Raw genomic sequence first — 144,179 nt, forward strand, 5'->3', positions numbered from 1 at the left:
TGAGAGACTCCTCTGACCAAATCAATACCAATGCTACAACAGTTTCCGGTGGGAATTCACCCTTACATTGTTGATATTGTTGATGTTAAGGCTGACGATCATTGTGGCTATCGTGCGGTTGGTGCATTATTGGGTATGGAAGAGGAGTCCTGGGCTATTGTACGCATGAACTTGCATAAAGAACTTTGTCAATGGCGTCAAGAATATATTGATTTGTTTGGTGGGGATGAACGATATGAATTTTTGAAAAATTCACTTTTAGTTGACCACATGGTAATTGTATTCATTATGAATAATGATATTAATTGTAAAATGGTCTATGAGTGGATTAACTTGTTACATTTTCTTCTGTTTGCAGATAAGTACAGATAAGTGGATGACAATACCAGATATGGGATACGTTATTGCGAATCGATATAATGTGATTGTTGTGTGTTTATCTCTTAAACAATCATTGACTATTTTTCCATTAAGATCCCAACCTGCAACAAATTTTAATCATCACCGCATCATCTGTATTGGACATGTTCATGGAAATCATTTTGTTCAGGTTGACAATGAATTTTAGTTATCATAGAAAAACATAATTAATGACATTGCTTACAATTTTTAACAGGTTCAGTTGCAAGAAGGTTTCCCGATTCCACCAACAAATATTTTATGGTCTACTCATTGTTATCCAATTGTCAAAACATGGTGTTCATATTATACTAGTCGGATGCAAATGTTTACACAAATTATGTCCATTAGACGACATTTATAGTTGTAATTGCATTGATAAATGAATATGTTAACATTCTGACTATTATAAATGCGAAAGAAAAATTGTCTAATTTCATAACCAAAGTGTTCATTCATCAAATTCAGAAATAATTGTAAATTAAGTCTTTCTTCACGAAATTACAAAACATAACAACAACTAAAATGATGATCATCATCATCGTCCGTGTCATCGTCTGCGGACATACACAAACATGTCCTCAGTGGCTGATCAGGCTAGCATCAAGGTTGTTTGTGTCCCTTCCCATGCAGGTGAATCCTTGGTTAGATTACCATTCTTCTATAATCAACTGCAAGGTGGATGCTATTCTTCTACAAAGACCCTACAATTATAAAAAAATTAGACTGATTGCAATTGAGCATGTATTATTTAAATAAGCAAGTAATAAGTTCTTATCACAGCGGGATGCTCAGAGATAGTATCATTCCCGCCCTGACGTCGTCCATAATGGGTAATCACTAGAGGTTGATCATCCTCAGCCATCTGGATGATATATAGGTGTGATATAGACTGAAACCACTCCAAATATGCAGGAACACAGGTTCCAACATCAGCTGCTAATACTGCACCCTGTACGAGGTTAGCATTATAATCTAACCATCGATGGTCGATATCAGATGTGGATGGATCACCATGATGAACGATGGTTGGGTGACTAGGGATACATTGTATATATCCAAACTGTTTGAGTACACGTTCAGGCAAATGCATCTGCCTACAACCCCTCAACCGAATGTACCCTGAAAATAATGAAATTTACTCAAAAGGACGCACCGCTCTATGCTCTTCATAGGGCATCCATTGATCAACACCTACACAAAGGCTATCTAATTGCATCCGAACTGAGGCAAGTGTGGACAACCTACTCCCGACCACATATTTCATACACCGCGGCTGATCCTCAACATAGTCATTCTGAAGCTGTCGGTGCCCAATACTCGGAAAGTGCTCATATATCCACGATGAAAATAACGTGACATACCCAGCTAACTGTCTAGTATTTGCATAGGAACCATTTCCCAACTGCTCATACATGTGGGTCAAAGCAACTGTTGCCCACGAGTATCCTCCGGTGTGCCTTAAATCTACAAATAATCCCAAGTAGGATACACTAACCGACGTAGCACTCTTATGTGCAAAGATGGTGCAACCTACTAGGTGTAGCAAATATGCCCGTGCAACCATAGTCCATTGTCTCCTGGTACATCCGTCCTCATACATCTCCCTCAACTAGCTTAGACGCACATGTCCACCCCGACAATGACGAGTCCCAGCAGCTGCTACTCCCCGATCTACACGAAGTGAATCAACAAGCAAATCGGTCGCCGCAGCTGCATCCAAGCTCGGATACGTATAGAATTGTCCCATAAGTGGGAGGTGCAATAAATTCGACACATCATCCAATGTGATGGTCAACTCACCTACAAGCAGATGAAATGAATTTGTCTCTGGGTGCCACCTTTCTACAAAGGCACACAAAAGTCCTTTGTCTATCGTGTCATAGCTTGCCCCAACAAGTGCAGCTAAACTTGACAACTCCACTGCAGGTAGTATCCGAGGATGAGGAGCACCCATCTTATTCATTTTTCGGCCATGAGACACCAATTTTAACTCTCCTCGATCCTAATTTAACCAACCAAAATCATATAAAATATACAATTTAATCAACACAAATCATATCAAATTAATAGGGAACAAGTATCATATTACAACATATTTACTTACCACACCATTCCATAATTGCATGGCCACATGGGCTTCATAACCTGTCAACAATGTCCCATCCCGTGGACCTCCGGGATAACCTTCACCTTCTACTTCAGGTGTGTCTTCATCCTGCACCTCCATTTGGGGTTCAACTTCTTCAGGTTCAACATGTTTTGCATTTTCATGTTCAACACGTTCTTCATCTTCATTCACATGTCTTCTTCTTCTAACAGAAGTTGTGGGACATAGACGATCACATTGTGAACCTCCACCCCTAGTCTTCACTATTTCTGTTCAAATTACAATTTAAATAAAGTTCTTAGATGATGAATAAATTCTTAAGAAATTTTAATCAACTAGAAGAATGCACCCTTGGGTCTAAATTGTATTCTTCATTGCAAATGTAATGCTGACCAGCTATGATATTCAAAGTCACCAATATTCATTTAGTTTCATACAGGGTAGAGTTCCATATAGATTTTTTTTTTTTAATTGCATGATGCTGACTTTCAAAAGTATGTTTGCACACATTATCCAAAGATTCACTAAGACTTAGTTTGGAGAAAACTATGATATTCAGTCATATTCTTTAATTTAAACAAGGTTAGGTTTCATGAAGATATTGCATAAATATTTGGACTAAAATTCGAGACATGCTTACTAGTTGTTTTAGTTTAGTAATTTTAAACCATAAACAAAATTCATTACACTGTACAATATGATACAAAATCTGATTTAAAAAATGTCAAATGATTGATGATTATTTAACATGACAAAATTGATAACGGAAATAAAACTGATATCAAATGCTTTATTTCAACATGAAACCAATAATAAAATTAACTAGCAAACAAAATTAATCATAAATGTAGCCAAGCCCACTCAAGTGAGAGAAGAATACTATATAATACCAAGCAAAACACTACAAAACCTTGACCCAATACAATTGTTGTTTACTAATTTGAGTAACACAAACAGAAACAACAACTCATTATTCTGGACACATCAATCTGGTACAATACTGGATCCATAAATTCGGAAGCTTACTGGATCCATAAATTCGGAAGCTTACCAAATCCCAAAATTTGGAACATTCCCGGAATCAGAAATTCAGGATTTTACCAGATCCATAAGTTCAGAATGTAAAAAAATGTTTACGGAAACATAAATCCATGGAAAAAACGGATGTGTAAATCCGAAAACAAAGAAATTTACTTACCTTTGCTAAGAGCACTCTAAATCACCAAAAAGGAATGTGTGAGATTGAAAGGAGAATGTTGTGGAGGTGTTGCTATGTTGTTGTGGAAGAGGAAGAAAAATGGCTGTGCAAATGAGAAGATCAACCGTTGCCTTCATTCTAGGGTTTTTCTAGATTAGGGATATGTTTGGAATTTTAAAAACTAATAAGGGTGATTTTGTCTTTGTAGTGTGGGGGTGTAGGAAGAAAAAAGTGGGAGTGCAGGAAGAAACTGCCAAGATATTGTTTGATATATTATTAAATACATTTTTTTTTTTTGGGTGGATTAGAACTAGAATTGTGTAATTGATCAATTCCTTAGAGTAAGTAAATATTTATTTCATTAAAAATGTGTAATTCAATATTTGCATTGAACATGCTCCTAGAAAAAGCAGGAGCCAAATGCAGTGTTGTATTGTATATATTTTAAAATAATTGTATCAGTTATTGAATATGCATGAGATATAGATATTGCATTTGTGCATCCACTTGTAAAATAAGTGGACCTAGGCTTGGCCATTAGTAGTTGGGCTTGTAGTAAAACTACCAATGCTTGGGCTTCTCATGGTATGAATAAATGCATTTAGTTGTTTGTATGTAATATCTTATTATCAATCTCGATACATTGATTATGGTCCATTGTGCTTTGGATATATAAATATAAATAAATAAAAGTGAGCATGTGAATTGAGTAAGGACTCCCTATAGAATTGATATGTATTTATAAGTTTTTTTAAGTCTGGATTGAGGTATTCAAAAGATATTTAAAATAAATAAGAAATATGATTTATTATTAAATATTTATAATTTAATCAATTATTAATATACAAATATTTAAGTTATATAATTGCATTTGATTTGATTGAATTGCACCAAATTTGATTGAATTTTATATTATTATGTATATTTCCATATATCTTGCAATTAAGTACATAAGTCCTCCAAGCTTGGAATCCATAAATGATATGTAGGTAGACCGATTTGATGGATGAACGAGTTTTAGTGTTCTGCAAGTGTAACCGAACTATTTTGATCCAATGATATTTTATTTGTTGTGAATTAGATTACTTTGAGATGGTCATTTATTTTCAAACGACTTGTTGAATTATGATGGTAGCTTATTTTCGAGCGATTTTGATAGTTTTGTTCCAATGATCAGATGATCGTTTGATCATGTGTAGTGATTATGTATGGCTTTAATTCGATGGTCGTCGATCTCGGATAATGATTTCATATAACTTTAGTTTGATGATCGTTTGATCTCAAATAACAACTTTGTATAACTTTGATCTGATGATCATTTGAATCTCGGATAGTGATTATGTATAGCTTTTTTCTAATGAATGTTTGGTCTTAACTAGCAATTATTTCAATGACCATTTGATATTGGTTAGTGATTTTGTTCCATTTATCATTTGATATTGGATAAACATTGTTGTTCCGATGATTATTAGATCACGAACAATGATAACTTTTTTCCAAAGATCGTTTGGTCTTTGACAACAATTGCTCCTATGGTTGTTTAATCTTGGTTAGTGATTTTGTTCCAATGATCATTTGATCTTGGAAAAATATTATTATTCCAATGATTGTTTGGTTTCGGTTAGTGATTTTGTTCTAATGATCGTTTGATCTTGGATAGACATTGTTATTTTGATGATCTTTTGATCTCAGTCAATGATAACTTTTGTCCAATGACCGTTTAGTTTTGGATAACAATTATTTGGATGATCATTTGATCTCAATTAGCGATTTTCTTCCAATGATCAATTAATCTTGGATAGACATTGTTATTTTGATGATTGTTTGATCTCGATCATTGATAACTTTTTTCCAATGACTGTTTGGTCTTGGATAACAATTGTTTCGATGATCGTTTGATTTCAATTAATGATTTTGTTCCAATGACCATTTAATCTTTGATAGACATTGTTATCCAATGATTGTTTGATCTTAGACATTAATTATGTATAACATTTTTCCATTGGCCTTTTGGTCTTGGATAGCAATTGTTCTTATAATCATTTGATATCGGATAAACACTATTATTTTATATTTGTTTGATTTCGGACAATGATTATGTATAACTTTATTCCAATGACCATTTGGTCTTGTATAACAATTGTTTCAATGATCGTTTGATCTTGGGTATCAATATACTCTTTGAAATATATACCAAAAGAAATTTCATTTCAAGAATGTGTCCCATTAAAATCTTATTTAGAAAAGCCCTCCTTATGGATAAAAATTAGTTAAAGAAAAGGTGTACATCATCCTTATCAATAATCCAGTTGTAATACTTTTTCAAATGGGTCGTGTTTCAAGTTCTTGGCAAGAGTTTTTCATTTGATTCTTCAAGCTTGTAAGCCCCATTTTGTAATGATTTTACAACTTGTTATGGGTCTTTCCAGTTGGGTGCTAGCTTTCCTTCATGTCTGTCTTTTCGGGCTTCTCTGATCTTTAATCACACCAAATCACCTTTATGAAAGAGTCGTTCTAACATTGATGAGAATCAAAAAGATGTCTTCAATAGAAGAAACGGACAAGGGCCAAAGCATTTAAAGTTCTTCTTATTAGTCTTTGCAAAAGATGAGGCCCAAGCCCAAAGCCCAAGCCCAAGAAGACCCAAGCCCAAGAAGCCCAAGTCCAAACCATGAGGGGCAAGGCCTAACATTAAATAAAAGAGCATCATTTGAATGACTCTTGTAGGAGGTGTGGATATTAAATAAATAGGTGTGAATGTATTAGAGAGAGTCACATTGTCCATGTGACTTAGTAGGGGGTGGTAGGTGTAGTTTTAGGAGGTGTCATAGTAGAAAAAGGTCACACCTCCCATGTGACTTGTTTTTTGTGGGAATTTCAAATGAGTTTCATTTGAATTTTCCCACCTATTTTGCAGCACCTCTTAGGCTATAAATAAAGTGCTTGCCTTTGTAAAATTATTGGAATTTTATAGTAGAGAGACTATACTCAAATTTAGAGAGAAATTGTGAGTCTTGAGTCTTCTTCTTCCTTTGCCTTATCTTGTGAGCAATGGTGAGCTTCAAGTGGCGGCACTCCATCACTTATCTTGGAACAAGGCTCCAAGTGGCGTGAATGGCTTCTCCAAGTCTCAAAATCCAGCAAGCTCCTTTCTATAAGTGTTCTTCTTTCATTCCTTCAATTTCCATTCGATAGTTTAGCTTTGCTTAGTGTTTCCTTTCATTTGCACCGATTAAAATTGTGTTTCCAGCTTTGTTTCCTTTGATTCTGTTCGGTACAGCAGCTGTATATTTCAATTCTGTTCTCAATCTTGGTTGTTTGATTCCATTTGACAATATATGGACTTCCATATGAGTTTTGGTTGGTGCTAAGTCTTGGTGAGTTCTTGAGTTAGAACATTGATCCAATTCTAAGTAAGGTGTCATTTATGACCAACTCAAGTTGCTTCTAAGAATGTCAAAGAATCATGTATTCTTGTTGTTGCATTCACATCAAACATGTATGCCCTACTTTTTACAACTTTTTCTCTTATTCGTTCTTTTTCTCATACTTCTTGCACGAGGTCTAGATCAACTCTGAGGTTGTTATCATTATTGTTCTCATCAAAATTCTTCCTCTGCCACAACGCTTCTCTGAGCTCAATAGTGTTAGAATGTATGGCTTTAAACTAGAGGGGGGTTGAATGGTTTAAAGAGGTTTTTCACAAACTTTTTAGTTTAGCATGAAATTCCTTTGAGAAAACCTGATTCAGAACTCAGTTTGCCAAAAACACAAAGCAATTTAGCACAACACCAGAAAAACAATCGGTTGTTTCGCAGAAACAATCGGTTGTTTATACCTGTTAAAATATACAAACTGAAATTAAAGAGTTTAAGGGATAAAGAGATTGCACACACAGTTTATACTGGTTCACTCTTAAACCAAGAGCTACATCCATTCTTCCCAGAAACCACTGGGGGAATCCACTAAGCAATCAAACCTAGATTACTTACAAACACCACCAAAGAAGTGACCTTGATCCCCTCAAGACACACACTTCCTTTGGCTCAGCACATACACCACCAAGAATGTTGATCTTGACAACCTCAAAAGCACACAACACTTCTTGGCCTATCACACCAGAGTTTACACAAAGTACAGAAGGATTACACTTGTTACAGAATGATCTGAATGAAAATCCTATTCCACTCTCTCTTTATCAAAGCAATCTCAAAGCAATCTTTCAACTCTTGAAAAACAAAATCAGTGAAAAACTCAAATCTGTTTTTCTATGATTAAATCTCAGTTGTTGTTTGTTACAAAAGCTTAGCAAACTATTTATTGCTTTCAAAGACTGGTCAAAGCATTTAAAATAGGAGTGCATTCAGTTATAAAATCATTTAAAGCTTAGTCAAAGCACAAAACAGTTTTTTGTTATGGTTTGAAAACAAACAATCGGTTGAATGTGCGAATCAATCGGTTGTTTGGGTTTGACTACAAGTCAACCATCAAAAACAATTTTCAACCTTTCTCAAAACACCTAAGTATAAAACAATCGGCTGTTTCGAGAAAACAAGAGGTTGTTTTTCACTTAGTTTGAAAAACACTTTCAATTCAAAAGATTTAAGAATACTTAAGCTTTGGATTCAATCAAGAGTGGATTTAAACAGACAATCTACCCCATATCCTATTCTAAAACACCTCAGCAACAGCATGCACATCCAGCCTTCCATCAACCTCAAAGGATTTGGATTCTTTAAAGCTTGAACACACTTGATTCAACAAATAGGGATTATGGCATATGCCTTATATGTTAGTCAAAAATGTGTTTCCCCTGTAGATAATGATAACCCCACAATATATTGGGTATCTCTCTAGCTCAAAGATCTTTAACTTCCCAAAGTTTCTTCTTGACTTCTTTCAAGATGAACTTATTGGTCGTGTTAGCCTATTCATTAGTTTAAGGGTGTTCCACAAATGAAACTAAGTATTTTATGTCGAGTTGTTGAAAGAACTAGTCAAACCCCTTGTTTATAAATTTTCAATCGTTATCGGTGATGACGAAATACGGCAGACCATGTCTACACATCACACTTTTCCAAAATAATTTTTGTACTTATTGAGTTGTGATAGTTTCTAATGGGTTGCCTTATATCCACTTCATGAAGTAATCAATGGTTGTTATTAAGAATTTTACCTACCCTTTCGCAAGGGGGAATGGACCGAGCATGTCAATTCCCTATGTTGGAAATGGCCACGGGGAGGTTATCGTGTACAACTCTTCAAGAGGTAATGTTTTTTGGTATTCTTGGCATTTTCAATAAAGGTGTAGGCATCCTTCAGAAATGTTAACCAATAACACCCTATCCTTAAAATACGTGAGACAATACATCAGACTCCCCAATGTATCCCTATATGCCCTGTGGAATTCAACGAGCCCGTATTTGGCTTAGTCGTCATTTAAGAATTTCAACAGTGGAGAAGAAAAACCTCTTTGAAAGAGTTTGTTGTTATACATAGTGTAAAAGGATGTTTGTTTACACACCCTTTTAGCTTATGCTATGTTGTCAGGTAAAGAATCTTTGGTCAAAAAATTAATGATAGGTGTCATCCAACTCGAGCTACCCATATTTACTTACATCATCGTGGTCCCAGCTTGGAGTGCTTAGGGTTTCTTGAATGAAGGTTTGGTTTTGTCTAACTTTCCTTGATAACATCCTCTTCATCCAGTTGGAGTTTTCTTGAACATAGGTTGGAGTTGGCATAAGCAAATGGAAGTGATGTGTCAAAGAGAGCTCCATCGGAGCCTTGGATTCCTTGGAGTTGTCGTGAGGTGTGGGGAGAGGGATTAGTTCAGCCAAATCACTCTGAGAATGAGAGAAGAGACCAAAAGGTGTCTATCCTAGATAGGCTAGACATGAAAGTGCTTAGGCTTGCAATTTGGCAGCATAACACTCATGTATTTGATCTACTAAAATATGAGCCAAACATCTTTTTTATAGGTGAAGGAGGTCGGCCAAGGATTACAAAAAGTGGTGGGAAAATTTAAATACAAAATGTTTGAATTCGGCACCTAAAACAAGTCACAAGACAAGCATGAGTGAGGTGTGCACCATGTGACCTAATTAGGTCTAATGATCGATCTAGGGTTTAATGTGGGCTATAATTACGTCAAATTGTACTTTAAGTAGGTTTTAGAAACCTAACCCTAACCATAATCTACTCAAGATAAAAATACAAGCCAAAATCCTACTATACATTTAAGCAAGAAAATTAAATTCTACTCTAGAAATTCCAAGGAGGAAAATATCCATCTGCGCCACAAATTCATTCTTATCATTTATTAAATTAGTTTTCAAAATTTTGCACTGTTTTTTACCAGCTATTTTGGCTATTTAACCATTTCTAGACACTATTCATAAAAAATTGAAAATAATGCTTACTAAGTGATCCATGAAATGTTTCAATCAATTAGACAGAGCTTGAACAATTCTTATTGATATCCGCCAACGAATCAACTTGTATTCCAATTCAAATCATTGAATTTTTATCACCTTCTCTAATGTTTGTTGTAATTTGTGCAGCGATTTGCTTCCTGTTAAAAATCCATTGCAGAATTTTAACGAATCAGCTCAGTTGATGAATTCCAAATCAAAGAGAAAAAACAAATCAAGTAACGAATTAGGAAATAGAAAAAAAAAATCAAGCCAAAACAAACCAAAAAACCTACCTGACAGATAAGAACAAACGAGAGTAGGTTTGGCCTCCTCGCTGATAGAAGAAAAACGGGGTCTAGAGTTCCTTTTCCAAGGGCACCGAAGATAAAGGCTGAAGGAAGGAAACCCAATTGGGATTTTCGAACAGAGAAGAAAAAACAAAATATAGAACAAGGAAGAAAATAGAGGTAAGGGAATGTGTGTATTATTGCTTGTTAAAATTCTTCGATTACAATAGGCATTAAAGTGGTGGAAGCTATGGGTCACCGCACCGCTCACCTAACTCTAAAACTCACTTTAAATGTAACAATACCCCTCCCATGAATACATTATTGTCCTCAATAATGAAATGAAGGGTATTTTCTTTTGAAGTCATAGTAAAACTACCATGTAGCATCTTCTGGAAGGTCATGTTTCCATTTCACAAGCACTTTGGCTTCGGGCTCTTTCTCCTATAGCACACATACACCTCAAGTAAGTCCTAAGACAAAGATTCACTTACTTCCGTTTGTCCATCAGTTTGTGGATGGTAACTTGTAGACAGCAGGATCTTAACCCCTTGCACAACCATTAGTTCTTGCCAAAATTGGCTCACAAATATGGAATCCTTGTCACTAGTTATAGTATCTGGGAACCCAGGGAATTTAAACACATTGTCTAAAAAAGATTGAGCTACTTCCTTTGCTGAGTAAGGTGAGATAAAGCCATGAAGTGAGAAGCCTTGCTCAGACTGTCCACAACCACAAAAATCACCTATTTGCCATAGGAACTAGGCAATCCTTCAATGAAATCCATAGTAATATGTTGCCAAATATTTTCAGGAATGGGCAAGGGCTATAATAAGCCTAGACTCGCAGCTGTATCACTTTTATTTTGTTGGCATATTATGCAGCGCTGTATAAAATGTTTTATATCTCCATTCAACCCTTTCCAGTAAACCACTTCTTTAACTCTCTTTATAGTTGCATTCACTCATGAATGTCCCCCACTAACTGAAGCATGCAACCACTGCAGAATTTCTTTCCTCAATAGGGAGTTTTTTCCTACCACTAATCCCCCCTTTCTCTTCAATTCATCATGTTGCCATGATAATGTTTGTGCGCAATTACATTTTTCTGCACTTCTGTAATCAATTTCTATAAATTTGAATCAACAGTCCAAGATTATTTTATTCTAGTTAGCATATGTGACTCTAAATGAAGAGTAATAAGGCTTTTGCATTCCACATTATCTAGTCTAGAAAGGGCATCGACTACCACATTGTCTTGGCCTTTTTTTGTACTCTATTGAGAAGTCAAATTCCATCAATTTCACTAACCACTTTTGCTGAAAATCAGTTGTCCACCTCTGGTCCAAGATGTATTTTAGGCTGTAATGATTTGTTTTATACTAAAATGCTTATTTAATAGGTAATGCCTCCATCTCTGTACAGCAAAGACTATTCCCAACAATTCCTTTTCATAAGTTGAATAAGACTGTTGTTGCTTATTAAAAGCTTTGCTAATATAAGCATTGGGATGATTTTCCTGCATTAAAACTGCCCCAATTCCGTAACCAGGAGCATCCACCTCAATAACAAAATTTTGTGAGAAGTTTGGGAGTGCCAAAACTGTGTGCTACTCATTAATGTTTTCAGCTTGTCAAAAGATTGTGCAACTGTATCAGTCCATGTAAAATGATCTCTCCTTGACATATCAGTTAACGGTTTAATTATCACTCCATAGCCTTTAACAAATTTCTTATAATAACTGGCTAGCCCCAAAAAACCCCTCAACCGCTTTAGGGTCTGAGGTAAAGGTCAGTTGACAATGGCTACAATTTTATTAGGATCAGTAGAAACACCTTTCCCATATATGATATGTCCTAAGTATTCCACGTTAACCACTGTAAAATAACACTTAGATCTTTTAGCAAATAAATAATTGAGTCAAAGGTTTCTAGGACTTGTCGCAGTTGTTGTAGATGTTCCGTCAAATTCCTACTGTAAATGAGGATGTCATCGAAGAAAACCAATAAAAATTTCCACAAAAACTGTTGAAATATTGTGTTCATGAGGCCTTGAAAAGTAGCAGGTGCATTAGTGAGGCCGAAGAGCATCACCAAGTATTCATAATGCCCTAAATGTATTCTGAATGTTGTTTTCCATATATCTACAGTGTCCATTCTGACTTGATTGTACCCTGCACTCAAGTCAATTTTTGAAAAGATTGTGGAGCCTTTAAGTTCATCTAACAAGTCACCAACTAAGGGAATAGGAAACTTGTTTTTCACTGTACCCTTATTTAACTTCCTATAATGCATGCATAACCGCCAAGATCCATCTTTCTTTCCCACCAGAACTATTGGACTTGCATAGGGGCTACTGCTGTTCTGAATGATTCCAGACTTCAAATATTTTTGTATAAGTTTGTCAATAATGTCTTTTTGGTTTTTAGCATACCTATATGGTCTTCTATTTACCGATTTTATGCCTTGACTAAAGGTTATTTGGTGATATGTCCTGTCTTGAATGGAGGTAATTAAGTGGGTTCTCGAAACACATCATGAAACTCTTCCTGTAACTCTTCTACTTCAAGTGGTAATCTTGATTGGTCCACAAGGGTGTGGGCATGGGTTGTTAAAGACTGTAATAAAGTTCTTGTTTCATCCGCTACTTGCATCAACGAGAGGTGCACTCCATCAATTAATGTTTTACCAAATTGTTGTTTCTTAACCATTTTTTACCTTATTTGTTGTCGCTCCTCTTAACACATGTCTCCCATGTTAGAATGTATGGCCTTAAACGAGAGGGGAGGTGAATTGTTTAAAGGGGTTTTCGCAAACTTTTTAAGCTACAATGAAATTTTTTGCAAGAAACCAAATTAGGAATTCAGTTAGCCAAGAAACAAAGCTTAAAACAACAAAGCACCAAAAAAACAATCGGTTGTTTATACCAGTAAAACAATAACAACTAAATTTAAAGAGTTTAAGGAAGAGAAAGATGCACAAACAATTTATACTGGTTCACTCTTAAACCAAGAGCTACATCCAGTTTCCCAAAAACCACTGGGGAATCCACTAAGTAATCAGAACCAGATTACATACACACACCACCAAAGAAGTGACATTGATCCCCTCAAGAAACACACTTCCTTTGGCTCAGCACACCCACCAAGAATGTTGATCTTGACAACCTCAAGAGCACACAACCCTTCTTGGCTTTACAACACCAGAATGTACAAAGTATTCAGAACGAATTACACTTGTTACAGAATGAACTGAAATCAATACCGATGTAATCCTATTCCACTCTCTCTTGAGAAAACCAAAGCTCAAAGGTAAAAACTCAAATCTTGAAAGCAATCTCTGGAAAACTCAAATCTGTTTTTCTCTTTTCTTGTTTGTTATAAAGCATTAACAAACTATTTAAAATTTTCAAATATTGGTCAAAGCATTTAAAACAGAAGCGCATTCGGTTATAAAATCATTTAAAGCACACTTAACTAACAAAACAGATTCTGTTAAGATTTTCAAACAAACAATCGATTGATTTCACGAAACAATCGATTGTTTTGGTTTGACAGCAAGTCAACCAACCAAAACAGTTTTCAACCTTTTCAAAAACACCTAAGTGTAAAACAATCGGTTGTTTCGACAAAACAACAGGTTGTTTTTCACTTAGTTTGAAAAACACTTTGAACTTAAAATATTTGAAAACACTTAAGCTTTATATTCAAAAAAGAGTGGATTACAAAGATAACCACCCAGATCCTACTCTAAAAACACAGCAGCAACTCCAAGCAACTTCAGCCTTCCATCAAATGCTAGGATTTGGATTCTTCAAAGCTTTTGATCACACTTGATTCAACAATCTCCCCCTATTTGATGAAGACAAATCCCTGGTTGCTTGTGTTGGACTTGTTTGAATCTGAAGCAGTTCCTGCAAAACAATTTTTAAGCCATATACAACATCTATGGCAGCAGGTTAGAACAACATAAAAATCTTGTGAAAACCAGCAGCCAAAAAGTCAGCACACCATAAGACATCAGATGCAGCAAGCAACAAAAACATTAATCTCTTAAACAGATAGAGTTTGCAGATTTAAAGACAATAAATTTTGCATATTTAAAAACAACACGGCATAAAATCTCCCCCTATTTGTCTTCACAAAAAGACTATAAGAAGAGATAAAAAGCAATTGTTCCAGATAATACAGAATTTTAAAAAAAAAATAGCACTTAAACTGTTTCAGAGCAGAAACAATCGGTTGTTTCGAGCATTCAACCAGTTGTTTTTCTTCAGTCATCCTTGCCATACTGCAGCTCAAAGATCTAGTTCTGAACAACTTCAATTTTTTCATCTAGGGTCATAAAACTTGTGTCCATGCTCTGGAATCTGTTGTCAATGCTCTGGAAATTGGTCACACAAAGATCATGGAGATTTCTTTGATTCTCAGCAAATCCATCAGGTCTATCCACCATGTATCTTTCAAAAGAAGACATAGAAGGAATTTCCTCCCCTTGATGTTCTGCACTTGTTCCAGCATCAAAGTTAGTTGCAGGTTGTTCTTCATTGTGGATATCCATATCAGCAGCTTGATTTTCTTCATCAAAATCAACAGCTGCAGCACTTGATGAACCACCATGATCACCATCTTTGCTAACCCATCTTCCATTTATCTTGGTGAATCCCATCTTGCTTAGTGAACCATTGTTCACTTCTTGTGTTGATTTGACCAACTCAGAGGTCTCATCTTCAAGATTCACTTCAAAATAGAGCAAGAATTTAGAGATTAAAACAGCATAGGGATAGTAGTAGTCACTTAACCTCATGGATTTTTGCATATGTTCTTTGATGATATGAATCCAGTTGATCTTGATCTTCTTCATGATGCAGTAGATATAAAGAAGATCTTCTTCTGTTAAAACAGAATGGTTGCTCCCCCTTGGATTTAAGATCCAAGTGACAATGAGAGCTAACACTCTTTCATCTAACTTTAACCCTCCAATAGAACAAGTTCTCACTTGTGCTTGTTGATTCTTCAAGCAGCTTTTGTAGTATTAGACCTTGTTGAAATCTTCCACAACTCCAAGATTGCCTTTATTGATCCTAAGACCAGCATATTTCAATCCAGTTACAGCAACCCATGTCTACACCTTTAACATGTGAAACAAGATTGTTTCTTTCAAACTTTAGGTTTGTGTAGAATACCCGAATCATATCTGGATAAATGTTTCCCTTCATCTCCAAGAATCTTCTTAGCAACTGATCCTTGAGAAGCTTTCTAACATTGTCCAGCTTTTGACTTTTCAACCAGTCAAAGGAGACAACCTTTGGATTGTTGATCACTTGTGTGCTTGTCTCAAAGCGATATCTCTCAATGAGCTCATTATCCCCTGAAAACCAGCCCTCAAGCCTCCCTCCTGACCTTACAGCCCTTGTTTTGATCCTCTTTGATGTAGGTGGAGTGGACTCCATGATAGCAGAAAAAAAAGAGGCAAAGGCTCACACACAAAGAGAGAAAGAGATGTTGCAAGAGATAGCTCAATTGGTTGTTTTTGTGAAAAGAAAACAACTGCAACTGTTTTTATAGCAACTCAGATATCTTCTTTGATCCTTTGGTGATTGTGGGTTTCGGTCTACCAGATAAGAGACTGGTCCAAGAACTGCACAGAAAACGTCAGAAAAGAGCAGAAAAAACACATGGTCAGCACATGTGATCTTTGACTAGACATAAAGGCTCTTGAATTCCCAAGATATGGAATATATTCCTTTATGACATCTTGTAACTTCCTCCATAACACAATCAGGCTTTCAAGACTGCTTTATTGACTCAAGATCCTTTCATTATTGAGATCTGCAATGGACAGAATAAAGAAATTAATTCAATTCTTTCATAGTGTTGTCAGAGAAGAAACAATCGGTTGTTTTTCTGCAACATGTTGGCAGATTGTGAATTTCAAGTATAGACTGAGAAAGGTTCAAGACTGATGTTAATGCTCATTTGAAAAAGAAAAAATTAAACATGAGTTAGTAATTAAAAACAAAGGCAAAGATAAGGAAGGTTTTGTCCTTTTATGAAGTCCCTTCAATGAGTCATTGTTTGTGATCAAGAAACTTCTTTTGACTTTTGAAAACGCTTGGACTGGTATAGACCCTCAATTCAGTTCTAGTCTTAATCCTTTCCTTCCAAGAGCCTGATCAGATGACTCAGAGCCTCATGTTCTTCTAGTTTCCTTGCATAAACATGAATTCAAGCAACAAGGTTTGGTCCCCTTACAAATGTGGGTCCATTTGATTTATCATTATCATTTGAAACCTCACAACCTTTGGGAATCCATTTCATAAAACCTCTGGGAACATAATATTTCCTTATTTTGCAGAATCTAACAGAATGACCTCTTTTCATGCAATAAAAGCATGTAAGAACCGGTTGTTTCGACTTAACAGTCGGTTGTTTTACTGACAGTTTTGAAAATTTCTTTGAAAAATTATCTTGCTTGTTCTGTGGATTAAAACCTAATCCAGCTCTTCCAAAAACACAATTTTGAGATGCCAAGACATTCTCAAAGTTGGATTTTCCCTTTGAAAGCTTATTCATAGTTCTAACAAGATAATGAACTTTCTTTTCAAGATTTTCACAATTTTCACAAACAAGAGAGTCACACATCAAAAAAGTTTTTGCAATGTTTTTCAAGCTTTTCAAAATCAATTTTTGATTTTTCTAGCTCTTCTTCAAGTGTCTTAACCCTCTTTTCAAGCCAGTTGTTAAGCCCTTTCAATCGGTTGTTTAAGAGAACCAATCGGTTAGCTTCTTCATGAGTTTCTTAAAAATCTTGAAGCAATTTACTATAATTTTCAGCACTTAGGGAAGCACATGAACTTACATTGCTTGAGCTACATGACTCATCATCTCCTTCTGCAATCAAGCATATGTTTGCTTTTTCATCTTCACTTGATGAGGAGCTTGATGAGGAGACTTCATTTTCATCCCAAGCAATATATGCTCTTCTTGATTTTCCCTTTTTCTCCTTGTAGCTTGATTTCTTTTCATTGCTTTCTTTGTTTGGACAATCAGCTTTTATGTGCCCTTGTTCACCACAACCAAAGCAAGTATAATTGTTAGAATTGAAATCACTAGTTTTCTTGTTGCCATACCTTTCTTTGTTGGATACTTTGTTGTGATTTCTCTTCAAGAATCTAATAAACTTCTTGGACAGCAAACTAAGGTTTTCTTCTTCACTTTCATCACTTGACTCTTGCTTGCTTTTGTGCTTGGCAGCGTTCAAGGCAATGCTTCTCACATGCTTGTCTTCACTTTCTTGAACATTGAGTCTATTCATTTCTAACTCATGTTCTCTAAGCTTACCAAATAATGAAGTCGTTGTCAAGGATGTCAAATCTTTTGATTCAAAAATTGTTGTCACCTTAGGTTGCCATGATCTATCAAGACACTTGAGGATCTTGAGGTTTAGTTCTTCTTTATCAAAGGTTTTCCCAAGGCTCATAAGGTGATTGATGATGTGGGTGAACCTCTTTTGTACTTCAGCAATTGACTCACCCTTAAGCATTCTAAACATTTCATATTCCTGAATTAGAGTATGCTTTCTAGCTCTTTTCACATCATTGGTTCCTTCATGAGTCACCTCCAAAGTGTCCCACATCTCCTTGGCCAATGAGCACTGAGAAATCCTGAAAAATTCATCTGAATTCAAGGCAGATGTTATGATATTCTTAGCAATACAATCAAATTTGGCCTTCTTGTTTTTAGAATCAGTCCATTGAGACCAAGGTTTTTCAATGGAAGATCCATCTTTTCAAATTTTGGAATAAAATGGGTCAATTTCAATTGCATCCCAAATTCCCTTGTCAAGAGATTCAACAAAGATTTTCATTCTAACTTTCCATAATTGATAATTCAAACCACAGAATAGAGGTGGTCTGTTGATTGAAGCACCCTCTCCAAAAGGTAGTTTTTCAGCCATTGAAAAAAGATTTTAGGATCAAACTTGAGTATTTTTCAAATACCAAGCTCTTGATGCCAATTGTTAGAATGTATGGCCTTAAATGAGAGGAGGGTGAATTGTTTAAAGGGGGTTTTCGCAAACTTTTTAAGCTAGAATGAAATTCTTTGCAAGAAACCAGATTAGGAATTTAGTTAGCCAAGAAACAAAGCTTAAAACAGCAAAGCACCAGAAAAATAATTGGTTGTTTCTACGAAACAATCGGTTGTTTATATTAGTAAAACAATAACAACTGAATTTAAAGAGTTTAAGGAAGAGAAAGATGCACAAACAGTTTATACTGGTTCACTCTTAAACCAAGAGCTACATCCAGTTTCCCAGAAACCACTGGGGAATCCACTAAGTAATCAGAATCAGATTACATACACACACCATCAAAGAAGTGACCTTGATCCCCTCAAGAAACACACTTCCTTTGGCTCAGCACGCCCACCAAGAATGTTGATCTTGAAAACCTCAAGAGCACACAACCCTTCTTGGCTTTACAACACCAGAATGTACAAAGTATTCAGAACGAATTACACTTGTTACAGAATGAACTGAAATCAATACCGATGTAATCCTATTCCACTCTCTCTTGAGAAAACCAAAGCTCAAAGGTGAAAACTCAAATCTTGAAAGCAATCTCTGGAAAACTCAAATCTGTTTTTCTCTTTTCTTGTTTGTTATAAAACATTAACAAACTATTTAAAGTTTTCAAATATTGGTCAAAGCATTTAAAACAGAAGCGCATTCAGTTATAAAATCATTTAAAGCACACTTAACTAACAAAACAGATTCTGTTAAGATTTTCAAACAAACAATCGATTGATTTCATGAAACAATCGATTGTTTTGGTTTGGCAGCAAGTCAACCAACCAAAACAGTTTTCAACCTTTTCAAAAACACCTAAGTGTAAAACAATCGGTTGTTTTGACAAAACAACAGGTTGTTTTTCACTTAGTTTGAAAAACACTTTAAACCTAAAAGATTTGAAAACACTTAAGCTTTAGATTCAACAAAGAGTGGATTACAAAGATAACTACCCAGATCCTACTCTAAAAACACAGCAGCAACTCCAAGGAACTTCAGCCTTCCATCAAATGCTAGGATTTGGATTCTTCAAAGCTTTTGATCACACTTGATTCAACATCCTTCCTTGGACTTTAAACTCCATAGTAAGTTTATCAAAGTTCCAGATGATATATCCTAGTTGTATCAGCCATTTTATGCCCAAGACCAAATTGCAACACCCCAAGAGAAGTAACAACATATTTGCTGTAAAAGTTGTATGTTGAATAGTCCACTTGAAATTCTTGACCATAGAAGAAATTGATATTTTAGATCCCTCCGCCACAACAACATTTAAAGGTTGCATTTGTTCAAGAAATTGTGGGTACTACCATTGTCAATCAAAATGTGCATTGGTTTTTTCTAATAATATCTTGTAGTCTGCATGATTCGAAATCCTGCTACCCTTGTTAATGCATTAACAAAGATTTGTGGTTCAGTCGACTGTGTCGGCTCCCTCTCCTCATCGATAGTGTCCTCAACGGTAATGTCGTCGTCGTCCATCTCCATCACATAAATCTGCAATTTCTTATGAACCAGACTATGCTCCATGGAATAAGGTTCCTCTCAAAAATAGGATAGTCCTTTCGCTCTCCTCTTTGACACGTACGCCGGTGTAAGTTTTCTCTGAAATTTAGGCTTGGTATGTGAATTTGGTTGAGACCCCATTGGAAATGTTGGTGCAGGACCCAAGACTCCTCTTTGATTCTTGATCAAATTAAAGACAGGATTAGCAGCCTCATACATCCTTGCAAGGGCAAAAGCCCGACTTACAGTTGGAGGCTGAAACATTCTGACAATCATTTGTACATTTTTCTTGAGGCCACCAAGAAAACAGCTTAAAACATAAGCATCTAAAAGATTTAATCTTGTAATAATTGAATCAAATTCATCATGATACTTAGTCACATATATTTCCAAATCGCTCGATCAATCGTTTAGTAAAATCAGACCATGACAAGAAAGAGGAATGGGGAGAAGTTTTGGTTAAAGTCGTGTGCCACTGCAAAGCTTTACCTTCCAAATGAACAATAGTCAGTTTCACTTTAATTTCATCCGGGTTATTATTGATCAAGAAATAATTATCGCATTGACAGATCCAAAGACTGACATTGTCTCCATTAAATCTAGGAAAGTCAATTCTGGCCAAGCGAGTACCGCAGACGTATGAAGAAGAAGAATGATGTCTTGTGTGTGCAGCTAACTTTGGTGCTAGATTGAGGCTTTTGGCATCAGTATTTTGTTTCACCAAATCTTGGATGGTGTCTTTCAAAGATGTAGCTAATTCGATAAACCGAGAATCCATGTGTGTGGACAAACGTTCTTCCTTGTTACACAACCGAAGATAAAGGCTGAAGGAAGGAAACCCAATCGCGATTTTCGAACCGAGAAAAAAAAACAAAATATAGAACAGAAGAAAAAATAGAAGCAAGGGAATGTGTGTATTATTACTTGTTAAAATTTCGTTTACAATAAGTTTATTTATAGACACTAAAGCGGTAGAAGCGATGAGTCACTACATCGCTCACCTAACTCTAAGACTCACTTTAAATGTAACAGTCGCACGCTATTGTTCCCAACTATATTGGGAAGACATGTACCGTCCGTGAGCACTGGGTTGGACGCCAACACTAACAACTGACTAACACTGTTGAACCCATACAACACCGAGAAGGGCAATGATATATGGACAACCACAATTTTTTATATAACCACATTACAACTCCCAATACTATTATTTTAATACTTTTTTATATCACTTAATTACAAATTTACCCTTTACTATATATATTTATTTCTAAACATATCACATCAAGGGTTGTATACAACTCCAAGAGTTGTCAAACTATCATTTTTCCACCGAGAAATAGTTGTTCTACTACTAGTTTTAACGTTTTGTATATTATATTTATTTTAATATGATATAATGTTATCTAATAAAAAATATAATATAATATTTTTATAAACATAGTAATAATATGATTAATAGTATTTATAGTTTATGATAATTTCTTATAGAAATATTTATATAAAATAAATGAAAAAATTATTAATTATGATTAAATAAATATTTGAGATTAAGAATATTTTTAAAAAGTTTTACATTTCTAAATACATAAAGAAAAAATATAATTAAATTCTTATAATTAATTTAACAAAATAATCTATATTTTATTTTTCTGCAATGTAAAAAAATTCACAGATAAATAGATTGCAGATTTCTTGTCAATTTTATTAAAATACAATTTCTTGCAAATTGTTATGCATAGCAAAATTTATAAGTATTTTTTAAAGAAAAATTTGTCTTAAAAAAATTAGTAGAAATATGTATTTTTCTAGAGTTAATTTAGTGAATACAAAAAAATTAATTAATATTTTTTTATTTCTAAACCAATCTATATTTAATAAAAATTTTAAGTGGAATAATAATTTTGATAAATACACACAAAGCGTATTATTTATTTATTTAATTAAAATAAAAAATGTCTCTTAATAACATTTAAAAAAACTGTTACTATATATTATGTTAGTGTTATTTATAATAACATTTATCAAAATGTTAACATGTTTACATTATCTATAGTTACATTTATATGAAAAAATGATAAAAATTATATATTGTAATATTTTTAATAAGGTTGTAAATGGTGTAGTGGAAATAGATAAATGAAAAAAAAGGATAATTTATATTTGATAAGTGATACAAAAACTAAAAGAGATAATAATAGAAAGAAAAATGAAATTAATAAAATTTATAATTTTTGAACAGTATATGTATGGCGTTGGGGGTAGAGATGTATATCTTTTTCTTTGATCTCATGTGTAAATTAATTAGCAAGGAAGACCGACTCTGCAACTAAGGCTGCCAGCATAGCGTGTGAGCCTTCCCACGTAACTTCCTGGCTTGGCTTTGATCATGTCTTGCCTTGAGAAGGGTCTATCAACAAGCTCAGGCCCAGATTGCACAAAAAATGCTCCGTTCATGTACTCATCGTTGATTGATCTCCACTGCCATGATGACCACTCGCTCTCAGGACTGTATTCTCTCTTTGTGATCTTCATCAAACCAAAATGTAACAAATTATATCTCAATATATCATATCAGATCAATAACTACATACAATAATTCCTTTTCAAGTCTCTAATACCATACCTCTTTCGCATGTACGTTGTCAGGGCCAATGAATCTGTTACCCTCGCTGATGATTGTGGGGTGCTTGCTGCCACCAATGGCATACATTTCCCAGTGAGTGTAATCGTTGTTAACCACATGGACGAAACCATATCTGCATCTGGGCATCCTTTGAACTAATCTCTTCCCGAAGTGGTTGAATGCAAGAGTGATTTGCATGATCTTATCCTTATCATAGCTGTCACTGGCACCGAAGAGCATCGCCTGCACCATGCACACACACAAACTACTCAAACCCAATACCAAAACCAGATAATAAAGAAAATTCCAATGGGATAAAAAAAAAATACCTCGTTGTGGTCTGTGAAATGGCTGTTGGAGATGGTAATGGCAGTGGATCCCATGATGGCATCAATAAGTCCATCATAGCAATTTCTCATGGAAACATGATCGATCCAGATATTGCTAGAACCAAAGATGGAAATGCCATCTCCATCACTCTGAGTCCTCAGCCCATAATGTGTCTCGGAATCTCTGATCATTCCACCCCCATGAACCTGAATGTCGTAGACCTTAATTCCATGGATGATGACGTTGCGGATAAACTGGACGGTGATGCCAGCACCACTGGCAATGTAGACCTCAACGCCTCTTCCATCAATGGTCTTATCGCTGGTCATGATGAGCTCCTGCTTGAGTTTGATCATCATGCTGCGTTCAAAGATAATCCACAATGGGCCAGTACGTGTAACTGCATGGCGAAGAGTTCCTGGCTTTAGGTCCACCATGTTGTCATCTGAAGGGTCAGTGACCACGTAGAATGGACCACCCTTTCCTCCAACAGTGTTTCTTCCAAAGCCCTGAACGCAATCTGCAAGCTTCTGCCTGTTGTTGGCCCAGTTGGGGTCACACCTCCAGCATCTGTCAATGGGGTTGGTGGCCATGCATGGACCAGTATAACGTTGTCCCTTCAAGTTCCTTCTCTTATCCTTCCCAACTATAAGTCTGTTTTGTCAAAAAAAATCAACAATTATCCCCTCACAAATAATGTAATCATGAAAATGAATTATTATGCCAAGATCATTTGATATAGCTTATACATAAACATGCATTGTTATAAGAAAGGAAATGGAAGGTGTTAAGGTATGAGAAGGCTCACTCGCTAACACTGGAAGAGAGGTTTCCGGAGACTGAATATGGATCAGGAAAATATGCTGCATTATTGTCCACTGCAGCCGTTTCTGCCCTTCCCTTCCAGTATGGATCAAACTCGTTCTCATGCTTCTGCCAATACTCTTCACTCTCCAAGGTATTGGCATTCAAGGTAGGGATTAAGACTGCCAAAGAAAGCAGAACCAAAAGATTCTGCCTTATCGCCATATTTATATGTTTATTTTATTTTTCACTGATGGTTGCCAAGGTTTTCTCTTAACCTCGGCCACCACCAATAGAATAAAAGCAAAGAAACCTTCTTAAGAGTGTATGAAGACGAGCTTCTCTGTCTGATTATGAATGGAATGTAGAGGAGGTATTTATATGGACATGATAGAGAGATAGCAACATTCAAAAATGCGATTCAAAAGCCAAATTTGGATCTTGTTGGAGATATAAAAGGCTAAAACAACGGGTAACCAATTACTGAACAATTTTTTTAGGGCATGCATATAATTAGCACTGCAATTGCAATGTCTTATCTGCATAAAAACAATGAGTGATCCATCTCATTTATTTTTTAATATAAAATTATAATATATATTATTATATTATTAAACTTGGTTGTTATGTGTGTCAAAAGTAATCTTTATATAACAGTAAATTGTAATTATTTGAAATTATAAAAAAAAAAATTGGAAATGCATTAACAAGTGACTCTCGCATTATCCCAGTTCATTTCTGGATTTTTTTGTCAGCAGTATATAAGCATTAAAATGAGTTTGTTTGTTTTATAAAGAACTGATAAATTGTAGATTATAGTTAGATTTTTTTTAAGAATTATAGTTAAGATTTAAGTAGACAATTTTGAGCCTATGTTTACTGAAAAGTGATGGAAACATCACCATAAAAATTTCTCTACACTACTTTTTTTCCTTGGGTGCTTTTATAAAATTTTCATTAACTATCAGGTCTATATGCACATTTTATCATTCAATATTTTATGAATTTTATTATAAGTTTGTTTTCCAAATATTTTACTAGTAAAAAAATTCATTATTTTTTAAATTTTAATATAAAAAGATAACATGTTATGAAAGAAACAAAATCAAAATAACTTCATTTTGTAAAAAAAAAAAAAAAAAAAAAAAAAAAAAAAAAAAAACCAACTTTTTCATCTATTTACTTACTTATTTTGTTCAACGTTAATAAAAAAAATTTAATCAAACTTCTCAGTTTTAAAAATTCAACAATATAATCATTTTAAGGTTCACTCAAATCCTTTACAAATACAACAGTGTGACTTTTTCTACGTTAAAATATTGTCATTTTTAGTACTATGCAATGATTATAAACTCTATTATCTGTAAATTAAAATAGTCAATATTTGTTTATCAACGATTTTATTATTAATTGAATGGAAAGTGATCATATTATCGTGTTTTAAAAAATTAAGGAATTTGAATGAATCTCTTCATTAATTGGGGGATTAAATTGAATAAAATAAATAAATAATAAAAATAAAAATAAAATAATGAAATCAAAATAATACTAGCAAAACGACATGTCGCTTTCTTTTGCAAATCATCATTTGGTTAATTGTACATTTTTTTCAAAGTATTTATTCTCTAAAAAATAAATTACTATACTATTTTATTTAACTATTCTAACTTCAATACAGTTTTTAATACCAATAACATTCCAACTTAATTAAATAACATTTTTTAAAAACAAATCACATACTCCACTACTAACCTCCAACTTTTAAGTAGACACGAAATTTCAACTTTGCACTAGTGTATATAATAACATTTGTAATTAGTAGTCCTTGGAAGATTTATTCTATTACTTGATTTATTTTTGTGTTTTAAGTAAAATGCTGACAAGTTATGGAATTGTCTGTCATGCTTTGAATCCAACATTCAATTCATTACCATTGTAAATATATTTTCATCAAGTTTGCATTAATTGAAAAATTATAATTTAAAACAACTAAAAATGATTTTATTGTTTTCAATATAAACACAAATAAACAAGAACGTTGTTAATAGAAGATCATTTAGTTTGATGAGAATACGTTCATATAACTTTCCAAATAGTATCTAACTTAAATTATTAAGTTTATTCATCATACTCTTGTTAATATTTTGTTAAAAGATCTTGTCATTTGGGCTTAAAAACACAGGTGTTCCTTATCAGTGTTTGATGGATAAGGTCTTCGCCAACCTAATCGGATCTATCATGAAGATTTATGTTCATGACATGATGATCAAGATTTTCGGCAAAAAATCACCATGCCGATTTGGAGAAAGTGTTTTGTCAAACTTAAACACATAACATGCACCTTAATTCGGAAAAATATTTTTTTGATGTACAAGGTGAAAAATTTATGGATTTCATGATTATCAAAGAGGAATTGAAGCCAACCAGACAAGTGTTAGGTCATCACAAGCACTAGAAGTTCGAGTAATCAATCACAAAGAACTGCAATGATTGAATGAAAAGCTCATTGCACTATCTCGGTTTGTTCCTAAGTTTGTTGAGAAGTTTAAGTTGTTCTTCCAATTGTTGAAAGGGGCTACAAAGTTTGAGTGCTCTAAACTTAGAGAGGCATTGCTTCCTTACCAAATTTAGCAAGTCCTCCTCCACACTCCACTCTCATTTTCTATTTGGCAACCTCGTACTAATGAATATTTTACTATTTTACTGTAAGTGTACCGAGTCAAAAGTAAAAATTTGTCTTTAAAGACGGATATCAAACCCATAAGGAACAGTTATTTAAAATTCTAATAGTAATGTTCACTAAGTATAAGAATATTTACAATAATTAGATTTGAAAGGTTGAATTGTTTTTCGATGACTCATGCAGCTTTTTCTAGTATCTTATGAATGAAATCCAAGGTATAGTGTTCTGGTTTATGCTATCCAAGGCAAGCTATCCAACTATGTTGTTTTTTGGAAAAATTTTGTATCCTTTGGATCTGTATAGGGAGTGGGGGGGTCTATAATAGTTTAAGGTTATTGTGAAGTGGTGGTATTACGAAGTGAACTTTAAGCCTAACTCAACCCCATAAAACCGGCTCATAGGGTTGAGGTTTGCACCCACTTATATACAATGAAAGGCTCTAATCTCTAGTCGATGTGGGATCTCCAACACACCCCCCTCACGCCGAGACTACCAACTCGTGCGTGGGACTATATATTATGGGTGGTCCGATAGCGGCCCGATAGCGGGTGGCACGATAGGCCCAACAAACACTCGCTAGGATAGACTCGAAATGGCTCTGATACCATATTACGAAGTGGACTTTAAGCCTAACTCAACCGCATAAAATCGGCTCATAGGGTTGAGGTTTGCACCCACTTATATACAATGAAAGGCTCTAATCTCTAGTCGATGTGGGATCTCCAACAGGTGGTTCTTGTTATTGGTGTAAAAGGGTTGGGACACCCTTAAGTGTTCCGTTTTATATTATTTTTTCATTGCTGATAAAAAAAATATTTGAAAGATATTGACATAAGTTTGCATAAAAATTAAATGAAAACAAAATAAATGAGTAAAATAATTCAATTAAAAAAATTGGGAATGAGGTTAATCCTTCTTACTCGTCTGTAGTTTTAATGAATAAAAACATATAACATTACATCTTGATTTACATTGGTGCACATATAAAAACCACTCATATTGATTCCTGACATATAAAATTATTAAGATTGTGTCCTAAATATCGATTTCTCATATATTTATAAAAAAATTCTTATCATTATAACAGATGTTATAAAACAATTAACATTTCAAATCTATTCCTAGCATTCAAATATGTATTACCGGATAGCCGAGAACGCCGACATGGTCGAATGATCGAGAAGGCCAAATAATTCTCCTAATCCAAACATAGCCCATAAACCTACAATTAACCGTAATTAAGCCAGATTAGTTGTAAATTGTGATTAAGGCACGATTAGGCCCTCTTTTGGACCAACGAGCAAGCGCATGATAGTTGAGGTTCATCCAAAAGGAATAAATACCACAGGAAACTCAGTGCCAAAGGTAATTTTTCTCTCTCGACTCACCTGCACATTGTACTCGAACTAACTTGATAGAGTGCCTTTGTTGGTTCCCTTTACTCATCTCGGTGAAAGGAAGAACCAATCGGAGACCACCGTGCCTGGAGGCCGTGAAGACCGGAAGAAGACAAAAGGAGTCACTCTAGGAGGAACTCAACCTTGTAAGAACATTTTTGGTGTCCACCGTGGGACCAAGAAGAAACCTTTCAAAGTGTCCACATGGTAACAAAGAGGAACATGACAGGCAACGACAGGAATATGCAAGGAGAGGCAGAGACAATCCAACTTAACCCAATGGTTTTGATAATGCAAATGAGGAGGGAGATGGAGATGCTTAAGAAGAAAAATAAGGAGGAGATCCAAGGAATGAAGAGAAAGAATGTGAAAGAGATAGCGACCTTGAAGAAGGAGAATACTTAGACGAAGCAAAAACTTAATGGAGATCCAACAGTCCAGGAGACTATAGAAGGGGAAGAAGAAGTATATTTCCTATTACCTTCATCGATGTCGACTTTAGAACTATCGATCCAAAGCATGATGATCCGATGGTGGTAACCATCGAAGTGGCCAATTTTGTGGTCATGAAAATGCTGATAAATCAAGGAAGCTCAGTCAACATCCTTTACTAGAAAACATTCAGGAAAATTGGTTTATCTCAAGATGTCGTGGTGTCGTTTAATGAACAAATAGTCGGATTCTCGGGAGAAAGAATAGACACTCGAGGATACATTGACCTCGACACTAAGTTTAGCGAGGGAAATGAATGTTGTAAAACAATCAGGATCAGATACCTACTGGTGGATGTGGAGACATTGTACAACATCTTTCTAGGGAGGCCATCCCTAAACAAGTTGGGAGCCATAGTCTCGACTACTCATCTTGCCATGAAATTCCCCTTCAATACCAGGAGTCGAGGCAGGGATGTCGTGACCCTTCATCTAGATTGAAGACTACGAGGGAATGTTATGTCACAAATCTAAGAATTCCCCTTCCGACACCAAGTCAAAGGCTTGAAGCTCATCAGGTTACAATTATGAATGATCTGGACCCGAGGCCGAATGATGAGCCTCGCTAAAACCGAAGGAAGAGACTGTCTCATGGCAGATGGGCCAACCAAGATAAAATACTCGTCTGGGTTCGACCTTGAACGAAGAGGATACGGATGTAATCACCATGTTGGCTAAAAACTTTGATGTGTTTGCTTGGACGACAGCCGACATGTCGGACATAGATCCTAGAATTATTTTCCACAAGCTCTCAGTTTGCAAGGAGGCAAAGTCGGTAGCCCAAAAGAAGAGAAGAATGGGAGAAGAGAAGACATTGATCGCGGAGCAAGAAGTGCGCAAGCTCCTGGATGTCAAGTTTATTGGGAGGTACATTACACTACCTGATTAGCGAATATAGTGTTGGTTCATAAGAACAATGGGAACTGGCGGATGTATACCAACTACACTATTCTTAATAAGGCCTGCTCTAAAGATGCGTATTCGCTGCCTAGTATCGACCGACAGATAGATGGAGTTGCCGATCACAAAGTCTTAAACTTTCTCAACGCATATTTTGGGTACAATCAAATACCTATGAATCTGGCAAACCGAGAGAAGACAACTTTCTTGATCGAAAGGGCTAACTTTTGCTATGAAGTTATGCCTTTCGGATTGAAGAATGCAGGGGCGACCTACCAAAGGTTGATGGATCGGATTTTTCGAAAGCAAATTGGGAAGACAATGGAAGTGTATGTCGATGACATGATTGTGAAATTTGATAGTGTCGAACAACACGCAACTGAACAATGGGAACAACATCGAAGAGCAGCCAAAAGGCTCTAAGTGCAACCCAGCTATTCAGATGTAACTGAGTGGGAGCCACGTTTAAGACGCGCAAAACCTCCATAGTAAAGTCATCGAAAGGAAAACGGACATGAATATCCGAGATTAAGCAAGAATAGAAATAGAAAAAATCTTTGGGTTCTCTCCCCCTACCCAGACAAATGGTTTCATACTCCCTACACCTACGTAAGGATAGTAGACCATCCAAAACACCCTCTAAAAGAATATCTACACTCTCGGCAAAAGTCTAGAGCATGGATGGTTGTCGAAATTTGGAGAAAACCTCTTGAACCCAATTATCCACCCATGCGTAGTCGGCTTCTCGAACCTCTTCCTCTTCGTATGCACTTAGAGAAGAAGAAGACGACGCTACAGGCTCTACATTATTCCTACTTACAGAATCAACAGCCCAAGAGGACTTCTCAGTGCTCTCGGTATTAATATAACTAATATCTACAGTCATCGGCCCTCCCCTACTCGGACCCCCTGACACATGTGAAAATAAAATGGTAACAGAAAGGGAAGACATGGTTACCTCCAAAGACTCTTCAACCGGTACACACAGATTCTAAGGCAAACACTCTCAACTCTCAGATTCTCACAACAAATTCACGGTTAACGCGTGAAAGATGGAACCCACCACCACTCCTATTTATAGGTGGAGCAATAGGTGAATACGAACTGTCACTCTTAATTTGTATCGTTGGATCAACTCAGTATCAACGGTCCAGATCATGCGACTCTGCACCTCCTGACAGCACGTCACATCCACGCGCCTCGAACGCTCCAGCGAACTTCCCTACTCGACTTCAAGGGCCCCTGAGCAATCACGCGACATAACACTCATGCGGAAGTGCCAGTCACACGAAGTAGCGACTACCCGATTTATCGGCCATATAAGACCCTTTATAGAGTTCCTCTACTAGTGCATGGGGGGCTTATGGCTCGGGATGAGTATCTAGCTAAAGATAAAGCAATTTTTCTTTTACACAAACTCTACGTGACACTCAAATCGCTCCACTCGAGCCTGGGGGGCAAATATATTACCGATTAGCCGAGAAGGCCGACATGGCCGAATGGCCGAGAAGGCCGAATGACTCTCTTAATCCAAACATAACCCGTAAACCCACAATTAATCGTAATTAAGTCAGTTTAGTTATAAATAGTGATTAAGGCACGATTGGGCCCTCTTTTGGATCCACGAGCAAGCCCATGACAGCTGAGGTCCATCCAAAAGGTATAAATACTAGAGGAGACCCAGCGCCAAAGGTAAGTTTTCTCTCTCGACTCACCTGCACATTGTACTCTAACTAACTTAATCGTCAGCGTGCCTTTGCATGTTCCCTGCTACTCATCTCGGTGAAAGGAATAACCAATCGGAGACCACCGCGCTTGGAGGTCGTGAAGACCGAAAGAAAAAGACAAAAGGAGCCACTATAGGAGGAACCCGACCTTGTAAGAACAAAATATGTTAAGCATTATCATATAGGACAAATATTTAAAAGTACTTTTTCAGTCAAATTTAAGGATAAAAGAAAAATAAGAACAAAGGACATGAAAGGAAGAGCAACTCTACAAGCATCAAATATCTCATAGAAGCAAACGAAAGTGAAAGGTCAGAGTGAAAGAGGAAGTCTCTTTATATAAGTAGGATAAATCGTTTCATGGAACCTTTTGAACGCGAAGAAAAATGAAAAGTCATTTCAATTTCCACAAACCCGTTTGTTTCAACTTTAAGACAAACGTCAAAGCTCCTCGAAAAGGCACACAATCATTAGTCGAAAAATCCCTCGTTAATGCGTATAGGATTTCGTTATTTTATTACATATTTATGATATTTATTAATTATCAGTTAATGACAATGATCGTAATATTTATTATAACTTAATTATATTAAGTTCAAACCATGACTTTAGACAAGCTCAGACCATCGAGTTATGTATGGTTGCAAAGGTTGGCTATGTTCAAGTCCGATCTCTTCAAAGTCTATTTGTCGAGCTTAGGAGACTTATGTATTGTGCATCCTTAAATAGACAGAACAATTAATATCCATGGATATTAACCACCTATAGTTAATCATATTTCTCATTGGTAACCACTCTAATTATGTTATAACGTGATCACAAAGCTCGAAACAACTCTTTGTAACTGAAACAAATCTATAAATACAACCACAGTTAGTATTTCTCACCCTCATTTTGATATTCAATTACTACTCATATATCATTATACTCTTCCTGACTTAAGCATTAAAAAATATTTTGCTTACTCAGATTGATTTGTAAAGCTTGACAATCCTTCGGAGATCGGTCATCATTAGTAAGAACAATGATCAACTTATGTATTTATATAAACACTCCCTTTCCTTTTTTCCAAAATCCCCCATTCAAAATTTCCCTTGATATATTGCCATCTTGATTCAGAACCAATTCAAAGAATTATGTACCATATATGGCAGTTGTATACATTATTGTCAATACTATATGGCAGCTGTATACATTATTGTCAATACTAAATATCTAAATATTGTACAGTATATAAACATAGTAATGTATAACATGAAGGCTTTCTGATATCAGAAGAGTCAGCATTGGGCTGAAATGAACCCTCTGCAACCTTTTCTATAATATTGCTTCTATGCAGCATATATATACACTCAGTAATAGTGGCACATTTAAACTAACTTCAATTCTGGCTTGTCATACCATCATCTATTCTTCTGTCTTTATACTTGCCTCCTAAGAAACATCGTGATGATGATTTTCCAAAGGAACATGTACTTAAGAGATTAAAACAGTTATATTACGATGCCTCCCAAATCTTATAGTCTCTTCCCTCCAAAACTGAGGACCATTTTTGGGATCCACTGGGTGGTTCAAATTGACCAGGTCCAATCTTCATAGCAACTTTTTCATCTATCACAGCTGCATAAACATCCCTTTCTGCCTTGCAAATTTTAACCTTAAACAAAACAATTATCAAAGCTGCAAAGGTTAGTGTCCTAATAATGTCAATGTTTCTACGTTATCTAAATAACATCTTCAGACTTTTTATTAAGATATTAATAATAATATGTAAGGATGTATGTGATGCTTTTCAAGTTTTAACTCTCAGTAGTAAAGACATTGTCACGAAGAAAGCTCAGATGCATTGCAAGCAGAGATCTTCATTTACTTGTCCAACATTATTGCAATTGTCATCCATATTACTATGAGTAATTAGTTAACTCTGTTAGCATAAGTTCATAACCAAAACATGTTTTCTGATAGAACTCCATCATTGTAGTGTAAATTCGGAAGTGATGTAGTAGAAGCACGCTTAACAGGGAATAGAAACTTCAGATAGTGAGGATACTGTGAGAAAGAGGTGTGCAATGAGGATTTGGGCTGCAATAAACCAGCTAAAGTGGCAACCACGAGGGAAAAGTTAGGAGCAAAGCAAGGAATTAAAGAAGGTAAAGAGAGGAAAGTGCTGGAGAGTTATTTGGAAATTAAGGTTTTGAAACAGCTAACACCATAGCTATTATTGTCATTCTATATTTTCCTTTTCCGGTTGAAAGAATTAAGCATTACTTTGCCTCAGTTTCTGGTATCTGTTAATTTCAGTGCAGTGGCTGTCAGTACATAATGCAATGATAGATTTTCAGTTTCTATGACTTAGTTATTTCAAGGAAAAAGCTCCTCGTCATTCACCCCAGAAAATATCCACTTAAACAATTGTATGCAGTCTATAAGAGAATGTTCTGATACTCACTGTACTCCTGCATTGGATCTTGTTCCGCTTCCTGATAGAGAGAAGTGTCGATATTTCAGTTTTATAGTGAGAAAAAAGATGGTCAAAGAACACTGATGGAGTTCCTGGGTGAGTAAGAGTGTAAGCATATCCTTGCATTTCTTTTCCACTGGGAAATCTCCAATGACCCTTCACAAAAGAAAATATGAAAGAAAATTTAAGATAGTTTATATTTTTAGTATAACAAATAAGTACAACCAAAATATGAAAGAAACTTTATGATAGTGTGTAGTGTGTCTTTGAGGAGATTCAGAGGGAAATGCCTTAATTTGAAAACGTCCAATCTTACTAGTGGAGTAATTCATAATAATAGGTGCAGTCAATGATAATGAATTATTTCTATCAAAAATTAACCTTGAAAAAATCTTTAACAATACCAGAATACTTTTGAAAGGGGAAGTTCGAACCTGGGTAGAACCAGTATCATGATTTTCTATAAAAGTAACAGCACGAGATGGCCACCACCCAAGAACACCAGGGGGCTTTCCTTTCTGATCTGACAGGCGCCAGTATTCACATCTTTCCAAAGCCTATATGGAGAAGAATTTAAACAAAATATCACCAAAATTAAATAATATACATAGGCCCTGCTGAGATGGTAAAGAAGTTGACAGCATGCACTTTTCTGATCATCTTTTGAAGCATCCTTACAAGAGATGAGTCTCGGTTCAAACTTCAAAAACAAATTAAGAGCCCAAAGCAAAGTTGTTGGCATCAGAAGAACAGTCACATATATTTCCAAAATGAAGATATCTTATGTTGTGCTTAGTTATTAGCAAGAGAGCCTTATGAAAAGTTTAATTATTCATATTTATAATACAATACATATAGTCAAGTCACAATATAATTATCTCCCATATGAACATCTATTAAATCTCACCTATGGCAGCAAGCAGCTTTTTTACAATGAGATTCGTTCACTAGAAGCATTATCACTGTTACAGTACAATAATTTAAAACAAAAAAGAAGCTAAAGAAACATAATAGTTTACTGCCTTCAGACACAAAAATTGCAAAACAAATTTCAACAAGAGAATGAAATTCGTAATATTTCAAAACAGATAAATGACTTAGTAAAATTTTCAACTCCTCCAAGAGCTGTGTCCGGTAGATCCAGAAAATCTTATGCATGAAATAATTAAAATTATTGTAGCTGAAAGTTGGAACAATCAACTTGAGTGCTTACGGAGTGAAGAATCCCTTTGGTTGTAACATCAAATGCACCAGCAGTACCACCAGTAGCATTGATCCAGTCCACGATCCTCTGCCTATGGGCATCTTGATTATGATCCATTTCACCATATGTATAACTAAGAGAATCCCAATACTCTCCAACAGCAAAGTATGGTTCAGTTGCTTCCAGGTAGTCCTTTACATAACCACCCCAAAATCCTCTGACAAAGTCGAGGCGCCACCCATCATACCCAATTTCTTCCCTGAAAAGTAAACAGTATTAGAAAAAAAAACTACAATTCTTGTAATACTTCAAAGCAAAGAAAGAAAGGGGAGGGGGGAGGAAAACAAGTTATTAACAAAGCATTGCCGAAACACAGTATTTGTTGAAATTATAGAGAATAGGAATTAAGGTAGAGAGTGAAGAAATAAAAGGTACAATGAATCATATTCTCTAACATTTTCTATACGGATAAAAAACACAAATTACTTACCCTTATTTATATTCATATACTAGACTCCTATGTCCACTTAAAATAGATATCAAATCATGAAATACTCAAATCACGGGATTTTGACAAAAGTGGGGCAAATTTTGCCCTTTATTACCAAAATGGGATCGCTTTTTAAAATTGGGAAAGTAGTGTCAACGTGGCACGATTTCGTTGTCAATGTGACACAACTTTAGTTCAAAGTGATTAGACAGAAGTCGTGCCACGTTGGCACAACTTTCCCAACTTTAAAAAGCAACCCAATTTTGGTAATAAGGGGCAACAATTACCCCAGTTTCGTCAAAAACCCTCAAATCACTCTAAGAGATCATCTATTATACTTTAAATGCTCTTTAAATAGAACAATATTATGAGATAATTTCTAGATGTTCTAATAGTTTACAAGAAGAAGAAAAAAGTAAATAATTATGAATGTAGGAAGAAAGGAAAGAATCAACTGAGTTTCGCGGACCGCAAGATAAAAGGCTGGTTATCAATCCCAACCTAAGTTGTGGTACATAGAGACCTACCTGAAAACTGCTTTCATGGTTGGCAAGATGGCCATTACATTGAAGATTATAGATACTAGATAAATAATCCATAATCTATGGTATACACATATAAATGGTGTGAAAAATATCCAAAATTAAAAATCTTTTCATAATATTCATTATTAATAATCAAAAAGGCGTAACATACTTCCATGATAACTTGAGCTGTATTGTAAGATCCAAGTTTTCTTTAGAGATAAATTTTAAAATAGATACAGAATAAAAGTCTATAAATAAGTTAAAAATATCCATCCTTTATTTCATTAGAAATTCTACCTCTCTAATACTCCATTCTCTCTAAAGTCTATAGAATTTTGAAATTTGAAATGATCTGTTTTATAAACAAATTATATCACTGAGGAGGTGGCAGCTGGTGGATAAAGATAGACCAATCATAATATTGATCCTCATAAGTTATTATTTTCCATAATTGGTTCAACCCATTCTCTTCTTTTCTTGGGGTTTGGAAAGGAAAGCTTATAGTGGTGGTCTGATTAAGGGAATATTGTCAATGTAGGATTTAAGTTTATGGAAGTACAATCGGGTTTCAGCAGTCATAAGAGGAGGTTTTGCTAGTAAGCATGTTCCCTCCAGGTAAAGGGAGTTAATTATGGCATCTATGCAATATGATATAGATATGTGGATTTTATAGTGATTAAAATGGGATGTAAGTTAAAATGTGATATTATAAGCATGCGTATAATTTTAAGAATTTCAAACTATGAGTATAAAAAAAGCAGATAATATAAACCTTAATTGAAACTTAGTTGGTATAAATGTTGTAATAGAAATTTTGAATACAGTGTTGGTGATATTTATATTTCTAGGTTGATATCGCTCAAGCAATGCCTAAGCGATAAGTCATCATTGTATGCACTACTCAATGTCTCCCAAGAACCAACATGTATGCTCAACCGGCAGAGCATATTGCTCAAGTTATGGCTTGAGGCTTGAGCGAAGGAGACGTTGAAGCAATTCTCTCTTTTGGAACAAGTGACTCTCTAGCAATGAGAGGTTGCTCAATCGGTGTATGGGGTTCTGGAATATGTGAGATCACGCAACTACATAATATTGATCAAGCATTGAGAAGGTGGTGTGCTTGATGTTTCTAAAACTAATTGGATTTTACAACTCTCTTATGGAGACGACCGCTAAGGTGAAGGGAGACGGCTCAAGCAAGAGAGATTGTTTTAGTTCTCTCTCCTCTAGAGCTGGTATCACTCAAGAGAAGTCTTCCTTTGTATAAGGAAGCAAGGTCGCACAAATGAGATGAGCTCACTCAAGCAATGTGCCTCTAGTGATGAAATATTGTCATGTTGATCTATACAAGTGTGTTTTGCGTATATATATGAGGTGCGTATATATATATGAGGTTGATGGTGACAAGATGCATGCACATACATACATACATATATATATATATATGCAAGTGTATGATATACTTGGTATTGTATATTGTAATGTGTTCATATGAAGGCCCTTTATGATTGTGTTAGGACCCTTTATGGGTGTGTTGTGGCCATTTTATGGGTGTGTGATGAGAGTACCTAAGATGGTATCGTGGTGAGAATTAAAGGAAGTTTGTGCATCAGGATATTACGAAGTATATTCAACAAACCACCTTGACATAGGAAGTTGAGGATGGATTTCCAAGATGCTTCTGATGGAATAGATGTTAGTCTATGGTGGAATATGCATAATACTAGTCTTCTGAAAGGAATCGAGTGTGACAAATTACTCTAATCATTGAGATATAATTGAGGATTCTTGTATTATTGGCCTTATTATGGGGTTCTCTAGTATGATTGATGTGACTAATATATGTATGTGTTGTGTAACATATATCATGTTGTATGGTTGTGTGTGTCTGTAGTTTTGGGAACCGAGTTTCAATGGTTTGTATATTATATATAGATATATTATTGGATAGATATCTTAACTACATACGTACATTCATTAAGATATACATACATACATATATATATATATACATACATATATATATATACATACATATATATATACATACATATATATACACATACATATATATACACATACATATATATACACATACATATATATACACATACATATATATACACATACATATATATACACATACATATATATACATACATATATATATATATAGTATAGCTATATTAAATGGGGCGTTTTATAAGCTATAATTAACAATCAGATAAATGAGAGCATTGGAAAGTTAAAAGAAAAATAGGATATGATAGGGGAAAACCAATAGGGGTTTGACAAAAATAGAGTGGAATGTCAAGAACTATGAATTATGGAAAATCACTCCACAAAAACAAAAATGTCTTGAATGGTACATGTTATAGTTAGGTAGCAGCAGCTAATGAAGGCCCTGCTACTTTAATTTTTGAAGTTCAGCTTAGCCAGAAAATGAATGGGCATGGCGGGAAATGGTGTTAGAGGAGTAAAATTGGGGGTTTGACCAGTAAGGAATAGCAGGATATCCTCAGATATGGCTGCTATTTCATCACAATTGTGTCTGACATTCACAGAATGCAAAAATAGTGCACTACTGGGACACACATCGACATAACTAATAATGTCCAACATATAAGATTCATACACATGCATACATAATAGATAGCAAGTTGTTTTGAAAAGGCGAATATATCTTTCGTTGAAAGAAATAATTCATCTTTTGGGAATTTTTTGTAAATAGACTTTGCTAACTTTAGAAAATGATAACTCTTAATACTTTTCTGTGAGGTTCTTTAGGAAGAAGGAGAAATGTATTTAGTCCATGAAATTATTGAGTCTGTGAGGAAATGTCAAAGGGTAAAGTCAAGAAATTAAGATACAAAAAAAAAACTTGACGCTACAGCTTGAATACAAAATAAGGACGGGAGTCATTCATTGTTGAATGTCTGAGATAAACTAATACACCATAAAAGTGTGTTGGTGATAAGACAACTTAAGTCAAGCACACATGAATTCATAAATGAAACTAGATCATTGTGTAATTGGTTAAGACACATTCTGGAGTCTAAAAACAGCTTCCAAGAGGAAAGATTATAACCATTCTAGAAGACAGTTAGATCTCAAGCATAACTATTTCAGAAATTTAACTAATAATGCATTAAGAAACAAAACTGGCTGGCTATATTCTCACCTGATTAAACATTCTGTGGACACTACATGCAAAAGGAATTGAAAATTAGGATCTAGAATGCAAACCTCAACCACAATAACCATTCTTTGAGATCCTTTCTCACAAATTCCTGCGAGTGATCAATGTTTGGAGCAGCATGAAAATTGTCTCCGCTACTCTTATTGCCCCTCCCCTGCATGGCAAAAAGATTATATATTATGCATATCAGATTCGCCCAGAAAGATAACTGCATCATTGTCCTACATACTGACAACAAAAGGAACTTCCAAATACTTCATTGTTGTCCAATCTTGTTTATCATGAAATACTTGGCATATTCGGCGGGTTTCCAACTAAAAAATGTGGCATGCATGAAGATTAGCTTCACATGATGTACATGAACCTTTGATTCATATAATTTAGTCATTAAACTTATCTATTAATTCTTAAAAAACAACCAATTCTCAAGGTACAAAAAAATCCTGAATGCTCCTGTTCAAAAGATGGGGTAGAGAAAAAGAAAGTAATACCATCACACCAGAAAACAATTCTCCAAAATCAAGGTTGCTAAATTATGATAATCCATTTCATGATTTCTTGCAAAGTGAGAACTTTCAATACACCAGAAGTACCAACTTTATGACTTTACATAAAAAACAATTCTAGGGGCTGCAGATAGAAACATCAAAACTAATAACAATCTAGAATTACTGGAGTTTCATATTTGTAAGAACACAAATATGATATAAACTATTAACAAAGTGTCTCCTCCCACAAAATCAATCGATGTTAATGTTGAAGCAATTTCATCAATGTAAATAATATAAACCATTCATTTTTGCAAGATTATCCACTCTACAAATGATTGATAATTATTCTAGCGTAGTCTTGTGAACATAAAGTTATTTTGTTATCAATTAATGAAATATGCAAACAACCACAAATCAATATAAGATAATCACAGTAATTTGGAATGAACCATACAATGATATGCTTATATAATTAGAAAAAGAAAAATAAAAAACTATTACACTTCAATCAATAAGTTTCAAATGTACAGCACTTCCTGAGAAATGGTAAATAAAGCACGCAATACATCTTTCCTGAAAGAACGTTACGAGTTTTGATATCAATTATTAATTTTTCTCAATCCTAGGATAGAACTTTGACTAATGGAAAAAAGTATGACTGAAAGACATTTTTCTGCGACCCACAAAAGAAACTAGCTATGTTGCTGAGAATATAGAAAAATGTCGAAAATAGATAAGATCTATCCAGTTCCTATAGGATGATTACCAATACTGAGTAAAGAGTAAAGAAAAGAAAGTAAACATCCAAAACCCTCATAAACCTGAAAATGTGGATCATCTGCTACAATTGCACGATCATCCCAGTCGAGACGACCTCCAAATAAGTTCCAAATACCATTCTGATTCTTATAGTGAGCACAGCGGTGATTTAAAACAACATCTCCAAGCACTTTGATTCCAACTTCATGAAAACTTTTCACCACATCCTTCAGTTGATCAACAGTTCCATATCTGAAATATTAAATAAAAACATAACAGTTCATGTCAAAGTTCCTTTTCACGGATATCACAATTATTTTACATTCTTTTTTCTTGTCATGCAATGCATAAATCAGAACATAGAATGTTGCCTTCTGCTTGAGTCAATCAGTAAGTATAATATTCGAAGGTACAGCATATTGCATATCCTTTTGAGGGTAAACAACACGCATAAGAGCGGGCTCTCAGCATAAATATTTAAAGGTAACAGGCGTCTAAAACTATGAAACGATTAGCCCTTTAAAAGAATTTTAATCAAGTACCTCGAATTTAAATTATATAAATCCTTTGGCATATATCCTTCAGGAGAAACAGACTCTGTCGGTGGTGGTAACCATATCACAGTAACGCCAAATGATGCCAGTTCTGCAGCTTTCTCTTTAAGCTCCATGTACCATCTTCCAGATTTATGAGATTCCCAATTAAACCCTTGGCATAGTATTTCATACCCAGTGCCTGTTCCGGAGGATACTTGTGGTGGCAATTCAGGAAATATTACTGTCTTGGATTCAACAGCAGTCTCAGATTCCGTAATAGTTTCCTCTGAGAAAGTTGGAACTGAATTTCTAAAGATACTGTAGGCCTCAGCAGCTAGCTTTTCAATTTCTTGAAGAATGGTTTCTTGTGCTTCTTTGGATTTTGTCTTTCGATTCTTCTCAGAGGAAATATCTGTCACCAAATGCCTTATTTCACTGATTATTTCATCGGTAAATGCAGATATCGATTCCTCTTCACCTGCCTCTTCAGTGACTTCAGTTACTTCCCTCTGTACACCTTCAAATTGGTTCTCCCTGTTGTCAATAATTAAGCTACTAGATCTTGGGAGAGGGATATAAAAGTCATCTCCCATATCATTTATCCAAGCACCATCATTTAGCTTCAAAACAAAAAGAAATCCAGAAAGTTCTTCTCCCAAAGAGAGTTGTACTGAACTTCCCACTCCATTGTCTCTTGACTGCAGAAGAAGATGGACAAGTAAATACATCATAAAACACAATGGCATGGAGCTACAGTACCACGTTCTGACTGACAAACCAAATTTCTAAGTTTTCCAAGAGAAAGAAGAAAACATTGGGGAAAGGGAATAACTAAAATAAAACTTTAGAATAGAAGGATTATCACATAAACTTGCATCGGTATTTAGAAGAACTTCAGTAAAATACAAGAATGGGGTAGAGGATAAAATGCACTGGGTTGCATAAATTATTTAGACATAAAACTTTAAAGATTAAGTGGATTAAATAGTTAAAACAGTTACTTATAAGTTAAGACAACTTAAAAAAATAGAACATGGTTTTGACTTATGAAAACATCCAACATAACTAGGACAATAACACAAGATTAATCCTTGTGACACGGCATACGGTCTTAATTTTGTTGATCTAATAAGAACGGTTAGAAATCCAAATGTGAGTTTGAATCTCACGTTGAGTAGAAATGAGAGAGTTGAATAACATATAATGAAAAAAATTCATAAATCCATTGTCTTAAGGTTTTGGGTAGGAGGTGATATTAGGTCTCTTATATGGGTTGCCTTACAGCTCACTAATGTTGGATCTCCTCGGTGTTTCCCTTCGAAAGACCCAACAATTACATTATGAGATTTATTTACTAATTTTTTTTAAAATGATGGGAAAATCAGGTTTAAAATCCTATCAAATTATTTACATACAGAAACATCTTCCTTGAATATGCCAAAAAATACAATAGCATTACCATTGGAGCAATAGTATTCAAAAATATATTTCATAAACCAAAAAAGTACTAAAACATTAAAAAAATAAAAGACAAATAGTCAGAAGAACTCTACCTGTAATTTAGTTCTCAAAGCTCTGTCCTTAAATGCTATTGTTTCTGGTGGATGAGGAGTAGGTGGAATTTCCCACCACCTCAAATCATCCCTACAAACCCCCCAATGAAGGAGAATATCTCCAGGTATATCTGTTTCTAAATATAAATTATTCTTAGCTGTTTCAGAACACTTCCTAATGGAGACACTGATAGAGTTATTGACACTAATTTCCTTGGTAATAGGCAGCTCTACATAGAAACCTTCTAGTTGACTATTTTCCACTTTTGTATTTCTGGATCCAGTGTTGCCATCTTGAACTTTGTCATGTGTTGCATCTGACTTGAGCAGAATGTTAGATATCTGCCCCAAGGCCCCTAGGAAAGTAAAAATCATGAAATGTGTCTCAGTTTAAGCTACCCAAAATAATTGTGTGAAGACACAACTAAAAGGATTAAAAAATAAAAACTGAAAAAAGAAAGGGGATCCCCATCACATTATAAGATCAAATTATGATCATTTCAACATTAAGTAGATAACTGCCTCATTAATGCCAATTTTGTCAGCACAAATATTAAATACAAGATGACATTAGAATATATCCAAGTTTCACTCTTCAGACAATAAAATATTCTTATTTTCCACTACATTATTGTGGAATACAAAATTGAAAAACATACCAAATGGCAAACATTTTCTATTTTCTTTGTTGCAATATTGTTAATGGTTTTTCTCTCTATTGTTCATCATATATATATAATCACCTTCAGAAAAATTTCCTCATTTCTAGAAGTTCAAGGTATCATAGAATTATGATTATTTGACACATCACACAAACAGGAACCAGTTGGAACTACTGGCAATAATGTATCATAGAATTATGATTATTTGACACTTCAAAAGCCATGAACTAGTACCAATTTCAGATGAGACAAAATAGAATAAACTTAAGCATAAAATATCACAATATATATTATTTCAAAATACCTGGCCACAAACTAAAACCCTTTTTAGGTCCAATTATATTAGCATCCTCCTTAAGGTAATTAACCAGAGGAACCTTGAAATCTCTTCCTTTGTATTGATACCATGCACCAGTTTCCTCATCCTGCAATGCATCAACAAGAGCACCAAAATAGTAAAGAGAGAATAAGTACTGAAAGAGAGTAGGGTAGTTTTATAAAAAGGTTCTTTATGTCAACCACGTATTCAACATTATGATCTAACATCTCCAACTGTTAGCTGTAAAAAATACAAACCTTGAGAACAAAATTAATTGCTGAAATATCATTGTTGGGTTTAAGATCGATCTTGACTTCATGTAAAGCATCTCCTTCAGCAGACGACAATGATTTCTGCATAGGTGTTTCTATTGCATAGTCCTGAAATTTTCACTATACACTCAAACTTCTGCATGGCAATAATAAACAAGGACCATATGAGAGGACATGAAGCCATGGTCTACCTTAATAGGAATAGATCCAGGTGGTATCATATCCCGAGGAGGTTGATCCCATTCACTGCAGAATTAAGCTTAAACCATAATCATATATCTTCATCGAATCATTAGCATTAAGATTTAGCTCTTACCATGATGCAAAATACAAAGCACAATCACCCCATATCTCAAAATAAAAATGAAAGCTAATTCAAACACCTTATTTGGCATGCCGTACCTTCCAACATCATCCACACGGGAAACTCCCCAATGAAGAATCCATTTCCCTGTTAGATTGCAAGCCACTGTAAGCTCCCAATTTCCCAAATCTTTGCCATGATCCAATCTTACAAAGATCTTTCCCTCCACCTGCAGATTCCGTTACAATCAACCAACATAAAAATCCCATCAATGCCAAACACCACACTACGTCTATTAAATGACAAATGAAAAAGGAAAAGGCCTTTTATGTTTTAAGTACTGGTGATTCTCTTTTCTTCCTTGCATAGACAAGTATGAAACTATTTGATACTTTAACAGTATTACCATTCTGTTTGATTGCTCAGAAAACAAGGGAAAACAAAAGAATTCGTGACGATCACAAAAAAATTAACATATCAACAAGCTGATCCAAACTTTTCCACTTGGAACAAAAATGGTACCAAACAAAACTCTAACACCCTTCAACTACTCCACTATTTCCTCAGAAAAAATTCACAATTTCTCTTCTGGGTATTCCACAAACTCTCTCTACAAACCAAACACCACTCTAAAAAAAAGTGAGAAGACAAAAGAGAGACCAGTTCAGTTCGGTTGATGGGGAAACTCCGGTCGAACAAGACATCAGAAGACTGAAGAGACTCAAGGGTATCAGTGTTTGTGGCAAAAGACTCAAACTTTGGAGTGTGGAACCTGTGGGGTTTGCAAGAGGCATAGTTATAGGTACAGTTGTTGTTGGAGTTGAAGAGGGTGAGGGTGGAGGAAGAAGTGAGAGAGAACAGCTTTGGCCTGGAACTGTGAATGGAGGGTTCTCTTTCTCTGTTGACGCAGTGATTGAAGCTAAAGAGAGGGTCGAAGGAAAGGGTGGTGTAGATGCTCATGGTAGGGTGGTTCCTTTTGCAAGGAAATGGTAATGAAGAAGAAGAGGTTGCAGACAAGTGATGAATGAATTAAGCAAGTTTGTCTGTGTTTGTTGGATTGCACCAACTAGGAGGTGTGGACAGAAATGTTTTTTAGAATTTAAGAATTATTATTACAAACTATCTCACGTGTTCTTTCAATAATTTTCCCTCTTGGGATGGATGAGATCGATTTCTTTTCTTCTTTTCTCAGCAAAGGAAACAACTACATAACCAAACACCTCACTTATTATTTTAATTCGTTAGAATTACTTTTAATGCTTTTTCTTATTTACAGTGTTTTCTTTCTAATTCAAAGAAGAATTGTTACATACATAGTTAATCATATTTAAATAATTATTGTAAAAAATCATAAACTTATTGTAAATAATAATTCGTGATTAGAAAAAATATAAGTTTATTTTATCGTTTTAGTTCATGAATTATTTTCTCAACAAACAATATTAATTTTCGAAAAAATATCTGAAAAAAGTTATGCATTAAATATAAACTAGTTTTCCGCTTTCACATAAATGTTATGTATGATAAGTTTATTTTTTTCTTAATTTTTAAAAACAAATATCTTAAAAGTTATATTAGCAATTATTTGTGATTAAGTGACACTATTTTATATATTAAGAGACATAATTATCAAAGTGAATATATATTATATAAAAGAAACTAAATTGTATGTTTAGTTTTACTTTTCTTAGTTTTTTTATAAAATTGACCAGCTTAAGAATAATGTTTATTTTTCTTAATTGAATACTTTATCTTTTAAAAAATCAACATAATTCTTTGTATTCTTTATATAGTCAGAGCGAGTCAAAATTATTTTATCTTGTTAAAATTAAGAATGTTAGAGTATCCATTTTCTAAATGTACCTTTTTGATTGCTAGTATTATTTTTTCTCAAATTAAAAACTCAGGTTTTTTAAGAAAGTGTGATAATTTTAAAGACTAATTATTAAAATGGATAAAATTTAAAAAATTAATAAAATAAATAAATTATATATCAAATCTTAATTAATATAAAAATCATGTCAAAATAATATAGAATCTAATAATTATATTAAAGTCAGTTCAAATATACTAAAATCATATTAAATTAGAATAACTTACTCATTTCAATAATTCTTTTAAATTTTATTTATTTTAATAATTAATCTATAAAATTACTTGATTTAAAAACCTAAAAACTCAATTAGGTTCCTATGGATCAATTTTTCTCAACAATTTGTCATTTCTCTACTATCATTTAAGAGCACTACACATGGAAGTTGTTTGCTTTATAATTGAAACACTTTTTGTCTTTAGTTTTCAATTTTTCCATCATCACCTTTCACTCTCTATCTAAACAAGGTTTTGGTTTTTACTTTACCTTTTAAACTTACACTTTTTAACACCAATTCAAGTTTTCATATTCAAGTACTAGCATCAAACTTTCATGTAATTTTTTATTTGTTGAAGATTCTCCCTTTAATAAGCACCGCATTTTATCCTTCACCTTTAAGCTTAGCTTCATTGCCACATGCCTCACCACTTGACACGTATATATGGTTTAAACAGTGTATATTGAAATTTCAGAAACCTATTTTAAAAAAATTAATAATATGTAATCAAATTGAAAAGTTGTAATAAATATATGAATCAACTAATTTTTAAGTTTTAAAAAAATAATTGTAAATAAAAATTATAAAAGGGTTTGTTTTTAAGCATCATTACCATATACACTTGCTCTGCTTCTATTCGTGTAGAAACATACTCCTGTTGACTTCGTTGCTTTGGGCAAAATTAAGAAACCTTTTTCGTGTATGGAAATGAACAAAACAAGAGTGAGAACTGTTATTTGTCACGATCTCTATATGGATATATTATTGAAGATCCAAAATCAAGATGATAAAGTGTTTAGAATGGAATGGAATGAAATAGAAAGTTCAAATGCTCCTTTCTAAGCATCTTGTTTGCAAAGTAAATGCCCTTTTTTCAGAAGGGGCACAAAGTGACGACCCAATTTTAAGCTTAGGGTAAAGATACTAGTGAGACAAATGAAGACATTAGTGATTGTTTGCTTATAGGTGTTTATTTTTCAGTGTAAAAAGTGGGACAAAATCTATGTAGCACAGACACTGATACGGACACTGATACGACACAGACACGGAATTACGTAAAATTTATAAAATATAAGACAGGGGACACAAATCTATATATTATATAATTATGAATTATATAAATTGACAATAAAGATTTATGTGCACAAGTATGTTCTAGACTATTTTTTGGAAGAGCAAGATGTTTTTCATGATTGGTTCACAAGGATTTGTTTCTTATTTTTATAATTATAATAACAATTTATACAATAAAGTTTGAATTTTTAGAAAATTAATGTATTTTTTTTAAAAAAAATTGTGTTAGAATTGTCAGAAATCTAACAAATACTTTTTGAATTGAACACTTTATAAATATCATACGAGTGTCGTATCAAACACTGAGACGCCATTTAAGAGGAGTGTCCGAGGAGATTATAGTACTCTTTGGATCAACTTATTTGCAAGGAATGGGAGTTGCGGATTTGTCCGATAGCACTTCCAAGACTTTCTTATAGAGTTGTGATTTGTCCGAAGCACTTCCAAGACTTTCTTATAGAGTTGTGAAAAAAAGAATGTTCTGCATACCCGAAAATATTACAATGTATCTGTTTTTTTTTTTTATATAGATGAACGAAAAATATATTTATTAAGAAAAAGTTAAACCGTCGTGAGCATTTGTGCTAGTAATCTAGTGTTATTTGCGTTTAAATAATCTTAAAAATAAGATACCACAATTATTGTTTCAATGCATGTACGTAAAGTAACCATTTATTAGATCAATTGTTTCAAGTAAAGCTGATAATAATTGCTTGTTTGACTAAAAACATTATCCCTTTTGATGCTGGTGTTTATCATCTGACACAAAAACAAATTTATGAGATAACTATAACAAAATAGCCTTTCCTTTCAATGGTGTATTGTTGAAAGTTTTGAGGAAAGAGAGAACAAATGAAACAAAAATATATTAGTTTTGTCCACCAGAAATGACTTTATGTGAGGCCAACGTCTAGAAATTACATGGCTAACGAAATCATTTTAATTACCAAAATTTTTATTTAAGTTTTATAATTAAAAATTTATAATATTTTATTTTTAGTATGTAGAATTATAAGTCCATTCGATTTATTCTTTAGCAAAGGTTGATTTTAGATTAAATATGAACAACTTTAACTTAATTTTTTTTAAATGTTGAATACAATAATTACATGTATTGTTAATAATGATTTAGAATTATATTAAGTCATACTTTTAGTAGAGGATGATCTTTTATATACTTTTTAAAGAAAATATAGACTAATATTTTTTTTTAATTTATCATGATATAAATAGAATTCAAATAAAAAATTAGATGTGATTTCCTATTTTAGAAATAATCCAAATTGAATTTTGATTAAAGATATAAAAGGGCCTAGTATATAAAAAATTATTCATACATAAATGTTTGTTCTTACTATCAACATTTTATACCAAAATATTTTTTTAAATATATTCATTCATCAAATTTTATATTCAGTTTGTAATTTTAGCAATATATATATATATATATATATATATATATATATATAAAGAAAAGAGATTCATTCCCTTAAAGTATAAAGAATTAATCTTAATCTAGTTTTTTTTTAATTTTAATTTAGCAGCTCAGATTAATAACAATAGTTCACTACGAAGAATAACAACTTTTTAGAATATGTGCCCCATAAAAAATCTCTTTATTTTCTTATTAATGAAGGTTATAAATAAATAAATAAAAGACACTAAACCATAAAAAAAAGTTCAAAGTGTACAATTATCACTCCTTATAATTAACACATATAATAGCTATAAAAAAAATAAACGCAAATAGAAAAAATGGAAGGTTAAATAATGAATAAGCATATAAAACAATTTCCCCTCCTCTTTCTCTATAGTTTTTTCTTTCTGTCTTTCTTTATTATCTTAACAAATAATTAAATTCATTTTAGTATTGAGTTACAGTTTTATAATTAACCATTCAAATCAAACTACATATATAAATCACATATTTTATGAATTAAGAAAACTAATTTTACGTAGACAACAAGGGCAATAATAAAACCTAAAAACATAAAAAATATTTTTTTTCTCCTAAAAATCCTAAAGTGACCATGCTGTCTACATTCATCACATTTGTTTTTTCTTTCCATTGATGACTTGTGAAGTTATATAATATTTGAAACTCAATCTTATATCTACCATTTTTATATATGTGGATTTCAAAAATGGGATGTGACTCTTCACTTAGTTGTTCCAATATGAAATGTTGATATTTTTTTTATATTTGACTCTAAAAGAGACAACAAGTTGTCAACAACATTAAAATTGGGTTGTATATCAATTCCTGACTTATAAACTTGGATAAATTAAAATAATAAACTTATGTTGTATCCCATTTCAATTCCAAACATTCAACATGCAATTATATATATATATATATATAATAATATATATATAATATATATAGTATAATATAAGAAGAAAATAAATAATTAAATTGTCACACATTCCTACAAAATACAACTTAATTAATGTTACACTCACTATCCAGTTATAATTATAAATTAATAAAAACTTATAACACGTTATCAAAATTTGTCATTTTTTAAAAAAATTGTTGAGTAACTGAAAATTTGTTATTTTTGTAAAAGAATTGTTGAATAACTAATGATAATGATGTGGTACCAGGGTTATGTCGGTCTTCCTCAACCATATGAAGTATGTATGTGTATGATACAAATCAATACCACCCGATGCATTCCTCCACACAAGCAAATGCATAATCAGCCTCTATTAGACTCATACATGGGTGGTTTGTAAAGTACAAGCATATGTCATCTATACTGTCATGCATCCACCTTCCAACACAGTCAAAGGTCGATGAATGGTTTGTTCGTACCCATATTGCTACAAGATATGCTTTAACAAATGCAAATGTCTACAAGTACCCAGTCAAGTGTACTTAGAGAACATTGATATCCATTCAAACGATTTAGTGCGATAGTGTTCTTCATAAAGGTGTCCAATTGACCCTAGTATAGGTCAAGCCATCAAGTTGCATCACATAATGCCAAACAATGCAAACATGGCATCAATTAGACATCGTTTGGCCTGAGAATGGTCCTTTTATGATTGGGATTCAAATCCCTATGACCAATGTTTGGGAGATGCTTATATATCCAAGTCTTTTACAATTTAAAAATAATATAAAAAATGTAACTTTCACAAACCATTAATTTATTTATTTGTAAAAAATGACATAACCAACCAACTACTTAGTTTAAAAAAAGTTGTCGCGTACAAGCTACACATAATTAGTGCAATAACTCCTTAGTAATATTTTTCACACATTAACAAATCACTAGAAAGGTCCAAGTATGACATACTAACTAATGTCACACTTTTCATAAAAAAATATTGTACATCCTACAAAATACAACATATATGCCCTTACATGAGAATCTCATCCACAGTGTCACAAGATTCCTAAGAAAACCTCATGGAGTCAACTTAGTTTGACATGTGCACCATGACATAAACTCGTTTTTGTTGAGGCATCACTTACTTTTGCACTTAGCAACTCAACCAACACTATTGTAGTTTTTGTAATGTCCAACTTGATTTGCGTATAGAAGTTTCCCAAAATTAACAAAATGAGCACATCATCAAGGATGGGCAGAAAATCTAATTGTGCCAAATTGTGTACATTTTTACACTGCTTTGGTACGTTAAAAACCCATCTATTTAAATCTAGTTTTTAGTTTGATACATATATTTTATAACTTTTCCATATCAGACTTCCATTTTGTTTATACATATTTTAAAAATTAAAAAATCCAAATTTCCAATCTAAATTCCATTTAGTTTTTAATCACAATGGATAATATTAGTACACTAAGAAAAGTGAAGAAAAACTCATTGAAAGCGTGTTTTCGATTGGGACCATGATCTATGGCTATGATTATGTCCCTTCTTCTTCTCATTCCCCCGTTTTCCTCTACAACTCCAGTTTCGTGGCCATTAGAATTAAAGACAAAAGTTTTACTTATCTGTAGTTGAATTCTTCATCTTCCATTATTGTCTCCATTCTCAACTACTTACCCTAATTTTTTTGGCTATACCTTTCTTAAAAAAAAATAATAAATCATTACCTTTGTTCATCACTTTTTATAAAAAAATAATACTTATATAAATTATTATCTTATATTTGTGTTTAGAATGTGTTCTACTTTTGAAACCATGCGTTTTACTTTTACTGTAATTCTGTCTTAGTTTTATTAAATTATAAATTTTTTAATACTTATATAATATTATTTTTTTAGATATTATTATATTAATAGTATGTTAATTTTTTTTATAAAATATATATTTGGATTTTTTTTTAAATATGATTTTAAATTTATTAAAATTTAAATTACTTATATAAAAAATATGGATTTTAATTTAAAATTTGATGCAAATATTTGGATTTGGATTGAATTTTTCAAAATCCAATCCATGACCATCCTTGATCAAGGATGATGGGGTAATCTCACAAATAAAAAGGTAAAATTGGTTGTCTAATCTGTGCCACCTCTTGATGAAGACAAAGAATAACTCTTTGTCAATCGTCACATAATTGATGTTGTCGACCTACAATAACCCATAATTAAACACCAAAGACTACAATCCAAAATTTGTTTAACTTATGACCATGTGAGATCAACTTTAATTTTCCACAAATGTACAAAAAATTGCAGACATTAATTAATACAAAGAAAATATTTTCTTACCACATAATCAACATGACAATTAACTAACTTTTTGTTTTTTAGCTCACCGTCCCATATTCCTCTCGGTAATATGATTAATGTAGCTCACTAGGAGGGATTTATCCACTCCACCAAGAATTCATTCTTAATGATCAAGTCATTCTTCATGTACATCCATTACATCAACACCACCAATATCAACGACACAATCTCTCCTACAAATTTATGTTATAGGTCTTTATTTACCATCGACTTGAGAGACCACCTTTTGTCCAAACTATATATGTCTAAATTAAAATAAATATTGTTTCAAACAAATTATAAAAAAAATCAGACAAGTTACTTTTCAAAGTTGACATACATTTGGATTGTGTAATTTGAAATGTATTTAATTGATGCAACGAGGGTTTATAAAACACGTGGAAGTAACATAGGTATAAAGAACCCTTTGAAGTAACAAGAGTTTACAAAACCCTCCAAGTAAGAGGGTTTTACAAAACCCCTAGAGGTAATGAGTGTTTACAAAATCGTCGAAAAATAATTCATCTTCTAGGAGTTACTCAAAATTGTCGAAAATCCGTCAATGACACTAGATCTTTTAAGAAAAAACAAACTGTGAGTAACGCACTTAACATGAGTTAAAACCGCCAAAACCGCTAAATATAACTCCTGTTATAAATATTTTTTCTTGTAGTGATGTATACATATTTAAAATTTCATAAAAAAATATACATTTTCAACATATATATTCAAATAAATAAATAAATAAATAATCTAGAATGATATTAATTGAAATCAAAGATTTTTTATAAAATATTTGTTCTAAAAATAGATTAAGCATGGTGAAAATTAGTTATCTTAAAATTAAATCCTACTATAATTATGAATATTAATAATTATTAAATTTGTAGATTTATGTTTTTTTACTATTTATGTAAGTTATATTTATAATTAAAAAACAAATATTACGCAAATATTGTACGTTTATAGCAAAATGTATATACCATTCAACATCTAAACTTATAGACATGATACAATAATTTGTAATTTGGCTCCAGAAAAAAAATAGTTTTTACATTTTAGAACTAATTTTTTTAATGTAGTCACAAAATTAGTAAATTTGAATAAAAGAAATATTTACAAATGAATAAATTGTATTTTGAAAATGAAATTTAAAAACTGTATTCATATTTTATTTTTCTATTTCTTAATTTGTTTTTATTGAAATATTATTTTAATTTAAAAATGAGTTGAATCCACTTACCCTAATATGCTCTATGCTTTTTTAGAGATTACATTTATTTCAATTCATTCATTAGGTGGTAAATAAAAGAAAATCATTTTAAAAGTGAATTAGAGATGATGAGTGGGTCATAAATAATATATAGAATTATTTATAATAGGAAGGTGTAGGAGTTCATTATCAAGTTTTAATCACGAGCCAACTAATTTAATTTTGAGCTTAAGTTATCTAAAGAGATTTTGGGACACTTTTATTTATATTCAAGAGGAAATTACTAAATAATTTGAAATTGAATCTTAAATTGTCAACTAGAGAATAATAATTAAACCAAAATAGATTTTATTTAATCTGATAAAAGCATGTTCTGATAATCCTAATCATTAATAAAATTGATAAATAATCAAATATTTATGTAATAAAATTGGTAAATAATCAAATATTTATGTAATAAAATTTTGTATTTTATTTTTAAAAAGAAATTGGTAGAAAGAAAAATGCATGATTGTGTATGCAGTTTACACGTAGTACAAGCTGAACAACTCGCGAAATGACAACCAGAAAAAAAAGAAAGAAAAAGAATCACGAATATGCTCCCAGCTAGCTCAAATTTTGTCCCGATTCTCGAGGCAACTCTTCCTCTTCTTCTAAATTAACGCTCACCGTTCCATCTTCCCATCCAACGGCTCCCCTTCATTCTCTCCCTCCCCAATATTAGGGTTTCCTTTTCTTCATCTTCCAACACTTCCCACATTTTTCCCTCTTCTTCTCTCTTTCAGTTTTCTCACAAGAATCATGGTGAAAGGTCCAGGTCTCTACACTGACATCGGCAAGAGAACTCGAGGTAACCGTTTTTTTCCCTTTCGCATCATTCATTGAATTCGGTTTTCATTTCTCTCACTTTTTTCCAATCTTTATGCACTAATCTGCGTGAATATCTCACTTGTGCCGATGATTGCTACTCAGATCTTCTGTTCAAGGATTATCAGAATGACCACAAGTTCACCATCACCACTCAGACTTCTACTGGAGTGGTAATTTTGTTTATTTGTCTTTGTAGTAATTTTATTGTTTAAACTTGATGGAAAATGTACTGGTTTTGTTTTCATAAATTGGTTACACTTTTTAAGTTTCATTGCTTTTCGTACATTTCATTGGAACCGTGTCTGCCGTCGCACTTACAATGTTAGTTCGAAGTTTTGCTGATTGTTCTGTTTGATTATTTTGCAACAACAGACAATAATTTGAAAATGATTCCAGAAACTAGTGGAAGCGGTTTTGTTTGAGATTATTTTTTGAGCTTGAATTCTGGATTTAATAGTTTGTTGTAATAGCTTAGGTCTCGTTGCACTGATGATTTCGCTGGCTTTATATATTCAGGAAATTACTTCAACTGGAGTCAGGAAGGGTGAGTTATATTTGGCCGATATCAGCACTAAGCTGAAGAACAAGAACATCACATCTGATATCAAAGTGGACACTAACTCAAGTGTAAGTTGAAATTTATTGGTGAGATAGATTTAAATGACATTCCTAGCCATTTCTCTTAGACCTGTCGGATGTAATAAAAGGGTTCTTTAATTGTAGATGGACAATATTTTAGACCTTTTGATTTATAACTGGTTAATCACTTTACTTATTATATTACTGATTTGCAGATTTGTTGGTTGAGTAATTTGTGTTGATGACTTTATAATTGAATTGACTATTGTACACTCAGAGTCTCGTGCAACAAAATCTGATGAGTAGATAGTTAAAGACACATGATACATTTCTCATCTGACTGAATACTTTTCAGCTACGTACAACCATTACGGTGGACGAACCCGCACCTGGACTCAAGGCAATTTTTAGCTTTATTTTTCCTGATCAGAAATCTGGCAAGGTAAAATATTTTCCTATGCCCTATCTTGTAAATTATTACTGCATTATAGGTTTTATGTTTTCTTATATTCACTTAATCTATGTAATAGAAATATTTCCTGTTTTCCTGAATAAGCCATTTGCTGAATTATCCATGGTTTAATAGGTGGAACTCCAGTACCTGCACGAGTATGCTGGAATCAGCACCAGCATTGGATTGACAGCAAATCCTATTGTTAACTTCTCTGGTGTGGTTGGAAATAATTTGGTAGCTGTGGGGACAGATCTTTCATTTGATACTGCCTCCGGCAACTTTACCAAATACAATGCTGGGCTGAATATTACTCATGCTGACCTCATTGCATCTCTAACTCTGTAAGTAGTTATCCCAAGGCCACCAATTTTAAAGAGGGTTATCTATATATTGTTATTCATTCTTGAATTGATCTCATGATTTTTCTATTCCTTTTTCTTAATGTAGAAATGATAAAGGTGATACCCTTAATGCCTCATATTATCACATTGTAAGCCCGTTGACTAACACTGCCGTTGGCGCGGAGCTTTCACATAACTTTTCTAGCAATGAGAATTCACTCACCATTGGTACACAGCATGCTCTGGACCCTTTAACGCACTTGAAAGCTCGGGTGAACAATTATGGTTTGGCTAGTGCTCTGATTCAGCATGACTGGAATCCAAGAACTCGTTTCTCTCTTGTGGGGGAGGTGGATACTGGGGCCATCGGAAAGAGTGCAAAGGTTGGTCTCGCTGTCGCCTTGAAACCTTAGGTATAGGCTTCGCTTCTTGTTGTGGAGATAATAAGTTATTGTAGGGTTTCGCTTTCCCAATGAACCTTTGGTCCTTCATTTTGGAGCTATATCAATCTCTTGATATATTGGTGGGTGTACAATCAATAAGCACAAACAAAACTTCAAGTTGTACTTAATAGATCCACCCAAATTTTATTGATTTAGGGACACCTTTGCGTAATTTTTTTGAGCATGGAAGGTGATTAATTTCAAAAAGATTTGGGGTGTGTACATCAAAGGTCTGATTTTTTGGCTGGTACGTGTTTGGTAATATTGAGTTTTCAGTTTTAATCTTGTTATAAGTTTGATTTTCTCCAACCTTTTAAGGGGTGTGAAAGCGCACAAGGAAATGGTTACTAAAAACTGGCAAAGTAGTGCCGTTCATCTGGTGGAGTGGAGTGATGGCTTCGCATTTTTATAGCTTTTAATATTTTTAAGTTATTATAATATAATTTCCATTTATATATTATTAATATTGTTTAATTACTGTTTTGATTATGAAGTAGTTGAACCTGATACATGGTGTGTATACAATTTTAATATTGAAGTACTACCTGAGAATGCTAAAGTGAAATAACCTTAACGTAAGAGAGTTCAAGTTGTAAAAATATTAAGTTTTTTATTTTTATAAGAGATAATAAATATTTGAAACTTTTTGTTCTTTTAAGATTTTTTAAGATCACTGTTACGAAATATTTTAAAAGTGAAAAAGGCATATTACAAAAGTTTACGAATTTTTTCCTGCAGTAGTACAGATCCGCGTTCCCCCCACCCCCACCCAAAGGACTCATGTGCCTTTTATTTTAGTTCCCCCTTGTATACCACTCTTTCCTATATCAGGTGGGAATTCATTCGGTCACTGAAATTCGATTTTCGTTGCTAAATTCTGAGAGATTTTTCAGTTTTATAGGTGGTAATTTATCCCTGCACCATATCAATTACAACATACATGCATTCAATCAGGTGTAAATAAAAATCACTCATGTGCCTTTTATTTAGAAATATATTGGATTTTGATATCTGGAACACATTTTTGAATTCCGGAAATTTTTATCCAAAATACATTTTTAATTTTGTGTTCCAGATTTTTTTTGTCCAGAATATATATTTTTATTTTTTAATATTTATTATTTTGGATTTTCAAATCTTGAATAGGATAGTTTTGGAATTTTGTAAAACCGATAGGGTGCATTTTGACATGGTGCACGAAGAAATTGCCTTTATAGGTAGAGGGGATAGAAGCTGCAGTTTTCTATGTGGCCTGATTCAAATTAGAAGCTCTGCAGTTTTTTCTTTACTGTAGTCATCAAAAGCATAATGACAGAATTCATTTGTGCAGCCAACAATTTCAAAACTTGATTGACACGGTCATGCTCATGGAAAACTTTTTGAGTGCAAAAGAGTATTGGGACTTGTGGAGAATGGGATTCTTGCAGCGCTTTACCCGATTGCACCTTGATATTTCTGCTTTAAAGAATTCCATATGCTCTTCGATGTATCCTTTGTTAATGGTAGTCTTCAAGATCGAATAATATAATACTTTAAATAGATAATTCTTTACTCTTAGGCTTTCTTTGGATTATGGAGTGTAAATGAGAGAGTGAATTTGAGATGATTTGAAGAGAAAGTGTAAAGAAAGTTCAAGTATTTGGATTAAGGTAAAGAGAGGGGAAAGTGCAGGGAAAGTTTATAAAAGTTTGTGAGTGATATGATAGATGTGATTGAAATTATATTTTTTTTATTTGATAAAAATGTAACTTTACACATTTGCCCTTATATTTAAAAATTGATAAAAAAAATTATTTTGATTGATTATTTGTGAATTATATTTTTTTTAAATTAAAATTATTTTTTGGCAATTGAAACATTATTTTCGATATCGTGTTCGAGCTAACTTCGAAAAATTATAAATTATATACATTTTTTGGATCATATTTATGATTGATAAACATTATTGAGAACAAAGTTGTAATTGTGAATTATTTATTTTTCAATTATAGTTGTATGTAATTAAAAGATTATTTTTAATATGGAACAAATTATTTATGATAATGTATTGGATGTATAATTCGATAAAGGACTTTTTTTAAGAAATAAATATTAATGTGTATTAATGCAGCATTTTAGTTTATTAAAGCAAAATTCATTGATAAATTTTGTGCATAATAATAATGATTCAAAAAATCATATGAATGATACAATGAAATATGTTTCATTCAAAATAGTCATGGAAGTTCTTAATTTGTTTAGGAATTCGTGTCATAAATAAGATTACAAATTCGAAAAGAAAAACACATATGCATAATAAAATACAACCAAATTTTTACGTAGTTTAGGGATTTGTAGTCATTATCTTGACCAGCTTTCTCATTCTTCGCTCAAGAGGCAGGCTAAAGAGTTGTTTTACCGCATTAGGATGACCACACAAGAAGTCGTAACATTTATCCAACAAATCTTCATTCTGTATGTTCATCTCCACTAACATTTCCTAGATATCAGATTCAGAGTACTGGAAAGTCGATGTACGACGAAGTGTGCGCGTGTGTTCACGAAATATGGAGTTTCGTTCTTCTTCTGCAACAACATGGCGTCTGTTATATAGAAGATTTTCTTCCGTAGCATTAGCCACTCGCTGTGATGACAAAGCGACAACCTCAGATGAAATGGCTTGTCGCTCAGCAATATGACATAACCTATCTGACTGATCACTACCCCTGCCAAGGATATCAGTTAATCCTTCAAACCTTGTGTTAAGCCTTTCCAGTTGCAGATCAATGGCGTCCACCATAGGGGCTTTTCTTTTTGAGCCTCTAGAAGAAGAAGTACCACCGGATGGCTGGGATGACTGAGGTGGCACCAATGGGGGTGTCAAATTAGGGTCAGGGCTGTATGAATCAACATTAGGATTAACTGAGCAAGGAGTTTCACATTGAGTAGCATCTAATCCTGGCTCCTCTGGGATATCCTCCATATTATGATCATTAAGATCTACATTAAAATGATGAGACTGAGTTCGACTTGAGGACTGCAATGTTGTTCTTCCACCGTGGCCGGTAGCATGATCAAGCCCCAATAAGTCTTCCATCAACTTGTAGTGCCTGATGGGATTAACACGCCATTTTGCGGCTGAGGGCTTTGCCTGTTCATTAATGAAAAGAAATACACTTATAATCATAATTACTGGTTAATGTATGCGATAAGTGAACATCAAGTTGAATACGTTACCTTTATCAACGAATCCCACACTTCATCCTCGGCCTCGAAAATTTTCGTGCTTGGATTCCAAGCAAAACCACTCAGTCCACTAAATAGATCATGGATCTTACACCATTTGTCCTTAAGGCTTTTCTGCCTGTTCTTCACATTATTTTTTGTAATCCCTACCAATCCACTCTGATGTAAGGATTTAACAATGTTTGTGTAACCCTGCGTCGTCCAACTACCATCAATGCGGTTACCCATAGATGCCTCATCGATCATGGCATTCAACAGTCGAAAATCCATGTTGGTAGTCCATTTTTTGTGTTCACAGACAACTGCAGATGACTCTGAAGCAATACCCTTCCCGTAATCCATGATAAAACCTAATAAAAAAGGTTAAACTTTTGCAATAACATAAATAGTTTCATACGTAAATATTAATAAAGGTGGAATGTCAACATTAAACCATGAAATTGTTCTTACAACAATATAAATATAAGTTCACGGATGTTACATAAAATTAATTATTACAATAACCTGTCCACATTTCATTCACTATAGTATCCCTAATTTGTGACCCGAGCCTGTAGTCATCCTCACAAGTTTGCGAGTGTGACACATCTATATCTCCTTGCATCAACTCACGGTCAACTTCTTCCAACAAAGAGTCATCATTATCCACCCCGCGAAGAAAGTTATGAAGAATACAACATGCTAAAACAATATCGGTCATAGTGTCCACAGAGTAATGAGGCTTTGTTCCGCTAGCGATAATTGGAAATCGCTTTTTGAGGACACCAAATGTTCTTTCGATAACATTTCTTAGTGAGGAATGACGATGATTAAACAACTCACGGGCATTTTGTGGACCTCTTCGGGAATACTCTTTTAGATGGTATCGAACTCCGCAATATGGAGTTATAACTTGGGCTTTGAGCATAAAACCCGCATCTCCAAGGTAGTATTTGCCTACAACCATCCATTAATAATTGTTACTTATAAGTGATGTGACCAAATGAATATTTATTGCACTTGAAAACACACTTAACTAACCTTCCGAAATGACCAATGGATCCTCTCGTACAAATGCATCCTTCAATATCCTGGAATCAGAGGCTGTTCTTTCCCACCCGGCAAGAACATATGTGAATTTCATGTCAAAATCACAAGCAGCAAATACGTTTTGCGTTGGCCAGTCTTTTCTTCCACGAAAACGAGGAGCATCAACTCGAGGGACTTTAACACGGACGTGAGTGCTGTCTATGGCACCCAAACAATCCTAATACACAACAACTTCACATTTATAAATAACTTGCATTGCATACAACATGAGTTAAATATTTAACTATTGTTTCTCAAATTCATACCTTAAAGTATGAGACAAATCGATTGTTGTTTAAGATATGAGGTTCAACCTCAGTCCCAACTGGTTGAATTAAGAACTCTCTATGCAACATCAATATTGCCTTCAAAACATTATGAAAGTGACGAGACACTGTTTCCCCGGACCGATGAAAGAAGAACGAAACACTTCGATTCTTGACGTTATGACCAATGATGTGTAAAAATTTAGCCACTTGTTCTTCAACTGTAAATCAGAATGCATCTTTAACCATATCCGTTCCTCTTATTCGTTGACATAAATTAATAAATGCTTCCGGACTCATGCGAATAATGTCACGACATCTTTCGGTATGGACCAAGTACGACATCAATTCTTGTCGACGACACTCTTTTTGTGGAATAAACTCCGGTATAGGATTATTTGTCTCGGTTAACACACGCAATATGTTCAATCCATATCCAATCATGCAAAGAATTATCATTGCTGCTACTTGTGTCCGCAAATTGATTTGCTCTTGTATTTGTGAAACTAGTGTGAAATCAACACCAACTACATCGGGATTCATGTCATTCGTGCTAGACATCTCGACATTTTCGAAATACATAGACCAATGATTATCGTTATCCATGGTCACAAATCCTTGACAATCATATAAGTTCAACTATTAGATCTAAAGAACCACATTTTAGAGAAATAATAATACTCAATTTTTTTACTTTTAAAAAAAATTAAAATATTATATATAAACTATGTAAAGTGTTATAGTTATAGTTGTATTACAAATTCAAAATAATATTTATAAAGTTTTTTTTTACTTGATTTTAGAAAAAAATAAATATTATATATAAACACTGTAAAGTGGTATAGTTATAGTTGTATTACAAATTCAAAATAATATTTATAAAGTTTTTTTTACTTGATTTTAGAAAAAATAAATATTAAAAAATAAATATTATATGTAGACTATAGTAGTATTTTAAAATATTTAAATATTTTGTGTAGTTATAATTATTTTATAAATTCAAATAATGTTTATAAAATTCTTTTACTTGATTTTAGAAAAAATAAAATATTATATGTAGACTACGTATTTTAAAATATTTAAATATTTTGTATACTTATAATTATTTTATAAATTCAGAATAATATTTATAAAATTCTTTTACTTGATTTTAGAAAAAAAAAATCTTATATGTAGACTATCTATAAAGTAATATTTTAAAATATTTAAATACTTTGTATACTTATAATTATTTTATAAATTCAGAATAATATTTATAAAATTCTTTTACTTTATGTTAGAAAAAATAAAATCTTATATGTAGACTATCTATAAAGTAATATTTTAAAATATTTAAATACTTTGTATACTTATAATTATTTTATAAATTCAGAATAATATTTATAAAATTCTTTTACTTTATTTTAGAAAAAATAAAATCTTATATGTAGACTATCTATAAAGTAATATTTTAAAATATTTAAATACTTTGTATACTTATAATTATTTTATAAATTCAGAATAATATTTATAAAATTCTTTTACTTTATTTTAGAAAAAATAAAATCTTATATGTAGACTATCTATAAAGTAATATTTTAAAATATTTAAATACTTTATATACTTATAATTATTTTATAAATTTAAAATAAAATTTATAAAGTCTTTTACTTGATTATGGAAAAAAATAAATATTATATGTAAACTATTTATAAAGTAGTATTTTAAAATATTTTGTATAATTATAATTATTTTAAAGCCTGTTCAAAATAATATTTATAAAGTTTTTTACTTGATTTTAGAAAAATTTAAATATTTAAATATTTTGTATACTTATAATTATTTTATAAATTTAAACTGATATTTATAAAGTTTTTTACTTTATTTTTTTAAAAAAAATATCAGAAAAAATTTAAATATTAATAAGTTTGTTTTAACTACGAGAAAACTCATTCAAACTTTCATTATTGAAATTTCATTAATGCTCATTAATTCTCATCAATATACTCATCAATGTGATTAAGAAAAAACTTTGAAAGGCATCAACATTCTATTAACATAAATAAAATAAATAAATTACAAATTCCCCCCCAATATTTATAAAATTCTTTTACTTTATTTTTAGAAAAAATAAAATCTTATATGTAGAATATCTATAAGAATGTCAATGACCTTGATGACGTTGAATGTCATTCAGAGTATTCTCAATTCGCTCCATCCTTTAATCAACTTTGTCAACACGGGTATTCAGATTCCTCATACTTTCTTGGATGTTTTGCATCCCGCCCCAAATTTGGGTTAACATTTCAGTTTGATTGGGGATTGCGGATTGAGGTTGACTGCCTTGAACATCTTCTTCTGCCAATTCAAGGTCTTCATAATCTTCTTCATCTGTCTGGTCAGGTATACCAAGTTGCCATACACCATTGACCTAGAATATATTTAATTTTCTCATACTCATTTTCCCAAAGTAATGATTCCATCCTAACATTATTGGTACATCATTTGACAAGTCTAAGCCATACACCTGCATGATTCGTGTTATCAAAATGACGTACAGTAGAGGCATGTTGTTATCCCAAAATTTCATCATGTGTTGCATGATGTAATGAAGTCAATTAATCAATATATTATTTTTGATGCACCACAACATGAAAATGTCTTCATTCAATAGTTGTGAGAAGTTGCTGCCACGAAGGCACAACATGTGCACCCATGTGTAATGTAATAGTGTGTCATTCATATTAAGACTGCCTACATTTATGACAGACTACCTACATTTATGACATTTTGACCTTATACCTCTTCACGAATCATGGTTGATAACACCAGTGCTCAATGAAAATTTACTCCCTCAAGGATCATTGCAGGGATTAACTTAACGCCATCATACTTAAGATTTGCAATGTTCATCCAATTCATTTGTCTTATGTGTATTCGATTTGAGCAAATCTCAATAGAAAAGTCACCAATAAGTGTGAACTTTAGATTTGTATAAAATACTCTTACTAAGTTCTCATAATACGGAAGTTTCACTTCAAGGAAATGTTGTAATCCTTGAAAATTTAGATGGTTTTGGAATTGAAACCTTGGTGCGACAAAAAATGGAAAATGCATAGCTTTGGGTGATAACACTGGTCTGTTGTGAAACATTTTTTTATATACCATCATTTAATGTTTTGTACTAAAGTATCTTGAATAATCAAGAAGAACTTCTTCAATCCCTATTCCTTCACTAGGAGGAACGACATGATGTTCTGTTGGAGCTTTACCCTTACGGGTTCTCTAGCGTTTTTGGGATGATGATGCCATGGATAATGCAATTATGATCTTGTATAAAAAAAAATTGTTCACAACTTAATTTATATAAGACAAAAATTAATTTATATTATTAATAATAATAATCTAAACGCTAGAATTTAATTTTAACTTAATTAGTATATGAAATTTTATAATATCTAAATAAATATGCAATTTATATTTCCATTCTTTCAAAATATTAATTTTAAATAAAATAAATCTTTTTTTGATAAAAGATTAAATATGCAATTATTCCTCAACATGAATATTTGCAAATTTAAGATTTATAAGTGAGGAATTATGCTAGATTTCAGAATAAGATTGAGGTTTCTAAGGCTATTTCGATAATTAAAGATTTAACTTGTCTAGTGGAAAATTCGTCTAAAACTTCAATGAAGAATGATATGTTGGATTTCAACGTGATTAAGTTTTTTGGTATTAAGACTCGTAGTGGTAAAGTTCCTGTTAGATGAGAATTTTCTTCACCAGGCTGGGTTAAAATTAATATTGATGGGGCTGCTAGGGGTATCCTGGTCTTGCTACTTGTGGAGGTATTTTTCGTGGGAGCATGAAATAATTTATTGGTGTTTTTTCAGCATTTCTTGAAGTTCAAACTGCTTTGGTTGCTATGTTTTAAAGAGTTATACATGCTATGGAGGAAACTAAAAAATGGGACTTACTAATGTGTGGCTTGAATGTGATTCTGCCTTGGTTTGTGTTGCGTTTACTGCTAAGACTAATGTTCCGTGGATGCTTCGTAATCGATGAAATACTTGTCTTAATTTCTATGGGACAATCAGGTTTAGGGTTACTCTTATTTTTCGTGAAGGGGATGCGTGTGCAGATAAGTTGGCTAATTTAGAATTTATTCATAGAGAATCATTTCATTGGTATAATAGACTTCCAGATAGTCTGTTCTTAGAATTATTTATGAATATGTATAGTCTACCTATGTATCGTTTTTATTAACATATGAGTTTTGGTCTAGTCCCCCACAAATGATTGTTGTTACTTGAGGTGTCAGCCTAGCTAAGTTGCATAGTGATGCCTAACATAAAAACTTTTTATAAAAAAAAATTTAAGATTTATAAGAAAAAAAGAATAACAATAATAAAAAAACGTGATAGCAATAAAAGTAATAATATTGATAATTATTATAAATTTGATTGTAACATATGTTTGAGCTAATAAAATAGGAAAACTAATTAAGCACTGCGTTATATTTAAACTGAATTTTATATGATACTCTTAAAAATCATTTAAATAGATTCTCAATATTAAATATATTTAATTTATGAATTCAATTAAAATAATCTAAATAATCATATAAATTCCATTACTATCTTAATATTTATATTTTAAAATAATCTATATAATTAGTTTTCATAAAAAGACAAAAATCATTTTTATTAATAATAATATTTAAAAAAACATATTCACATTTGTAATTTAAATTAATGTCAAATAAAATAAAAACTTATATTTCATTAATTTTTTTTCTTAAAAAATAAAATAATAAATTAGATAAACAAGAGATAATTAATTTAATAATATTAAATTTCAAATAAAAATTCACATATAAAATTACAAACTTATTAACATAAATAATTACTTTAAAATAATTTAAACAAATTAAATTCCAAAACCCTAAACATCCAAACAAAATATAATTTTAAACCACAAATTTAAAACAAACAAAAGATACATTTTAAAAAAAAACCCTAAACCTGAAGAAGAACAAAACAAGATCACAATTCAACGGGGAGGAAGAAGACAAAACAAGAACACAATACAACTGGGAGGAAAAAAAAGTTGTACCTAAAAACAATACACATTTGATTAAAAAAAACAAAAATCAGGCAACACAGAAACTCATAAATATGGACAAAGTATGAACATAACCGATTATCCTCTGTATTACGAAGTGGAGTTTAAGCCTAACTCAACCCCATAAAACCGGCTCATGAGGTTGAAGTTTGCACCCACTTATATACAATACAATGAAAGACTCTAATCTCTAGTCGATGTGGGATCTCCAACACACCCCTAACGCCGACACTGCTCGTGCGTGGGACTATATATTATGGGTGGTCCGATAGTGGCCCGATAGCGGGTGGCCTGATAAACCCAACAAATACTCGTTAGGATAGGCTCGAAATGGCTCTGATACCAAGTGGAAAGAAATAGATGAAATATATTTCTGAGATATCTTATAGACTTTTTTACAACCTAATTAAGGAAAGAAATAATAGGTAATGAAAGCAAGAAATAATGGGTGTTTAAAGCTGTACAAATCAAATCACTAACAAATGTGTCCTAATAAATATAAAATGAAATATGCACTTAATTATAACATAATTCTCCTGATTATGCAAGAGTTAATTTACACCACTTCCATTCACTTCATATCTAAAAGAATTATTGTTTTATTAAAATATAATATTTTATAAAATAGTTGTTTTTTTAATGTTTAAGTGTCAAAGAAACTTTACTCTTGTTTTTCTAAGCTATTCGAAGAAACACAAGCCAATAAGCTAAGCAAATCTATTTTTATTTCAAAGGGAAAAAGAACAGAACAATGTTTGACTTTTCACAAATAAAAAGAAATCATGGATAGAAAGACAGTGGATGTGGGAAGGCTTATTATCGTACAAAAGTAGTTCAAACTTAACAGTGATAGACAAAATTAAAAGGTATATATGGATGGAGTTTGGAAGATAGAAGGTTGCTATAGTTCTAGTAATGTGATATTTGTGGCTTCAAGATCGAGCCATACTTCCTTGTAGAAGACCATCTCTACACTGTGAAGCAATATCTCTTACAGCACCTGGTCCATGTGGAACAAAAACAGAATTGGATTTTGAGGACGCACCAATCTCCTTCAAAGTGTCAAAGTATTGGGTCACCAAAACCATGTCCATTACATCCTTAGATGATGTCCCAGGGACATTCTCTGAGAAGGCTAGCACACTGTCCCTCAGACCATCTACTATGGCTTGACGCTGCCGAGCTATTCCAAGCCCTGCTAAATACTTTGATTCTGCATCTCCTTCAGCCTTTTTAATCTGCAGAATCTTCTCTGCTTCAGCTTTCTCATTTGCAGCCACCCTCAATCTTGCAGCTATTATGGCATAGGGTAAAGATCACACAAAAGAAAATGTCAAGCTTCAAACAATTTATTTAGAACAAGACATAAGCTAATAATGATGTCTGTCAAATGCAATACAGTTGGTGATGGTGAATTTGAGAGGACATTGATCACTACAAGAAAAGTTGTAATTAGCTGTCAAAAAAAGTGAGGGCTAAGTAAGAGACATTATTAGTATCCCCAAATTTTACATAATTGAGACACAAAATTAAATATTAATTAGTGTGAACAAAGAGGTTTTAAACAGACACTAAAATCATAAAAAAAAAAAGTTGTGTCCCCCATAGTCCTCACTAATTCATTAGTAATCTTTGGATTAGTGTGAACTTAATGGGACATTTAGTGTCTCCCTTTTACTTTTTGTGTAGGTTTTTTGGGGAGGCTAATATTATTAATTTTTGTAGTGGATTCTTATACATTTTTATTCCAAAACTATAAATTTGGTTTTACCTAATCAGGTTAATGACACTGATTTCCTGCCAATGAATGTTCCTTTTGATTACATGTATAAAAAAAGAGTAATATGAGTTTGCCCAAAAATACACTAAACAAACACGTATTCATACCAGTATTTATCTCGTTCATGGCTCTCTTCACACGCTCGTTCGGTTCAATATCCACAATAAGAGTTTGGATCAAGGTTGTCAAATTCGAGAATCTACATAAAAGAATTTTGTAGGCTCGACTTGTAGACTTGTAAAAGTTTACTTCACATGATTCTTTTAATAATAAATAACTACATTTAGTTATGAATGAGAATTATATAATTGCAAAGCACCTCAAATAAAGAAGTTCATACAAATACTACAAAAGTGTGTATTGGTCGAACTTGCTCAGGGTCAAATAAAGAAGTTCATACAAATACTACAAAAGTGTGTACTAGTCGGACGTGCTCGAGGCTCCGACCCGAACACTTAAAAGTGTTAGCTCGGTTGGATAGGTCAATTTGGGAGACACCTAACTCGACCCAAGATAAATGATAAGCCCAATGATGCGTTATGAGGTCGGCCTAGACAACTAAGAGTTCGTATTGAAAAGATAATTAAAAATAACAGAAGAAATAATTGAATTGATTGAGATATATTATTAAATACAAGAATAACTGAATTGATTGAAGTATATTATTAAATGCAACTAAAAGTGGTTAAAAATATTTGTACCGAAAGTAACAGATACACATTAAACAAATTATTGTTACTGTTGAATGATATTATTGTTGTTGAGATTAAATTCTCATTGATGAAAATTGTTGAAGAAATGTCTATAAAAGGGGTTTGAGACCCCGAGTAAATGTACACTTTTCTGAATACTTTAGACTGGAATTTTTAGTTTGAATGTTCTCATTAACTTGATTGTTAGAGTGTTCTCAACAGGTAGAGTTTCCCGAGTCTCAATGGAACAGTGTTTCGAAACACTAAGCCCTTGTTTGGATTGGGGGGTGACACTGTAGCTGCAGACGGATATGGGGTGCCACCCCCGTTTGGATCCAGTCATTGTGGAGGGTGTGGGTGAGGGTGAGTTGAAAGTTGGGCCAAATGAGAGAGCTTTCAGAAGTGAAGAGAAAGGAGAGGGTGAGAGGGTGAGTGCCACGTAGGATAAGAGAAAAGTCATGTGTGCCCTTCACTTGGACGTATCTGGCCATGCATGAGGAAGTATTTTGTTTGAAGCTTTTTAGCAAAAACATGCATGCACATCAGCAACAAGCACATGAGATTCCTCACCATTGTTCAGGAATCTCTTTGACCAAGTTCAAAGCTCAATGAATGCATGGTAAGTTGGTGAGAGAGTGGATGAGCATAATAAAAGCTCCAGCAGCAATCTATATGTCCTAACTAACCTCACAAAGCAGAGACAATTCACTTGTTCACAAAGCACAAACCTAGAGAGCTTGGAGGGTCGTGAGTAAGGATAGTGGTAGGAGAGTGCGGTTGGTTCTCGGTTTGTGACCTGAGGTAAGTTTCTGTGAATTTAGTTTCGTTCTTAACCGATTATGAGTGAAAATGAATGTCTGCCATAATCGATTATGTGGGAAAAAATAGTTGATAATCGATTATGCTCACGACATAATCGATTATCTGTAAAAAAATTTGGTTGGATAATCAGTTATGGTGTTTTTTGAACTTAAAGCATAATCGATTATGTGGTATAAACCTGTGGTAATTTAACTGAGGTTATAATCGATTATGTTTCTTAATTTTCCAGATTTTTGGATTTCTATTTTTTGAACTAATTTTTGAATGATTTTTTTTTTCAGGCACACTTTGATAAATTTTAGTTGCATTGTGTTGTGGTTTTGTTTTGCTTTCTTGAGGTATGTGTGTTTTTTTTTTAAATTGTGTTTGGATGTTTAGTTTTATTTTGAATTTAATTTGTTTTAATTATTTTAAAGTACTTGTTAATTAGTTTATAATTTTAGATGTGAATGTTTAGGAAAATTCATTATCTAAAATTGTATATTTTGAATGTAAAAATTTCATGAAATTTGAATATGTTATTTTTTGATATGAATTGAATTTATTATAGATTGAAATTAGAGATCTATTATTTTAAAATGTCTTTATTAAAAAATTATAAAAATTGTTGCAGTAATTTAAAAACGGAAAAACTAAATATACAGAAGATTTTTTTAATATTTAACAATGTTAATAAATAAATTTATGAATGTATACATAGTAATTTTATTTTTTAACTTTGAAGCTGTTAATAAATAAATTTTTTGATTTAAATTTACATAATAGATTATTGTTTATAAATTATTATTTTTACAGAATGTAAATATAATCTTTTAATGTTATTTTTTAAAACAAATATTGTATTAATAAAAAACAGAAAAAATTACATAATAAATTAGAATTTGTAATAATATGTGTACATAGTTACTATTTTTTTTGAACATTTAATTCTTTATAAAAAATATATTTATTTATTTGAAATGATTATTTTTACTTAATGGAAATAGAAATTTTGAATGTTATATTTTATAATTTTGGACATTTTACATACACATACCATAAAATACATATAATTTATTTGTCATAGTTTATATAAATCGTTAATGTTATTATGAAAAAGTTAAAACAAATATTGTAGTAATTAAAAAGAACAGAAAGATTACATAACAAATTCGATTTTTTAATAATATATGTAGATATTTAATATTTTTTTAACATTTAATGCTTTATAAAAAATATTTATTTATTTGAAATTATTATTTTTACAGAATGTAAATATAATTTTTTTAAAAAAATATTGTATTAATTAAAAAAACAGAAAAAGATTACATAATAAATTAGAATTTGTAATAATATGTACATAGTTACTATTTTTTTAACATTTAATTCTTTATAAAGAAATATATTTATTTATTTGAAATGATTATTTTTACTTAATGAAAATAGAAATTTTGAATGCTATATTTTATATTTTTGGATAATATTAAAATTATCAACAAACAAAAATTTAACTAATACAATTTTTTTTCAATTAAAAAAATAAAAAATAAAAAAATTATATTTCATTTCTATATTCTATTTTTTAATTAATTTCAATTTTATATTATTTTTTAAGTTATAATTGAAACTTATAATTATTTTAATTATCAAAATTATATATAAAATTAATAATTATTTTATTTTTATTTTTTACACATGAATAAAAGTGTACTTTATTATTGTATATAATATAATATAATAAAATTAAATAATATAGTACTAATTATTTTAATTAATTTAAATTTTCTTTAAACTAATTAATATTTCATTTTCTTATATATTTATATAAGAATAATTTTGTAACCTTACCATTTATACTATTCAAAATATATTAAAATACTTCCACTAATAGAAATTAAATAATTAAAAATAGACAAATATTAAATTTCTATAACCAATCCTCTAATAATATCCACTTTTTTATGTTCTTTAGAAAATACACCACTCTAAATTCAATTTCTACCAAAATAAAATAAAATGATTTAATTTCTACCAAAATAAAATAAAATTTGCAACAAGTTTTTTCAATTAAAAAAAGAAGAAGCATTCCAAACAAAAAAGAAGAAGATCTGCACCTTAATTAAATAAATAAAAATTCAATTTGGAGCCATCTTGTATTTTGCAGCCCAATAAAAAATCAGATACTAACTCCCTAAATCGCACCACGAACCCTAATTCCACACCACCGATCTCAAGCCTTATATGATAAACTGCACCTCCGACACCACCGTCGACCTGCAACCCGCGACCACCGCAATCGCCGCAGGAACGTACGAACGTACAAACCGCCGTCACCCTGCGACCTAACCGCCACCACCGCGCGATCGCTCCGCTCGATCGCCACCACCGCCGCACTCGTTCAGAGAAGACGCACCACCTCCGCGCATTCCACAGAAGACGCAAAGTGAAACCAAAACGAAAACGAACCGCGAAAATCTAAAGGTCAGTTTATTTCATTTAATTTTCCCCATTCAGAAGGATACTGTGTTGGGTTAAAACGAAAACCCAGTTGAACTCGCGCAGACTCGGGAGTTTGAGCGAGTTCATCGAGTTCAATCCGATTCTGCCGAATTTACTAAAAAATCGAGTTTACTACCGAGTGGGGGTAAGTTTATGTGGAAACGTAAACTCGGACGACGACGAGTTAACGAGTTGACTAGCTAGCGAGTTTGAAACATTAACACACAAAAAATTAATCACCCTTTCAAGTTCTTCCTCAACAGCTCTTGCTATTTCTTTCTTCTGCTCAAATGAAGAATCTAGATCCATCTTAGGAACACATGCCCGAATAACTGAAATAGCAAAATGGATCTATCAGTTTTGTCCTCAATAAGCATCCAATAAACCCAACTTTTATAAAGAAGTTTGTTAAGATAAAAAATGGGTACCATCAAAGACATAGGCCTGAATCTGTTCCCTGGTATTGCTAAGCTTGTAAAAGGCATCAACTGCCTTTTCTGCCAGCGCTCCATATTGAATAGATGCAACAACAGTGACAAAAACATTGTCCTGGTAAGTCATGAGTTCAGATAGGCAGAGAGAAAAGGATGAAAAATAAAGTACTTTGTTAAGAAACTCAATTGAGCAAGTATTATACAAAGGTAACCAGCTATTTGAGTGCCAAAGAACCAGGGCACACAGTGGAAACCGGGTTCATGCACATCATCATATTTTCCAAAAACCTCTTTGATGGCTACAGCAGATTGTTCCACCTGAAGATAACCCAGAGCCAGACCCATCTATATTCTTTTGGAACCCTGACCAAAAGAATTGTAAAATAAATAAATTAACAGAATATGATTGTTATATTATCAACAGTTTTCACTATAAGCTATAATGGTTTTTCAACAAAATTGTTTGTTTGTGTTGTGATTTCCACTCTAACTGAAAGAAATGCAAACTTCAATGGGATGCAAGTGCAACTCTATGCTATCTATGAATTGATTATAACATGTTTTGCCTGATCACGACGAAGGTTTTGATATTTTGGAAAGTTTGTGCCTGTTGATGGTAGATTATATCCAAGATTAATGCATGATGTCCAACTTTTTTAGAACATTTTCCTTCAGTTCATGTTGTTGATGACACCATGATTTGCGAATGGTCTTGTACTTATATTAGAAAAACCTCATTCATGGTTTTGTTTTTTTAAACCTGTGCAGTAACACCATATGATTTACTTTTAAGAAAAAATGCTATATTATTTATTTTGGATTGAAGTTTTTTTATAAATTTTTTGTTTATAGGAAAATACAAATGGATTCATCACAAAGCACAGTTCTGGGAGGAAATGGTGGGAGTGGGGGAAATGGGACATTGATTTCTCAAACTAATGACATAACAGCTTCTACAGCAGGAGCTGATGATTCTATGCAGAAGCTGAACCAGGTCAGCAACTCAATTCAGAAAACATTGGGCCTTATTCATCAGCTTTACCTCACAGTTTCTACCTTCAATGCTGCCTTTCAAATGCCTCTACTCCAGCGCATGTATTCTTCTTTGATCCTTTTACTGTAATGCATTTTTTCTTTGTTTTACTTTTGCTTCATGTTCAAAATTGATCATATTTTACTTTAAACATCCCAGTAATGGCCTTGTTGTAGAGCTTGACAACATGGTTAAATTGGCAGAGAAATCCAACATTCAGGTTCCTATGGAGGTTGTTAAGTGAGTGATTTACCTTTGTATGTGCTCATGTAGTTTTCTTTTGACCTAATGTAAGTTATCTTTTCTATTTTTTCTCATTTGAGTTGAATTGTTGGCTTTAGTTTAATCGATGATGGGAAGAATCCAGATGAATTTACCAAAGATGTTATAAACAGCTGTATTGCAAAGAATCAGATCACTAAAGGAAAAACTGACGCCTTAAAGGTGGTCTATTCTTATTCTTTATTTTCATTACATATGAATTTCTTTCTGTTTGGAGCTTTATCTCCCTATATATTCAATAAGCAACTTTAGTCTAATCTAGCATTTCTGTTTGGGCAGAATTTGCGCAAACATCTTTTAGAGGAATTGGAGCAGAACTTCCCTGATGAGGTTGAAACTTTTAGAGAGAGTCGTGCTGCCGCAGCTGCTGTAAGTATTCCTTATTTGGTCTTTTATTTCATTTAGGAACAGAGATTTAAATAACCTTGCTATGTCATTGGTGAGCTCTAAGTTCATTGTGGGATCTTTCTCTGTAACTGATACTGGAAATAAACTAGGTTATGTATTTTTATCTTTTTTTAGCTTTACTACTCTTTTCTTGAATTGTTTTCTGTATTTTAACTCTACTACTCTTCTTTTCTTTGGTTGTTGTTCTATATGCTGGACAAGTTTACTTTTGATGCTTACCTTTAAGTCAGTGTTTCCAAAAATAACAAATAATACAGCTGAGAGAGATTTATCTAGTTTAGGAAGAGCTTTCTAACAAATAATACACATTTTTTCTGAATGCTTTCTACTCCAAGAAACCAACTATTAGGTTCTTTGACACTCCTCATCTAATCTTGGCCTTATTACATCATGCAGGAGTTGAAACGTCAGGCACAAGCACAGAGTGCACTGCCAAATGGAGATGTGAGGGTTAAATCAGAGCATTGATTGTTTCTTGTGCCTTTGCTTGTCTATAAATGGAACTCAATATTTCTGGTTTTTTTTTATGATGTTATATGTATACATTGTATAGTGAAGTTAAGCTCTGCGTCCTTTTTTTTTTCTGCGTCTTTGGTTAAATGTTGTAAATTTGACGACTATTTTTGTTTACTTCTAGTTAATTGAATATTATTGCTATCTTTCAATTTTGTGTACTAGTGCTTAAGGTCTATTTTCCATCAAGAAATTAATTAAACTTGTTTAAGTCTTACAAATATATTGAAATATAACGTACCAGTTAGATCGTCTCATCTTTGGGATGACTTGTACAAGGCCACAACCTTTCGAGTAGGAAGCCTATTCGGAAGTTGATCAATTATTCATGAATTTTCTTTGGTCTGGGGAGTCATGGAAGACCTTGGCCAGGAGAGGTAGTGCATTGGAGACTGGGTCGAGTGGAAGTGAAATTTGGGTTTTCCTTTCCAAGTCATAAAAAAATGGCTTGCCGTCTAGTTCCACAAAAGTCTTGAAATACCTCTCCTTGAAATGTTTGTAGGACGAGGTAAAGGGCATGAATTTAGCTTGGATAGTTGGTCAGTGGTAACCTACGAACAAGGGTAGTTGGTCGAGAATTATAATAAAAAAGAAGAGACGGAGGGGTCGACTTCAATCTTTTCAATCTGAAGCATCACAAACAACCCGAGAATTATAATAAAAAAGAAGAGACGGAGGGGTCGACTTCAATCTTTTCAATCTGAAGCATCACAAACAACCCTAAACACTTGAAGAGTTGCCTAAGAATTTAGGTTCAACTGGATAGGAGCCACATTATCCTAAACGCTTGAAGAGCTGTCCAAGAATTTGGGTGCAAGGATCCGAAGGACCCTATGGTAAACTCATCAAATGACAGAGTAACATGGAAATCATTGAAAAAGCAAACATATATACAAAAAATAATAAATCTTGCGTAGCATTTTCTCGACCATGGTAGACTCGGTTAGTGTGATTGCACCTATCGGCTGCTGCAACTACGTCCAAGGGGGAGTTAGGCTTCAAAATGGAGACCTTACACAAAAAATCATTTAAGGCAGATGGACCCCTAAAGCAAGTAGGATATCTAGGATGGGTGGATCAACCCACTCATACATAGGACAACCAGATGGTCGGCTAGAAAGGTTGTTCGCCTGATCTGAAACATCTCTCACCCCATTAGATTTGGGGTGAGTATGGTTAGATGACGAAGAAGAACTTAAAAGAATTCTAGAAGAACCAGCGGAAGAAGCCATTACTAACGTTTTAAAATGTGGAAAGAGGAAAGGTGAATAAAACTCAACACTCAAACAACCCTTGGGAAACTTGAAAGCAGAAAAAAGTGACAGTAAACGTTGTAAGTTCACCCAATGCTTCTATTTATAGGAAGGCAAGGAAGAGAGAGTGAGAGTTAAATGTTTGCCTCTCGACACCGTTAGATCACTTTTCATCCAAGGACACACAATACTCAACATACGAAGTGACACAATTTCACCACTGTTAGATCTCCTTGATCATACAGTGCACGCTTGAACAACTTGTTGAAAAGACTTACGTCACATCTCTGATAGCGCATTAAATGTCCAAGTCACGTCTCACCTCGGGATGCCCAAAAGTCACACCTCTACTCTTTAAAAACAAATGTTCCTTGAGCCTAGTGGGCAAGTGTACCGGTCGGTATCGGACAAGTCAGTCACTCAATCTCGGTGACCAGTTGACCGCTTTAAAATACATTTAAGATGCTCAATAAATGAGAACAATGACAGTTATGAAAACTCCCTACAAATCAAGTTTATATCCCATCAAATCTGGGTGGCACTCCGAGAAACCAGCTAACACTGATTTGTTGAAGATATCCTTCCAATATACCTCTCTATAAATCAGGGAATCATGCTAAGAATCAGTTAACTCTGATATTTGGTAGATTCGGAACATCACAACGAAGGCCTATGATTAAACATTATAAATTAACCCTCTACATAGGTGTAAGGTACATAAGTTTTCACTATACACTCTTAACAAAGAGTACTTACTTGATCGTCAGAGTACCTTTTTCAGGTCAACTCTGACCAAACACCAACGATTAAAGGAGGAGACTTAGGCTCTGTTTGAATTAGGGAGGGGATGTGTGAGAATTTGAGGGAGTGGATGTGTGAGGATGTGAGGAAAGTGTGAAGAAAGTGAGAGTGTTTGGATTGGGGTATGTTAGGGTGGATGTGTGAGGAAAGTTTATGGGAGTTTGTGAGTTATGTGATGGTTATGAGGGAATTTTAATTTTTTTAAAGGTGTGAAATGTTACTTTACAGATACCCTTGTCTATTAAAAAAATTAATAATAAAATGAGTTGTTTTTGTTTAAAAATAAAAAACTTTCACACATTTCGTAGATTTAAAAATTATAATTAAAAAAATATATGTTAAATGTAAATATGTATAATATAAAAACTATAATTAGAAGAAAAATATGTATTCAACAAATTAAATAAAAACAGAACTTCAAGTAATAAAATTGAAAAATAAATCAAATCTTATATAAATAAAAAGATATTATTTTTTAATATTAAAAATCCTCTAGAAATGAAAAATAAAAAATACTACAACAACAAAAATATAACGTAATTAACAATAGAAAAAAATTTCATAAAAAATTATAATAAAATAAATTATAACTCATAAACATAATAACTATATATAGAAATATATTAATATAAACATAACAAAAAATAATAAAAACAGAATTTCAAATAATTTCTTTAAATATTAAACATATACTATAAAATTAAAAAATAAATCACATCTTATATAAATAAAAAATTAATATTTTTTAATATTAAAAAATCTCACAATAAAGCAATCTAAAAAATATATCAGGAACAAAAATATAACTTAATTAACCATAGAAAAGGATTCCATAAAAAATTATAATAAAAAATAAGGATAAAAACGTATTAGTAGTATAATCTGATATAGTTCAATAATTAATTATTATTATTTTATTTTATTAAATATTTGTATTAGTTAAATTTATTTAATAACTAATATTTATAATAAAGTGTAGTTTTTATTAATAAATCATGTAAAAATACGTGAAAATATATTAATTATATTTTCAGTTTCTAATGAATAATTTAAGTTAGAATAAAATTATTTTAAGTCAGAGATTGTTTTTAGGGATTTTTTTGTATTAAATAAATTAAATATTTAGTAAAAAATAAAATAAAAAATGTTTAGCATAACCTTTTGGTGATGACCATGATTCAACCCAGGTAATATTTTCAATTTTAATTAGATATAGTATATTCTTTTATTTAAAAAAAACTAAATCCAATCACATTTAATAAAATATCTGATTAGAACTTGAAAAATAGGTATCACTTGATCTACTCTAATAACTAATATATAAATGAAAGATTTTATTTAACTATATTTTTTTTACACTGATTTATAATATTTTATAAAATAATAAACAAACTTAAAACTTCCTTAACATTTATTATGATTTTTTTCTTCATTTTAAATATTATATATATATATATTTAAATATTGTACAATAAATTTTTTAAAATACTAATACATTCAAATGAAGCATTGTGATACATTCAGATGAGGGTAAATTTGGAAATAAGGGATACTGACATGACTTTCCCTCTACATCTCTTCATTTGAGGAGAGAAGATATTTACTATTCACAGGTATATCCTCTCCTTCACTTCCCTGCACATCCCTTGATCCAAACCATGGATATCTACTCACATCCTTCCTCTTTAACAGTACATCCATGGAAGCAAACAGGGGATTAAAGTGAGGAGCAAGGAGCGATCAATACGTCAACAATTGTACAACCAGTTCCAAGTACTATCTAGGCCCCTCTTTGTCTATACAAGTACAAATATATCATTCAAGATCCATAATCAAGATGATAAAGTGTTTAGAATGGAATGAAATGAAATAGAAAGTTCAAATGCTACTTTGTAAGCATATTGTTTGCAAATTAAATGTTTTTTTTTAAGAAGGGGCAAAAAGTGACGACCCAATTTTAAGCTTAGGATAAAGATACTAGTTAGGCAAATAAAAACATTAGTGATTTACTTCTAGGTGTTTACTATTCAAGAGAAAAGAAGAGTGGAGCAAAAGTGTTTGGATCAACTAATTTGTAAGGAATGAGAGGTGCAGATTTGTACGAGAGTACTTTTGAGACTTTCTTACATTGTTGTAAAAGAGTGGGGAAAGAGAGCTCTGCATACTCGAAAATACTATAATATATCTGCTTTTATTCTATAACTTTAATTTATTTTTAATATTTTTTTTATAATTACATAATTTATATTTTTTAATTGAAATTTTTGATTAATAATGTTTGAAGCATAATCGATTATTAATTGAAGACATAATTAATTATGTAATATGTTATAAATGAGGTATAATCGATTATTCTCATTATATATGTAGTATGTTGTTGGATTTATGTTTCTATTTTTTTATGAAAATGGTTAATTCTTTTTCTAGTAATATATGTAAATATGTGTAAATATTGAATTCATTATTATTATAAAAAATTATTATATAATTAATAATATTATTTAAATTCAATAAAAAATTATTTTCTAATTACATTTTAGAAAATTATGAATATTTAAATTATTTATTTTATTTAACAATTTAATTTTTTTTACATATATTGATAATTTTCCATCTATTTTTTTATAATTATGAATATCAAAATTTTATTTTTAATGCAAATGCAATTATTTTATGATCATTTCGTATTTTCTTACAAATTTATGTAATTTGTATTTTTTTTCAAAAGTCAGTTTCTACACCGTTTGAAAAATAATGTTTCACTTACAAATAACTAAAATCTCAAATAAATAATTTATTTTTTTAAATTATTTTAAATATAATAGTAAATTTGTATGTACTTAGATAGTATTACTTTTATGACAATTTTTCATGTTTCGACAATATTAAGTATTTTGTATGTTTTTCGAAAATAATTATTTAATGGTATTAAAAATAATTTACAAAATATTAGTTAACTCAAATCTAAACAAAAATTCTTCATATTTTATTATTCAAATATTTTTAAAGACAAGGATAAATTGTTAAACTTACATTTTATACTTTTAAAAAAGTCAAAAAATTTCTCACAACCATCACATCACTCATGTACTCCAATAAACTGTCTTCACAAATTCACTTTAACATATCTCAATCCAAACAACCTCAATTTATTCACATTTTTCTCTCAAATCGCTCTAAATTCACTCTCTCAAATCCTCACACATTCTCTCCCCTATCCAAAGATAACATAGGAGAGTGAAATTTAAGTTTATTAAGGAAAGTAGGATTAAATATTTGTAAAGATATTTAGCATACGAGGTATTTTTCCATTTTGAAGTTTAGAGTTCGTTTTGTCTTTAATGTTGTTGTGTTTAGATTGAAGGAAGTACTATTTGTCAAGACGAAAATGAAAGTGACACTCGCATTTAAATCTAAAGATGTTCGACAACTAGAGAGTGCAAATTTGCAGGAGGATATACTTTTCTCATCTCATGTGCGAAGAAAGGAGCAGAAAAAAAAAAGGACAGACATATATAGTGTTTAAGCAAATACATTTTTGGCCCTCATTTTTTGTTTTGTTTCAGATGTTGTTGTTTGAAGGAAAGTTACATGAACTAAAAACCTAATCGATTATGTTGGTTAAAACCCAATGATAGAATTTGGCTTAATGATTTTTTTTTTGGCTAATCGATTGTGTTTCTTAAAAAAACAATAAATGAATTCGATTGTGTGGTGTTCTTTTATTGGAAAGTCAATTTTTTGGGTATAAATAGTGATGGAGAAGTGCCTTCATGATTTGTAGAATTTGTTGGTGATCGGCGAAAGCTCTATGGAGTTTAAGCGAACAAGGTCCTCCTAGGAGGTATGGTGACCTTGAAGGTGCATGCTAGGTAGGGATTGAGAGTGGTGAGACCATCTCTCTTTGGTAAGGGGGAAATTGAAGATCAATAGCCTAACCTAAGAGGTTTTGGGCAAGAAGTGAAATTGACTCAAATTTGGCAGCAATTCACTATGTATATTAATCTTGCAAATACATGAGCCAAGCCCTCTTATTTATAGTGTTTAGAGGGCTGGAAATTCAAAAGAAAGTGGAGGGAAATTCAAATGAGAAGCATTTGAATTTGGAGCCAATTCCTAGCCACAAGGGAAGTGTGACTTGGTTTCTTTTTTTGGCACCTCCTAAATCTACACCTATACCTTCTTTTTATGTCACATGGAAAGTGTGACTTAGCTTTATACATTTGCACCTCTTATATTTATATCTACACCTCCTTTATGTTCTACTAAAAATACTCAAAAGTAATTACAGAAAAAGACATCCAATGATGTTTAGTTGACCCAAATATTTTATTTGTTGGGCTTGAGATGAAGCTTGAACTTGTATTTGGGCCTGGGCTTGGGCCTTTTCCATCAAATAGAGTGCAAAAATCGATTTTGTGGTGAAATTCTTGTGGAAAATTAATTTGGTAATAACATTCATAAATAAAGTAACCACATTACACTGTTCAGAATGAAAATTAATAAAATAAAATATATGAATGAAAAGAAAAATAAGAATGTTTAGTTGAATTTTTATTTTCTAATTCCATTTTTCATTTTCACTTTTAAATACGAGAGTGTTACTTTGTTAGTTTATTTTCTTTGTTATAACTTTATTATCATGTAAATTATGTGGTTTTAATTTAACTTTAACATATATCATCTTATGCAATATATTTCTCCGAGTTTATTCTTCGTGTATTGTTTGCTTAGCTTCTAATTAGTTAAATTTTTCTTACAAATCTAAGTATTTTATTGTGGAGTTTGAGTAAGAGATACATATAGTCTTGTCATCATTAAGGTTGTTTGAATTGAGGAGTAGAAGTTTGAGGATTTGAAAGAAAAATGTGAAAAAAGTGAGTGTTTTAAATTGAGGGATGATAGAGTGAATTTGTGAGAAAAATTTATGAGTGATGTGATGGTTGAGAGTATTTTTATTTTTTTAAAGGTGTAAAATATAAATTAAAAATTTATCATTGTCTTTAAAAAAATAGAATAATCAAATATTGGCATTTTTTGTCTAAACTTAGATGAATTAAAATTATTAGTAATATAATTTGATATAGTTGAATAATTAATTTTTATAAAAATATGAGTTACTTGACGAAAAATAATTTACCTCTATTTTGAATTTATGTAAAAATTGTAAATTGTTATATAGAAATAAATAATTTAAATATTTAAAAATTTAAAATTCTAATTAGAAAATCCTTTTGTATTAAATATATATAGTATTATTATATTTATAATAATAATAATAATAATTATATAATATTTTAATTTTAATTATATGTTTTTTATTAAAATTTTATTTTATTATTATTAATTATTATTATTTTATTTTATTAAAATATTTATGTTAATTAAATTTATTTAATAACTAATATTTGTAATGAAGTTTATTTTTTATAAATTAAAAATGTAAAATAATGTGAAACCCAAAAATAAGAAAGGACAAGTTTAGATAAAACTCAATAAGAAAGGACTTTTCCTTTGATTTTTTTTTTTTTTTATTTCAAGAGAAAAAAATTACTCTTCATTTTTAATAGAAACAAACACCCTAAAGGAAAATTTGAAGATTAACACATCAACCACTAAATTAAGAACTTATTGTTAAAGTTGTTTGAAATAAAAAATGTTAAATATGTTTATTGTCCAATATTATTATGTGAAATTGTTTTTTATTTTTAGTTAAAGCTTTAGATATCTAAATTCTTGTAGTATTAAAAAGTATTGAAATGAGTTATTGATATCAAACGAAATTAATTTCCTGTCGACGTAAAAAAGGAACTTTCAAAATAAAGTGTATTATAAGAGTATAACGTTCACGTTATCAATAAATAATTGTCCACGTTTACATAAAAGTGGAAGGACTAAAATGAAATTTAACTATTTTTCATATAAAATATTCTCTTATAAAAAATGTTTAAAATATTTTAAAAATATATTATAATTAATATTTTTTGTTTATATTAAAAGATAAGCTTATTATTATGATAAACATTATAATTTATATATATATATATATATATATATATATATTACCAACTAAATATAAATATGAATAATTAATAACCTTACAAACCAAATACACCAACCCCTTTTTCCTAACCACAAGATTCTTAAAATTTAAATTATAAAATTATATAAATAAGAAAATTGGCTTGGTATATTTTTTTAAGATAAGATTTATTTGCTATATTGTTTGTTCATGAAAATAATCCAATTTTATACGATGTTCCCTGCACCACCAACACATACTAAACCTGTGTTTGCTTCTGGGTGGCATTGTAGCCGCATATGGATTAAAGGTGCCACCTCATTTGCTTCTGTGAGATGGGAGGTTGAGGGTGAGAGTGAATGGAAAGATGGAGGTATTGCGGGTGCTCTCATAATTGAAGAGAAAGGAGAGTGAAATCATATCAAAGCCACGTAGGATGTATGCAAAGAGCATTGTGCCCTTATTTTCTCATGTTACACACTGCCGTTACAGCATTGCATGGAGCAACAACAAGCCAACATAGTGCACAACAGTAGCCATTCTGCGCATGAGATTCCTAACTTTGGTTCAAGAATTTCTTTGACCAAGTTGAATGCCAATTGAATGCATCACTGAGTTGATGAGAGAGTAGCTGCATCATAATTGTGATGCACAAGTATATAACAGTCTTGTGCGAAACTAAGCAAGCACACAACATTTTCAAATCTTACCACACAATTTTAAATTGGTTTAGCCTCTGTTTTCTTCTAGGGTGGCATTATAGCCGCAAATGGATTAGAGGTGCCACCTCTGTTTGCTTCTGTGAGAGGGGGAAATTGAGGGTGAGAGTGAATGGAAGGATGGGGGTATTGAGGGTGCTCTCATAATTGAAGAGAAAAGATAGTGGAATGAGATGAAAGTCACGTAGGATGTATGCAAAGATCATAGTGCCCTTACTTTCTCACGTTACACACTACCATTACAACTTTGCATGGAGCAACAACAAGCCAATACAGTGCACAACAATGGCCAATCTGCGCATGAGATTCCTGATTTTGGTTCAGGAATCTCTTTGACCAAGTTGAATGACAACTGAATGCATCATTAAGTTGGTGAGAGAGTAGGTGCATCATAATATTGATGCATGAGTATATAAGAGCCTTGTGCGAAGTTAACCAAGCACACAACATTTTCAAATCTTCCCACACAGTTTGCATTGGTTTAGCCTGTGTTTTTTTCTAGGGTGGCACTGTAGCCGCAAATGAATTAGAGGTGCTACTCCCATTTGCTTCTGTGAGAGGGGGAGGTTAAAGGTGAGAGTGAATAAAAAGATTAGGGTAATGAGGGTGCTCTCATAATTGAAGAGAAAGGAGAGTGGAATGAGATGAAAGCCATGTAGGATGTATGCAAATACTATGGTGCCCTTACTTTCTCATAGTTTTGCATTTAATTAGCCTGTGTTTGCTTTTGGGGTGGCAATGTAGCTGTAGATGGATTAGAGGTGCCACCCCCGTTTTCTTCTGTGAGAGGGGGAGATTGAGGGTGAAAGTGAATGGAATGATTAGGATACTAAGGGTGCTCTCATAATTGAAGAGAAAGGAGAGTGAAATGAGATAAAAGCCACGTAGGGTGTATACAATGATCATGGTGCCCTTACTTTCTTACGTTACACATTGCCATTACAACTTTGCATGGAGCAGCAACAAGGCAACACAATGCACAACAATGACCAATCTGCACATGAGATTCCTGACTTTGGTACAGTAATCACTTTGACCAAGTTGAATGACAATTGAATGCATCATTGAGTTGGTGAGAGAGTAGCCGAGTCATAATTGTGATGCACGAGTATATAAGAGCCTTGTGTGAAGCTAAGCAAACACACAACATTTTCAAATCTTCCCACACAGTCTTGCATTGGTTTAACCTGTGTTTGATTCTGGGGTGGCACTGTAGCCGCAAATGGATAGAAGGTGCCACCCTCGTTTTCTTCTCTGAGAGGGGGAAGTTGAGGGTGAGAGTGAATGGAATGGTGGTGCTATTGAGGGTGCTCTCATAATTGAAAAGAAAGGAGAGTGAAATGTGATGAAAACCATGTATGATTTATGCGAAGACCATTGTGCCCTTACTTTCTCACAATTTTGCATTTATTTAGCATGTGTTTTCTTCTAGGTGGCACTGTAGCCGCATATGGATTAGAGGTGCCACACCCGTTTGCTTATGTGAGAGGGATAGGTTGAGGGTGAGTGTGAATGGATGGAATAAGGTATTAAGGGTATTTTCATAATTGAGAATAAAGGAGAGTGGAATGAGCTTAAAGCCACGTAATATGTTTGCAAAGACCATGATGCTCTTACTTTCTCACGTTACACACTGCCATTACAGCTTTGCATGAAGCAACAACATGCCAACACAGTGTACAACAATGACCAATATGTGCATGAGATTCCTGACTTTGGTACAATATTCTCTTTGACCAAGTTGAATGGCAATTGAATGCATCACTGAGGTTGTGAGAGAGTAGCCGAATCATAATTGTGATGCACGAGTAGGGGTGGACAAAAAATCCAATTTAATCAAATTGCTCCTATTTTGCACTAATCCAATCCATTAAAAATCCATTTATTTAAATGTATTTTTTATCCATATTTTATCAATTTTCCAAATTAGATATCCATTTTGATTAAACAAATTTTAAAAATTAGAAAATTCAAATTTCATTTCTCTCTTTGCTTCCCTTCTCCTTCATTTCTGTTTTTTTTGCAACCCTAATTTTTTTTTTCAACTCACTGCTAACGCCTCTTCAATTCCTCCGATCACCATCAACACCTCTTCAATATGTCCTTTTCAGTATTGTTTTTTGATTTTTTTGTGAGTTCATGTAACTTGTTCAGTGTTTATTAGCTGAATATTGTCCTATTTTGCTGTTGTTGTTGCTATTAGAGGGTATATTACAGAGATGATGAACTCTGTATGTTTACTCCAACAGTATAATAATAATAACACTACCATTTGCCCTTACTTTCTCACTTTACACACTACTATTACAGCTTTGCATGGAGCAGCAACATGCCAACACAATGTATAATAATGGCCAATCTGCGCATGAGATTCCTGACTTTGGTACAATATTCTCTTTGACTAAGTTGAATGGCAATTGAATGCATCACTGAGGTTGTTAGAGAGTAGTTGAATCATAATTGTGATGCACGAGTAGGGTTGGCCAAAAAGTCAAATTTAATCAAACTGCTCTTATTTTGCACTGATCCAATCCATTAAAAATCCATTTATTTAAATCTGTTGTTTTTAATCCATATTTTATTAATTTTCCAAATTAGATATCCATTTTGATTAAATAGATTTTAAAAATAGGAAAACCCAAATTTCATTTCTCTCTCTGCTTCCCTTCTCCTTCATTTCCGTTTTTTCTGCAACCTTAAATTTTGTTTTTCAACTCACGACTAACACCTCTTCAATTCGTTCAATCACCATTAACACCTCTTTAATGCATCCGATCACCGCCGACGCCTCTTTAGTTCATCCCAACACTGTCAGTGAGTCTTCTTTTTGTCCATCCATCGTCGTCGTGTCATCCAATCACCTCCTCCGGCAACATTGGTGTTCTCCTCACCTGACATTGGAGCTTGGATGCTTCTAACCTTGTCTCAGTGAAGCTTCGTTATTGGTGTGCGTTCATCTGCGACATCTTTGGCATCCTCCTCAACCTGGTTGGTCCTCCTCCAACACTTATTTGGTCTCACTGCACATTAGACCCGTTTCTATGTTTTAACCCTAGATTTACAAATATTTCATTTTCAGTATTTTTTTTGAATTTTTTGTGAGTTCTTATAACTTGCTCAATGTTTATTAGTTGAATATTGTTCTATTTTACTGTTGTTGTTGCTATGTGAGGTGGTCTTATAGAAATGATGGACTCTATAAGTTTACTCCAACACTATAATAATAATAATAACACTACCATTTTCCCTTACTTTCTCACATTACACACTGCCATTACAACTTTGCATGGAGCAACATCAGGCCAACACAGTGTACAACAATGGCCAATCTGCGCATGAGATTCCTGACTTTGGTACAATATTCTCTTTGACCAAGTTGAATGGCAATTGAATGCATCACTGAGGTTGTGAGAGAGTAGCCAAATCATAATTGTGATGCACGAGTAGAGGTGGACAAAAAATCCAATTTAATCAAACTACTTTTATTTTGCATTGATCAAATCCATTAAAAATCCATTTATTTATATTTGTTTTTTTAATCCATATTTTATCAATTTTCCAAATTAGATATCCATTTTGATTAAATAGATTTTAAAAATTGGAAAATCCAAATTTCATTTCTCTCTCTGCTACCCTTTTGCTTCATTTCTGTTTTTTCTGCAACTTTAAATTTTTGTTTTCAACTCACCGCTGACACTTCTTCAATTCGTCTGATCACCATCAGCACCTCTTCAATATAGGGGTGGCAAAGCGGGCTGGCCCGCCCCGCAAAAATAATGCGGGCCAATTTCTGTAACCCGCCCAGCGTGCGGGCTGGCCCGCGGGCTTGCGTGCTAGCCCGCATAACTTTTACAAATAAAATATTATATATATATATATGTAATATGAAATTATGAATTAATCAAACCTGCAGTGTACTAGAAAGTATGATAAAAAAATACACCTCACAAATTCTGAAATTGATTATATAAGGTGGCCAAAAAACAAGTACACATCATCAATAGTTACAAGAGATTTGATGAATTCAAAAACAACACTGAATAAATAAGCAACAATTAACAATCAATAGCAGTTATCACATCAAACACTTGTTATGCAGTTGCTATTATGTCATCTTCTTCCATTTCAAGAACATTAGATGCAACCTTAGAAGAGCTTTCATCTTCTACTTTTTGATAATTATAATCTTTTCCATCATCTGCATACATTTGAACAATGACAATGAAAGAATGAATTTACCCTAAAAAAATCCATGCTTCCAAAAATAATACAATAACAATAGAATTGGTTAAAATAAATAAATTACCTTCAGAAAATCCATGCTTCCAACTAGAAGTACAAATAATTGCTTCCACATTTTTAGGCAAAAGAGAATTCCTATACTTGTTAAGAATTCGAGAACCTATGCTAAATGCAAATTCTGATGCAACTGTGGTTATAGGAATACTCAACAAATCTCTAGCCATTAAAGCAAGATCCGAAAAACGTTGACTATTATTTTTCCACCACTCTAACACATCTATATGCTCCAAAAAATCAAAATCCAAAGTTGGCTCATTCAAATAAGTGTCCAGTTGTGTTTTTCCACTTTGATTAGCTACTCGAAGCTTGCACATTTTTAATTCCTATTATAGATGTAATAAGTTAGTAACATGGGGCAAGTACAACAAAAACTAAAAAATGAACTGAAGTACATTCAAGTAAGCAACTTACATAAAAAAGACTTGGTTTAGAAGTAGATGGGGATGAAGATTGTCCTTGCTTACGCTTTAGAGTATTTGATGTTGTTGCTCTCAAACCTTTGCTAGAATATTCGACAAAAAGTTTGTATAAGTTTTGCTTGATGTTTTCCAATTTCAACTTCCAAGTCAATGAATCAATTTTTTCAAAGCAAAAACTCAATGTTTCTAACTTCATCCTTGGGTCTAAAATTGCACCAAATGCAAGTACAACACTATATTCATCCCAATATTTTTGAAATTTGACTATCATCAATTCAACCATATTCTTAATTAGTGCATCTTCATCTTTCACATTTTCTATCAACAAGCTTTGAATTTTCCAAACTTGTAAAAAATACAAGTTGGAAGTTGGATATCGTGTAGCAGAAATCAAGGTAGTGATATCATAAAAGGGTAACAAGAACTTACAAATTTGTCCTGCTCTCTCCCAATCTTCCTCTGAAGGGCAATATTTATAAGATTCATCAACCAAGTGCAAGCTTCCAAAAACACGTTGATATTTAAGAGGACTTTGAAGCATCAAGTAAGTTGAGTTCCACCTTGTAGGGACATCAAGACACAAACCACATGATGCATCAATATCACTAAACTTTTCTAGGCATTGTTTGAATTTCACCATTCTACTCTCTGAACCCCTCACATATTTGATGCTATTTCTAATTTGGTTCAAAGCCTAACCAAGCACCTTTAGTCCTTCTTGAAAAATTAAATTTAATATATGTGCACAACAACGAACATGAAAGAATTCACCACCACATATCAAACCGTTTTGTAAAAGAAGTTGGCTTCTTAGACTATTTTGGAGAACATCATTAGTAGAAGCATTATCCAAAGTGATAGAAAATATTTTTTTCTCTAATCCCCAATCTTGTAAAATTTCATAAATTTTCTTAGACAACTCAAAACCTGTATGGGGGGGGGGGCATATGACAAAAGTTGAGTAGCTTGCTATTTAACTTCTAATTTAGGTCAACAAAATGAGCAGTCAATGATATGAAACCTTCAGTATTAATAGATGTCCATAAATAAGAAGTTAAGCATATCCTATAAGGAATAGAAACAAGCAATTCCTTAAGCACTATCTTTTCTTTGATATACATTCTCCCAATATCAGCCTTAACAGTGTTCCTAGAAATCATAATTGCATCAGGACACAAGTATCTTATCCAAGTCCTAAGTTCGGGATACTCAACAAATTTATAAGGCAAATTATGTCTAATAATTAGATTAGACAACAATTCACGATGTACAACTTGATCTATCTTTTTTCCTTTCAACTTTCCCTGCATATCTAAAATCATTTGACCCACATCTTCAGTTTTTCTTTTATCACATTTCATAATATGACGATTTAAATGAGAAGTGCCATATTTTCTTCCACCAGTTAGATATATTCTATTGCAACTATTGCACCTTGCCCTTTCTTTTCCATCTTTATCCACCCCAATCTTAGTAAAGTACTTCCAACAATCAGAGGTGGTAGTCTTATCCCTTTTCTTTTTGTCACCTTCAATAGTTTCAGATTGGTTTTCAAAATCATCTTTCTCAATTTCATTTTCACATTCGGGAATATTAATATCCTCTTCTTCAGCCATTCCAATTTCAAAATTAAGATCCTGATTCATTAATAGCATAAACATAAGAACCTATCTAAATATAACCATAGATACAAAGAGATAAATGCAACATAACCAGCATGATGTATAATTTAAAAATTACCCCAAAGCAGAAAGTTGTCACCTACAAAGCCAATACTATAACAAATACAAACAAGTTGTTGCTCCACAAATCTTGAATGACTAAAATCCTAAAACTGCAGAAAAAAGTAATGGAAAAAAAAATTCTCATGAGTAAAAATGGCAGTTGCAAATGGTGGAAGGTTAAGGAGGAAGAGATAGAACATGGAGAAAGACGGTGGTGGAGGGTGACGGTCGTAGATTGGTGTTGGCGGTGGAGGACGATGAAAACTGACGGTGGTGTTCGTGGAGGAAGAATAGCAGCGACTGGCGGTGGAGGACGACGGAAACAGACGATGATGTTCGTGGAGGAAGAATGATAGCGACTGGTGGGGCGGTGGAGGACTGCGAAAACAAACGGTGGTGTTCGTGGAGGAAGAGAGGCACGACGGCAGCGTCGCGGTTGCAGATGCTTGCTGTCTGTATTTTTTAGGGTTTCAAAATGAATGTGTGTGAATGAATTTGGGAGAAAAAAAAAGGGCACCAGTAGAGCAACACATGCACAACACACATCAGTTTTCACATAAGCGAGTTGGCGGGTCAGCCCGCCCCGCCCCGTCGTAAGCCCGCACAGGTCGCGGGTTATGCGGGGCGGGCTTAAGTGGGTTGGTGGGTCAGAAAAGGGAACCCACCCTGTGTTTTTTGGTGCGGGCTGCAGGCCGACCCGCGCGGCCTGCCCTGTTTTGCCACTCCTACTTCAATACGTTCGATCATCGCCAGCGCCTCTTTAGTTCATCCCATCACTGTCATTGTGTCTTCTTTTCGTGCATCCACCATCGTCGTGTCATCCAATCACCTCCTCCGACAACATTGGTGTTCTTCTCACCTAACATTGGAGCTTGGACGCTTCTAACCTTTTCTCAGTGAAGCTTCGTTATTGGTGTGCGTTCATCTGCAACATCTTTGGCATCCTCCTCAGCCAGGTTCGTCCTTCTCTAATACTTATTTGGTCTCACTGCACATTAAACCTATTTCTATGTTTTTAACCCTAGATTTACAAATATTTCCTTTTCAATATTTTTTTTTGATTTTTTTGTGAGTTCTTGTAACTTTCTCAGTGTTTATTAGCTGAATATTGTCCTATTTTGTTGTTGTTGCTATTTGAGGTGGTCTTACAGAAATGATGGACTCTATAAGTTTACTCCAACACTATAATAATAATAACAATAACACTACCACATTATAGTGTACTCCTAGATTATAATAATAACAACAAAAAGGGCATGAACTGCCTTAATGGAGAATTTGGTACTGAGAGGAATGGAGGTGTGGTATATGGAAGTGAAGTGGGTCTGGTTGTAGGTGGTGCTGGTGAAGGAATAGGGGTTTTGGTTGTGGAGCCAATTTGGGGGCAGAGATGGGTTGAGGAGAGAGGCTTTGAAGCTAAGTAGTTGTTGAGAAGGGTCTCTAGTGGGAATTAGAGAAGAAAAAGCTCTCCCAATAAAGAGTAAGGTGATGAAGAATATAAGAAAGAGAGCCCCTCTATACAGAGCTTTCATTATGTGAAATGGTGAATAGTATAGAATGAGAGAGAGTTAAAATTCGTAATAAAGAAGGTGAGAATGGTATTTATCAAGTGGAAGAGTGGATACAATTGTTGTGTTGTGGTTAAGTTAGCATGGGATGGGAGAGAGTAATAGTAGTAGATTGTGGTGGATATATAATGAGGGTAGAGTGATATGAATAGTAAGGTGCATTACAACAACCAGGAAATACCTAAGTTTACCAAAAATATAATAAAACTGAGATTAACTAATGGGCTTGATATGATTGTTAAGCTTTAGATTTAACTTTATGCCGAGAAAACTCAGACTTTGCCTTTGATAATATGTAAACACAATTTGTGCAATGGTTGCAGGATGTCAGATTATTACTAGAAGACATTATGGAGCTAAAGCCAACCATTTTCGTTGCAGTTCCCCGTGTGCTTGATAGAGTATATAATGGTAAGTTTTTCCTGTTGACAATTTAGTGACCCTTATAAAATCATGTGTTCTTTTCGTTAATTCCCTTTTTCCGTTGTTAGTATTTTTGAACAGTATTTCTTATCCTCACAAATAAAAGAGGAATGTATTAAAAAAAAACCAATTTGATGTACATGTTTGTCACAGAAGATTTCTACAGGGGGTTTGATAAAACAAACAGTGTTCAATTTCGCCTACTCATGGTAAGTGCTATGTTTTTGTATGTCACTGATATCTTCTCAATATAAGGCAACTATAGATTATGACATACTGAGGTAATAAGTGAATCTTATATGGAAAAATCTGGTACTTCTAGTCTATTGTAAAGGTTTTTATTGGGGTAATAATTGAATTTGCATCATGTTTTTTGGGCAGGTTTGTTGTGGATAGAGTTCCTGTGAGGGTGTTCAAGAACAATAGAGAAGCAAACAATTTCTTTTGAGTCTTTTTTTTTTGTCTCCTAAGTTTTAGTTACCACTAGAATAATGTGCAGTTTTGTATTTGTAAGCTTTTAAAGTTTGACAATTTTATATTCAATCATTTATTCATGCTTTGAGGAGAAGAAAAGACTACAAAAACGATAGTTATGATTTTTGGTATTATTAAATTGTAATTTTATTATATTTTCTTGATATTTATACAATATTAAGTTTTTTGTTACAAATTTTTATATTAATATAATGTTAGTTTTTTAGAAAATATAAATTTAGATTTAAAATTCAATTCTTTTTAAATACAAATTTAAATTTGATTTGATTGGATTGGATTTGGATTTATAAAAATCCAAATTGGTTTTATAAAAAAATATGGATTTGGATTTAAAATCCAATCCAAATATTTGGATTTGGATTATGTAAAAATCCAAATTAGTTTTATAAAAAATGTGGATCAAGATTTAAAATCCATTCTAAATATTTGGATTTGGATTGGATTTTCCAAAATCCAATCCATGACTACCCTTATGCACGATTATATAAGAGCCTTGTGCGAAGCTAAGCAAGCACACAACATTTTCAAATCTTCCCACACAGTTTTGCATTGATTTAGCCTGTGTTTTCTTCTAGGGTGGCACTGTAGCCGTAGATGGATAAGAGGTGCCACCCTCATTTGCTTCTGTGAGAGGATGAAGTTGAGGGTGAAAGTGAATGGAAAGATGGTGGTATTGAGGGTGCTTTCAAAATTCAAGAGAAAGGAGTGTGGAATGAGATGAAAGCCATGTAGGATTTATGCAAAGACCATGGTGCCCTTACTTTCTCACAGTTTTTCATTTATTTAGCTTGTGTTTGCTTTTGGGGTGGCACTGTAGTCGTAGATGGATTAAAGGTGCCACACCCGTTTGCTTCTTTGAGAGGGGGAGGTTGAAGGTGAGAGTGAATGAAAGGATTGAGGGTGCTCTCATAATTGAAAAGAAAGGAGAGTGAAATGAGATGAAAGCCACGTAGGATGTATGCAAAGACCATGGTGCCTTTACTTTCTCACGTTACACAAAGCCATTATAACTTTGCATGGAGCAGCAACAAGCCAACACAGTGCATAACAATGGCAAATCTGCGCATGAGATTTATGTCTTTGGTTCAAAAAGCTCTTTGACCAAGTTGAATGGCAATTGAATGCATCATTGAGTTTGTGAGAGAGTAGCCGCATCATAATTGTGATGCACGAGTATATAAGAACCTTGTGAGAAGCTAAACAAGCACACAACATTTTCAAATATTTCCACACAGTTTTGCATTAGTTTAACTTGTGTTTTCTTCTAGGGGTGGCACTGTAGCCGCTGATGAATTTGAAGTGCCACCTCCGTTTGCTTCTGTGACAGGGGGTGGTTGAGGGTGCGAGTGAATGGAAGGATTGGGATATTGAGGGTGCTCTCATAATTGAAGAGAAAAGATAGTGGAATGAGATGAAAGCCACGTAGGATGTATGCAAACACCATGGTGCTCTGACTTTCTCACGTTACACATTGCCAATACAACATGGAGCAGTAACAGGCTAACAAAGTGCACAACAGTAGCCAATCTGTGCATGAGATTCCTGACTTTGGTACAATAATTATGATGAGAGAGTAACTGCATCATAATTATTGAGTTGATGAAAGAGTAACTGCATCATAATTATTGAGTTGATGAGAGAGTAACTGCATCATAATTATGATGCACGAGTATATAAGAGCCTTGTGCGAAGCTAAGCAAGCACACAACATTTTTTCAAATCTTCCCACATAGTTTTGCATTGGTATAACTTGTGTTTGCTTCTGGGATGACATTGTAGCGGCAGATGGATAAGAGGTGCCACCCTCGTTTGCTTCTATGAGAGGGGGAAGTTGAGGGTGATAATGAATGAAAAGATGATAGTATTGAGGGTGCTCTCATAATTGAAGAAAAAGGAGAGTGGAATGAGATGAAAGCCATGTAGGATGTATGCAAAGACCATGCCACCCTCATTTGCTTCTGGGTGGGAAGCTAAGGAAACACTTAACATTTTCAAATCTTTCCACACAGTTTTGCATTAGTTTAGCCTATGTTTGCTTCTGGGTGGCACTGTAGTCGCCGATGGATTTGAGGTGTCACCCCCATTTGCTTCAGTGAGAGGGCGAGGTTGAGGGTGAGAGTGAATGGAAGGATTTGGGTATTGAGGGTGCTCTCATAATTGAATAGAAATGAGAGTGGAATGAGATGAAAACCATGTATGATGTATGCAAAGATCATGATTTACTTACTTCTCACAGTTTTGCATTTATTTAGCCTGTGTTTGCTTATGGGGTGACACTATAGTCGCGTATGGATTAGAGTGCCACCCCCGTTTGCTTCTGTGAGGGGGGAGGTTGAAGGTGAGAATGGATGGAAATATAAGGGTATTGAGGGTGCTTTCATAATTGAAGATAAATGTGAGTTGATAAGATGAAAGGCATGTAGGATGTATGCAAAGACCATAGTGCTCTTATTTTCTCACGTTACACACTACTATTATAGCTTTGCATGGAGCAACAACAAGCCAACACAATACACAACAGTGGTTAATCTGTGCATGAGATTCTTGACTTTGGTTCAGGAATCTCTTTGAGCAAGTTGAATGAGAATTGAATGCATCATTGAGTTGGTGAGAGAGTAACTGCATCATAATTGTGATGCACGAGTATATAAGAGCCTTGTGCGAAGCTTAGAAAACACACAACATTTTCAAATATTCTCACATAGTTTTACATTAGTTTAGTCTGTGTTTTCTTCTGGGGGTGACACTGTAGCCGCAAATAGATTAGAGGTGCCACCCTCGTTTGCTTTTGTGAGAGGGGATCTTGAGGGTGAAACTGAATTAAAGGATGGGGGTATTGATGATGTTCTCATAATTTAAGAGAAAGGAGATGAGATGAAAGCCACGTATGATGTATGCAAAGACCATAGTACCCTTACTTTCTCACGTTACACACTACTATTACAGCTTTGCATGGAGCAACAACAGGCCAACACAGTGCACAACAGTGACCAATCTGTGCTTGAGATTCATGAACCTTTTTGACCAAGTTGAATGGTAATTGAATAAATCATTTAGTTTATGAGAGAGTAGCTGCATCATATTTGTGATGCACGAGTATATAAGAACCTTGTGCGAAGCTAAGCTAGCACACAACATTTTCAAATCTTTCCACACAGTTTTGCATTAGTTTAGCCTGTGTTTGCTTCTGGGGATGATACTGTAGCCGCAAATGGATTAGAGGTGTCACCCTTGGACTATATGACTGGTTATTGATGCCTTTTGGACTCACTAATCCACCTAGCACTTTCATGAGACTTATGAATCACGTCCTTAGAGATTGCATAAGTAAATATGTAGTAATTTATTTTGATGATATCTTAATATATAGTCAAAGTATAGAGTCCCACAATCACCTTAGGGAGGTTATATTAGTTCTTAGGAATAATAATTTGTTTTTTTAATGTAGATAAATGCTCTTTTTGTGTAAATAGTGTAGTGTTTTTAGGATTTGTATTCAACAAAAATGGGGTTCATGTTGACCTCAAGAAAATCAAAGCCATCCAAGAGTGACCAACCCCACAAAATGTAGATGTTAGGAGCTTCCATGGTTTAGCCAACTTTTATAAAAGATTTGTTCCTAATTTCTCAAGTCTAGATTCACCACTCAATGAGTTAGTGAAGAAAGACACTTCATTTTGTTGGACAGAGAAACATGAGCAAGCCTTTCAAAGGTTGAAAGCTCAACTCACTAATGCACCCATCCTAACTTTACCAAACTTTTTAAAAACTTTTGAGCTAGAGTGTGATGCATCAGGAGTAGGTATAGATGTTGTGTTATTTCAAGGTCATTTTTGGAGAACTCTTTGGGAAAGGTTAGGAACTAAGTTGAACTTTTTAACTTCTTGTCATCCTCAAACAGATGGACAAACAGAAGTTGTAAATAGATCTCTATCAACTATGATTAGGTCAGTCATGAAAGGAAACCACAAATCTTGCGATGAGTACCTTCCTCGTATTGAGGTTGCATATAATAGAGTGGTCCACAAGACTACTAATATTTCTCCAATTGAGGTTGTATATGAATTTAATCCTCACACTCCTTTGGATTTGTTACCTTTACCTAATCCACAAGAATTTGTACATAAGGAAGGGGTAACGAAAGCCGAATTTGTAAAGAAATTGCATGAGAGGATTAAAGATCAAATACAGAAAAACAAACAGAGAAATATATAAAACATAACAATAAGGGGAAAAGAGAGATTATTTTTTAAGAGGGAGACTGGTTTGGCTTCATCTTAGAAAAGATAGATTCCTTAGTCAAAGGAAGTCTAGACTTAGTCTTCATGGAGATGGCCCTTTCTAAGAAAATCAATAATAATGCATATCAATTAGACCTGCCTAAGGAATATGGAGTACATGCTACCTTCAATGTTATGGATCTAACATATTTTGCAGGTATTGCAGATGAAGAGGCATAAACATGTGATTTGAGGACAAATCCTCTTCAAGAGGGAGGGGATGATGGTAGAAGGCCAAGCTTAGGACCAACCACTAGGTCAATGACAAGGAAGATTCAAGAATTGAGACTCTACTACTGATGGCAGAGACATCCTTCTATATATGTTAAAAAATGCCATAACTTAGTATAATTTCTCTAGAGTAGAATTTAATTTCTTACTAAAAGTAGAGTAGGAAATTTAATTGTAATTTTTTCCTTAATTGAATTAGGGTTTAAATTAGGCATCTAAAAACCAACCTAGGTTAAATTAGGGTTTCATTAAGACCCCTAATTAACCTAGGCCGGTCATTTAGACCTAAATTAGTCACATCAAGCACACCCAGGCCATGCTTGCAATGTGACTTCATTTAGGCACCACTTTCAAACCCATTGCATTTGAATTTTCCCTCTCTTTTTATGTAACCTTGGCTTGACCTCGAAACCTATTTAAATGGGTGCTTGGCTAATGAATTAATAAGATCAATTTTGAGTGTTAAGCTGCCAAGTTGCTAACTCTTACACTCCCTTGTCTAAACCTCTCTAGGATTGACACCTTTGATCTTCTTTTTCATCTATCCAAGTGATATGACCCAACCAATCACTCTCCCTACTCTTCATGCACCTTCAAGGAATCCATAACTCCATTGGAGTCCTCCTTATTCCATTTCCTACACCAAGCTTCCGCCACTCCTTGAAAAACTCCAAGAAAATTAACCATGCGGATGAAGGAACTATCAGTTTGGACCATGATATATGGCTATGATTATGTCCATTCCTCTTCTCATTTCCCTCCGCAGCTTCGGCTCCGTGGCCAATGCTATAAGATACAAAAGTTTTACTTATCTCTAGTTGAATTTGTCATCTCCCATTATTGTCTTCATTCTAAACTATTTACCCTAATTTTTTCTAGCTATACATTTTCTTCAAAAAATAATTTTTTTTAATAAATCATCACATTATTCCAACCTTTTATAAAAAAATAATACTTCTATAAATTATTATCTTATATTTGTGTTTAGAATGTGTTCTACTTTTGAAACCATGCGTTTTGCTTTTACTGTAATTTTTATTATTAAATTATAATTTTTTTAATATTTATATAATCTTAAATTTTTTACATATTATTATATTAATAGTATATTAATTTTTTTTATAAAATATAGATTTGGATTTAAAATTCAATTTCTTTTATAAAAATATGAATTTGAATTTATAAAAATGCAAATTACTTTTATAAAAAATATGGATTTGGATTTAAAATCTGATTGAAATATTTAGATTTGAATAGAAAAATCCAATCCATGACCATCCTTAATCAAGGATGATGGGATCATCTCACAAATAAGAAGATAAAATTAGTTGTCTCTTTGTGCGACCTCTTAATGAAGACAAAGAATAATTCTTTGTCAACTGTCATATATGATATGGTAGAGCTGCAACAACCCATAACTAAACACCAAAAATTCAATCTCTCGCGTGATCATAAATTTGTTTAACTTGACTTGTGAGACCAACTTTAATATTCCACGATTCTACAAAAAATACAGGCATTAGTTAATACAGAGAAAATCATTTCTTACCACGTAATCAACATGACAATTAACTAACTTTGATTTTTTATATCACTTTCCCATATTCTCTTGATAATTATATGTTGGAGATCCCACATCGACTAAAGATTATGATATTTCATACTTTATAAGTAGATGCAAACCTCATTTTATAAGCAATTTTACGAGGCTAAGTCAGCTTTAAAGTTTATATTTTAATATATTATGATTAATTAGCTCGCTAAAATGAATGTATCCACTGGTCCACCAAAAATTCCATCCTAATAATGAAGGCATATTAAGATTGTATTTTTTTTAAGATAATATTTTAAAAGTTGAAAAGGCATATTACGAAATTTTCCTGCAGTAGTACAGATCTGCGTTTTTATTCCCCCTTGGACTCCTGCTCCTTTTATTTTATTTCCCCCGTATACCACTATTTCCTATACAAAGTGGGAATTCGATTTTCGTTGCCAAATTCTGAGATTTTTCAGTTTTATTGCTAGAGGGGAGAGGAACATTGGAAAAAAAAATAGAAAAAACTAAAATAAAATTTTTTGTAGTAAAAAAATGTATTGAAATTGAATTAAAATTTGACATTTTTTATAATTTGTATGAGAGAGAAGAAAAAAAAATTTATGTAATGTAAAAAATAATATATTTTTTGGAATTAAAGTTTGTGATTATTAATTGGTTGAAAATGAAAATAAATTAATAATATAAAAAATAATGTTAAAAAAGTATTTGTCGTGGTTAAAGAAGTAAAAGTAAAAGTTAATTAATTTAATAAATTTTGTTACATGAGTGATTATATTAAAAAATATAACTTCCTATACTCAATTATTTTTAACCTACAACCAACATAATTTTTTATTTATAAAAATATCCTTCATTCGGAAATTCAAAATTTAAAATCTCATTCATTTTCGGATAAAAAAATCCGGAATTAAAAAAAAATCAAAAACATTCAAAAAATAAAAATCCGTAGTGTATAATCCTATTTATTTAAGGGTATTTTCGTCTTTTCATTCTGAAATTGGGTGTCTGGTGCAGGAAGTAATTGCCCCCATTTTTTTTACATCAAATCACCAATGAGGCCTTCTCAATATACTGTTAAACATCTTAAAAACTCCTTTATATTTTTTCTGGAACACATTTTATAAATTCCGAATTTATTAATCCGAAAATAAAAAAATGTGTTCTAAAGAGAATATTTTGAAATATTTTTTTTTTCTAAATTTCTTATTTTGAAAACATTATTTGTTTATGAAATTCTTATTCTGAAAACACTTTTTATTTATGGAATCCTTATTTTTAGAATCACCAAAAACTGTAAAAAATATTTTTTTTTACTACAAAATATTTTGTTTTAGTTTTTCCTATTTTTTATTTTTTTTCCAATATTCCTCTCCCCTGTTAAAAAAACAGCAAACTTTCTTAGAATTAGAGAGCAGAAGGGGGTTTCCAAGAATTTCAGATATAAAACAGACCGAATTCCCAGCTGCTACAGGAAAGGATGTGGAATTTAAAAGGTGCATGAGTCCATTGGGGGGAATAAAAGCGTGGATCTGTGCCAGTGAAGCAAGAATTTCTTATTGTTACCTCTTAAACATGTCTCATTTCTTTTAGCAGAAAGAACATGCTAAAACTTTCTATAGAGCTTTTAGTTAACTTGTTCTGAATAAACTGTTATTCAGATAATGATAAATGACACCAGTTCCATTCCCCTCACACCTAAACAAATTATTATTTTATTAAAATATAATATTTTATTTCAAAAGACGGTTGTAAAACTATTGTTTCTTTACTGTTTGAGTGTCAAAAAGACTTTACTCTTGTTTTTAAGCTATTCGAAGAAACACAAGCCAATAAGCTAAGCAAATTTATTTTTACTTCAAAGGGAAAAAGAACAGTACAATGTTTGACTATTCACAAATAAAAAGAAATCATGGATGGAAAGACAGTGGATGTGGGAAGGCTTATAATCGTTCAGAAGTAGTTCAAACTTAACAGTGATAGACAAAATTAAAATGTATATATGGATAGAGTTTGGAAGATAGAAGGTTCCTATAGTTATAGTAATGTGATATTTGTGGCTTCAAGATCGAGCCATACTTCCTTGTAGAAGACCATCTCTACACTGTGAAGCAATATCTCTTACAGCACCTGGTCCATGTGGAACAAAAACAGAATTGGATTTTGAGGACGCACCAATCTCCTTCAAAGTGTCAAAGTATTGGGTCACCAAAACCATGTCCATTACATCCTTAGATGATGTCCCAGGGACATTCTCTGAGAAGGCTAGCACACTGTCCCTCAGACCATCTACTATGGCTTGACGCTGCCGAGCTATTCCAAGCCCTGCTAAATACTTTGATTCTGCATCTCCTTCAGCCTTTTTAATCTGCAGAATCTTCTCTGCTTCAGCTTTCTCATTTGCAGCCACCCTCAATCTTGCAGCTATTATGGCATAGGGTAAAGATCACACAAAAGAAAATGTCAAGCTTCAAACAATTTATTTAGAACAAGACATAAGCTAATAATGATGTCTGTCAAATGCAATAAAGCTGGTGAATTTGAGAGGCATTGATTCTTATACATTCTTACTCCAAAACTATAAATTTGGTTTTACCTAATCAGGCTAATGACACTAATTTCCTGCAAATGAATGTTTCTTCTGATTACATGTATAAAAAGAGAGTAATCTGAGTTTGACCAAAAATACACTAAACAAACACGTAATCATACCAGCATTTATCTCGTTCATGGCTCTCTTCACACGCTCGTCCGGTTCAATATCCACAATAAGAGTCTGGACTATCTCATATCCGTAAGCAGACATAGCCTTCATATGCATAGCAAGTAAAAAACCAATAAATGCTAACTTCTTAGTCCTCACTCCTCAACATTAACACACAAAAAATTAATCACCTTTTCAAGTTCTTCCTCAACAGCTCTTGCAATTTCTTTCTTCTGCTCAAATGAGGAATCTAGATCCATCTTAGGAACACATGCCCGAATAACTGAAATAGAAAAATGGATCTATCAGTTTTGTCCTCAATAAGAATCCAATAAACCCAACTTTTATAAAGGAGTTTGTTAAGATAAAAAATGGGTACCATCAAAGACATAGGCCTGAATCTGTTCCCTGGTATTGCTAAGCTTGTAAAAGGCATCAACTGCCTTTTCTGCCAGCGCTCGATATTGAATAGATGCAACAACAGTGACAAAAACATTGTCCTGGTATGTCATAAGTTCAGATACGCAAAGAGAAAAGGATGAAAGATAAAGTACTTTGTTAAGAAACTCAATTGAGCAAGTATTATACAAGAGTTTCTCATTTATAACTTATTCAAAACTTTTACTCAAAACAAACTAAAAGTAACTTAAAGAAATGTTACAAGATCAAGAATCTTTATTCTTGTACAATCAATCTTTTAAAGCACTTACTATGAAAGGACACAATTTAGATTGTTCTCCAATTAGAATTCTATTTTGATAACACATATTAATGTTTAACAGAATATTTTATTATGTAAAGTACTGAGGTGAAACTTTAAATTTAATTAAAGAAAATAAACAAAATCAATAAAAATCAATTACAGCATCTAAGTTTAATCTATTATGAAAATCAATAAACTTACTACACATATGGTCATATATGATTAAACTGACATTGTAAAAACCCTTTACATTGCAGATGCATTTCCATTAAATTCCAAAACCAAACACCTCCTAAAGCTAATCAAATTAACTGTGTTGTTTACACAATTTGGTAATTGAGAAGAAACCTTTGTTTTTGTTTCGCAATGAACATCTAGCTGTTGCACACGCAAAGAAAGGTAACCAGCTATTTGAGTGCCAAAGAACCAGGGCACACAGTGGAAACCGGGTTCAAGCACATCATCATATTTGCCAAAAACCTCTTTGATAGCTACAGTAGATTGTTCCACCTGAAGACAACCCAAAGCCAGACCCATCTATATTCTTTTGGAACCCTGACAAAAAAAAATTAAAAATAAATAAATTAACAGAACATGATTGTTATATTATCATCAGTTTTCACAATAAGCAAAACATGCAAATTGAAGGGGTATTAATAACATAGAATTTGAAAGAGGAAAGAGTGTAATGAAGTGAGATCTAATTGGAAGAGGAAAACAAAAATCAAAGAAGATGACAATTATAGAGAGAAATATAATAAATGATCTAAATCATTCAAATTGGAAGAAATTTAGAAGGGAACACAGAAAAACAAGTTTTTTTTTCTTCACCTGAAGGTTTGAGGGAAGAAAAAGGAGTGCCACCAACACAGTTTGTTTTGTGTGTATGTCTTCATATCAACCCAATATTTGCCCCTCCAGATCCCTGCTGTTAAAAATGTGGACAAATACAGCTTCATTCTTTCTGCTTCATTTTTTATTTTCAAGTCAATTTTTAAATATTTTTATTGTACTTAAGTATAGTTTTTAAAGTTTAGGACAAAATTATTTATTTTTTTATCTAATTTTTATTTAGTTTATATGTGCATTTATTAAGATGTAGAAATAAAAAATAGAAAAATAGAAAAATGTTATATATATTTTACTAGATCAAGAAAACTTATTACTATTTTTCTTAATATCTTCAAAAGAACCTTAATAATTTTGATAGTAAAGAAAAAATAGTGAGAAAGAGAAGAAAAAAATTTTGAGGAAAAGAAGAACAAGAAATAAAAAATAAGTAAAAAAAATTGTTTAATTAACAATAAATAAATAAATAATAATTTTATTTACTATTATAACAAAAAAAACATTCTAAGGAATGTTAGATAATTTATTGATGAACATATAGAAGGGATTTATTTCTCCCTTATTTCAGTGATATAATAAATATATATGTATACTTGTGTACATTTTCTTACACGTTTCTGTGAAAATTAGGTTTATCAGGTCAATTTTTTTATCCCTCCTCTCTTTTTATTACCATCTTTTAGTCTGATGTTTTTAATATGTTTTAACTTAGTATTTTTTATTTATTTAATTTTGAGGTGCAGTTGAGAATACAACTGCAGAGAACCTAGGTGGGTGGGCATATGCATCTTCCTTTCTTGTTTGGTTATGGTGCATTGGATTCATATCAAGATATTTCTAAAATTTTCTAAATTTTTAAAAACTAGGTTTGGTGTGGTTCAGATATTAAAAACCTAATTGAGCCTTTTAAAAAATGGTTAAGTGAAAAATTGTTTGGGGTTCATATTAGGTATAATGTGATTCAAATATTAAAAACTTGGTTCGGTAGTTATTTTACTAAATAAAATTTTCTTCTAAGATCTTCTTCTCGTGATTTTTTTTTGGTGAATCCTTTTTTTTTTTTACTGAACTTCTTTTCTGTGAATCTTCACTTCTCTTCTTCTTTTCACTTGCTCTGCCGTCACTAAATTTTTATTTTCCCTGTTCTTCACTTTTCTTTTTCTCTTCCACAGTAGTTCTTGACTTGATTTAGGCAAATTAATTGTCACCATTTGTGACTATCCGTTTCTTTTTATCTTCTGAGATATTTTCAGAATTTGATTGAATCGGAAATAACAAAACAGAATCGAAAATCTCACAATTCACTCGATTCATGTCACCATTCACACCCAAAAACGATTCATCTTTCAATCTAAATCGGCAAAATCAAGTTTTGATTCGATTGATTCCTATAGTACATTTCAAAACAAAGATTTTGATATTTTGAAAAGTTTGTGTCTGTTAATGGTAGATTATATCCAAGATTAATGCATGATGTCCAACTTTACTAGAACATTTTCCTTCAGTTCATGTTGATGACAACATGATTTGCGAATGGTCTTGTACTTATATTAGAAGAATCTCATGCATGGTTTCAATTTTCTAAACCTGTAACACCATATGATTTACTTTTAAGAAAAAATGCTATATTATTTATTTTGGATTGAAGTTTTTTTATAATTTTTTTTTTTATAAAAAATACAAATGGATTCATCACAAAGCCCGATTCTGGGAGTAAATGGTGGGAGTAACACCAAGGACTCAAGAGACAATTCACACTGTTAGCCATCAAGACTAGACCCCACCAAATATGAGACGAACCTCAGCAAAAGATGAACTAGGCATAAATCAGAACATCAAATGTTCTTTCTTTTGATCTTCTTAAAAGAAAAAAACATGTTTGTAAATAAATTGGACTCACTTTAGGGGTCCAAATAGAAAAATAAGCTAGAATAGGTCCATATAGCATAATATGGGGGGTGTACTTATCAAATTTGGCTTGTGCCAAGTCCATTAGAATAGGAAATGTAGCCCTAGCTTCTAGAAGTTAGGGGCAACATTGACCAAAAGTCCAACCCTAGGCCACCCCCTCTCTTATTCCAATTCTACCCTCCTCCATCTTGCCCACTAAGGCACCCCTTGCTGTAAATAGGGTGTCTTTCCTCATGTATTCACAACTTGAATTTGAATAGTAAAGAAACTCTACAAGAGTGATTTTATGAGCTCATGTTAGGTCTTATCTTGGGTGGGTAATACTCAAGTGGCGGCTCTAGTTATTTGTGTCTTATCTTGAGTGGGTAATATCTCAAGTGGCAGCTCTCGCATCACTCATCTTGGAGTCTTTACTCCAAGTGGCGTGACATCATCCTTTCTTCATAAACTCTCTCTATCTCTTCATCTTTTCCTTTTATTCCTCTTTGCGCCAACTATCATATCATCTTCATCTTCTTATATCTTTTATGTTCAGTCCATATTTTGTCATCTTCACATTTGCTTATGTTAGTTTCAGCCCTTTTTGCATCATCCACACCATATACTTGTGATTTTCTCTTTGCTCTTATGAAGTGAACTTTCACACTTACTTAACCACTTGGTTAAGTTCGTGTCCAGTGAAAATCTTCTTAGAATTCTCACCTTAAATTGCTAATTCAAAAATCTTAAACAAAGAGCAACCAATAAAAATGTGCAATCCTAAAATCAACTCAGATTAGAATTTGTGCAAACATCTTTTACATGAATTGGAGCAGAACTTCCCTGATGAGGTTGAAACTTTTAGAGAGAGGCGTGTTGCCGCAGCTGCTGTAAGTATTCCTTATTTGGTCTTTTATTGGAACAGAGATTTAAATAACCTTGCTATGTCATTGGTGTGCTCTAAGTTCATTGTGGGATCTTTCTCTGTAACTGATACTAGAAATAAACTAGGTTATGTATCTTATCTTTTTTTAGCTTTACTACTCTTTTCTTGAGTTGTTTTCTGTATTTTAACTTTACTACTCTTCTTTTCTTTATGGTTGTTGTTCTATATGCTGGACAACTTTACTTTTGATGCTCACCTTCAAGTCAGTGTTTCCAAAAATAACAAATAATACAGCTGAGGGAGATTTATTTAGTTTAGTAAGAGCTTAATAATACACATTTTTTCTGAATGCTTTCCACTCCAAGAAACCAACTATTAGGTTCTTTGACACTCCTCATCTAATCTTGGCCTTATTACATCATGCAGGAGTTGAAACGTCAGGCACAAGCACAGAGTGCATTGCCAAATGGAGATGTGAGGGTTAAATCAGAGCTTTGAGTGTTTCTTGTGTCTTTGCTTGTCTATAAATGGAACTCAATATTTCTGTTTTTTTTCTTCTTCTGATGTTATATGTATACATTGTATAGTGAAGTTAAGCTCTGTTTCCTTTTTTTTTCTGCGTCTTTGGTTAAATGTTGTAAATTTGATGACTGTTTTTGTTTACTTCTAGTTAATTGAATATTATTGCTATCTTTCGATTTTGTGTACAAGTGCTTAAGGACTATTTTCCATCAAGAAATTAATTAAACTTGTTTTTATGTTTTTGTAAAATACTTAGTAAAATAGTAATATAAGTAATATTTTTTCTTTGTAGGTCAGATGTGTAGAGTTGTGTATTGATTATGTTGTTCATCTTCCCCTTTTCTGAAACCCTGCGATTGACTCCTAGCATTACATTTTTGCATTTATGTGTCCATGTCTAAGTCAAAATCTCCATTAAATATTAGATCTTAATATTGCAGAGTTTCCAATTAAATGACACTTCCCATACAACTAAATCCAAAGTATTTTTATGCTGATTCGATTGGATAAACATTTCACTAAGAATATAACTTTAAATCAAAATGGCTTCATATTCATTCTTATCATTCCAGCAAGAGTTATGGATCAATGAACATTACGGTGCAAAATTGAAAATGATAAAAAAAGAGCAATTAGAACAAAAATGAAAAGATAGACTAGAATAGAATTGAGAAACACCTTACGTGAGTTATTGAAATGAAAAAATTTTAAATACCAAACATAAGATTCAGAATAGAGAGGTTTGCCTTTTGTACTGGTATGGGACGAGATCGAGATGACCGAGACTCGGTCTCTCTGACCGAACTGACCGAGACTCCCACGGACGGTTTGGTCGACCGACACACTTAACCATTAACGCTTAAATCAAGGTTATTGAAACTAAATTACTATTAAAAAATTAGGTAATGCAACCATAAGTGTGATCCATTCCACTAATCAGACCCAATAAGATAAACCCATTAAAATAATATAAATAGCGCACATTCCAATAAGAAGTGTACGTTATTGTTATTGTACACACCCGAGTGTCGAATACCCTCTTTACTGACTTGAGCGTCAGAATGTCTTTTGCAGGTACCTCTTTAATTGTATTTAAAAACATTTATAATTACTATGGAAAGTTTTTTTCATAAACTAAACATTTTTAGCACAAGGTTTTGGAGATTTTCAAGTTTTCTATGTTATGTCCTCAAATACGAAAAATCTTCCAAAATCATTTATCCAATAATCTTATTTGAAAATTATGTTTTCTATGATTTAAGAATGTCAAATAAGATTTGAAAACATTAGCACAATTTCATAAAACATTCCAAGAATGTAAAAATGAAGAATGGACACTTCTTGACGCAGTGGTTCATCTAACGAGTAGAAGATGCTTGTATCGTCTGATATATGCATTCTTCAGCATGTGATGAGTTGTAAACAAGTGCTTTGATATAGTCTACCTTGTGTTTGTCCAAGGGATTTTTCTGAAGAGATGTTTTGGTGAGATTCTGAGCATTAGGATCGTCTGATAAAATCTTTTCAACTACTTCGTTTGATCCAATCTAGTGGTATCATTTTATACATCTCAATATCATCTGACCTATCATCTGATGTGAACTTCTCACGAGTTTCGTCTGATGTGTGTTTTGTCTAACAATGACTTTGTCTGATGCAAACTTTTATTGTGAGCATGTGTCATTCTTTCATCTAATAGTCATTTGCTCATTGTATCGTTTGATGTGTTGGCGTTAGTGGGTCTTGCTAATTTTTTCTATTAATTTTGTCCAAACTTATACTGCACACGAGTGAGCTTGTTATACCATAATACATCTTATAATATTTTTTATCATCAAAACATATACATGCTCGTATTGTGAGATAATCTGATGGGTATGGATCGTTTGTTGACATAACAAATATTTATAAAAATATATTTTTTAATACAATTTTGTAGATTTTTATGCTTGAATTATTTTATAGAATATTTTTATATTAAAATTTTTAATATCAAAGTAGCTTTGTGACTTAATATGATAATCATTTTCAATATTTTAATGAAAATAATGTTTTTTATTATCAAACACGTCCGAGACTTAATATGATATAATTAATATTTTACAAAATTATTATTTAATAAAAAATATAATTATCAAAATTTTTTTTGACTTGACATAATAATTAATAATTTTTTAAAATTTTACCATGGATGATAATTTAATTATTAAATCTGAGACTCAACATAATAATTAAAATTTCTCAAAAATATTATGAGAATGAAAATTGTACTTATAAAAAAATCCTAAAACTTGACATGATAGTCAAATAATTTAAAAAGAAAATATTATACGAATGAAAATTCTAATAATAAAGCAAATCCAAGACTTAAACAACAATCGATAATTTTTCAAAATTTTACATGAATAAAAATTTAATTATCAAAAAAATCCAAAACTTGACATAATAATAATATAAAAAATTAAATTAATGGTGTGTGCAACGATACTGTATTCATTTTAATTTAAAATATTAAAATATTATTATAAAGGATTGTTGAATGGTGTTATTTTAATAACTTGTTTTATTTCAGAAACGAAAAAAAAAAAAAACAAATGAAGCCCAAACGTTTCTTTATTTTTATTTTTAACTGGCCGAAACTGGATCCCCAAGGCAGCTACTACACCAAGCATACTGATAGGCACTAAAACGTGTAAAATAGAGAAGCCGAAGGAAAAGTTAATTTAAAAAAAAACTTCCCATGATAGGCACTGAAACTCATGCCACATGGACCACCAAACATTGCTGTCTAGCCATCCCTTTTGTCACCCGAAAATCACCAAAGGCTGATGGATGACCATCCCCATTCTCCTAGCCACCACACACACACACACAATTAAGAGCTGGTATTACTTTGAAGATATATAGATAAGATATCTTAGTTCTTATTTTCTATAAATTTGTAAAAAGTGGAATATGATTCATTTTAGGTCTTGTATTTTTTGACTATTTGTAGTATTTGTAGAATATGATAGATACAAAGTTAGAGAGAGCATGATCAACTTCTAGAAATTCTCATTTGAAAACTGAAGCAAGAGTTTCTAGAAGTCACACATGATTTGCCTAGGATTTTCTAATTAAGATCACTAGTCATTGTAAATTAAATTTGAATATATTGAATGAAGCTTCAAAATTCATTCTCCCAAATTCTCAATCTCTTCTTGTTAGGCTTCTAAGAGAGCTTAATCTAAGATCACTTCAAGGAGTTAGCCAAATTTGTTCTTGAAAACTTAGAGCACCTCTATATATTCATCATGCAACCTCAAATTCATTCGAGGCAAACACTTCCTCTCACATTCTGTTGCACATCCATGTATCAATCACTTACAAAGCTTGCTAGATGAATATGCAAGAATCAACTTGCATGATGGTATTAGAATGAGCTTAGGTCAACCCTTAAGAAACAATATTTCCCTTCTTACAAGGTGGTGAAATCGAAGGAAGTAGACACACATGTGGAATATTTTATGGAGTTGTTCCAGGCTCTGGATGAGTACAAGTTAAAATTAAATCCAGAAAAATGTGTTTTCGTCATAAAAGCAGGAAATTTTTTGGGTTTCATGTTGACCCAAAGAGGAATAAAGATGAATCCAGAGAAGTGCATGACTATCATAAACATGAGGAGTCTAACTTATGTAAAAGTGGTACAACAATTAATAGGGAGGTTGGCTTCGTTGTCCCGATTCATTCCATAAGCAAGAGACAAGGCATACCCTTACTTCTAGTGTTTTAGGGGCAATAATAGGTTTCAGTGGACGAAGGAATGTGAAGTAGTGTTTGGGAAGTTGAAGGAAGCTTTGGCGACACCTAATTCTGGTTATACCAATTGTGGGAGTGCCAATTTACTTGTACATACGTGTAGCGAAGAAGGTCGTAAGCATAGTGTTGACATAAGAGGATAAATCAGAGGCCTATTGATGTGAGTTGATTTTAGGATTGCACATTTTAGAGGTTGCACTTTTGTTTATGAATTTTGGATTAGAAAATATGGTGATAAGCTCAAAGAAGATTGTCACTGGACACGAACTTAACCAAGTGGTTAAGTAAGTGTGAAGGTTCTCTTCTAGAGAGCAAAAGAGAAAAACACAATAGTAGAATGAAATGATGATGTTCGTGGAAGGAAACAAATTAAGATAGCAAACAAAAATACAAGCTAATGACCAAAATGAAAAGAGAAAGACAATAACATAAATGGCAGGAAGAAAGCATAATGAAGAAAGGAAAAGAAGAAGGATTAGAAAAGCTTATGGAGAATGGAAGGAGTGGTTATGCCACTTGGAATGGTGGGAGGTGTAAGAATTAATGGCCTTAACAAGCGGGAGGTGAATTGTTTAAGGGGCGTTTTTCGCAAATATATGTTAAGAATGAAGATTGATATTGATTTATAGATAAACGAATCAGATCAACCAAGAAAACAGAACTGTTAAACTAGCTATCAGAAAAACAACCGGTTGAAATTACGTTTTAACCGATTGTTTATGGGAACAGTGTTAAAATCACAATTCAATCAGATTTTAAATGAGTGAGGGAAAGAGAAGATCACACAATCAATTATACTGGTTCACTCCTTACCAGAGCTACATCCAGTCCCCAGAAAACCACTGGGTATTCACTAAGTAACCAACAACAGATTACAATCACACACCACTACAAAGAGGTGATCTTGATCCCACAAGAACACACTCCCTCTTTTCCTTTTCACACAATCATAGTCAGGACAACCTCTGACCTTACATATTCAATGTTTTACAAGTATACAAAATGAAAAACAATTACAAAAATAGAAGGAACAAATTACACCTAGTGTACAGGAAATCACAGAGCTCCTAATTCACTTTTTGAACCAATTGCACAACCTTAGGCAATCTAGCAAAGCTTGAATCAAATCTTCCTAAAAAATGTTTCTTAATCTCACTTTCTGTGTGTTTTCAAATATGGAGGGTAACCATTTTTATAGCTCTTCAATCTAGCCATTTTATGCAGTTAAACACAAGTCAAAACAGATTCAAATCAACTTAAAACAAATTTAACAAGTTTTTGAAAAGCTGTTAAGAATTTAAAAAATCAACCGGTTGAAATGTTGTTTTAACCGGTTGAATTGGTTTTGACAATTAGTCAACCAAGTAAAAAACAGTTTTGAAAACCCTCAAACAAGCTGGGTGTAAAACAATCGACTAAACCGAGAAATCAACCGGTTGTTTTTCACTTGGCTTAGAAAAACAGTTTTCTTTTTCAAAACATATTGATTCAGCTGTGCATTGGTTTAAGAATGAACTTTACAAATTCTAAGCAACCTAGAACTAAACCCCAAACATTGTAGCATAGGCATCAAGCTTTCTTCACAGATTTGGAGGCATCAAAGCTTCATTTTCTACAGGAGGATCCAAGATGAGTGGTGTATAGTGGCCACTTGGAGCATGCTCTCACAAGATAGGAACCAAGAACTTTTAGGAGACAAGGTTCATTAAACACTCAAGCAGAGTTTCTCTTTTATTTATAGGAGAGAGTGCCTTGGAAAACAAGAGAGGTAGGGTGAAGGGGGGCGACATTTCCAAGGCTTCTAGAAGCTAGATCAAACCTTGAAATGTCGCACCATTTAGGAGTTCTTCTAAAAGCTAAGTTAACCTAAAACCTAGGGTGGCACATGGAATGAAAGGCGGGCTTGACATAAGCCCAATTTACACTAAATACACCATAATCTACTGAAATTAAAAATAAGGAAACTAGCTGGTGCTCAGCTTCAATCATGTGGGCTCTGATCCAAGTAATCCTTTGAGGAATGATATACTTTAAGGCACAGGCTATGAAATGATCCTAACTTAGCTTTGGGTCCTATGTCATGCTCTTGGTCATTCTTCTGGAAGGTTGGGCTAGCTCAGTGGATGCTCTTATCTCTCAGGGTTTCATCACATATCTACTTCGTAAGTAGATTTCTTTTGGGAGTGGATGCAGGATATCAAAATTTGGAGAAGGCAACCCTAGCAATTGTCATTACAACTTGTCGGTTGAGGTATTGTTTTAAAAATTCCCAGTCATTGTAAAAACAGATTTACCTGTTAAACAAGTTTTACAAGAGTTAGATTCAACGGGTAGAATGATGAATTAGGTCATAGATGTTGGGTCTATTAGTGTCTAAGTTCAAGAGGGGAGGGGTGAATTGAGCTTATAAAATTTTCGCAAGAACACACAATTTTTCAGTATTCCAGAGGCAAAAAGAACAGATTGTTTTTACATAAAACAGATTGATTCTTCAGAGCAGTCTTGGCACAATTTGAATTTTGTTCAATGTAAAATTGTGATCAACATAGAATTATAACAGAACCAGATCAGCTTAATATTGTGAGGATGAAGGATACAGCTATGCTTAGAAATCAATCAAAAATTACACAACACAAGATTTCAACAAGTATGATCCTTTCTCAGGTTTTAATGAATGGTCAGTTTGTTCACAATTCACTTAAACCATTATATGCAGCAGCCTTGTTTATGATCAGAAAACTTTAACAAATCAGGAAGAACAGTTTTCACTTAACCCAGAATTAACAGATTCAATTTAAAAAGAACATATTTAGTTCTTGACAGAATTAAGCAAAAACCAGAAAAGAGTGCAGGGATGAGGATACAAGATACACACGTTTTTATACTGGTTCACTCATACAGAGCTACATCCAGTCTCACCTTACCCCAAGGTGGAATTCACTAAAAACAGTACCAATCACTTACAAAACCAGTAGTTCTTGAACACTACAAGAACAACACACACAATGCTGAAAAACCCTATTTCATCACACCTTGCACTCCAAGAAACCCTATCAAAGAGTGACTAACACTTACACCTTTACAAAACAGAATAAAGGAAAGATTACACCTGAAAAGAAGATGCAAGAACTCAAAACCAGTAGTTCAATTTGCTGCAGAACTGCACCAGCACCTTCACCAAGATCAAAGGTTTCCTAGAACAAGCACACTTGAAAATCTCTTTGGAAAACCTTTAAAAAAAAACTCTTTCAATCCTTCTTCTCACATGGAAATTGTTTGATCTCTGTCAAAAGCGTAATTCCTCAGCACTTATTCATGTGAGAGAGACATTGTTTATATAGAAAACAGTTTCTAACTTCTTTTCAAAAAACAGTTGAAAAGCAGTTAAGAAAACAACAGATTCATTTTTGAACTTAACAGATTTATTTTGTGAAAACTGCCAACTCAGCTTAACAGAAATAACTGTCTGAGTGGTACCTTTGGTGCCCTAACTAACTTGTGAAAAACCTTTCAGCAGACCAAAGAATAAACCTGTTATTTCATAGTAAAACAGATTAAAGTATAACACACAGGCCAGCTCAGCTTAACTGAAATAACGAACTGAGCTTTCCCTTGGTGCCTTAACAGAAATTTAGAAAAGCCTTTTAACAGAGAAGAAATAAACAGATTCTTTCTCCATAAAACAGATTTATTTGTGTACTGTTTTAAAACTGTTAAAAAACATTTTAAAAAGCTTTTCAAAAACCATTTAACCACATCATGTGCTTGATCTAGACTTGATTAGGCATCTAGGATAGGTTACACAGCAAAAGGCAATCATACACATTTACAGGCCTAATTACAAATGAATCTAAAAACCTATTACAATCTTCAAAGCACTCAAGCCATTTTCTTCATCAAACACACATCAAGTCTTGGTAGGGAAGAAGCTTCCTCCAGCTTCAACAATCTCCCCTGTTTGATGGAGACAAATTCCCTTTGTTTTGCACAGCTTTGAAGAAGGATCATGACCAAAACTGTACAGAACCATATACACAGAAAACAGGTGTTAAAGCAGAACAAACAGATTTAGAAATGATATACCTGCAGATTTAACATCTGAATCATATCAGCAGCCACTGTGAATATCATCTGCAGAACCTGTACCAGGCTATTCTTAGGCTGATCTGTACTAGGCTATTCTTCTCCCCCTTTGGATTCATCAAACAGAATGGGAGCACAAAATGTAACAGTTCAAATAAAACCAACAAACCATAGAGGTTCATTACAAACCACAAAACAACCAAAAAAAAAAAAAAAACCAGTGCAGAAAAAAAACAGTACAGATTAATCCCAAATTGTTCAACAACATATAAAAGATAAAGACTTAGAAATAGGATCACTTGTTGTTGTAATAGAGCTCAGCTAGCTGCACTTGAATTCCTTCAAGTTGATCATCCAAGTGTTGAAACCTGGCGTAAGTCATCTCATAGTGTGCCTTCTGCTCATCTGTGAGTGTGTCCAGCCTGCTTAGCACCTGTCTTTCAAACATAGACAGAGGTTCACCTCTATACTCAGGTGCCTCATATGCAACTATTGCATTCTGACTAGTGGCAGCAACATCTTCATGTTCAGCCGAATGTACTGGTGATTCGTCCATGTGTTGCACACCATCAACATTTTCTTCTTCTTCATTTCCTTGAGGAGCAGCTTCTTGCTCAGCCCTTTGTCCAGCATTCCTTCTAAAAACCCAGCCATCTTCATCCTTATAGAATCCCATTTTCATGAGTGTGGAGTTATCTATTTCACTTGCAGCCTTAATAGAGTCATTCCTTTCATTGGTAGTGTCCACTTTAAAGTGATCAATTAGTTTTGACACAAATATTGCATAGGGAAGACGATAATCAGGTAGTCTTGCAGATTTCAGCATATGTTCAACCATAGTACTTACCCAATTTACCTTAAGCTGGTTCATGATGCAATACAACAGTATCAAGTCTTCCTCATGAAGTACAACATGATTACTTCCTCTAGGGGTAAGCTGCCAAGCAATTATATGAGCTAAGAGTCTAGGAATTAGAGTTAGGCTACCTGCATGATACCTAGCTACTGGTTCAGTGGGATTCCTCACACAGCTTCTATAAAATTGCAATTTGTTGAATCCTTGAATTCCAGCAGTGTTTCCTTTGCTCACTTTCAGTCCTGAATATTTGATTCCACCCACACTGCTCCAGATTTCCCTAGTGATCTTCAGCTTCACTCCTTTTACATGGGAAACCAGATTTTTACCATCTTGTTCAAGGTTGCAGTAAAACACCTTCACAAGATCTGGATAGACATTTCCATTCATCTCCAGAAATCCTTTCAGCTTTTGATGTTTGAGCAAGTCTTTGGCTTCTATCAAATTTTCCTCTCTTAGCCATGAGAACTCAAGCAGCTTGGGTACATTGATTTGCTTCCTGCCAGTCTCATGTATGAACCTTGTCATTGCCTCTGAATCTCCAGCAAACCAGTTTTCCAGGATACCTTGGCTGCTTTGAGATTGCTCCTTGGATTTCTTCTTTCTATGTGAGGAGGATGCCATGCTTAATCTGTTTTTCCCTGCATCAATATATTACCATACAATTCTAGAAGAAAGACATTACAGATTATTATTCAAAAGCAGAAACAAAACCTGTGGTGAAGCAATGTGCACCTGGACAGCTTATAGTGCAAGTGAGATGGTGTGAGAGACGAGCTAAATTGTGCTAGGTTTATATAGGATTATTAAACCAAAATTGAAAAGTACAAATTTTAATTCCGGGCAATGTAATCAGATTTTGGAAATAATGAATTTTGAAGAAAAATCAAATCCCACAGATATGCTGCAGATTTTATTCCAATGGTGCAGCAGGTTCAGGTGTGGATTCACGTAGGAATATCTTGGAACCTGATTTTGGTACATCAAATCTGTTGCATCTACACAGAATCCAATTAGTTAGGATACCCACACATTGATTTGCATGGATCTGCTGGTCAATAACCGTAAAAGCAGTCAATAATAAAGTGAGAGAGAGAAAAAAATAAATCTTTCTCTTTCCTAGTCACAGTTGTGATTTCTGAAACAGGGAACGAAACATGTTAAAACATCAAACAACAGATTGAAATTTTCACTGTAGAGGACAATTCAAGCTAATAATACCCAATTCATTTAAAAGAAAGTGAAACTTGTCTTTAGCAAGTGGTTTAGTGAATAGATCAGCTAGTTGAAATTCAGTACCAATGAATTGTATATCACATGTTCCATTAGCTATATGTTCTCTTAGAAAGTGATGTCTAATTTCAATGTGCTTAGTTCTTGAGTGCATGACAGGATTCTTAGACAAATTTATGGCACTTGTATTATCACAATTTATAGGTATGTTATTTAACAGAATACCAAAATCACTTAGCTGCTGCCTTAGCCATAAGGTTTGAGCACAACAACTTCCAGCAGCTATGTATTCTGCTTCTGCTGTGGAGAGAGCAACACAAGCTTACTTCTTGCAATGCCAAGAGATTAGACTTGATCCAAGCATGTCACAAGTCCCACTTGTGCTCTTCCTATCAACTTTGCAGCCTGCAAAATCAGAATCTGAAAAACCAATCAAATTCAGAGATACCTTGTTAGGATACCACAATCCAACATCCTTAGATCCTTGCAAATATTTCAGAATTCTCTTTGCTGCATTGTAGTGTGATTCCTTTGGATCAGATTGATATCTAGCACATAGACATACAACAAACATAATGTCAGGCCTGCTGGCAGTTAGATATAATAGGGAACCAATTAAACCCCTATACTTCGTTTGATCCACTGATTTTCCTGCAGAATCTTGATCCAACTGACAACTTGTTGAAATAGGAGTGCTGATTGCTTTGCATTGATTCATATCAAACTTCTTGAGCAGTTCCTTGCAGTATTTTTCTTGACTTATGAAAATTCCATCCTTGAGTTGCTTAACTTGTAATCCAAGGAAGAAATTCATTTCTCCTAACATTGACATCTCAAACTCACTTTTCATGGTTTTCACAAAGTCTTCACACATCTCTTCATTTGTGGATCCAAAGATAATATCATCTACATAGACTTGCACAAGTATGATATCTTCACTTTTCTTCTTTAGAAAGAGAGTTTTATCTGAATTGCCACGGCTATAACCTTGAGACAGCAGAAATTCACTTAGCCTTTCATACCATTGCCTAGGTGGTTGCTTTAATCCATATAAGGCTTTCTTAAGCATGAACACATGTTCTGGATTCTTGTGATCTTCAAACCCTGGAGGCTGAGATACAAACACCTCTTCATTGATGTAGCCATTTAGAAATGCACTCTTGACATCCATTTGAAACAGCTTGAAACCTTGTATGCTGGAAAATGCTAGAAGAAGTCTGACAGCTTCAAGACGTGCTACTGGTGCATATGTTTCACCAAAATCAATACCTTTTTCTTGGTTATACCCTTTAGCAACCAGTCTTGCTTTATTTCTAGTGATAGCTCCATGTTCATCCATCTTGTTCCTGTACACCCACTTGGTTCCTATGATGTTCATCTCATGCTTCCTTGGAACCAAAGTCCACACTTCATTGTATTCAAACTGGTTCAGCTCTTCCTGCATTGCTGTTATCCAATTGCTGTCTTGCAGTGCTTCTTCCAGGCTTTTAGGCTCAATCTGTGACACAAAAGCTACTGTTTTGCAGAAGTTATTGAGTGAATTCCTTGTTGAGACTCCTTTCTCAATTTTACCAATTACATTGTCAAGAGTGAGATCCCTTGGAGTCTTCCATTCTTTAGGCAGTCCTGCATTCACAGTAGATTCTTTGACAGAATTTGGATTAGTAGCATCAAGCTCACTAGATTGATTCTGTTGCATAATTGTTCTTAAATCATCCATACCAGGTTCATCCATAACAGATTTGGGCACAGAAAAATCTGTTTCATCAAACACAACATGTATAGATTCTTCAACAGCAAGCAATCTTTTGTTATATACTCTATAAGCATGACCATTTATAGCATAACCAATATGTATTCCTTCATCTGATTTAGGATCAAACTTCCCCAGATTATCTTTACCATTATTTAAAACAAAGCATTTGCAGCCAAACACCCTAAGATGACTAATGCTAGGCTTCCTACCTTTATACAATTCATAGGGGGTTTTCTTAAGAATTGGTCTAATCAATGTTCTGTTAAGCACATAAGAAGCAGTATATACAACATCAGCCCAAAAATATTTAGGTAAACCAGATTCATTTAGCATAGTCCTAGCTAACTCTTCTAGTGATCTATTCTTTCTTTCAACAACACCATTTTGTTGGGGTGTCCTAGGAGCAGAATAACTATGTATGATCCCATGTTTTTCACAATATTTATCAAACTTTGCATTTTGAAATTCTCCCCCATGATCACTACGAATCTGTTTTATCCTATTTTCATTCTCATTATGCAGAACCTTAGCAAGTTTCTTAAAGGCTTTATATGCATCATTTTTAGAAACAAGAAACAAAGTCCATGTATATCTTGAAAAGTCATCAACAATCACCAAAGCATAGTAATTTCCAGCTAAGCTAGCAGTCCTAGATGATCCAAACAAGTCCATATGCAACACATCCAAAGCTTTATTTGAAGAAACCATATCTTTTGATTTAAAAGAAGTTCTAATCTGTTTTCCCTTTACACAGGCATCACACAATCTGTTATTTTGAAATTTTATGTTTGGTAAACCAGAAACAAGTTCCTTAGATTTTAGCTTATTCAAGTGATTTGTGTGAATGTGAGCTAGTCTCCTATGCCACAACCATGACTCATCATTTTTAGATAGCAAACACTCATTTTCAGAACAACTCTTTATAATGTCTAGGAGATAAATGTTGTTTACCCTTTTTCCAGTGAACAGCACCTTACCAGAATTTTCATTTGAAATTGTACAAGTATTGGCTTCGAAATTGACCTTGTATCCCTTGTCACACAGCTGGCTAATGCTTAGAAGACTATGCTTTAGCCTTTCAACATATAGGACATTCTCAATAGTAGTTGAGTCTTTAGTACCAACATCTCCTCTTCCAAGAATTTTTCCTCTATTGTTATCTCCATATGTGACATGCCCTTCAGCTTTGAGTTTCAGATTTATGAACTGATTGTTGAATGGTGTTATTTTAATAACTTGTTTTATTTCAGAAACGAAAAAAAAAAAAAACAAATGAAGCCCAAACGTTTCTTTATTTTTATTTTTAACTGGCCGAAACTGGATCCCCAAGGCAGCTACTACACCAAGCATACTGATAGGCACTAAAACGTGTAAAATAGAGAAGCCGAAGGAAAAGTTAATTTAAAAAAAAACTTCCCATGATAGGCACTGAAACTCATGCCACATGGACCACCAAACATTGCTGTCTAGCCATCCCTTTTGTCACCCGAAAATCACCAAAGGCTGATGGATGACCATCCCCATTCTCCTAGCCACCACACACACACACACAATTAAGAGCTGGTATTACTTTGAAGATATATAGATAAGATATCTTAGTTCTTATTTTCTATAAATTTGTAAAAAGTGGAATATGATTCATTTTAGGTCTTGTATTTTTTGACTATTTGTAGTATTTGTAGAATATGATAGATACAAAGTTAGAGAGAGCATGATCAACTTCTAGAAATTCTCATTTGAAAACTGAAGCAAGAGTTTCTAGAAGTCACACATGATTTGCCTAGGATTTTCTAATTAAGATCACTAGTCATTGTAAATTAAATTTGAATATATTGAATGAAGCTTCAAAATTCATTCTCCCAAATTCTCAATCTCTTCTTGTTAGGCTTCTAAGAGAGCTTAATCTAAGATCACTTCAAGGAGTTAGCCAAATTTGTTCTTGAAAACTTAGAGCACCTCTATATATTCATCATGCAACCTCAAATTCATTCGAGGCAAACACTTCCTCTCACATTCTGTTGCACATCCATGTATCAATCACTTACAAAGCTTGCTAGATGAATATGCAAGAATCAACTTGCATGATGGTATTAGAATGAGCTTAGGTCAACCCTTAAGAAACAATATTTCCCTTCTTACAAGGTGGTGAAATCGAAGGAAGTAGACACACATGTGGAATATTTTATGGAGTTGTTCCAGGCTCTGGATGAGTACAAGTTAAAATTAAATCCAGAAAAATGTGTTTTCGTCATAAAAGCAGGAAATTTTTTGGGTTTCATGTTGACCCAAAGAGGAATAAAGATGAATCCAGAGAAGTGCATGACTATCATAAACATGAGGAGTCTAACTTATGTAAAAGTGGTACAACAATTAATAGGGAGGTTGGCTTCGTTGTCCCGATTCATTCCATAAGCAAGAGACAAGGCATACCCTTACTTCTAGTGTTTTAGGGGCAATAATAGGTTTCAGTGGACGAAGGAATGTGAAGTAGTGTTTGGGAAGTTGAAGGAAGCTTTGGCGACACCTAATTCTGGTTATACCAATTGTGGGAGTGCCAATTTACTTGTACATACGTGTAGCGAAGAAGGTCGTAAGCATAGTGTTGACATAAGAGGATAAATCAGAGGCCTATTGATGTGAGTTGATTTTAGGATTGCACATTTTAGAGGTTGCACTTTTGTTTATGAATTTTGGATTAGAAAATATGGTGATAAGCTCAAAGAAGATTGTCACTGGACACGAACTTAACCAAGTGGTTAAGTAAGTGTGAAGGTTCTCTTCTAGAGAGCAAAAGAGAAAAACACAATAGTAGAATGAAATGATGATGTTCGTGGAAGGAAACAAATTAAGATAGCAAACAAAAATACAAGCTAATGACCAAAATGAAAAGAGAAAGACAATAACATAAATGGCAGGAAGAAAGCATAATGAAGAAAGGAAAAGAAGAAGGATTAGAAAAGCTTATGGAGAATGGAAGGAGTGGTTATGCCACTTGGAATGGTGGGAGGTGTAAGAATTAATGGCCTTAACAAGCGGGAGGTGAATTGTTTAAGGGGCGTTTTTCGCAAATATATGTTAAGAATGAAGATTGATATTGATTTATAGATAAACGAATCAGATCAACCAAGAAAACAGAACTGTTAAACTAGCTATCAGAAAAACAACCGGTTGAAATTACGTTTTAACCGATTGTTTATGGGAACAGTGTTAAAATCACAATTCAATCAGATTTTAAATGAGTGAGGGAAAGAGAAGATCACACAATCAATTATACTGGTTCACTCCTTACCAGAGCTACATCCAGTCCCCAGAAAACCACTGGGTATTCACTAAGTAACCAACAACAGATTACAATCACACACCACTACAAAGAGGTGATCTTGATCCCACAAGAACACACTCCCTCTTTTCCTTTTCACACAATCATAGTCAGGACAACCTCTGACCTTACATATTCAATGTTTTACAAGTATACAAAATGAAAAACAATTACAAAAATAGAAGGAACAAATTACACCTAGTGTACAGGAAATCACAGAGCTCCTAATTCACTTTTTGAACCAATTGCACAACCTTAGGCAATCTAGCAAAGCTTGAATCAAATCTTCCTAAAAAATGTTTCTTAATCTCACTTTCTGTGTGTTTTCAAATATGGAGGGTAACCATTTTTATAGCTCTTCAATCTAGCCATTTTATGCAGTTAAACACAAGTCAAAACAGATTCAAATCAACTTAAAACAAATTTAACAAGTTTTTGAAAAGCTGTTAAGAATTTAAAAAATCAACCGGTTGAAATGTTGTTTTAACCGGTTGAATTGGTTTTGACAATTAGTCAACCAAGTAAAAAACAGTTTTGAAAACCCTCAAACAAGCTGGGTGTAAAACAATCGACTAAACCGAGAAATCAACCGGTTGTTTTTCACTTGGCTTAGAAAAACAGTTTTCTTTTTCAAAACATATTGATTCAGCTGTGCATTGGTTTAAGAATGAACTTTACAAATTCTAAGCAACCTAGAACTAAACCCCAAACATTGTAGCATAGGCATCAAGCTTTCTTCACAGATTTGGAGGCATCAAAGCTTCATTTTCTACAGGAGGATCCAAGATGAGTGGTGTATAGTGGCCACTTGGAGCATGCTCTCACAAGATAGGAACCAAGAACTTTTAGGAGACAAGGTTCATTAAACACTCAAGCAGAGTTTCTCTTTTATTTATAGGAGAGAGTGCCTTGGAAAACAAGAGAGGTAGGGTGAAGGGGGGCGACATTTCCAAGGCTTCTAGAAGCTAGATCAAACCTTGAAATGTCGCACCATTTAGGAGTTCTTCTAAAAGCTAAGTTAACCTAAAACCTAGGGTGGCACATGGAATGAAAGGCGGGCTTGACATAAGCCCAATTTACACTAAATACACCATAATCTACTGAAAATGAAGAAACAAATCTTTGCTTCATGGTGAATGATGAGGGATCCAACTCTGACTCAAAAAACAACAGGAGAAACCAGTGGTACCTAGACAGTGGCTGCTCAAAGCACATGACTGGTGATGTGACTCAGTTCATAAATCTGAAACTCAAAGCTGAAGGGCATGTCACATATGGAGATAACAATAGAGGAAAAATTCTTGGAAGAGGAGATGTTGGTACTAAAGACTCAACTACAATTTAGAATGTCCTATATGTTGAAGGGCTAAAACATAGTCTTCTAAGCATTAGCCAGCTGTGTGACAAGGGATACAAGGTCAATTTCGAAGCAAATACTTGTACAATTTCAAATGAAAATTCTGGTAAGGTGCTGTTCACTGGAAAAAGGGTAAACAACATTTATCTCCTAGACATTATAAAGAGCTGTTCTGAAAATGAGTGTTTGCTATCTAAAAATGATGAGTCATGGCTGTGGCATAGGAGGCTAGCTCACATTCACACAAATCACTTGAACAAGCTAAAATCTAAGGAACTTGTTTCTGGCTTACCAAACATAAAGTTTCAAAATAACAGATTGTGTGGTGCTTGTGTAAAGGGAAAATAGATTAGAACTTCCTTTAAATCAAAAGATATGGTGTCTTCAAATAAAGCTTTGGATGTTTTGCATATGGATTTGTTTGGACCATCTAGGACTGCTAGCTTAGCTGGAAATTACTATGCTTTGGTGATTGTTGATGACTTTTCAAGATATACATGGACTTTGTTTCTTGCTTCTAAAAATGATGCATATAAAGCCTTTAAGAAACTTGCTAAGGTTCTGCATAATGAGAATGAAAATAGGATAAAACAGATTCGTAGTGATCATGGGGGAGAATTTCAAAATGCAAAGTTTGATAAATATTGTGAAAAACATGGGATCATACATAGTTATTCTGCTCCTAGGACACCCCAACAAAATGGTGTTGTTGAAAGAAAGAATAGATCACTAGAAGAGTTAGCTAGGACTATGCTAAATGAATCTGGTTTACATAAATATTTTTGGGCTGATGCTGTATATACTGCTTCTTATGTGCTTAACAGAACATTGATTAGACCAATTCTTAAGAAAACCCCCTATGAATTGTATAAAGGTAGGAAGCCTAGCATTAGTCATCTTAGGGTGTTTGGCTGCAAATGCTTTGTTTTAAATAATGGTAAAGATAATCTGGGGAAGTTTGATCCTAAATCAGATGAAGGAATACATATTGGTTATGCTATAAATGGTCATGCTTATAGAGTATATAATAAAAGATTGCTTGCTGTTGAAGAATCTATACATGTTGTGTTTGATGAAACAGATTTTTCTGTGCCCAAATCTGTTGTGGATGAACCTGGTATGGATGATTTAAGAACAATTATGCAACAGAATCAATCTAGTGAGCTTGATGCTACTAATCCAAATTCTGTCAAAGAATCTACTGTGAATGCAGGACTGCCTAAAGAATGGAAGACTTCAAGGGATCTCACTCTTGACAATGTAATTGGTAAAATTGAGAAAGGAGTCTCAACAAGGAATTCACTCAATAACTTCTGCAGAACAGTAGCTTTTGTGTCACAGATTGAACCTAAAAGCCTGGAAGAAGCACTGCAAGACAGCAATTGGATAACAGCAATGCAGGAAGAGCTGAACCAGTTTGAATACAATGAAGTGTGGACCTTGGTTCCAAGGAAGCATGAGATGAACATCATAGGAACCAAGTGGGTGTACAGGAACAAGATGGATGAACATGGAGCTATCACTAGAAATAAAGCAAGACTGGTTGCTAAAGGGTATAACCAAGAAGAAGGTATTGATTTTGGTGAAACCTATGCACCAGTAGCACGTCTTGAAGCTGTCAGACTTCTTCTAGCATTTTCCAGCATACAAGGTTTCAAGCTGTTTCAAATGGATGTCAAGAGTGCATTTCTAAATGGCTACATCAATGAAGAGGTGTTTGTATCTCAGCCTCCAGGATTTGAAGATCACAAGAATCCAAAACATGTGTTCATGCTTAAGAAAGCCTTATATGGATTAAAGCAAGCACCTAGGCAATGGTATGAAAGGCTAAGTGAATTTCTGCTGTCTCAAGGTTATAGCCGTGGCAATTCAGATAAAACTCTCTTTCTAAAGAAGAAAAGTGAAGATGTCATACTTGTGCAAGTCTATGTAGATGATATTATCTTTGGATCCACAAATGAAGAGATGTGTGAAGACTTTGTGAAAACCATGAAAAGTGAGTTTGAGATGTCAATGTTAGGAGAAATGAATTTCTTCCTTGGTCTACAAGTTAAGCAACTCAAGGATGGGATTTTCATAAGCCAAGAAAAATACTGCAAGGAACTGCTCAAGAAGTTTGATATGAACCAATGCAAAGCAATCATCACTCCTATTTCAACAAGTTGTCAGCTGGATCAAGATTCTGCAGGAAAATCAGTGGATCAAACAAAATATAGGGGTTTAATTGGTTCCTTATTATATCTAACTGCCAGCAGGCCTGACATTATGTTTGTTGTATGTCTATGTGCTAGATATCAATCTGATCCAAGGGAATCACACTACAATGCAGCAAAGAGAATTCTGAAATATTTGCAAGGATCTAAAGATGTTGGATTGTGGTATCCTAACAAGGTATCTTTGAATTTGATTGGTTTTTCAGATTCTGATTTTGCAGACTGCAAAGTTGATAGGAAGAGCACAAGTGGGACTTGTCACATGCTTGGATCAAGTCTAATCTCTTGGCATTGCATGAAGTAAGCTTGTGTAGCTCTCTCCACAGCAGAAGCAGAATACATAGCTGCTGGAAGTTGTTGTGCTCAAACCTTATGGCTAAGGCAGCAGCTAAGTGATTTTGGTATTCTGTTAAATAACATACCTATAAATTGTGATAATACAAGTGCCATAAATCTGTCTAAGAATCCTGTCATGCACTCAAGGACTAAGCACATTGAAATTAGACATCACTTTCTAAGAGAACATATAGCTAATGGAACATGTGATATACAATTCATTAGTACTGAATTTCAATTAGCTGATCTATTCACTAAACCACTTGCTAAAGACAGGTTTCACTTTCTTTTAAATGAATTGGGTATTATTAGCTTGAATTGTCCTCTGCAGTGAAAATTTCAATCTGTTGTTTTATGTTTTAACATGTTTCGTTCCCTGTTTCAGAAATCACAGCTGTGACTAGGAAAGAGAAAGATTTATTTTTCTCTCTCTCACTTTACTGTTGACTGCTTTTACGGTTATTAACCAGCAGGCCTATGCCAATTAGCTTGTGGGTATCCCAACTGATTGGATTGTGTGTAAGTGCAACAGATTTGATTTATCAAATTAAAATCTGGTTCCAATATATTCTTGTACAAATCAATACCTGAATCTGCTACACCACAGGAATAAAATCTGAAGCATATCAAATTGATTTTATTTTCAATCCATAATTGCTGAAATCTGATTTAATTGATTTTCTTTTACAATTGGTGATTTCTAAAATCTGATTTAAGCTCTATATAAACCTTGCTCAAATCAGTTCTCTCTCATACTTTCTCATTTGTGCTATAAGCTGTCCAGGTTCACACTTGCTTCACCACAGGTTTCATTTCTGTTCTGAGTGATGATTTGTGCTGTTTTTTCTTCTAGAATTGTATGTTAATAAACTGGTGCAGGAAAAAAACAGATTGAGCATGGCATCCTCATCACACAGAAGGAAGAAATCCAAAGAGCAATCCAGCAGCAACCAAGGCATTATGGAGAAATGGTTTGCTGGAGATTCTGAAGCAATGACAAGATACATTCATGAGACAAGCAGGAAGCAAGTCAATGCACCCAAAGTGCTGGAATTTTCCTGGCTGAGAGAAGAAAATCTGACTGAAGCAAAAACCTTGCTCAAGCATCAAAAGCTGAAGAACTTTATAGAGATGACTGGAAATGTATATCCAGATTTGGTGAAAGTTTTCTACAGCAACTTGGTTCAAGATGGCAAAAATCTGGTCTCCCATGTGAAAGGTGTGAAGCTGAAGATTACAAGGGAAATATGGAGCAATGTGGGAGGAATCAAATATTCTGGAATGAAGGTAAGCAAAGGGAACACTGCTGGAATCCAGGGATTCAACAAGATGCAGTTTTACAGAAGTTGTGTGAGGAATCCTGTTGAACCAGTGGCTAGATTTCATGCTGGAAATCTCACAATCATTCCAAGACTCATTGCCTACATCATTGCTTGGCAGCTTACTCCAAGAGGAAGTAATCATGCAACTCTCCATGAAGAGGACTTGATTTTACTATACTGCATCATGAATCAACTCATGGTAAATTGGGTATGTACTATGGTGGAGCATATGCTCAAATCCACAAGGTTACCAGACTATCGCTTTCCATATGCAATTTTTGTGTCAAAGCTAATTGATTACTTTGAAGTTGACACTACAAATGAAAGAAATGACACAATTAAGGCAGCAAGTGAGATAGACAACTCCACTCTCCTCAAGATGGGATTTCAAAAGGAAGATGATAGCTGGATATTCAGAAGGAATGCTGCAAACAGAGCTGAAAATGAAGCTGCTGATCCAGAAAATGAAGAAGAAAATGCTGATGGAGTCCAGAACATGGATGCATCACCAGTACATTCTGCTGGACATGAGGATATTGCTGCTACAAGCCAAAATGCAATGGTTGCATATGAGGCACCTGAATACAGAGGTGAACCTCTGTCTATGTTTGAAAGACAAGTGCTAAGCAGGCTGGACACACTCACATATGAGCAGAAAGCACACTATGAAATGACCTACGCCAGGTTTCAACACTTGGATGACCAACTTGAAGGAGTTCAAGTGCAGCTAGCTGAGCTTTATTACAACAACAAGTGATCCTATTTCTAAGTCTTTATCTTTTATATGTTATTGAGCAATTTGGAATTAATCTGTACTGTTTCGTTTCTGCACTGGTTTTTAGTTGTTTTGTGATTTGTAATGAACCATCTATGGTTTATTGGTTTTATTTGAACTGTTATGTATGGCTATTATTGTTTCTGTGGTATTTTGTGCTCCCATTCTGTTTGATGAATCCAAAGGGGGAGAAGAATAGCCTAGAGAACAGCCTAAGAATAGCCTGGTACAGATTCTGCACATGATATTCACAGTGGCTGCTGATATGATTCAGATGTTAAATCTGCAGATATATCATTTCTAAATCTGTTGTTCTGCTTTAACACCTGTTTTCTTTGTATACAGTTCTGTACAGATTTGGTCATGATCCTTCTTCAAAGCTGTGCAAAGCAAAGGGAATTTGTCTCCATCAAACAGGGGGAGATTGTTGAAGCTGGAGGAAGCTTCTTCCCTACCAAGGCTTGATGTGTGTTTGATGAAGAAAATGGCTTGAGTGCTTTGAAGATTGTAATAGGTTTTTAGATTCATTTGTAATTAGGCTTGTAAGTGTGTATGATTGCCTTTTGCTGTGTAACCTATCCTAGATGCCTAACCAAGTCTAGATCAAGCACATGATGTGGTTAAATGGTTTTTGAAAAGCCTTTTGAAATGTTTTTAACAGTTTTAAAACAGTACACAAATAAATCTGTTTTATGGAGAAAGAATCTGTTTATTTCTTCTCTGTTAAAAAGGCTTTCGTTAAATAGTTTTTGAAAAGCTTTTTAAAATGTTTTTAACAGTTTTAAAACAGTACACAAATAAATCTGTTTTATGGGGAAAGAATATGTTTATTTCTTCTCTGTTAAAAGGCTTTTCTAAATTTCTGTTAAGGCACCAAGGGAAAGCTCAGTTCGTTATTTCAGTTAAGCTGAGCTGGCCTGTGTGTTATACTTTAATCTGTTTTACTGTGAAAGAACAGGTTTATTCTTTGGTGTGCTGAAAGGTTTTTCACAAGTTAGTTAGGGCACCAAAGGTACCACTCAGACAGTTATTTCTGTTAAGCTGAGTTGGCAGTTTTTACAAAATAAATCTGTTAAGTTCAAAACTGAATCTGTTGTTTTCTTAACTGCTTTTCAACTGTTTTTTGAAAAGAAGTTAGAAACTGTTTTCTATATAAACAATAACTCTCTCACATGAATAAGTGCTGAGGAATTACGCTTTTGACAGAGATCAAACAATTTCCATGTGAGAAGAAGGATTGAAAGAGTTTTTGAAAGGTTTTCCAAAGAGATTTTCAAGTGTGCTTGTTCTAGGAAACCTTGAATCTTGGTGAAGGTGCTGGTGCAGTTTCTGCAGCAAATTGAACTACTGGTTTTGAGTTCTTGCATCTTCTTTTCAGGTGTAATCTTTCCTTTATTCTGTTTTGTAAAAGTGTAAGTGTTAGTCACTCCTTGATAGGGTTTCTTGGAGTGCAAGGTGTGCTGAAATAGGGTTTTTCAACATTGTGTGTGTTGTTCTTGTAGTGTTCAAGAACTGCTGTGTTTGTAAGTGATTGGCACTGTTTTTAGTAAATTCCACCTTGGGGTAAGGTGAGACTGGATGTAGCTCTGTATGAGTGAACCAGTATAAAAACGTGTGTATCTTGCATTCTCATCCCTGCACGCTTTTCTGGTTTTTTGCTGAATTCTGTCAAGAACTAAATCTGTTCTTTTTAAATTGAATCTGTTAATTCCGGGTTAAGTGAAAACTGTTCTTCCTGTCTTGTTAAAGTTTTCTGATCATAAACAAGGTTGTTGCATATAATGTCTTAAGTGAATTGTGAACAAACTGACCATTTATTAAAACCTGAGAAAGGATCATACTTCTTGAAATCTTGTGTTGTGTAATTTTGGTTGATCTCTAAGCATAGCCATATCCTTCATCCTCACAATATTAAGATGATCTGGTTCTGTTCTAATTCTCTGATGATCACAATTTTACAGTGAACAAAATTCAAATTGTGCCAATACTGCTCTGAAGAATCAATCTGTTTCATGTAAAATCAATCTGTTCTTTTTGCCTCTGGAATACTGAAAAATTGTGTGTTCTTGCGAAAATTTTATAAGCTCAATTCACCCTTCCCCTCTTGAACTTAGACACTAATAGACCCAACAGAAACTAGTTGGTGCTCAGCTTCAATCATGTGGGCTCTAATCCTAGTAATCCTTTGAGGAATGATATACTTTAAGGCACAGGCTATGAAATGATCCTAACTTAGCTTTGGGTCCTATGTCATGCTCTTGGTCATTCTTCTGGAAGGTTGGGCTAGCTCAGTGGATGCTCTTATCTCTCAGGGTTTCATCACATATCTACTTCGTAAGTAGATTTCTTTTGGGAGTGGATGCAGGATATCAAAATTTGGAGAAGGCAACCCTAGCAATTGTCATTACAACTTGTCGGTTGAGGTATTGTTTTAAAAATTCCCAAGTCATTGTAAAAACAGATTTACCTGTTAAACAAGTTTTACAAGAGTTAGATTCAACGGGTAGAATGATGAATTAGGTCATAGATGTTGGGTCTATTAGTGTCTAAGTTCAAGAGGGGAGGGGTGAATTGAGCTTATAAAATTTTCGCAAGAACACACAATTTTTCAGTATTCCAGAGGCAAAAAGAACAGATTGTTTTTACATAAAACAGATTGATTCTTCAGAGCAGTCTTGGCACAATTTGAATTTTGTTCAATGTAAAATTGTGATCAACATAGAATTATAACAGAACCAGATCAGCTTAATATTATGAGGATGAAGGATACAACTATGCTTAGAAATCAATCAAAAATTACACAACACAAGATTTCAACAAGTATGATCCTTTCTCAGGTTTTAATGAATGGTCAGTTTGTTCACAATTCACTTAAACCATTATATGCAGCAGCCTTGTTTATGATCAAAAAACTTTAACAAATCAGGAAGAACAGTTTTCACTTAACCCAGAATTAACAGATTCAATTTAAAAAGAACATATTTAGTTCTTGACAGAATTAAGCAAAAACCAGAAAAGAGTGCAGGGATGAGGATACAAGATACACACGTTTTTATACTGGTTCACTCATACAGAGCTACATCCAGTCTCACCTTACCCCAAGGTGGAATTCACTAAAAACAGTACCAATTACTTACAAAACCAGCAGTTCTTGAACACTACAAGAACAACACACACAATGCTGAAAAACCCTATTTCAGCACACCTTGCACTCCAAGAAACCCTATCAAAGAGTGACTAACACTTACACCTTTACAAAACAGAATAAAGGAAAGATTACACCTGAAAAGAAGATGCAAGAACTCAAAACCAGTAGTTCAATTTGCTGCAGAACTGCACCAGCACCTTCACCAAGATCAAAGGTTTCCTAGAACAAGCACACTTGAAAATCTCTTTGGAAAACCTTTAAAAAAAAACTCTTTCAATCCTTCTTCTCACATGGAAATTGTTTGATCTCTGTCAAAAGCGTAATTCCTCAGCACTTATTCATGTGAGAGAGACATTGTTTATATAGAAAACAGTTTCTAACTTCTTTTCAAAAAACAGTTGAAAAGCAGTTAAGAAAACAACAAATTCATTTTTGAACTTAACAGATTTATTTTGTGAAAACTGCCAACTCAACTTAACAGAAATAACTGTCTGAGTGGTACCTTTGGTGCCCTAACTAACTTGTGAAAAACCTTTCAGCAGACCAAAGAATAAACCTGTTCTTTCATAGTAAAACAGATTAAAGTATAACACACAGGCCAGCTCAGCTTAACTGAAATAACGAACTGAGCTTTCCCTTGGTGCCTTAACAGAAATTTAGAAAAGCCTTTTAACAGAGAAGAAATAAACAGATTCTTTCTCCATAAAACAGATTTATTTGTGTACTGTTTTAAAACTGTTAAAAAACATTTTAAAAAGCTTTTCAAAAACCATTTAACCACATCATGTGCTTGATCTAGACTTGATTAGGCATCTAGGATAGGTTACACAGCAAAAGGCAATCATACACATTTACAGGCCTAATTACAAATGAATCTAAAAACCTATTACAATCTTCAAAGCACTCAAGCCATTTTCTTCATCAAACACACATAAAGTCTTGGTAGGGAAGAAGCTTCCTCCAGCTTCAACAATAGAGTTATCTAAGTATGGAATCATTTTCGAGTCAAGGGGATCTGTGAAGACTCAGGTGCTTGTAGATTTTGTAACTGAGCTAACACACTTGGAAGAAGAACTTGTAATCAAGGAAGAAGAACCTGTAATCAAGGAAGAAAGGAAGTGGATATTGTCCGTTGATGGTGCGTCAAACATTAAAGGAAGTAGAGTTGGAATTATTTTGGAAGGACCTAATGGTGTGTTGTTGGAACAATCATTGGAATTTACTTTCAAAGCAAACAATAACCTCGCAGAGTATGAGGCTTTATTGGCAAGAATGCAGTTGGCGACGAATTTGGGAGTGAAAAGGTTGGTTATAAGGAGTGATTCACAATTGGTCATCGAACAGGTAGCAAAAACTTTTAGGCAAAGGATCCACATTTGGCTAAATATTTGGTAAAGATACGTAAGAGTTTATGTTGGTATATGTTCCTAAAGATAAAAATGTCAAGGAAAATTTATTGTCAAAATTGGTGAGCATTAAAAGACCTGGAAATCACCGATTGGTAATACAAGAAAATTTAGAATTTCCTAGTGTTACTATTGATGAAATAATGGAGATAGAGATGGGGAAGGGTTGGACAAACATGTCTGTAAAGTGGTTGCTAGATAGAGAAAGATTAGTAGATCCTCAAGAGGTAGGTATTCTTCGAAAAAATGCAGCAAGGTATGTTCTAATTGATGGTCATTTGTTTAGAAAGGGTTTCTGAATTCCTTTTGTTAAGGTGTGATGAAAGCCCTAAAAAAAGAGAGAATTATGCAAGATATGCATGAAGGAGTTTTTGGAAGCCATATCAGAGATCGATCACTTGCAACCAAAGTGTTAGAGAAGGGTTTTATTAGTCGACTCTGAGGGATGATTGTTTGGTTTATGTGAGAAAATGTGATAAATGTCAACAACACACAACTCAGATTAATGCTCCAACTGAATGTTTATATTCCCTTATGTCACCATGGCCTTTTCATTGATGAGGAATTGATATACTTGGCTTGTTTCCGATATCAATTAGATAATTCAAATTTATTGTTGTTGCAATTGCATATTTTACAAAGTGGGTGGAAGTAGAGTCTCTAACTACAAAAACAATTGAAAAATTATTAATTTTTTTTTGGAAATCTATAATATGCAGGTTTGGAGTACCAAGGGAGTTAGTGCGGATAATGAGACACAATTTGTATGTAGAAAGGTGCGGGACATGTGCAAGGAGATGGGAATCCATCAATTTTTTTCATCGGTGGAGCATCCCCAAACAAATGGGCAAGTGGAGGTTGCAAACAAGGTGATTTGCAGGGTTTGAAGAAGAAAATGGGGAAAGTAAAGACAAGAAAGGTGGAATTTATACCAGAGATAGTTTGCTTATACCACACTACAGTTCAATCAACAACGAGGGAAACTTCTTTTAGTCTAGTTTACGGAAGCGATGCAGTACTACCCATTGAGTTAGAAATACCATCCAAAAGGGTAGGAAAAATTTGAGGAGCAGGAGTCGACAATGGGAAGAATTTTCCACTTGGATACAATAAACAAGTTGATGGATAAAGAAAAAGTGAATGAGGTCTCCCTCAAAAGGAGAATCAAAGCAAAAAATTTAAGCAGAGTAAGTCCAAAAGAGTTTTGGAAAGGAGACTTGGTGTTGAGAAAGGTAGGTGAAATTCACATGGGTAGTAAGTAGGCTACAAGATGGATAGGACTCCATTGGGTTCGAGAAGTTGTTGGGAAATAAGCATATCGATTGGAAGCTTTATATGGTGGTCTTAAATCGAGAACATGGAATGTAAGTAATCTTCACTTTTATTATAGTTGAAATTGTTAATTCATTTTGAACTTGTTATTTCAATCTATTTATAAGTTGTAATAAGTGATTGTTTCTGAGGAAATAAATGATGAATTATATTTTGTTTTTCACTTAACATATTGTGTTGAAGTTATCAATAACAGATTATTGAAGAAAACAAATCATGTACATGTCTTAACTTGATGTGCTTTCGAGTTATTGCTCGGTCCAGTTTATTGAAGGTCATGTACAAGTCTTAATTTGACGTGAAGAAAAACCATGTACAAGTCTTAACTTGATGTGGTATCGAGTTATTACTCGGTCCAGTTCATTGAAGGCCACATATAGGTCTTAACTTGATGTGAAGAAATATTATGTACAAGTCTTAACTTGATGTGGTGTTGAGCTATTGTTCTATCCAATTTATTGAAGGTCACGTGCAGGTCTTAACTTGACGTGAAGAAAAACCATGTACAAGTCTTAACTTGATGTGGTATCGATTTATTGCGCGGTCTAATTTATTGAAGGCCACGTACAAGTCTTAACTTGACGTGAAGAAAAATCATGTACAAGTCTTAACTTGATGTGGTGCCAAACTATTACTCGATCTAGTTTCCAAGTTTTAAATTAACACGATGCCGAGCTTTAATTTGATGCATTGTAGGTGAAAGAAATCAAGTAATGTTATCAGTGTACATTTTTTAGATCGTAAGTTGTAAAGAGTAGAAATTTCTAATTGACGTTTGTAGATAATTTCTTCAAGCAAGTCAAACAATATTTAAGTAAAGCAAAATGTCAAAGGAGCAAATAATTACAAATAGTATACAAATAGTAGCGACATATGAGTTTGTCAAAATATCAAAATGAGTATTTAAGGGGGCAAGCTTCAATAAATATTACAAGTTATTTGTCAACTACTTTGTCGTCCACAACAATCTTCAAATGCGACCAATCAGTGGTGAACATGTGGGAAGAGAGCAGTTTCAACTTAATGCTTGAGAACATGTATGTCAGAAGTAATAATGGGGTGCAAGTTCCAATAAAATGCATGAGGACACAAGCACATATGATAGATTAGAGATAGATCAAGCAATATCAACGAACTTATTAGCCTTATTGACTTATGTCTAAGGTTAGGGGGCTGTGAGGTCATGGGTCGAGCTCATTTATGTGACGAAATGGTCTTAATCTTTGGAAATTGATGATTATGATCTTATTAGTCTCATTGGCTTATGCTTGAGGCTAGGGGGTTGTGAGGTCATGGGTTGAGCCCATTTATGTGGCGAAATGGTCTTAATCTTTGGAAATTGATGGTTATGAACTTATTACCCTCATTGGCTTATGTATGAGAGTCACGGGTCGAGCCTAGTCATGTGGCGAAATGGTCCTAATGTCGATCTTTGGAGTTAATGAAGAAAATCCATTTACTTTTCATAAAGATGGGAGGACATTAATTACAGAGATGTGGTGAATATGCAGAATAAAGATTAATTGTGAAATAGAACTAGAAACAAGACCAAATGCAGAAGAAGAGAGAGGGACACTCATTATAAGAGAAGAAAGAGATCAATCAAGGAATAGAACACTTTGACTAGAGACCAATGTTTCCGGCTCAATTAAATGTTCTAGTTAAGATACGTCATTCTTGCCTAGAACACATATATAAAAAGCAATATCATTAAAAGTAAAAAGAAATCAAATTTTATTTTAGATTGGTTCAAGAAAAAAGTTAAATCAATTTTCAACAAAAAAGTCTTTGAACCAGAATAATATATATAAGTAATAATAGAAGATGTTAATATAAATATTTAATTAAGAAATTTAGGTACTAATGATACACTAAGTCAAATTTTAATGAAAATTTCAAATATTGAGTTGTAGGTAAAAAATTAAAAATACTCAACAAAATATGTAAAAAGTAACTTTGTCACAAAAAATGTTAGATAAAAGATAAAACTCAAAATAAATGAATGATAAATGTTAGTAGTAGTTGAATTCAAAGTTATTACTAATATTGTGGAAGTAGTTAGTCAGAAATGTGGATGAGATATAACTTTGATATTATTGACAATAAATTTTGTATATTGATTATAATGATATTTTTAATTGAATAGTTTCGCTCACCATCTTATTTTGTTTTTGTCTGTGATCGCAATCTTGTTATCATCTTGTCAACACGCAATTCTATCATTCCTCATAATTTTAAGAGTTTTTTATTTTTGTTTTGTTTGTATATATTTAAAGTATATATTCGATATGCAACTTAGTAAACTATATATAGTTTGTGTTTTCAATAATCTTAAAACAACAGGTTTTAGTAGGATGTTACATATATAGTGTAACATGCTGATTCCAAATTTTTAGGGGATGTACTCGTTCGTCATTCCGTAACTAACTAGTGATGAATTAGTAAAAAGTATTTTTTTTTCTCAATAATTTTCTCCAACTAAAATTATTAAAAGACATTAAAAAATTTCCATATTGATATGACTGAAACTGGATTCAAATTTCTAAAATAATATCTTCAGTTCAAGTCTTTAATAGGGAAATAAAATAATTAATAAAGTTTTGAACAGAAAATTATCTCACTAAAACCACACCAAGAACACAGTAAAACGAAACTCCAAAAAGCACAGTTATTTTCCTTAAAATGTAATTAAACTCCAATCTTACGTAATTACCCAAAACCGAGGTGAGTTAGGAAGGTAGGCGATGGAAGAGTCTAAACGGTGCGTTTGAGGGGGTGGTTTATTAAGAAAGAAATTGTGTTGCGGCAGGGTGGAAGAGGAGTGTAGCAGAAACAGAAACAGAAACAGATCTTGAAGTTGGCACTACTCACAGAGCTCTAATTCTCTCTCTCTCTGTTGGATCCTTCATCAGAGGTATCAATTCTCCTTTTCTTCGATCCTTCAATTCCTTCTTCACTCACTCATTCCCTTACTCCATTCTTACTACCATCACTGATTCACTGAACCAACCAACCACCTTCATTCACTTTCTCAAATTCGCCAATCACCCATAAACCCTCGGATTCCGATTTCCGAGAAACTCACACGATGAATTTCCTGATGCGTTCCACCACGCACGTGTACTCCGATAGGGAAAAGCCTTCGTCCACGACGGCCACGACTCCGACGAAGTCTCCGACTCCGACGACTCCGGAGCCCCGCTCAGACGGCGCCTCGTCTTTGGAGAGTCTCACAGCCGAGGACCCCTATATCCAAGTCGGCCACTTCGACGGAGAGGTCGATGGCGAAAACGGCGCCGTCCCTTTCACTTCCAAAAACGACGCCTCCGTTTTGGCTATGCACTTGGATGTTTCTGAAGACGAAGGATGGATCACTATTCCTTACAGTATGTCTTTCGATGCTCATACACACTCCTCTTTTCTTCTCCTTACTTAAGGCAGCGTTTGGTTCATTATTTTCATGAAACAGGAAATTACAGTGAGATCAAGGAGTGTGTTTGAGTTCTACTGAAAAGAGTGAGATCAATGAGAATATAGCATAGAACCTAACTGATCAATGAGAAGAAAATTAGAAGTAAAATGTATTGAATTTTCCCATATGATAAAATCAACTCTGTATTTCGACTTTTATAGAAACTCCCTCGTTTAGCTTAATCCAAATATTATTTATCATTTATTCATTAGCTAGGCTAAATTATGAATGTTTATTTAAACATACTTCCTTCTGCATTGTCCATCACTTTGTTGTTAACTAAGTGGGAACTAAGATTTGGACATGAGAAATTATAACCAACATGGTTTTTGTTAGCTCTCGGTTTAAAGTGATAGGAGGACACTTTATTTTTTGTCTATGATAATTGACGATGTTATGGGTAAGATTGTTCTGCTTATGTGATGAGATGTGATTCATCTGATTTTGAATTTTGCTTTTATAGAGGAAATTCCTGAAGACTGGAATCATGCGTCAGACATGCAGTTCTTTCGCTCCCTAGATCGTTCCTTTCTCTTTCCTGGTAAGATTCTTTCCTTCTTTGGTACATGAATCAGAGTGTTTAAATGCCTGCTTTGGTCTGCCCGTTCACATGGGAAGTTCATAGGATCTAATTGATGTTTTGAATTCAGGTGAACAGGTTCAGATCCTAGCGTGTCTTTCTGCTTGTAAGCAGGATATGGAGATTATTACTCCATTTAAAGTTGCTGCTGTGATGAGTAAAAGTGGTATGTGTCATAGTCATGACAAAGTAAATGGAAATGTTGAAAACAGAAATGATTCAGTGTCTAGAGAAGAGCAACTGAACACTAGTAAAGAAGAGAAGAAAGACCTGGAAAAAGTGAAGACTGATCACCCAGCGGATGCTTATGCTGGTGAATCCCTTTTAAGGATGGAGGTTCACAAAAGACAAACTGCATTGTTGCTACAAAAATTTGAGAATTCTCATTTCTTTGCCAGGATTGCTGATGCTGATGAGCCGCTTTGGTCTAAACGAGGTTCTTCCGAAAAGTCCAACTCCTTTGAACAAAATGGGCAAAGGATCTCATCATTTGATATTAAAGAGACTGCAAAAAATACATCTTCTATTAGTGCAGTTATTGATAGAGCAAATTTTGATGCAACTATTTCCAGTGGAGTGGCAAGAAATTCAGTCAAGTGTTGTGCCCTACCGAATGGAGATATAGTGGTACGTGTCATAAAATTTCAGTGATTATGCATATGATTATTCATTTTTTTTATCTAAAGTTTTTGTATGGATCATAAAGTTTGACATTCAGATGAGTGCTACATTTCAGTTAAATTTGGGGTTGAGTCTACAGTCTTTTGATTGCTTCAATTTTCATTTCCCTGGCATGCAACAAAGACAATCTATCTGTCATCTAATTCATTTGTTCATGCTGTTTGTAAACTCATGGAAAATCATTTAGTAAAACCCCCCACCCCCACCCTAAAAAAAAAAGACTTGCTTTTAAGGGAGGGTTTCCCAAGTGCTTGAGTGCTTATCATTTGTAAAACTCATTGAAAATCATTTAGTACAAGTGTATAAAATTTTACTGCATGTTGATAGTATTGTGCTGAGTTTATTGCATGTTGATAGTATTGTGCTGAGTTTTTGCATCCTCTGCAATGATTCTTCTCGTAACTGCATTATCAATGTTTAAGATTTTTTCATTTCTATGGGGCATTTGGAGCCAAATATTTGCTGGTGTTTCTTTGGATTGTTGTGTAGTATATTGACCTGTGTAAATATCATCATTATTTAGATTTCTTGAAAATATCTTTTGTAATGTAGAGGTATTGTTTCACACTTTCACTGGCTAGAACCTTGGTCTCGTATCTTCATATTACTTAAGCATTCGTTTAATTTCAAATATATTTTAGTGGCATTTTCCTTGCCTCTATAGTACCACAAATCTTTATGAAAATTTTGTCCTGTGATATCCTCCTTAATTATGCCTGACCATTCTCATATGCCCAGATTACTGATCTGATTCTTTTTCCTGTTTGGAAGGATCCAGGTTCTTTTACAGGTGAATGTTGGTGTTGACTTTCTTAAAGACCCTTGTATAGAAATTCTCCAATATGAAAAGTTTCCGGAGAAAATATTGTCTTCTGAGAACCAGGACAATTCCGTTCAAACACATCAGGATCCATGTGGAGCTCTATTAAAGTGGATACTTCCATTAGATAACTCTCTCCCCCCTGCTTCTCGCCCAGTATCTCCTCCTCAGTTTTCTTCAAATTCAGGAATGGGTAGCACCTCTCAGAGGTCAAATGTTTCACCATCATCTAGCTCTCAATTATTTTCTTTTAGTGGCCATTTTAGAAGTTACTCCATGTCATCATTACCCCAAAATACAAATCCACCAACTGCTCCTGTAAAAGCAGCTAGTTCTAAGCCAAACTTTGACATTGAAGATTGGGATCAATGCTCATCTCAGAAATTTTTAAGGAAAAAAGGTGGAGTTGAAGAACTTTTATCTTTTAGAGGTGTCTCATTAGAGCGAGAAAGGTTTTCAGTTTGCTGTGGATTAGAAGGTATCTACACACCTGGAAGAAGGTGGAGAAGGAAATTTGAAATAATACAACCACTAGAGATTCATTCCTTCGCAGCTGACTGCAATTCAGAGGATCTTCTGTGTGTTCGGATAAAGGTTTGAACTATAATGTCACTGAACCAAATTATTTGGCATACTTGCCTGTATTTTTGTTACCCTCATTCTTTTTTGGGGGCATTTATACTATTAACTATTTTCAGCTTCTGTTTTTATTGACATTTCATAAGTTCTGTTCTCCAGAATGTTGCTCCTGCACATGTTTCAGATATTGTGATATTTATAGATGCCATTACAATAGTTTTCGAAGAGGCTACAAAAAGCGGACCACCATCATCATTACCAATTGCATGTATTGAAGCTGGAAATGACCATTCTCTACCAAATTTAGCCCTCAGGTTTTCTTTAAGTTTGTTATTTTTTTGTATTGTTACTTATCTGTTAACATGCTTTATACAACCAGTTTCAGTTGCATAGGTTTATGTCATGTGCCATGTAAGCCATCAATGAGCATGTGAAAATTGCCTAAATTGCAGTCACCTCTAGCTCACCTTAGTAGTTGTAGCCTTTTTGGAGATTGTCTTACTTTCAATGTCGAATGGTGGTGGTTTAGTCCACATCAGCTAGTAATATGATTAAAATAAAATATATAAGTGAAAACCTTATTTTGTAAGTCAATTTTGTAGGATTGAGTTATACCTTAGATACAATTTTTAAGATGGAATCAAATTATATCCTATATGCATTGTTCAGCCACCTACATTTTTGCCATGCTTTGGGCTGGAAGTCTTAGACGTAAGGTAGAGTGTTGGGAATGTTACCTTAATCACATCATTCCTAGCCAGTTTTAGTTGCAGCCTCTTTGGAATTTGCCTAATTGCAACCTCAAGGATGGTGATTTAGTCACTTTAGCTAGTGGTATGGCTGAAATATTTAGTATGTAAATGGTGTGTTAAACAACCTTAGAAGACAGTTTTGTGGAGTTGAGTTTAAACCTAAAATTCAATTGTCCCTAAAGCGCTAAATAAAGAAAGTACAATATCCATTTACATTCCTCTAAAATATTTATTATTTACAACAGTATTGTTTAATCTATAATGTATAACTATATTAAGGGGATATGATGAGGAGGATAATATGAGGATAACATGTTAGAATAGAAAGTAAAAGAGCTATGAGGAGGATAATATTGCGAAATCTTCTAATGTTTAGGCATAGAATACACACTTCCCTTCCAGATTTGGGGGGGGGGGGGGGGGGGGGGGAATGCTTTTTTAACTTTTGGACAAGGGAAGGATTGGATCCTGCCAATTCATTTCCTCCCTTTCAATAAAAGGTTGCTTGCTTAATACCCACTTCTGACATATATGAGTCTGTATCTTGTTGAGTATAAATCAATCTGATTAACTGTTACAGAATAAAAGAAAATGCTTAATAGTAAATATGGTTAGAGAAATTCAGAATTTGGTATATCCTGTATATAGTTAACTCCGTTCATCACCATCTAACTAGAAGTTTCTGCTTATAGGAGAGGTGAAGAGCATTCTTTCATCCTTAAACCTGCAACTTCTATGTGGAAAAATATTAAGGCTCAAGATGAAGGCTCTCAATTTTCAAAGTTGCAATCTCCAAACTCGTCATCAAGATCAAGTCTTTCCTCCAAGAGTCCTGACAGAACAAAGATCGTGTCAAGTGACAATCAGTATGCCATTATGGTGTCTTGTCGATGCAATTATACAGGTAAGTATTTTGGCTCCTTGTTTTGTTGGTGTGTTACTATTATCTAATATTTGCTGAGTTGTTAATTGGTTGTTCCCCCCTTGTTTTTTATGCTTAATGTAGCATCAAGATTATTCTTTAAGCAAGCAACCAGTTGGCGACCTCGTACATCAAGGGATATTATAATCTCTGTTGCATCCGAGATTTCAGGAGAGTCTCCTGGACCATATGAAAGAAATTCTCAACTTCCTGTGCAGGTCAATATATGTTTTAACTATTGACACTCTTGAGTTGGGGCTTGGATTTGGAGCACGTATTTAGTTTGTTTTGAATATTTATCCTACTTCAGTTTCATTAGTTTAATTGTTTCTCTTTTATCAGGTTTTAACTCTTCAAGCTTCAAATTTGACATCTGAAGATCTAACGTTGACAGTTCTCGCTCCAGCCTCATTCACTTCACCCCCTTCAGTTGTTTCTCTGAGTTCACCCACTAGTCCAAATAGTCCTTTTATTGGTTTCACAGAGTTTTTAGGAAGGATAAATGGTGAAAGACATGTCGGTGCCACTCAGGGGGGGAGCTTTACTTCTCTTTTAAAAGAAAACGACAAACAAGATGATGTTAGACCTCAGTCAGTTTCAATGAATGATGATGTCATCCCTAGTTCTGGCCTAAGTTGTACACATCTTTGGCTGCACAGTAGAGTTCCGCTTGGGTAATATGTCGGCTCTCAGTTTTATTTATATGACTTTGTTAAAGCTAACACTAATTAATTTAAAACCGTGTATTGGCCACGTCAGATGTATCCCATCTCAGTCAACAGCCACCATTAAGCTTGAACTACTTCCATTGACCGATGGCATAATTGCACTTGACTCTTTGCAAATTGATGTCATGGAAAAAGGTACAGATCACGAGACTTTTACTTCTTAATTCTTGACTCAGAAGACGAATTATCAGGTCAATACTTAAGTATTGGATTTTTGAGAAGATGAACTGCGTAAAAGTCTGTTAATTTTCTAAGTGTCATGATTGTTTTGGAGAATCACTCAATGAGAATAACAAAAAATTATAACTTGTGGCCGGACAATTTTAGTCATGCATTTTATAAGATCTTTTGTTGGCTTCCCCTAGGTATGATATTTTTGAGCCAGACGCTCGTTTGGGTCCTTTTTATAAGTTAGTTGTTCTGCTTGGGACTAGTCATTAATTTCTTGTTTTTCTTCGATGATCATTTTAGGTATTTATAGATGCAAAGCATATGTTCTCACAAGTATTTTTATAACGTTTGGTTGATTTTGTGCATTGTTTCATTCTTCATCAGAAAAAAGTTTCCCTGCTCTGCATATAGTAGTAGTAATCGAGATGCAAAATGCAAATTATGATATTGCTCAGGTTCTCACGTGTTTACATTATGGTCTGAACAGGTGTTACCTACATCCCTGAGCGGTCACTAAAGATAAATGCAACATCTAGCATTTCCAAGGGGATTATTTAAGATGGACTCAGCCTGGTTGCATATTTCATTAAGGATGTTATCCAGTGCAGTGGAAGCAAATATGGAGGATTTGTTTGCCTGGATTTAGAATTGTTCTTCCAACATACTCAACGGCACAAAGGTATCCTTCCGTTATTGTAGCATTGTGATGGAGTTGGCGTGTTAATTTGTTCAGAAATAGCGGTTCACTTTGTATTGTAAAAACCACGAGCTTAAAATAGATTATTGTTACATACCCCTTTAAGGGGAAGATTGTAATCTTTATAGATAGATCGATTTTTTTGTGAAGATGTACTTATCTCTGACTCTTCGGAGTGAAAACATTCATGGCAGTAGGCAGCTGCAATTCAGTGCTTTTCAACTGGTCATCACTGGAAGCCTTGTATTCATGACTTTACCTTTTTATTTATTTATTTATTTTTGACAAATTATTACTCATGGTTCATCTCACTGCTTCTAAGTCGAGTTTTTTTTTTTAACTGCTGCTATTTTTTTTCTTGTTAAGTTTTTTAAGGATAACCTCTAGCACTTCTTTCTCTTTGTTGCGGACATAGACAAATAAATATTGTCTCTGAGGATGTGAAACATAATTAATTTCCTTCAATGCTAATGAATTTTTTTTCTAACTTCTAGTTTACTTCAAGGTATTCTGTAGCCTATAATTTATTAAATGACGAGGAGTGTTAGCAGTATCTTTTATATATAATTTTTTAATACCCGAGATTTATAAAGTAGAAAGTGAGATTTGAATAATTTTGAAGTAAGCTAAAGTCTGATGATAATTTTTTTTTTTTTAAAATGCAAAGAGCATGTATAACTTTCCTACCCAGTCTCAAAATATAAACCCAATTTTGAACTGGGTTTTGAATTTTACTTTACGTTTTCAGATTTTAATTTGAAATATTAAATTAAATTAATTAATATTATAATATAATTACATGAAAGTATTATGGAAGAAAATAAAACTATATAATGTTAGTATTATTTTTTGTGTTAATATTATAACGAATAAAATATTCAAATATTTGATTATTAGCTAATACATATTATTATAGCTAATTTGTGATTTTTAAAAATAATTAACCATTATTTATATTAACAATAAGTATTACTAATTAAATTTTGAATTTTAAATTTAATGTAATAATTTAAAATATTCATAATATTTCAATATAAGTTAATATTAAATGTTATCAATAAATAGTTTTTATTAAAATATTGTTATTATTATTAAAAAGATTATTAAATTTTTTAGTAATAATAATTATTATGGATTTAAATTATTAAAGTAAATTTATTTTTATTATAAGAACAAATGCATAAATTATTATTAAAAGTATAATTTTACAATTATTAATAGAAGTAATTTGGTAATTTATTATGTAAGAAGAGAAAGTGAAAGAACTTTTCATTAATAATTAAAACATGGATGAAACAAAAACAAAAATAACAAGAAATAGATTGTTGAACAAGGTGCTTTGATGTCTTCAAATTCAAGTGCAATGCATGAAGATCCTTGTTGTTGGTTGTGTGTGTGTCTATAAGTAGTTAAATTTGTTAATCCGCTCCTTGTAGTGATCAAAGTCAAATGAATCTTAATCCTTTTGAAAAAGATATGTTTTCTAAAGAAAGTGAATATTCAACGTGTTGAAATATCGATTCAACCGGTTGTTTTACACTTAGTGGATTTTGAAAAGGATTTGAAAAGTTTTACTTTGTTTGACTTTGATGTTAAGCCAACTCAACCGGTTGATTCGTGATTTCAATCGATTGATTTTCTAAAAATCTTAACAGAATTCTGTTAAGCTGTTTCAATCTGTTTTAAATTATTCAAACTGCTCTTGGTTCTTGAATTATATGCTTTGTCTATCTAATTGGAGTTTAAGTAAGTTGTTTTACGCTCCTGGTCATTAATTAAGCAAGAGAGTTTAATCAAAATCAGTTTTTCAAGATTTCAAAGAACTTTGGATCATTCTCAAGTGTGGATTAGGATTGTCCTGTATTCTCTGTACTTTAATCTTTGATTGTACTTAAGTGTATTCTATTCCTTTCTTTATTGATAACTGTAATTCTGTGTAACTTGGTGTTGTGCAGTTTCAGAGGTTGTTATGAAAATTGTGTGTTGTATGTCAAAGGTGGTGTGTGTTCTTGAAGGGTCCAAGATTACCACTTTGGTGTGTTGTTTGTATCAAGGTTTGATTACTTAGTGAATTCTCAGTAGTTTCTGAAGACTGGATGTAGCTTTTGGTAAAGAGTGAACTAGTATAAACATTCTATGTTAATCTCTCTCTCCTTACTCTTTTTAAAACTGTTTTAGGTTTGATTTTATAGACTGTTGGTATAAACAACCGGTTGTTTCGCAAAAACAGCAGGTTGATTTTCTGCAATCAAACTAAAAATAGTTTTCTAATTGGCTGAATTGATTTCTAATTGATTGATTCTTCATTGTCTTTCAATCTACCTTCAATATTTGCAAAAATCTTTCATAAATAATTCACCCCTATCTTATTTACGACCTATATTTCTAACATATATAACAAAGAAAGATGACACACCTTGAAACATAAATACATTAAAACGAAAACGAAATTGAAAGTAAGAGGACTCATCATATAATTCTTAATTATTTCTTTTATTCCTCATAATAGTAACAGTTGCCCAAGTCATGAAGCATGTTGTGGTTAATTGATTCATAGATAACCATTTAATTGTACATTTGAATGGGACTTCGATATTATATTATGGTAACTTCTTTCTAGTCTTTCTAATTTAGGACTTGTGTCACCTTCTTGAGAAACTCATCCAAGGTGCATGTGTCTTTCATTACCATTTTTCTAAGTTTAAAACAGGTACTGTCATCAGAACACTCATAACTGGTATAAATTTGCACCTTTCACATGTTACTGAAGTAAATTATTCTTTAGTTGAAGTGGTCTAAGTAATAAGAATTGAGATTTTGAGAAGAGTTTGTTTGTGATAGGTTATAATATTAAGAGAGGAGGAGACAATACGATGAATGTAAATATTTTGATAAGTGTAATAATTTATTTATAGG

General features: G+C 33.4%; 11 protein-coding genes, 1 long non-coding RNA gene and 1 pseudogene across 12 annotated transcripts; 5 read left to right on the plus strand and 8 right to left on the minus strand.

The window, feature by feature from the left end:
* The first annotated feature begins 30 nt into the window (after window positions 1-30).
* Window positions 31-568, plus strand: LOC137839096 (uncharacterized). Its single transcript, XM_068648225.1, has 2 exons — window positions 31-273; window positions 359-568. The coding sequence occupies exons 1-2, from the start codon at window positions 31-33 to the stop codon at window positions 566-568; spliced, it is 453 nt and encodes a 150-aa protein (XP_068504326.1).
* A 481-nt stretch (window positions 569-1,049) lies between these two features.
* On the minus strand, window positions 1,050-1,966 carry LOC137839097 (protein MAIN-LIKE 1-like). The gene is made up of 3 exons (XM_068648227.1): window positions 1,556-1,966; window positions 1,181-1,462; window positions 1,050-1,103 (listed from the first exon to the last, which is right to left on the minus strand). Exons 1-3 carry the CDS (start codon window positions 1,964-1,966, stop codon window positions 1,050-1,052), a joined length of 747 nt encoding a protein of 248 aa, XP_068504328.1.
* Window positions 1,967-22,120: 20,154 nt separating this feature from the next.
* On the minus strand, window positions 22,121-24,127 carry LOC137806611 (pectate lyase-like). Its single transcript, XM_068606823.1, has 4 exons — window positions 23,749-24,127; window positions 22,940-23,594; window positions 22,611-22,853; window positions 22,121-22,513 (listed from the first exon to the last, which is right to left on the minus strand). Exons 1-4 carry the CDS (start codon window positions 23,967-23,969, stop codon window positions 22,289-22,291), a joined length of 1,344 nt encoding a protein of 447 aa, XP_068462924.1. The 5' UTR covers window positions 23,970-24,127; the 3' UTR covers window positions 22,121-22,288.
* A 7,929-nt stretch (window positions 24,128-32,056) lies between these two features.
* On the minus strand, window positions 32,057-44,925 carry LOC137806612 (alpha-amylase 3, chloroplastic). The gene is made up of 13 exons (XM_068606824.1): window positions 44,380-44,925; window positions 43,818-43,948; window positions 43,607-43,661; window positions 43,401-43,523; window positions 43,129-43,249; window positions 42,163-42,518; window positions 40,616-41,307; window positions 40,136-40,325; window positions 38,871-38,977; window positions 34,617-34,866; window positions 33,838-33,960; window positions 33,392-33,559; window positions 32,057-32,599 (listed from the first exon to the last, which is right to left on the minus strand). Exons 1-13 carry the CDS (start codon window positions 44,677-44,679, stop codon window positions 32,441-32,443), a joined length of 2,775 nt encoding a protein of 924 aa, XP_068462925.1. The 5' UTR covers window positions 44,680-44,925; the 3' UTR covers window positions 32,057-32,440.
* Window positions 44,926-53,447: 8,522 nt separating this feature from the next.
* Window positions 53,448-55,646, plus strand: LOC137806618 (mitochondrial outer membrane protein porin of 36 kDa-like). The gene is made up of 6 exons (XM_068606830.1): window positions 53,448-53,637; window positions 53,760-53,827; window positions 54,174-54,284; window positions 54,592-54,678; window positions 54,823-55,031; window positions 55,138-55,646. The coding sequence occupies exons 1-6, from the start codon at window positions 53,589-53,591 to the stop codon at window positions 55,442-55,444; spliced, it is 831 nt and encodes a 276-aa protein (XP_068462931.1). The 5' UTR covers window positions 53,448-53,588; the 3' UTR covers window positions 55,445-55,646.
* A 10,323-nt stretch (window positions 55,647-65,969) lies between these two features.
* On the minus strand, window positions 65,970-67,112 carry LOC137806616 (hypersensitive-induced response protein 1-like). The gene is made up of 2 exons (XM_068606826.1): window positions 67,027-67,112; window positions 65,970-66,433 (listed from the first exon to the last, which is right to left on the minus strand). Exons 1-2 carry the CDS (start codon window positions 67,043-67,045, stop codon window positions 66,072-66,074), a joined length of 381 nt encoding a protein of 126 aa, XP_068462927.1. The 5' UTR covers window positions 67,046-67,112; the 3' UTR covers window positions 65,970-66,071.
* Window positions 67,113-70,481: 3,369 nt separating this feature from the next.
* On the plus strand, window positions 70,482-73,733 carry LOC137806613 (mediator of RNA polymerase II transcription subunit 10b-like). The gene is made up of 6 exons (XM_068606825.1): window positions 70,482-70,893; window positions 72,198-72,440; window positions 72,538-72,618; window positions 72,720-72,822; window positions 72,940-73,029; window positions 73,465-73,733. Exons 2-6 carry the CDS (start codon window positions 72,208-72,210, stop codon window positions 73,534-73,536), a joined length of 579 nt encoding a protein of 192 aa, XP_068462926.1. The 5' UTR covers window positions 70,482-70,893; window positions 72,198-72,207; the 3' UTR covers window positions 73,537-73,733.
* On the minus strand, window positions 70,912-71,706 carry LOC137806615 (hypersensitive-induced response protein 2-like; annotated as a pseudogene).
* Window positions 73,734-86,467: 12,734 nt separating the features above from the next.
* Window positions 86,468-87,737, minus strand: LOC137839098 (zinc finger BED domain-containing protein RICESLEEPER 3-like). The gene is made up of 3 exons (XM_068648228.1): window positions 87,090-87,737; window positions 86,683-87,001; window positions 86,468-86,574 (listed from the first exon to the last, which is right to left on the minus strand). The coding sequence occupies exons 1-3, from the start codon at window positions 87,735-87,737 to the stop codon at window positions 86,468-86,470; spliced, it is 1,074 nt and encodes a 357-aa protein (XP_068504329.1).
* Window positions 87,738-88,077: 340 nt separating this feature from the next.
* On the minus strand, window positions 88,078-88,743 carry LOC137839099 (zinc finger BED domain-containing protein RICESLEEPER 4-like). The gene has a single exon (XM_068648229.1). The coding sequence runs from the start codon at window positions 88,741-88,743 to the stop codon at window positions 88,078-88,080; it is 666 nt and encodes a 221-aa protein (XP_068504330.1).
* Window positions 88,744-99,206: 10,463 nt separating this feature from the next.
* LOC137806617 (hypersensitive-induced response protein 1-like) lies at window positions 99,207-101,731 on the minus strand. Its single transcript, XM_068606827.1, has 6 exons — window positions 101,612-101,731; window positions 101,129-101,335; window positions 100,457-100,577; window positions 100,269-100,360; window positions 100,086-100,182; window positions 99,207-99,797 (listed from the first exon to the last, which is right to left on the minus strand). Exons 2-6 carry the CDS (start codon window positions 101,315-101,317, stop codon window positions 99,436-99,438), a joined length of 861 nt encoding a protein of 286 aa, XP_068462928.1. The 5' UTR covers window positions 101,318-101,335; window positions 101,612-101,731; the 3' UTR covers window positions 99,207-99,435.
* A 2,138-nt stretch (window positions 101,732-103,869) lies between these two features.
* LOC137805809 (uncharacterized) lies at window positions 103,870-105,017 on the plus strand. Its single transcript, XR_011080241.1, has 2 exons — window positions 103,870-104,409; window positions 104,832-105,017. It is a non-coding gene; the product is annotated as an uncharacterized lncRNA (long non-coding RNA).
* Window positions 105,018-134,568: 29,551 nt separating this feature from the next.
* LOC137806620 (uncharacterized) lies at window positions 134,569-141,562 on the plus strand. The gene is made up of 10 exons (XM_068606832.1): window positions 134,569-135,247; window positions 135,797-135,874; window positions 135,984-136,540; window positions 137,373-138,008; window positions 138,153-138,307; window positions 139,438-139,649; window positions 139,752-139,885; window positions 140,010-140,341; window positions 140,427-140,530; window positions 141,054-141,562. The coding sequence occupies exons 1-10, from the start codon at window positions 134,950-134,952 to the stop codon at window positions 141,122-141,124; spliced, it is 2,577 nt and encodes an 858-aa protein (XP_068462933.1). The 5' UTR covers window positions 134,569-134,949; the 3' UTR covers window positions 141,125-141,562.
* Window positions 141,563-144,179: the final 2,617 nt, after the last annotated feature.

This window comes from Phaseolus vulgaris, chromosome 3 (assembly GCF_000499845.2).
Source record: "Phaseolus vulgaris cultivar G19833 chromosome 3, P. vulgaris v2.0, whole genome shotgun sequence".
NCBI lineage: Eukaryota > Viridiplantae > Streptophyta > Magnoliopsida > Fabales > Fabaceae > Phaseolus > Phaseolus vulgaris.

Coding starts and splice junctions, on each gene's coding strand:
- LOC137839096 (XM_068648225.1), top strand. CDS start 31: ATGCTACAACAGTTTCCGGTGGGAATTCACCCTTACATTGTTGATATT. Junction 274..358: donor CACTTTTAGTTGACCACATG/GTAATTGTATTC, acceptor TTCTGTTTGCAG/ATAAGTACAGATAAGTGGAT.
- LOC137839097 (XM_068648227.1), bottom strand. CDS start 1,966: ATGGTTGCACGGGCATATTTGCTACACCTAGTAGGTTGCACCATCTTT. Junction 1,463..1,555: donor CCTATGAAGAGCATAGAGCG/GTGCGTCCTTTT, acceptor GTACTCAAACAG/TTTGGATATATACAATGTAT. Junction 1,104..1,180: donor CTATCTCTGAGCATCCCGCT/GTGATAAGAACT, acceptor TTATAATTGTAG/GGTCTTTGTAGAAGAATAGC.
- LOC137806611 (XM_068606823.1), bottom strand. CDS start 23,969: ATGGCGATAAGGCAGAATCTTTTGGTTCTGCTTTCTTTGGCAGTCTTA. Junction 23,595..23,748: donor CTCTCTTCCAGTGTTAGCGA/GTGAGCCTTCTC, acceptor TTGACAAAACAG/ACTTATAGTTGGGAAGGATA. Junction 22,854..22,939: donor ATTTCACAGACCACAACGAG/GTATTTTTTTTT, acceptor TGCATGGTGCAG/GCGATGCTCTTCGGTGCCAG.
- LOC137806612 (XM_068606824.1), bottom strand. CDS start 44,679: ATGAGCATCTACACCACCCTTTCCTTCGACCCTCTCTTTAGCTTCAAT. Junction 42,519..43,128: donor GGGTTTTAGTTTGTGGCCAG/GTATTTTGAAAT, acceptor TTACTTTCCTAG/GGGCCTTGGGGCAGATATCT. Junction 38,978..40,135: donor CAGATGATCCACATTTTCAG/GTTTATGAGGGT, acceptor TTTGCCATGCAG/GGGAGGGGCAATAAGAGTAG.
- LOC137806618 (XM_068606830.1), top strand. CDS start 53,589: ATGGTGAAAGGTCCAGGTCTCTACACTGACATCGGCAAGAGAACTCGA. Junction 53,828..54,173: donor CTCAGACTTCTACTGGAGTG/GTAATTTTGTTT, acceptor TTATATATTCAG/GAAATTACTTCAACTGGAGT. Junction 54,285..54,591: donor AAGTGGACACTAACTCAAGT/GTAAGTTGAAAT, acceptor AATACTTTTCAG/CTACGTACAACCATTACGGT.
- LOC137806613 (XM_068606825.1), top strand. CDS start 72,208: ATGGATTCATCACAAAGCACAGTTCTGGGAGGAAATGGTGGGAGTGGG. Junction 72,441..72,537: donor ATGCCTCTACTCCAGCGCAT/GTATTCTTCTTT, acceptor TAAACATCCCAG/TAATGGCCTTGTTGTAGAGC. Junction 72,823..72,939: donor GAAAAACTGACGCCTTAAAG/GTGGTCTATTCT, acceptor CTGTTTGGGCAG/AATTTGCGCAAACATCTTTT.
- LOC137839098 (XM_068648228.1), bottom strand. CDS start 87,737: ATGGTGAAATTCAAACAATGCCTAGAAAAGTTTAGTGATATTGATGCA. Junction 87,002..87,089: donor CTAAACCAAGTCTTTTTTAT/GTAAGTTGCTTA, acceptor CATCTATAATAG/GAATTAAAAATGTGCAAGCT. Junction 86,575..86,682: donor GAAGCATGGATTTTCTGAAG/GTAATTTATTTA, acceptor AAATGTATGCAG/ATGATGGAAAAGATTATAAT.
- LOC137839099 (XM_068648229.1), bottom strand. CDS start 88,743: ATGAATCAGGATCTTAATTTTGAAATTGGAATGGCTGAAGAAGAGGAT.
- LOC137806617 (XM_068606827.1), bottom strand. CDS start 101,317: ATGGGTCTGGCTTTGGGTTGTCTTCAGGTGGAACAATCTACTGTAGCT. Junction 100,361..100,456: donor TCAGGCCTATGTCTTTGATG/GTACCCATTTTT, acceptor TTTCTATTTCAG/TTATTCGGGCATGTGTTCCT. Junction 99,798..100,085: donor CATGAACGAGATAAATGCTG/GTATGATTACGT, acceptor ATGCCATAATAG/CTGCAAGATTGAGGGTGGCT.
- LOC137806620 (XM_068606832.1), top strand. CDS start 134,950: ATGAATTTCCTGATGCGTTCCACCACGCACGTGTACTCCGATAGGGAA. Junction 136,541..137,372: donor TACCGAATGGAGATATAGTG/GTACGTGTCATA, acceptor GGAAGGATCCAG/GTTCTTTTACAGGTGAATGT. Junction 139,886..140,009: donor ATTCTCAACTTCCTGTGCAG/GTCAATATATGT, acceptor CTCTTTTATCAG/GTTTTAACTCTTCAAGCTTC.